Source organism: Rattus rattus, chromosome 10 (assembly GCF_011064425.1).
Source record: "Rattus rattus isolate New Zealand chromosome 10, Rrattus_CSIRO_v1, whole genome shotgun sequence".
Classification (NCBI taxonomy): domain Eukaryota; kingdom Metazoa; phylum Chordata; class Mammalia; order Rodentia; family Muridae; genus Rattus; species Rattus rattus.
This window is the reverse complement of record NC_046163.1, coordinates 58,938,386-59,082,564: the sequence shown is the minus strand read 5'-3', so window position 1 is coordinate 59,082,564 and position 144,179 is coordinate 58,938,386. Positions and strand designations below refer to the sequence as shown.

The 144,179-nt window shown below is 44.1% G+C and overlaps 3 protein-coding genes and 1 non-coding gene across 8 annotated transcripts; 2 read left to right on the top strand and 2 right to left on the bottom strand.

Moving 5' to 3' along the window:
* Positions 1–5,462: 5,462 nt before the first annotated feature.
* Acbd3 (acyl-CoA binding domain containing 3) lies at positions 5,463–33,032 on the bottom strand. Its single transcript, XM_032914768.1, has 8 exons — positions 32,681–33,032; positions 26,374–26,515; positions 25,386–25,526; positions 23,104–23,262; positions 21,155–21,329; positions 15,915–16,101; positions 14,075–14,362; positions 5,463–7,469 (listed from the first exon to the last, which is right to left on the bottom strand). Exons 1-8 carry the CDS (start codon positions 32,955–32,957, stop codon positions 7,258–7,260), a joined length of 1,581 nt encoding a protein of 526 aa, XP_032770659.1. The 5' UTR covers positions 32,958–33,032; the 3' UTR covers positions 5,463–7,257.
* A 29,332-nt stretch (positions 33,033–62,364) lies between these two features.
* Positions 62,365–64,642, top strand: Mixl1 (Mix paired-like homeobox). Of its 2 annotated transcripts, none has more exons than XM_032915785.1 (2): positions 62,365–62,757; positions 64,340–64,642. In XM_032915785.1, the coding sequence occupies exons 1-2, from the start codon at positions 62,365–62,367 to the stop codon at positions 64,640–64,642; spliced, it is 696 nt and encodes a 231-aa protein (XP_032771676.1). The 2 variants fall into 2 exon arrangements, with proteins under 2 accessions (XP_032771676.1, XP_032771675.1); XM_032915784.1 differs by having other exon boundaries at positions 64,313–64,642.
* A 3,978-nt stretch (positions 64,643–68,620) lies between these two features.
* Lin9 (lin-9 DREAM MuvB core complex component) lies at positions 68,621–113,220 on the bottom strand. 4 transcript variants are annotated; one of them, XM_032915383.1, is made up of 16 exons: positions 112,938–112,999; positions 112,346–112,421; positions 105,890–105,922; positions 103,389–103,483; positions 102,417–102,521; positions 96,997–97,130; positions 94,564–94,689; positions 89,964–90,121; positions 88,647–88,780; positions 87,286–87,405; positions 86,928–87,029; positions 82,064–82,144; positions 74,892–75,017; positions 71,186–71,365; positions 70,970–71,067; positions 68,621–70,041 (listed from the first exon to the last, which is right to left on the bottom strand). In XM_032915383.1, exons 4-16 carry the CDS (start codon positions 103,389–103,391, stop codon positions 69,936–69,938), a joined length of 1,473 nt encoding a protein of 490 aa, XP_032771274.1. In that variant the 5' UTR covers positions 103,392–103,483; positions 105,890–105,922; positions 112,346–112,421; positions 112,938–112,999; the 3' UTR covers positions 68,621–69,935. The 4 variants fall into 4 exon arrangements, with proteins under 4 accessions (XP_032771274.1, XP_032771272.1, XP_032771273.1 ...); XM_032915381.1 differs by lacking the exon at positions 112,346–112,421 and having other exon boundaries at positions 112,938–113,105; XM_032915382.1 differs by lacking the exons at positions 102,417–102,521; positions 112,346–112,421 and having other exon boundaries at positions 112,938–113,220.
* Positions 113,221–122,672: 9,452 nt separating this feature from the next.
* Positions 122,673–122,779, top strand: LOC116911879. The gene has a single exon (XR_004389393.1). It is a non-coding gene; the product is annotated as a U6 spliceosomal RNA (small nuclear RNA).
* The last annotated feature ends 21,400 nt before the right edge of the window (positions 122,780–144,179 follow it).

The following is a 144,179-nucleotide window of genomic DNA, read 5'->3' as shown; positions in this document are numbered from 1 at the left end:
CTCCTTTTTTCTAAAGACTTATTTTTATTTCATGTATACAAGTGCCTGCATTTAAATGTGTCTGGAATGAAATCACACATAAACCATCACATGGGTACTAGAACTAAAGTCAGGTCCTCGGCAAGAGCAGCTCCAGTGCTCTTAACCACTGAGCCATCTCCTCAGACCACCACCACCCCCCTTTGTTTTTTTGAGACAGTCTTCCTATGTATCAAAAGATGTTCTGGAATGTTCTATTTAGACCAGGCTGGCCTTGAACTCATAGAGTTCTGCCTGCCTCTTCCCCACTGTTACCACACCTGGTTAGTGGTTGAATCTAGATATAGCAAGTAGAAAAGAACAGGACAAAAGGATAAAGGGAGAGAAGAAGTCGCACCCTCCGTATTTACAGACTACATGGTGAAGAACCTGTTGAGTCAACTAGAAAACTCTTGATCTAATAAAGGCCTACAGAAAAGTGGCCTTAGTTGGCCTGAAGCTACGTAGATCAAACTGGCCTTGAACTCTTGCCTCTGCTTCTTGGGAACTGGGATTAAAGTCATGCATTGTCATGCCCAGCAAGAATTGCAGAAGTTCATTGCCAAGGAGATATAACTGCTAATAAACAAAGGGCAAATGAACTCAACAGAGAGTTTTCAAAAAACACAAATGCCCAAGAACTATCCCCAAGTGTTCAATGACTCAAGCCTCGAGGGAAATGCAAATTAAAACCATGTGGAGATCTTATCTCACTAGTCAGAATGGCTATCAACAAATCTGATAACAAGTGTTGGAAGGGACAGGGAGTGAAAGGGACCCTTGTTCACGGTTGGTGGGGTGCAAATTAATACAGTCGCTGTGAGAATCAGTTTAGATATTTCTTTAAAAATGAAAAATAGAACTACTATACAACTATTTCACTCCTGGGCGAAGAATTCTATACACTAGCCAGGGCGTACACCCAGAGAATTCCATACGCTAGCCACGAAGATTTTGCGTGTCTATGTTTGTTGCGGCTTTATTCGCCACAGAATTGGAATCAACCTAGTTGTCCATCGACAGGTGAATGAACAATGAAAATATGGCATACATGCCCTCTCCAGTGAGTTGAGAACCCTCTGACTGACACCCACAGATTTGCACTCCCTCTCAAGTTCTCCTTGGTCCCAAGCAAGCATGTCCCTCACTCAACAGTAAGTACACTGTACTTGAGTCAACTAGCCCTACTTCAGGGGAAAGTCTTGTCATTTCCATCACTGATTTGGACCCATGACCCTTCCACTCCTCAGCAGAGTGCCAGCAGCTACTTGCGTGGCCATTCGTTTCTCATAGAAAATACGAAGGTCCCAAAACAGTGGCGGTTCGGTTCGTGCGTTTAAGCTCAGCACTCAGGAGGTAGAGGCAGGTAAATCTGAGTTAAACCAGCCTGGTGTACAGTGAGTTCCAGGATCGCCAAGGCTACCTGTCTTGAATAAAAGTACAAAGTTTGCTTTTGCTGTCCAGTTCAATGATTTCCTGGCAGCTGGTGGGCAGGAAGGAGACACCAGCTTCATCTTGATACAGCGAACCCTCTAGGAGGTCCTATGTTAAAGAGCCCATGCCCAGTTTTAATAAGTTGTTATCGAATGCAATAGAGTCCCTGACGCAAGCCGCTCCCAAGCTGATGGGAGAAGCCTGAATACACTCCTGTCCCCAGGGACACCACCTAGTTACACGTGCTGGGATGAGGCATGAGCTAGTAGTGCCTGTGTGACGGGAGGCCACAGGACTAAATCTGTGGCTCTGTGCATACCCAGATCTTCCACACAGCCCCGTGTGGCAGACTACACCCCCACTGACACTCGTGCCAGGCCGGACTCTTTAACAGATCACAGCTTCCTGTTTGCCCAGTGCCGAAGTCCACTCTACTTCCTGTTAAAGGTGGCACTCCTTATGAGGCACCAACCTTTCTTGTTGGAATTGGAGGAAAACACGGTCACACAGACAGCAGGCTAGAAGCACTAGTCCCTCTGGTCAGTTTCTTGATGCAGGGTCCAAATGGTCAACGTGTCCACATCCTGCGGCAAGGTTCTGTGGAATGCTCTATCCCAACAGCCTACTGATGGGGCGCAAAGGCCACGAAGCACCTTCCCACCCGGCCGTAACTATTGTTATTGCCCTGGCTGCCAAGGTGGTTCATACACACCTTCTTCCAGCTGCCGGGAGAGCCCTTCAAGGACAGCTCTCACTGCCTACACCATGGGGTCACAGGTCAACAGGAGAGCAGACTATCTCCCCTCATGTGTGGCAATTGTCAGCTTTGGGGTTGGTCTTCCTGTAATCTGTTGTCAGCCTCAGTGGGATGCAGCTCAACTCTTACAGCATGAGGTCTGCTCATTCAGGAAGCTCGCACTGCTATGGCGCACTTTTCCCTGACAGTCTTTCCTGACATAACGCATCTAGTCGGCAGGCTTAGCACTCATATAACCAAGGCTTGAATGTATGATCCCCCTGGTGTCTCAGGGATTTAAAAGGAGCTCTCTCTCTTTCTGTGTGTGTGTGTGTGTGTGTGTGTGTGTGTGTGTAGAGCCACATTACACACACACACACACACACACACACACACACACACACGAGTGGGCGTGTGCATACTTTATGTGTACGTGTCTGAGTGTATGTGGAAGTCAATCTGGGCTCCCTGCAAAATCAACAAGGGCTTCTAACCTCTAAGTCAGGGGTTCTCATTCTGAGAGTCAAATGACCCTTTTACAGGAGCTGCATAGCAGACATTTAAATTATGATTCATAGCAGTAGCAACATTACAGTTGTGAAATAGCAACAAAAATAATTTTATGGTTGGGGGTCACCACGACATGAAGAGCTGTGTTAAAGAGTTGCAGTGTTAGGAAGGTTGAGAACCACTGGTCTAAGCTGTCTTTCGGAGCATCATCTCCCCCTGCTTCCCTTTTTTGACATAGGGTCTCACTTTGTACTCTGTAGCTCAGAGATTTTGCAACCTTGGTCATGGTGTCTCTTCACAGCCACAGAATGGTGACTAGAAGGAAAAAAAGCTCACCCGTGAGTTCAGCTCTAGGAGACCAGACTTCTCTTCTGGCCTTGGAGGGCACACATCCCCATAGGCACACTTATTAAAAGTGAAATTAAAATACATGTAAATGGACAAACTGATAATTCCACTACTTACTGAAGCTCATATCCGTGGAAATGAGCAAAAATCCACACAGGAATAAAAAACAAAACACCCACACACAAAACAGAAGATACAGAGTGGAACTAGAAAGAAAGATTTTAAAATGTTTTCTTTCGTGTGCAGGTGCATGAGTGCACGCACATGCCAGGCTTGAATGTGGAGGTCAGAGGGCAGTTTGCAGGTCTCATGGGAATCCCCACCCTGGGAGATCCAGTCCTGGGACTGAAGCTGGATGGCCGGTGAGCTACCCAGAGCCGTCTGCCAGCCTGTATGTATAAGTAAGTAAACTGTTTCCATTTATTCACTCATTTAGGGACAGTCTATGTGGATATGGCCATCCTAGCTTGTCACAGAGACTAGTCTGCCTCAAATCCAGAGATCTACTTGCCTAGTGACGGGATTTAGGGCATGCACTACCACACCAGCTTAAACTGAATTAAAAAGACAATAAAATCATACAAAATTATTTAACTGAGAAAGCTTGCTTAGTTTTCTTGCAAAGGTTCGGGTCTCACCGTGGCAGTGGGCTTTTCAGTGTATGACACCCTCTTCTGACCTATGTGGGCACCGCATACACATGCAGTGCACAAGCGAGCATGCAGGCAAACTCCCAAACACGTAACTCTGAAACAGTGTAATTGAGATAGGTAAAGGACGCAGGAAATTTCCAGGAGAGGAAATCCAAACAATCAAATGAAAGAAATGGTATCCTGTTAGTGATTACCAGGGAAAGGCAGTGGAATTTCATTGCTGTAGATTTAAACTTTATTATTTTGTGTGTATGTGTATGAGGGCATTTATACGCCACAGGTCACACGTGGGAAGTAGAGGGCAACTTTGTGGGATGGGGCTCTCTTTCTACCCTTCCATGGGGTTCTGGGATGACCTCGGCCAGTCGAACACGCACAGCCAGACCCTTTCCCTCCTGAGCCAAACACTTCGTGAGTTCCTCACTGATCTCACGGGTTACTCGCAGACGCAGGCAGATTCTAATCCCTGAATGACCTTCTCTTCAGGCTCTGAGTGTGAGGTGCACATCAAGCGGAAATGACTTTCATGCTCACGCCGGGTCCCAGGACATCTCATGTCTATACAAACACTCCAGGATCTGAAAACGCCTAAAACCAGGACGTCTGTGGTGTCAAACATTCAGGGTGGTTGTTACACCTGTACTTGGTATCCAGAAACCTTTTCTAAAACAAACGAGTTTTTAGAGATCTATTTTTTCCTTATGTGTATGCATATGTGTTTGCATGAGTATGTGCACGGGTTTATGGATACTCAGAGACCAGAAAAGGATATCAGGTTCTCTGGAGCTGGAGGTGTAACTGTGAACAGACCATGTGGGTACTAGGACTGAACTCACACCCTCTGAAGAGCAGTACATGCTCTTAACTCCCTCTGGACCCCCTAGACGTGCTTTTAAAGTACCCCCCGAACTTTCCTTTTTACATGTATAACCCAATGTGTATGTGGCAACTCACAACTGTCACTCAGGTTCCGGGGTGTCTGCTGCCTCTCTAGGCCTTTGCATGCAGTAGGCATGAACATGGTGCACAGACATACATGTAGGCAAAACACCTATCCATGCGAACAGATTAATTTAAGTCTAACGCTGGCGGGGTGTGTACACATCTATAGTCTCAGCGCTCAGGAGGCAGAAGCTGGACACTGGGAATTCAAGGCAGTGCGGGTTACAAAGGAGGCTTGAGGCCAGCCTGGCCCCGCTGGTGGATAGAAATGAATTCAGATTTGCTTTGCCCCTGACAGAGACACAGACACGCATTTTTAGGTTGGGTTGCTGAAGTGTCACACTCAGTGGGTAACTGGCAGATATCTGTTACGGGAAGCAGATGGTGGCTATCATGGCCTCCAGAACCCGCTGATGGCACAACAGCTCCCCTGACTCTCCTTAAATTTGACTTCAAGATACACCACACACAGCAAAGGGACTAAGATATTCAATCCTATCAGTCCTGCATCCAGTGTGGTCTGATGATTGGGGCCACACACCCCAGGAGTTATCTCTCACATCACGACAAAGGCCACACGGGGAGGCTCTGGGAAATACTTTACAACCAGCCATCTGCAGGACAAAAAGCCACACTTCCCTTCTTGTCAGGTCTGAGCGATTTAAAGTCCACTCTGATTCACAGGGAAAACTAGCGGCCAGAAAGACTGGTATTTTTTAACTGGATAAGCGGAAAACCTCATCTGAGGCATCTCTCCTCCTATCTGGATGAAGAACAATAACGTGCTTCAGGAAACTGTATTAACAGAAACATCGACGAGGTGCAGACAAACATTTTAATTGATTAAATATATTACTTTCAAGATCTTTTTGAAATCGCACTTGTATGGTACTAATCGACAGCCAAAGGCAATAAAAAAGTCTAGAACCAAAATGTTCAGATATGAACATGTGACAGAAACTGCTATGTAAAGTGACATACACTGCTCCCAAGAACAAGATTTTTAGAAGATAATTTATCTTAACATGTGCAAGGACAAAATTGTAATCAAAGGCTGAAAGAAATATATATTAGTGCTTGCTTTTTAAAAGTTTATTTTACATTTTAAATACAGTATTTTTCTCATTAAAAAAAAAAATCCTAACTCTGTGGTTTCTATATATACAGAAGAGCTGTGGGGCCTAATGAATATTCTGGGTGTAACAGCATAGACATTTGACTACTTCCGAGTGAAAATTCAAAAACACAAATTAAGCATTGGTTAGAAGAAAATAATCCAGTTTCTTAACAAACAAAAGAGAACCTATAAACCAGGTATTATAAACAGAAGGAAAGGCAGCAAATGAAAACCTCACACAGCCTGATGTAGTGACCTGTGCACACTGCAGCTGGCCAGTGGGGCCCCTGGAAGGGACCCGTGATGTCAAAACTAAACCTTAGACTTCAGAGGCAATACAGCAGTGGGCGTACACTGTGTCGTTTTCTGTCTATACTACCCTCCCTTTACATACTTAACCTCTCACACAGATGGGAAGCAGTGAACGTGGACTTGTTTCCATGAGAAAACTGAAGATGTTCCTTTTTCCACCAGTAAGACATAAGACAGATTAAGCTGTAACATTTAAGCATGTGCGTTTCCAATTTTCTCTAGATTGCAGCTCCACCGGGACTGTGGGGTGGTTTGTGCCCTCATAAGGAACAGAAAGAAATTCGGACTGTCTCTGGCAGTGACTTCCTATTAGTGCAGCGGCACTCTTCAAATGCTGAATTACACTAAAGTGATTTTGCATATTTTAATTCAGTAGGTACCAGTTGAGTTTATAAAACTCCTGGCTATGTTATTTTTTACAGAAAATAGTTTCAATTTGAGATGTTCCACAAAACTCTATCAAAACAAAATCAATAGTTGTTTTGTTAGCAGTAGTGTGAATGGCAGATGGAAGAAAAGGCCTGAGAATCGGAGGATGGGTGGGAAGGGTGCTGAGGCCTTCTGTGAATCTCTACACATCAATCACCTACTGGGCTTGAATATTCTAAGCTGTAATTCTCTCAGAAAATAATTCTCTGTAACATGACTAACTAAACAGTTGTACCCAAAGCAAAAACAGCCGTGGACACTCAGGTGAGATCACGTTGAGGCCATTTCTTTTCTACTATAACCTGTCAAGTCTTGAGCTTTTAAGTCTCAAACTGTTGCACTCCAGTCAAGGCCAGCTGCACAGGAGGAGACTAGTGCAGAAGCGTTCCCAGTTACGGCTCTAACCGTGGCTCTGTACAACGCACGGAACAGACAGCAGTGCACCCACCAGCCAGGTCAGGGCAACGCCGGGATGTTTATTTTGGAGACTGAATATTAACATGTAGCTCTTGTAACTCCAATATCCACGAGCGGCTCTGCTGGTCAGCACCCAAGGGCTAGATGAGTCTTCAGAACTGCTTTTAACATCAGAGCATTAACGCTAACGAGTCTCAGGGAATCCTGGTTCTCAGTAAGAGTTCATAAACCATCAGAACACAATCGAGAAGGTAAACACTGACTCCTATGCGCCACAAAAGTCAAAGGAAATTAAATGTCATCTTCTGCTCAACCCCAGACTCCCGACTCTAACACCAGCTTTATCTAGTATAATAGACTCTGTAGTAGACTGACTTGGACCTCCACAGAGAGTAGGAGTTATCAAACTTGAGGAGATAGACTCCCCTCCCTGGGTACTGGTGGCTGCCTGCATACACTTCCTCATGACAGTCCCGCCGGTACACAGGTACAATCTCATCCAGCAGAGGCTTGTTGGCATTCTTTTTGGCTTTCTCTTCACAAGTGACATTTTCTGTGAGATAGTGAGAAAGAACAGAAGACACAAGTCAAGTGTTAGACCCAGGAATATCACCTCACTCATCAACAATGAAACTACATGCTTTGAGGTATTGTTTGTTAGAGATTCTCTTAAATCAGTCTCAACTGTGCCCGCATGTGTGGCATGTGCTGTCACTCACTCGAATTCCTGACTACCACTATGTGCAGCTGCCGGGCTCTGAAAGTGCAGCGACAGACAGACAGACAGACACAGGGTAGAGGTAGCCTCCTGTGTCCTTGCTGCTCACACTACTGGCCTTATTTTTCCCGTTCTCTATCTATCCAGGTCCTAACTCCTTCCTTATCTATAACAATCTCAGCCATGGAACACTGAAGAAAACTCTGCTGATTTCCTATAACGAGTCTGCCTTCATGTTAGGAATGGCAGAAGGTAGCTTAGGCAGACTATAGCTTCTATAGATCTTAAATATAAAAACCACAGTAGAGAGGTACACAGAGGCAGCCACAATCTCAGTCAGTGCCCCTAGTCCTGTTTAACAGGGATGAAATACATGGATAAAGAACGAGCTCTCATCAAGACTCTTGCTGTTAGTGGTTTCCTGGGCTAAAGCAATTATCAAGTTAGGAAAGAAACACTAATTGTCTGTAAGAATGAGATAATTATTCCAAACTGTCTCAGTCTATCATATTACATATAAACAACCTCAAGGAAAAAGGTGAACCCTGGCAACATCAATTAACTGTATTTTAATGCTCAGCCAGGAATTTTAAAAGTGTGAAAAGCTCTCAAGAGAAATTTAAGGAAATAAAACAAATTATATCATGTGACATCTTGGAGTTGATCTTGGAAAATTAGGTAAAAACTTCTGAAATATGAATAATTACAGACAAACTTACCATTACTGGCATCAATACTGGTACATTAAGATAAGCAAAATATACAATTTAAGAAGTTAAAAACTGGGTTGGGGATTTAGCTCAGCGGTAAAGCGCTTGCCTACCACGCGCAAGGCCCTGGGTTCGGTCCCCAGCTCCGAAAAAAAGAAAAAAAAAAAAAGAAGTTAAAAACTGGGCTGGAGAGATGGCTCAGCGGTTAAGAGCACCTGACTACTCTTCCAGAGGTCCTGAGTTCAATTCCCAGCAACCACATGGTGGCTCACAACCATCTGTAAAGAGATCCGATGCACTCTTCTGGTGTATCTGAAGACAGCTACAGTGTATTTATATATAATAAATGAATAAATCTTCAAAAAAAAAAAGTTAAAAACTGGGGAAACTAGCCAATAGTGGTGGTGCACACCTGCAATCCCAGTACTTGGGCGCAGAGGCAGGCAGAGCTCTATGAGTTCAAAGGCAGCCTGGTCTTTCCAGGACAGCCAAAGCTACACAGTGAAATCCTTGGGGGGTGGGAGGGTGGTAATTCTAAATGTTTGAAAGCTTAGAGAAGGGGGGTGGTAAGAGGAGACACTGACATGGTGGCTCACACCTATAATTCCAGCACAAGGGAAACTGAGGCAGGAGGACTATCATAAATTCAAGGCCAACTTAGACTACACAGTAAGTAAGAGAGCTACTTGGGCCAGGTGTGAAATCCCGAATCAAAAGAGAACCCCTCAAAACAGGTGTGGAGGTGCGACCTGTAATCCTAGAGGAAGGGACGCAGGGCATTCTGTGGATGCAAGGCCACTCTGCCTACACATCAGCCTCAGCAGTGATGAAACCCCATCTCATAAACCAAACAAAATCTCAGCACCCCAAGAGGCCCAAATAAAATTAGCTTCACTACAGTAATGCCTTCAACTAAATGTTTTTATGTGGGGCTAGAGTCAAGTTAAGCTCAATGGTCAAGAATACTTGCTACATTTCAGGGGACCTGTTTGGTTCCCAGCATCTAAATCACGTGGCTCACATACACCTCTAACTTAGCTTCAGCACTCTGACACCTTCTTCTGATCTCCAGACACATGCTTCCACAAATAAAAATCAATCTTTTAAAAAAAAGGATTTTACTTACAATTGAAGGTTAAAGGATCACTCAAAATATACTCTATGAAGATATCCAAGAAACAAACTAGTTCATTAACTCAATACCCAATTTTGTTACATCCACAGAACTAAAGACTACTGAGCTAGGTAAATAATGTATCTTTCAAAAATTAAAATAATTTAATTTGTGTGTGTGTGTGTATGTGCGTGTATGTGTGTGACATGTGTGTGTGTTTTGTGTGTGATGTGTTGTTTTGTGTGTGATATGTGTGTGTTGTTTTGTGTGTGATGTGCTGTGTTTTGTGTGATATGTGTGTTGTGTGTTTTGGGTGTGTGATATGTGTGTTGTTTTGTGTGTGATGTGTGTTTTGTGTGATATGTGTGTTGTGTGTTTTGTGTGTGATATGTGTGTTGTGTGTGATATGTGTGTGTTGTATGTTTTGTGTGATATGTGTGTGTTGTGTTTTGTGTGTATGTGTGTGTTGTGCGTTTTGTGTCTGTGTGTGATATGTGTGTGTTGTGTGTGTGTATGTGTGTGGATGTATGCCATGTGTGTACAGAACCAACAGGAGCAGTGGCGGGCGGCCCTTTATTAAGACAGGGCTATGCAATTCCTGGAGCTATAGTTATAGGAGCTATGAAATCCAGGATATGGGTGCTGGGAACTGAATGTGGGTTCTCTGGAAGAACTCTGACTGTTCTTAACCACTCAGCTCTCCAGCCTCATCTTTCATCAATTTAAGCAAACCACTGGGACATAAAAAAATCAATAAACTAGAGAACTGCAGCAGAGGGGTGATTGTCAGCCCTGTTTCTTTAGAGAAAACAAAACAAACTCTATCTTTCCAAATGTAAGGGAGAAAAACCAAACCACCACATAGACAAAAATCCGAATGTCAGCTGGGTGTGATGTGCACATTTTAAGTTCAGCAATTGGGGAGGCAGTGGAAGAAGAAATTGCTGAATGTTCAAAGGCCAGGCTGGTTTACAAAGTGAGTTCAAGACCAGCCAAGGCTGCATTACTTACTACTCTGGACTCTTCTTCCATGCACTACACAATGCACAGGTGGACACATCAATGGGGCACAAGTGAGCTAAGTCTCCACACAGGTTCATTCTTAGTGGAACAGTTCTTAGAATTAGTAAGATCTCACCATTCCTGCTCCAATGGAGATCTGAATGGATCAGTGTTTAGGAATGGTTAGAAACAGTGTATGAGTAGGCAACCCCACTTTCCCTTCAAGACACATACAGCAGAGCCAAGGTTAAAGAACCTCAGATGTTTTACCAGTTCTCTTTTCATAAAACCTTAAGATTGCCTTATATCTCATTTTTATTTATATATTTGTGCCTATCTATCAGTATGTGTACCTTATATAAGCAGGTGTGTGAGGAGACCAGAGGGAGGTGTCAGAACCCCTACCTGATGGTGCAGGCAGTTCTAAGCCTGCATCAGTGCTGGGAACTGAACCCGGATACCCTACAAGAATAGTAAGTGCCTGAGCCATCACTCCAGCTCCTTCTACCAGTTATTGCCCCAGTGTCAATAATTCCCAAACTTATCAGCTAGGGGTTCAGAACAGAAAGTAGGAAGTAATTTTCTTTTTAAAAGTCTTTAATGGGCAGGACAAGAGAACATCAACCAAACCTCAGAACAGAGCAATTTCTTTCCTTCCTTTTTAAAAGATGCATTTTATTTTATGTGATGGACTTTTGACCTGCATGTATGCATATATGTCTGTATAAAGAGTGTATGCCCGGTGCCTGCAGAGTTCTTCTGAACTACAGTTATGGGCAGTTATAAACAACTATGCGGGTACTGGGCATGAAGCCGGGGTCCTGTGAAGGAGGGAATGCTGTTGACTGCTGAGTCATCTCTCTAGCCCTTTGTCCTTAGTTTTTGAGACAGTCTGTCTTAGTAGCCCAGGTTGGCCTAAAACTCACTATGTATGATGCCCAAGCTGGTATCAAATAATGATCTTCCAGCATGAGCCTCCTCAGTGCCGAGCTGACAGGTGAGGATAATCACATCCAGCCAGAGCCAAGGACTAACTTTGTCCCCTCCTTCCTTGTTTTTGTGGTGTTCGGGATCTTGTGCATAGAAAGCACAGACCCACCACTGAAAACTCGCCTCACAGGAATCTTAAGCATTCACAGAAGCTCCTTCAGAGAAACACACACTTTCCTTTCTACACACCTGCAGCAGTCGTGTATTGTATGAGAAAGGCTGGCACATAGCACAGGCTTAGCTGCTGGCCCATGCTGCTGGGATGCAGGTAGTACACGCAGCTAAACTGTTCCGATTCTGCCTTTCCTTGCCCCCCTCCTCCACCTTTTGGTTTAGGTAAGCATTGTGGGAAATGTCTCACTTTGCTCCTAGAACTTAGGAATCAACATTGTTAAAAACAAAATGTCAGAGCCCTTGAATTGGCTCAGCCATTAAGATAACTTGTTCTTGGAGTGGACCAAAGGTCGGTTGGCAGCATCCACAGAGCAGCTCACGATTCTTTATGCTCCAGTTCCAGAAGGCCTGACCTCTGCAAGCATGTGGTACATGTGGTACAAAAACATACAGAAGGCAAGACGTTCCCTCAACTAAAATAAAAAGTCAATCTTTAAAAATCTTAAAAACAAGCCAGGCATGGTGGTGCACACAACAACATGCCAACCTAGTGGTGGTGCACACCTTTAATCCCAGCACCTGGGAGGCAGGCAAAGTGATTTGAGTTTGAGGGCAGCCTGGTCCACATAGTGAGTTTTAAGATAGCCAGGGCAACACAGTGACACACTGGTCATTTAAAAAAAAAAAGCCTCGAAAGACAAGGCGGGACATGTTTTGATATTTAATTAAGGACTTTAATCTTCTGATTACAGTCTGCAAGATGTACTTCGATGCCTGGGACACTTGGCAGTTCACATAAAAATGGTACATAACAACATCTGTCTTTGAAATTTCAACTTTAAACTACATGCTAAATGGATTTCAAGACCCACTTATGGTCTAACAGCTCGGTATGATTCCAAGTGAGCCCAGTGGTGTTAAAGTCAAATGGACTCATGTCCGTTCCAAGCACAGCTCTTAAACCTATCCCAACACCATCATCGTGAACTACTATAGTACCCTTAACAAGAACAAGGGCTTCTTATAAGCCACCCGACAGCTCGGTTAGCCCTCAAAAGTGGAAGCAGGGAGCTCAGCCGTTCTCATAGGCTGGCCCTGCAGACCTGTGTCAGCTTCAATTCGGCTAACTCAGCATGTAGAAATGTCCCAAGTTCTAGTTTTTTCAGCTAACAAAATTGAGGAGGGCGGCTTCTCAAAGATCGATACAGCCTTTAACTTATTTCTTAGACCAAGACAGTTTACTAAGGTCTTACAAACTCCCGATTGTTTACCGAGAGACTGAGAGGAATGAAGTCACACTCTCATAAAACAGTGATTTCCAATGAGCAGAGTGGCTGAAATCTGGTGAATTTTCTTTATTTACACACAACTTTTTGTTGTTATTGGGGTTTTTCCCCCCAAAATTTTTTTTAAAAGATTTATTCATTTTTATGTATGTAAGTACACTGTAGCTGCCTTCACACACACCAGAACAGGGCATCAGACCCTTTTTACTGATGGTTGTGAGCTACCGTGTGGTTGCTGGGAACTGATTAAACTGAGGACCTCTACAAGAGTAGTCAAGCGTTCTTAACCACTGAGCCATCTTTCCAGCCAGTTGTTTGGTTTTCTGAGACAGGGTTTTCCTGTATAGCAGCCCTGGATGTCCTGGACTTCACTATATAGATCAGATGGGCCCCCAAACTCACAGAGATGCACCTGCCTCTGCCTCCTGGGTGAAGGCCTGCCTGTGCCAATCTGACCCACTACAGACAATGTTTCACCTAGCATTTGGGAGGCAGAGGCAGGAAAACCAGGCCATCCATCACTATACAGTAAATTAAGGACAGCTCTGGCTCCATGGAGTCCTGTCTCACCCATGGTGGCTCCTCCTCACACCTATAATCTTAGCACTTGGGACTCAAACAGGAGGTTCCTGTCTTTGTATTTTTGTTTGTTTGCTTTGGTGTTTCGTTTGTTTGATTTTTTGAGACAAGGTTTCTCTGTGTAGCCCAGGCTGTCCTGGAGCTCTTTTTTTTTTTTTTGTAGACCAGGCTGTCCTCAAATTAACAGAGGGATCCTGTCTTTCAAACAAAAACGTTGTTATCAGAAATATAAATTCTTTTGTTGGCAAGAATTCTTACTTGCTCTTTCAAACCTTTACAAACTGGGGCATGGTGGCATACACCAGTAGTCCCAGCTACTAGGGAGAGTGAGGAAGAGGGCTGTTTTGAGTTCACCAGTTCAAGACCAGCCTGGACAAGAAAGTAAGGTCCTGTCTCAAAAACAAAATATACAAACAACTCCGCTCCTCTAAGGGTCTTCACATACTTAGCTTCCCAACACACTAGACTGAAGTAAAACAACACTCAGAACCAAACAGACTTTCTTGGCATTTTAGAGAAATTCATGTTTAGGGCCTTTGTGACAGGCAGGCCTTTCTCAGAGTCTTTTCACCCACTATCCCACCCCTGAACAGAGCACTTCCTGTCTATGAGTGTTAGCAGGACTGGATGTGAACCAAGGCCTACCTTCTTCCTCCTCCTCTTCGTCATCACTGGACTCACTGACATGCACACTGACAGCAGCGTTTGGAGAGTCTGTCCATTCAAAATAAACCCCAAACCCAATGTCATAACTGTCTGTGGCAAATTCCCAAAAGAGGTATGATCCTTCCTCATGAGTGGGGACTCGAACGGTGACTACTTCTCCTCGCCGGACTGTAATCACAGAATCTGCATCCTGCCGAATCTTCTCTTTAAAGTCTTTGATCTGTGGTCTTGTCCACATGGAAGGAGCTGCAATCACTGGAAGAGAGTCTAAAGGCAACAGGATTTACAAAAGCTGAGGCCAAAGGGTTCTTACCCTGCAGAGAACATCTGACTGCAAGGGCAATATGGTTGGTTAGCTTAGGCCAAGGATGGAAGGGAACAGAAAAGCTTCTTGGGTTATTATAATATCCAAGAAGGTCACAGGTACTCAGAGGTCATCAGACCCCCTCAATAAAACAGAATCCACAATCTTACAAGTGAGGTTTCCTAACAGTCTGCTTTCATTTAATTCTACCTGTGAAAATTCTTAACCTCTGGATATCTTAAAGTTCTAAGGCTTTTCTGAAAAGAGCTAAGAGAGACAGATAACCCTGGATAGCATTAGAACTACGGAGGAGCTCACAAGGAAAGGGCAAATATCTTGGTGCTGAGTACATTCATGTGCACTGCAGAACTCAGCAGGTTTTCCAGGTAGGACAATCAGATTCACTAACAAGATTTCCTCTCATTTGCAAACCCTTGGAGGGCTAGGGATGTAGCTCAGTTCAGAGAGCTTGCCTAGCACAGACACAGCCCTGGTTTCAGTCACTAGCACTACAGAAAGCAGGAACTAGTACTCAAAGTCACCTTCAGCTATATAGTGAGTTGAAGGCCATCCTGAGTTGCCACAAAACAAATCAACAGTTGTGGTGGTGAATGTGCCCCTTTAGCCCCAGCACTCACGTTGGTGGCAGACAGTGCTCTAAGTTAAAGGCCAGCCAGGGCTACACAGCAAGATCCTGTCTCCAAGAAAAAAGAGAGATGAGGAAGAGAAGAAAGGAGAAGGAGGAGGAGGAGAAGGAGAACCAAACACAAAGCCAATGAGATGCCTCAGCGGGTAAAGGCACTTGCCACCAAGCTTGATTACTTAAGGTTATTCAGAGTCCACACGGCAGAGAGAAGGAGAATCAAGCTTTCAAGGTGTCTTCTGACCCTCTGTGTGCACACGCACACTCACACAATAAATCAGGAACTGTGGAACAAATCTGGTGAAGACTCTGGTAAGACTACAGAAGTCTCCTCTGGAGCTGTTACTGTTCTGAAAAGTCAAGGTCAGTCAGGAGGAGTTTCAGAAATCCCCCTTACCTACACCCGCTTCAACCAGCAGAGCGCTCACAGGCTGAAGTGGGCTTACTTCTAACTTACTTCTAACTACTGAAAATTAAAATTAGGAAAACTACACTTCAAAGAAACCAACGGTCTCAGAAGATCACAAAAACAAAAGCTGCATGAAGCTGGTGAATTCGGCAGACGTCTAAACAGCAAATCTCTGCTGAGATAACAGACGTGTGGCACTCACCAGTTTCATGTGGCGCCTCAAACTGAACCCAGGGCTTTGTGAACACTAAGCACTGCCCTCTCTGACAGAGCTGGGTCCCTAGCCCTCATCTCCATGTCTGCGTCATCGAGAGCACGAGATGCAGATTCTAAGAGCAAAGGTGCTGGGCTCACACTCACTCACGTAAGTGTTCTCAAAGCTTTCAGCTTCTCTTCCTGACGCTCACTTTCACAGGGCCTAAGAGTGACATCTGGGTGGGTAAATACGTGGGCCAATCCATACCTTTGGGTCCATTTTCCAAGGCCTCTTCTGCAGCTTCTGGCTCCAGGACTTTCTCGGGATTCTCAGTGTGGGTCTTGGCCTGTCCGTTCACTGGCAGGGGATCACCTGCTCCAGCTGTGTTCACCTTTGCTGACGCAGGCAGTGAAGCCCCAGCCACCACTACTTCTTGCTGCTTCTGCAATGCTGCCTACGAATTGAGAAAAAGTTAGGATGCTCTTATCAGAAAGGCTAACATTTGCCTAGGAGTGAAGTCTGACACCATGCATTTGCTCTACACCAAAGCATTCTAAGAAATTACTTTTTCCAGTTTTACCATATCTATAACAAATATTAATACAACACCCACTGACAACTAAACATGATTAAACATTCAATCTCAGCTAAAACTACTAAGGGCAAAAATTAAGTACGGTAGTATGCCACTGGCCTCTTTGAGGGCTGAGATTAAGGGCATGTGCCATCATGCCCAGCAGTGACAGATATTCTTAAAACTAGATAGAAGAAAATTTGTTTTTAGTAAAATTCCAACTACAGGCAGGGATGATGATGTATGCCATTAATTTCACTACTCACGATTCAGTCAGGCAGACCTCTGAGTGCAAGGCTAGCCTGATTTATAGAGTGAGTGCCAGGCCAATCAGGGATACAGAGACACTCTGTCTTTCACACTACAAAACTGGATACACTAAATATGCCAGCACAGCACTTCAAGAGGCTGAAGTGGGGGTTAAAAACCAAGAATAACACTTGAACCTTCTCCTCATCCTCACCTTTAATTACAGAAATTAAAATTACAGAAATTGGGGTTGGGGATTTAGCTCAGTGGCAGAGGCCCTGGGTTCAGTCCCCAGCTCCGGGGGAAAAAAAAATACAGAAATTGAAAATTACACTTCAAAGAAACAAATGGCCACAGAAGAGTCACAAAAACAGAAGCTGTAATTGGTGAGTTTGATAGATTTATAAAGTAGCAAACAAAACCCTCATACATGGACAACTATTCTAATATGGACAGAAATAAATATTCATAGAAAGATTATAATCACAATATTTTGAGAAATTTAATTTGGGTTTTATGGAGCCTAATGTCAGTCTCAGCAGATGCTCATCACTGACTCACAGCCCTGGCTCCAACGAAAAATATTTTAATACAGTGTGAGTGTGTATCCATCCATCCATCATCCATCCATCCATCCATCTATCCACTGATTGATTGAGACAAGGTTTCAGTAGCCCAGGCTGGCCTTACACCTGTATCTGCCTCTCAAGTGCTGAGATTAAAGGCTTGTGCCACCACATTCAGCCTAAATTTTAATAAAACTATCAATCAAGTTGTAAAAAATATTGGTCTAGGTTGGGAATTTAGCTCAGTGGTAGAGCGCTTGCCCAGCAAGTGCAAGGCCCTGGGTTCGGTCCCCAGCTCCGAAAAAAAGAAAAAAAAAATATTGGTCTAACCAGATGGTGGTGGCGCATGCCTTTAGTTTAAGCACTTGGAGGCAGAGGCAGGAGGATCTCTATAAATTCTAGGCTAGCCTGGTCTAGATAGTTAGTTCTCCAACAGACAGGACCACACAAAGAAACCCTGTCTTGAAAAACCAAGAAACAAAACAAGCAAAGAACACTGATCTAAGAGTTAAGAGTTACAGGTTGGGGATTTAGCTCAGTGGTAGAGCGCTTGCCTAGCAAGCGCAAGGCCCTGGGTTGGGTCCCCAGCTCCAAAAAAAAAAAAAAAAAAAAAAAGAAAAAAAAAAAAAAAAAAAAAGTTACAATAATGAAGTTAAAGGTCAATGTATTTTCTCACTTAAAATTTTATAATGGTCAGGGTTCAGTGCTGCAATCTATAATCACAGCACTTAGGAGGCTGAGGCAGCAGGGTCTTGAACCTGAAGCAGGGAAAGAGAAAGTACAAAGAAAAGAAATTTGATACTCGGAAGATTAAGGTAGGAAGATTGCAAGTTCAAGAACAGGCTAAGATACAAAATGCCAGGCTGGGAATATAAAAAGAGGACTGGGAATATAGCCCTCAGTGGTAGAGAACTTGGCTAGCACTCAGGTTTTTAAACTGGGTTACAAATCCATACGGAGGCCACAGAACTGAATATGTATGTGTGGGGTGGGGTGGGGTGGGGGGAGTCGTCATGAAATCTGGCAACAGTACCGGGTTTCTGAGGACTACAAATCCATTCAAAATTAAAATATAATAAATCTGAGATAGAGCTGAGCTCTACTCGGCTGCACGAAGTCAACTTCCACACAGCCTTGGTTCTGAACACAGAACACATACACGCTGCCCATGACTGTCATGACATATATCTTAGCTGAAATTCAAGATTTTATGTTATGAACTGCAGTGTTTTTATTAAACATACAAAGTTTTCTGTACTTAAGAGAAATAAAACAACTTACTCATGGGAAACAAAGACATAATTCTTAACTAGTATGGACTTAGATTGTAGGAGCTGGAGAGAGAGTTCAATGGCTGACAGTACTGACTGCTCTTTTAGAAAACCCACATTCAGTTTCTAGCATCCAAACGGTGGTTCACAAGCATCTGCCACTCAAGTTCCGGGGTTCTGATGCCTTCTTCTGGTTTATGCGGTCATCAGGTATATACACACGCACAGACATACATTCAGGTAAAACACCCATATACATAAAATAAATAAACCTTCCCCTCAAAAAAAATTCCTGATGGCTGATAAGATGACTCACCATACAAGTTGGTTTAATTGTCAACTTGATATAATCTAGAATCTGCTAGGAAAAGTCTTGTGAAACATTGTTTATACTGGATTGGATTGGCCTGTGGAAATGTCTGTGAGCAACTGTCTTTATAACATCAATTGATGTGACCCAGTCCATGGTGGGCAGTACCACTCCCTAGGTAGGGGTCTTGAGCTGTGTGAGTAGGGAAACCCAGTTGAAAGCAGCATCTCTCTTTGCTCTTGACTGTGCAGGTGATGTGATGATCTACCTAAAGCTCCTGCCACTGTCACCCAAAGATAGGGTCTCACTATGCAACCTTGGCTGACCTTGAACTCTCCGTATAGACTGGCCTGAAACCATCTGTCTGATTCTCCAGGGCTAGGTTTAAACACCTCTCTATGCCACTACATAAAACACAAGACTTTAAAAAAAATCCTCCAAGAATTAGATTCTAAATCACTTCCAAGGAAAAACATCAGCTATTCAAAAAAAAAAAAAAATGCATGCAACCAAAACAAGTCAGTACATTCAAAACATTATATGATGGTGGAGGAAGAGAAAACATTCTTGGAGTTAAACTCACTCTCCAGTAAAATCAATAAACTCCCTTCTCTGGCTGTCACTGACCAGGACATTTATTCATTAGATACAGCAGGCTGAAATTATTTATACAACTTTTTTTTTAAAAAAACATACTTTGGGGGAAGTCTTAAAAGGCACAATGCGATCTGGTTATGTCAGTGCTTGCGTGTAATCCCAGTCCCCTAGAGGCAGGGTTTAGAGTCTCCGCCTGGGCTACAGAAGCAGCTTAAGGCTACTGGTAGTAGTGGTGATGCCTTAAAAATCCCAGCAATGAGAGGCAGAGGCAGAGGCAGGCGGGTCTCTGTGAGTTTGAGGCCAGCCTGATCTACAGGATGAGTTCCAGCACAGCCAGGGTTGTCATACAGAGAAACCTTGTCTTGAAAAAAACAAAACAAAAAAACCCAACCAAATTAAAACAAACAAAAAACAAACAACCCCTGCCCACCTCCCCCCACCCCCAAAGAGACAGGGTACAGAACAATACAATAGACACGCTAGGCACCTATAACACTAAAAGGACAGGCACAGCAGTTCTGTTCAGTATTTACACAAAAGTTAATACTTCAGAGTAGTAAATTCTATTTCTTCCTTCTCCTTATGTAAAATTCATCAGTAACTCTAAAAAAAGAACCCGAGTGCTAGTGAACTGTGAGGCTCAATTCTCAGGTAGCCTACTGGATCTATCTAGTCCCAGAAACAACCAATCAGAATTTGATCAGACTAATTTCAATTGTGGCTTTGTCCCATTTTTGAATTTATCCTACCAGAACGACTTTCTCCTCATAAAGTGACAGCAGCCTGTGAACAGGACAATATTTAACAGCAATCCTATTACCTCAATGCCTATCAACTAAGCAGAAAAAGGTGAAGGAGGTGATAAAGTAGGAAAAGGCTATGCAAGAGGGATGCTTATTAAACTGGTTCAACACCTTCTGGTCCTCCCGTGGATTACACAAAACCTATGGAGCCTTTTAACATCTCACTGATTTCTAAGACCAGGAAGAGAGGTCATTTTATTTTAAAAATGTCTACTTTTATAATTTTAAAAATTATTACTATATAATGTGTGTATGTTGACTTTTTCAAAAAGTGTCACAACCCAATATAGTGAGCATTTATAAATTAATTAATTTACCTTTTTCCATCCATCCCATTCCTCCCCTTTTTAACTTGGAAATGGGGTCCTTCTAAGCTGCCCAGACTAGCCTGAGCTCTCAGCCACCTGGGTAGCTGGTATTACAGGTTACACACAACACCTAGCTACTATCCTTCTCTTCCTTTTATCATCCTGTGAGGTTAAACCTTGACCGTGTGTCTTATTCTCACAGAGCAGAGAGAAAGCAGGACATCGGAGCAGCAGTGACACGTCAGAAAAGTCGAATGATAATGGCAGAGCCAGGACAGAAGCCAAGCACCAGACTCCTCCCGTGTCTTTCACTTAAACCACTTTCTCCTGAAACTTTAGTTGAGACTACCACAATCACCTGAGCCATCTCTCCAGCTCAAACTACCTAAACGTTGAAGCAAATATTTAGGAACAGGATGCTGGAGAAGGAGTACGAGCTGTCATGAAGTACAATGGATCTGGATCTGCCCCAGCTTTGGGGAACCAGCCTCTGGCCTTATTGACGTTTTGTCTGAAAAATGCTTGCACTATGGCTAGTTACCCAGGTCCCCATGGTTCCAGGGGCACTGTTAACAGTCCACACCAGACTCACGGTCATGACACCTATACAACCCCCACATGCCCTGTGACAGTGTAAAGTACATCTTCTGAGGTCAAGATCCTGCGTTTTCTGTTGTAACTGCCAACACAACGTCAAACAGACTGCCTGAAGGATCAACCGAAGAGCTCCTTCATACCTCGGCTAATGCACAATTCATTCCTGACTGGTAGGAAGGAGCCTGTGCTCCTTGGAAACGCAACGCTTCTTTCTCTCAAGCTGCCGCCATACCTGTTGCTGTGCAAGCTGGACTTGGTATAACTGTTGCATGTACTGCTGATAGTGCTGCTCCTGCAGCTGGCGGATGAGAATCTGCTGCTGCTCGTAGTTCCCTGGATACTGCTGGGCCGCATACTGCTGGAATTGCACGGCAGTCTGCGAGTTTAAAGCTGCCATTATCTGCTGCCTAAAAACATTAATAAATACAAGCCAGTCTGACAACAGGAGACTGTTCATACAAAATAAAATGTCCTTGTTTATTTTATAGCTCATAACTTAAAAATGACCAGGCCAATAATGTATACCAAAAAGCATGTATTCTAGGCCCAGAATACGTAATGAAAAAAAATGACCTCTAATGTACCAATACATTTAGCTTTCGACGACTCTATAAGGTTGATCAGTAACTGCCCAGACTTCTATTGCAGCTAGAGTCAGGAGCCAGAGCTCAAGCACACATAGTCCGGCGGCAGCAACACTAACCACGACGCTGTGAGACACAGACTGCTCTGGGCATGGATGACGTTTGACTTTGACTACGGTTTCTCTTCCTAAACACCCCAGGACAGTGACTTTGGCTATGGTTTCCCTACCTAACCCCTCCTCCCCCACCCAGAACAGTACAAGGCAGAAGAGCTAACTGGTGCTACAGGCTCTGTTTAGGATGAATAAAACCAGTGAAAACCTGACCAACTGTAGCAGTTCATTTAAAGATGCCTTTATTAAGAATCACTGAAGGTAAGTAAAGTGGGGCTTGCTGCTTGTTTACTGATCTCTCTCCCTCCCTCTCTCCCTCCTTCACTGCACAAGGTCGTATTACACCATGTTAGACAGAGTCAGGCTAGCCCTGACTCGGCCTCTGAGTGCTGCGATCACAGCTGTACCAGCACTGTGCCTTGTTTGGAGACACCAATTTCTATTGAATTAGTTCAATTATTTTTATTTCTTTTTTTTTTTTTTTTGGTTTTTTTTTTCGGAGCTGGGGACCGAACCCAGGGCCTTGCGCTTCCTAGGCAAGCGCTCTACCACTGAGCTAAATCCCCAACCCCTATTTTTATTTCTTTTTCAGAGAAAATTACATGTTTCAAAACTATGTGACTACTTACCAAAGACTTCAAATCTACTTATTAAATAATAAACAGATAAATTAAGTAAAAACAGACTCCTGACTAAAGTATGACACTGGGCCCAGGTAAGGTATTCAACTCCAAATTCAAAAGAGAATGGCATTTAAAACCTCCCTTCACAGTAGAGTGAGTCCATGGCTGACTTTGAGGCTAGCTCCCACTGAAGGTTTCTCTGAGAGACAGGCTGTAAGCAAAGAGGAGAACTCAGCATACCTTCAGTTCTCCGGCTTAACTTTTCTGCCATGCCATCCCTGGACCCCAAGGCCTTCTTTTCTCCTGGTCTCTCCAGCTGCTCTTTGAAAGGCCAGGCCTTCTGAGAAAGTGGCTTTCAGTCTTTTCTGAAGAAGGAAGTTTCAGCTCCCATGTCCTGCACTAGGTCTGGGAGTGGCTATCTGATATACAGTGGGTTAGCTAGGCCCTAGGTCCTCAGAATTTTTATCCGGGTCTCAGACTCTAGCTGGTCTCTCAGATACACGGAAAATGGATCACAAAATTCCCAAGTGAGACAGCCTTGTGTAAGACAAAGCAGACAGAAACTGCAGATAGCAGTAAGAGAGAAGAGAAGACTAAGATGGTAAGAGATTGTGAGAACTCAGACACTGGACTCAAGACAGAACCACTGAACGACCCCAACTGCTGCTTCTAGTCTCGAGGTTTCACACGCTAACTCCAAATTTCAAAACACTATCCTCTGAGAGCAAACAAAGTCCCTGTAAACACGAAAGGAGCCAACACCTCTTCTTCCCAGGCACAGTCACAGGCGTCTAAGACACACAGGTAAGATCCCAGGAAGCAGGGCGGCGGTTTTAAATAAAATCTAAGCAGCAAACTCACTTTTGCTGTTCCAGCCGAAGCCTCTCTTCTTCTATCCGCCGCCTCTCTTCTTCCTCCCGTCTGAGTCGATCCTCCTCCTCTCGCTTCCGTTTCTCTTCTTCCTTTTGCAGCCGCTCTCGTTCTTCCTCTTCACGCTGCCTTCGCTCCTCCTCCGCCTTTCTACATGGTAGAGAGCGAGGAGAATGAACTCTGCACAAACTATTTTTAAATCATTTATATTTCACTTTCCAGTGAAAATAAGACAAAAATCTTTGCAGAAAATAGCAATCTCTCAAAATATGAAACAAACTTTTATATGGTAAAAACAAAACACGGAGTCAATCTTACAACATGCATGACTACATCAAGAATGAATGGGTGTGGGGTTGGGGATTTGGGTCAGTGGTAGAGCGCTTGCCTAGCAAGCACAAGGCCCTGGGTTCGGTCCCCAGCTCCAAAAAAAAAAAAAAAAAAAAAAAAGAATGAGTGGGTGCTTTCACAGTCTTTAATGACGAAACAAAAGTAAGCAAGAATCAAAAAAGGGCAACTTTGAAAGACATTATATCTGATTCAGTACTGCACTACAGTACATAAATCAACTTTCTACATTACTCCATTGTCAGTAAGTACCAAGTCTTAGCCTGGCATGGTGGTTTTCAGAACTAGGAAGGCAGAGGAAGGTTGATATACAGCGAGACCTTGTCATTAAAAGGGGGGCAATACACCTTTAATCCCAGCACCAGGGGGGTGGGGAGGGGGAGAGGCAGACAGATCTCTGAGTTCGAGATCACTTTGGTCTAAATAGCAAGTTCCAGGACAGCCAGGGCTACACAGAGAAACTCCTGCCTTGAACAAACAAAACAAAAACACTGTGTGAAGGAGGGAGGGACTGCGTGTGTGTGGGCAATCAGGAAAGAAAGTGAATAATTTAATGGGGAAAAAAAACAAAACAAACAAACAAAAATAGTAAGAAAAAAGGGTAGAGCAGGAGGACTGGAAAGAGAGCTTTGCAGTTAAGAGCTCGTACTGACCTTCTGAGAGACCACAATCCAGTCTCCAGAGCCCTCACCTTCAGCTCCAGAGGATCTGATGCCCTTTTCTGCCTTCTGAGGACACCTGTACTCATGTGTGCACACCCCCACACAGATACTCAGACATACGTATAATGAAATCTAAGAATACATCTTAGAAAAGACTCAAATTGGGGGCTAGAGAGATGGCTCGTGGTTAAGAGCACAGGCTGCTCTCCCAGAACCCAGGTTTGATTCCCAGCACTCATGGTGGCTCACAACCATCTAGAACTCCAGTGCCGGGTGAACCAACCCTGTTTGGCTTCTGAGGACAATGTACACCCATAATACAAAGACATACATGCAGACAAAACACCCATATACAGAAAATAAATACAATTAAAACTAATTTCATTGGCATACAAAACATATTACTTTGGTTACTTATCAATGAAATGTTATTGATATCACTGGGTGTTTGTTTTAGACAGTGCTGCTCTGGCTAGCCTGGAACTTGCTATGAAGAACAGGCTGGTCTTGAATTTTAAGCAATCTTCTGGCTCCGCCTCCAAGTACCAGGATTATAGGGCATGCATCATCCAGTGAAGCCCTTCTACAGCTCCCTCACGCTTAGGCTATTCTGCCTAATTTTTAATTTAGTTTTTATTTTATGTAGATGGGTGTTTTGCCTATGCATATGTCTGAGCCATTTGCACCCCTGGCATTCCTGGAAGCTACCAGAGTGTGTTAGATCCTCCAGAACTGGAGTTATAGATGCCTGTAAGCCTCCACATGGGTGCTGGGAGAATCTCTGAAACACAGTGAGCTCAGTAGTATCTACTCCAAATTCTAGAAGAGATAACTAATTAATAAGCCACCTAGGATCCAAAGCCAACACCAGAGAATAGGAGGGAAGGAGTGGATGAATTCATAGTTGAGTCTGTTAAAGGCTTATCGTAGTAGGACAAAAGTAGCCAGGTGTTGTACTGCACATGTATAATCCCAGCATTCATTTAGGAGGCCAACCTGGGCTACGGCAGCAAGACTGTCTTCTCAGGGGTGGGGGTAGGGTGAGGAATACTGTAGATGGGTTGTAGGTTCACTATGGTTGTAACAAGGAAGCGGCCACTCCTCCCTCCACCCACTCACATGAAGAGTTCTGAAACACTGCAGTAAGAAGTAGAAGTGAAGGACAGTAGGAAGGAAGATCTCTGACCCAGAACACATACTCCAGAAAGCAGAGCATCAGTGCACAGTGCCCCCACTGTGTGCCACCACGCCCTGTGACATCACCTTCTTTTTTCTTCTTCTTCCTTCTCTATTCTGTGGGATGCAACATATGCTGAGAGGAGAGGACAGCACTTATTCAGAAGCTTCACAAACTCTACCATGGCGTCCTCTTTGGACATGTTTCCCAGAGCTGCCCATTCTCTCCTGCAAAGAATAAAAAGAACAGTTACCTTCTTCCCGTAGCAGAATGAGAATCATATTTTATTAAATCTACATATGAAAAGCTCAATTACAATTAAAATAAACTAGGTTTTTACTAGAATCGAAAGTTCAAAACTTCAAGTTTCAACAAATCTACGTTGATATATTAAATACCGTCAACAATCCAAAGCATAAGTGCATTTTGTTTTTCACATTTGTCAAAAAGCAATCTATAGTTTATTTTTTGTACATTTTTTTTTCTTTTTTTCGGAGCTGGGGACCGAACCCAGGGCCTTGTGCTTGCTGGGCAAGCGCTCTACCACCGAGCTAAATCCCCAACCCTTTCTTTACATTTTTAACCTGAACTGAACAAAAGTATTCCATTTTCTGGCAAAATTCTGTGTCTCAATAAGGAAATCACTAGTATGCATTTTTTATGTTTAGTTTTATGTCTATGAGTGTTTTGCCCTCATGTTTATCTGTGCACTTGGAAGACAGAAGACATCAGTTATTCTGAGACCGGAATTACAGATGGTTGGGGCTGTTGAGAATCAAACCCAGGTCCCCTGGAAGAGTAGCTGGTGCTCTTAGCAGCTGAGCCATCTCTCCAGGCCCAGGCGTACATGTTTTAAATGGCTGGCTTTTATTATTATTTAGAAAGAGTCAGATAAAATTGCACTTGTCTTATGCTCAGATAAATAAACTTCTTCCACAATAGGATCTAGAATCTATGAGCAAAATCAGTGTTTCAGTTGTTATGTGAAGCTAAGTTCACTACTTACACCTTAAGCAATATACATTATACTTCTTTCTAACATCATAAAATTAATAAATAAGAAAACACTGTTACCTCCTATCATTCCCCAACACATCAAAGAATCCAACCTCAGGGGAAGTGTCTGGGTTATATGGGCCCAAAAGAACTTGCTTATGCAGTGCCACAAACTTCAGTTTTTCTTCGTAAGTTGGATGGAAGGCTTTGCCATCTTTTACTAAAAGAAATGAAATTTAAAGAAAACAATTGGTGTTGGCAGAATGCAGTTTCCAGCACTAGAAATGCATTGAAGCTTTGCTACAGAGTACGTCGATAACATAAAAACTATAGGTTAAGATTGTCATTTTACTAAATTTCAATGGGGCTTAAAGTACAAATCCTTTAGAGAAGATTTTCTCTTCTTCCTCTACTCTTTACTGGTTCTCTTTAAGTCAGTGTTCTACTATAGCCCAGGGTGGGTTCTAGCTTGTTATGTAGCCCAGTTCTCCAGATTCAGTCCCTAAATCCTAGGATTGCAGGCATCTATCACCACACCCAGCCTGATTATGTTTTTGTTGAACAACTATCTTTATTTTTATTGTTGTTTCTTTGTTTATAAGACAAGATCTCACCATGTTGTACTCACTGGCATGAAACTCATTATGCAGAGCCAAGCTAGATAGAAGCTCAGGAGATCTGCCTGCCTCTGCCACCATATACAGCCAAAAATGATCCTTAAAAAACAATTTTAATCACTTTGAACAGGACCATGCATTAATTACACACATACACTTTGAAAGGCTGTATTTAAAGTACACCTGCTCTACTGAGGCTGTCATGTTTCGGCATGGGCTTTGGAATCACCAGGATAGTGTTTAAATTTCATCTCAGACATTTGTGAGTCATAGTGGGATTAGTTACTTTCTTAGTGTAGTCATCAGTAAAAGGAAGGTTATATCACTACATCAGAGGTTAACAGTATATTATTATTATTATTATTATTATTATTATTATTATTATTAGATTCTTTGTTCTCCTTATCGTTGACTCTGACAGGCTTCCACTACATCTAGAATCCCAGTTGTGGCAGGAGGATCACCATGAGTTTGAGAACGTGTTAGCTACACAGTGAGTTCAAGGTCAGCCTAGACTACAGAGTGAGACTGTCTCTGAAAGATAAATAAAAGAAAAAGAAAGGCAGAATTAAGCTAGTCTGGCAAAAAACAAAACAAAACAAAACAAAAAACTATTACCTATATTCAAAAACAGTATAAATGATCTGGTAAAATGATAATCTTTAAATAATCCCCATTAAAATAGTCATAATAGTTTTTAATTGATTCTAGTAAAAATGGACTACCAAAATTTAAAAAAAACTCAGCTGGTAAGATGGCTTAGCAGGGGCTGGAGAGATGGCTCAGCGGTTAAGAGCACTGACTACTCTTCCAGAGGTCCTGAGTTCAATTCCCAGCAACCACTTGGTGGCTCACAACCATCTGTAAAGAGATCCGATGCCTTCTTCTGGTGTCTGAAGACAGCTACAGCGTACTTATATATAATAAATGAAAAAAAAAAAAAAAAAAAGATGGCTTAGCAGCTAATCCGCCAGCCTGAGGAGGCTGATCCCTAACCCACGCAGTGGAAGGAAAGGAGCGACTCAGGCTGTCCTCTGATCACGCACCATGACATTGCCCCCACCAACAAATACAAAATATAAAAAAATAAGTATAAACCATGTACAAGTTTCATCCATACACATGATGAAATAAAATTAAGAAACAAACAAACAAAAAGCCGGGCAGTGTTGGCACACGCCTTTAGTCCCAGCACTCAGGAGGCAGAGGCAAGCAGATCACTATGAGTTTTGAGTTTGAGGACTGACAAGGCTACATAGATAAACTGTCTCAAAGAAAAAGAAAAAGAAAAGAACATGAATTGAACTATATGAATGGGAGAAAAGGCCAACCTGAACAGGTATTCAACTCCACTAATCAAAACCACTGCAGTTAAACCACCCACACCATCAGATTTTAGAAAGCTAAAGAACACAGCTTGGTAAGAAAGGCTGGAGAATTGGCTCAGCCGTTAGGAACATTGGTTGTTTTTCTGAGGACCTGGGTTTGGCTCCCAGCACCCACATGGTGGCTCACAGCCAAGTGGAGGAACCCAATGGCTTCTTCTGACCTCTGCAGGCAGCAGGCAACAAGTGGTACACATACATTCATGCAGTCATGCAAGTAAAGTAACCGAAGTCAAACAAAGCCAACGCGGACCATCCCACTAGTTCTTAATCTTTTCATGCCAAAAACATTCAAGTAATAAAGTAACTAGATAGTGCTTTTGAGTCCTTCCCTCAGTGTTTTACCAGAAAGTCGGGTCCTATCTACTTTCACCTTTTGCAGTGGAAGAACTGTCTGAAACCACAGAGAGATCAGTCTTGCCTTTTACAAGGAGTAACTGAATGGCCTGGGCCAGGTCCCTCAACTAAGAGATAACATAGAACTGTCATGGGAGGATGAAGTAAAATAGTATGTTCCCAGCTTTCACCTGACATCTAATAACCATGTGGTTACATCTATGCAACCATGGACAGCCATTAGTTAAACCAGTTAACTCCAACTCAGAAGTGTAAAGCTCTGGAATTCTTTAGGACCTTAACATTAAAGGCTAAGAAAGCCTAGCTTAATCTTGCTAAAATAGAATTAAGAACAATTTTTTTCCTCCTTGGAAAAACCTTTACTGGTTCTTCCTCTAACAAAAAGGCTAAGGGGTTGGGGATTTAGCTCAGTGGTAGAGTGCTTGCCTAGGAAGCGCAAGGCCGGTTCAGTCCCCAGCTCCGGGGGGGAAAAAAAAAGGCTAAACTATATACAACTTCATCAAGTTCATCCAGGATCTGTGTTCAACTTTCTCCTGTTTGCCATTTCCCAAACACACATGCCCGGTCCCATCCACTCTCTACTGTCCTTTCTGGAGTGGCACTATTTCCTCAACCCACCCCTGCTCTGCAGGTGTTGGCTGGCCCTTTAGGTGTTTTGCCTCCATGCTTCTTCAGAGCGAAGAGGACTTAACCATTTAGCAGTATCCTGATGTCAAGCCTTATCCACAACAAGCGTATAAAAACCCTTGACACTAATAGTGAAGCACTAACGGTTTCATCATAAGGGACCTCATCTGTTATTTTACAGGTCCCATTCCCTGGGGTAGAACTCGGGGCCTAGTTATGTATGCTATGCTATGCACGCTGGGCAAGCATTTCACTTTCAGAGTTGTTGGTTTATGATCATCACTATTACAAGTATGTAACACAGAACACTTCTTGGCAGTGGGTGGGCTGGTATTTTATGTATCTATTCCAGAGTGGTCTTGCACTCACTCTGTAGCTGAGCATACACTTAAACTTCAGATTTGTTGCAATTTCAGGCCTGTGACACCATGGCTTGCTTATATGGTGGTGTTGATAGAACCCAGGTCCTAAAGCCAGATAGGCAAGCACCCTATCAACTGAGCTACATCCTAGGCTTCTCCGGCTATTTTCAATAGAATATAGTCTTGCTTTCAAGATCCAAATTTAGTCCACAGAAGGTAAGATGCAATTTAGAATGAAGGGCGGAGCTGGGGAGGATGGTTCAGCAGTAATTTGCTGTACAAGCGTGAGGCCCTAAGTTCAGACCTCTTAAAAACATGAAGAAACACAAAATAGTGGACCTTGGTAAACACAGCTTTCTTATGGAGAGAAGCTAGGACAAGAAAATCTGCAGAAGCTCATGGCACATGGCTTGACTGGTGTACAAAGCAGCAAAGGAGATCCTGTTTCAAGGAGAACCAACACCCAAGGTTGTCCTGTGACTTCCACACAGAAAATGCACACAGACACACTCAGAAAAAAGGCAACCTTACAGTTTCTGTTAATTCTGCTTGTCTATCCTCTTTCCTCTTAGAGTTAGTGCCTGATATACCACCAATGCTTCACTGCTATCACAAGTAATAGTTCACACAGAAGGGTGGCTCTGAATTGCTATTCAGCTGTTTTAAGTGCCTGGTTATAGTTTTGAGCACTTAATTTAGGAATTGAGCAAATTATCCCCATGGATGCACTTCCTTCTGTAAGGTGACTAGTAACTTAGCCCTCTTGATATGGGTTCTCCAAAGACTCTTGCCACTCAAAAGGCAATTTAAAATAATCTGTTTAGACAACTAAATCTTAAATGTGAGTCCAGTGTTACCTAATCCAGCTTCTTTATGTAGAACTTGATTCTAGCAGTCAAGTCTCTAGGAATTTATTTAGCAACAATTTAGAATGAGGCTCCTGATCCAAAATAATGCTAAATTTGCTGCCCATTATACAACTTAAGTTAATTAATGTGTTTGTTTAGGTTTTGTTATTGTTTTTAAACAGGCTCTCACTATGTAGCTTTGGCTGTCCCTTCATTGTGCTGGCCTGGCTGGCCTCAAATTCGCAGAGATCCTCCTGCCTCTGCCTCCCTAGTTCTGGGATTAAGTGTGTGACACCATGCTTAGTGCTTTATTCTCTTAAAGCAGATCTTGCTACTTTCATAAGATCGGCTCAGATGAAATAGCCCTCCCTTTGTTACCCATGCAGCAAAATCAAAGATTAGAAGTAGGTTCTTTCTGGTTTTGGAGTCTGGGCCGATATTTAAACAACAATAATATCTCATTGGTAAAGAATGAACAACGCTCTTCCCAAGGACCACAGTTCAATTCCCAACACCCAAGTGAGGCAGTTCAGAACTTCTTATGACTCCAGCTCTGGGAGGTCCAACACTTCCTGGGGCATCCGGCATCCACATTGGCAATGCCATAGACACAGACACAGACACACACACAGACACAGACACAGACACAGACACAGACACACACAGACAGACACACACACACACACACACACAAAATTAAAAATTCTTTTATTTTTTAAAATTTATTTATTTATTATATATATGTACACTGTAGCTGTCTTCAGACACACCAGAAGAGGGCATCAGACTTCATTACAGATGGTTGTGAGCCACCATGTGGTTGGTAGGATTTGAACTCAGAACCTCTGGAAGAACAGTCAGTGCTCTTAACCGCTGAGCCATCTCTCCAGCCCAAAACTAGATATTCTTAAAAAAAGAGTTAAAGTTGGTTCTTCCCTGTTTCTTGCAGTTTATGTTATTGAAAAGCAAGTCCCAAAAATTAACTTTTAAGGGCAAGCACTGCTATATACAGACACCATTTATTTATAACAAACTCTAAAGTCAATCCGGTGACTGAAGAGATGAAGTGATGAGTGTAAACACATTACCAACTCCCGGAGAGAGCTACCACACAGTAAAGGCTGAACTCCTCGGGCTGTGGCAATGAACAGTTCAAGGGTAAACTTTAAAATACTATGAATGCAGAGGAACCATTTATTGTTCTGGAAAATTTCATAAAATTTCACTAGTTTGCACATTAAAGTTAATTTAAAAATAAAACTACCTTAATATGGGTCATGATAGTGAACTCAACTTTAGCTGGTAAACTATGTAATCCGAAAGCACTATCTTTGGGAAACTTGTCATAAATATGCTGTTCTGGAATGCATGTGGAGCCTAGCAACCACTTTTAAAAAGTTTCATTTGCCCTTATCTCTCTTTGCTTTCCCACTCAAGAACTTAAATATCTTAAAAAAAAAAAATCAGACTATTAGTCAAGATCTATTCCACTGACCAAATACTGTGACTGTCATCTCTATTAACTAGAGAAGAAAACAATTTTGTTTTGAAGAGAGAGAGAGAGAGAGAGAGAGAGAGAAAACACGAGACCTTCTTGCCTTAGTCTTCAATATTCACTTACAAGGTAGAATTTCCTAGCCACTTAGAAGTTACTAGAACACAGTGGCCATTATTTACTTAAGCAAAAGGGAATAAATGAACTTAGTATTTTATTTTATCCTTCGCCACATCCCTACCGCTGAATGATCACATCCTATACACGGTTTCTGAGGCTAGAAAAAGTAAGCGTGGAACCCAATACATTTTCTTCCACTAAGATAGTTTTTTAAAATCGCTTTAATGTTGTTGTGAGCCGTGGAAAACTGGGAGAAAAACCGATAAATAACAACAAAAAGGAAAAAAATCCATCCCAGAATAGGAGCCCCGGGAAGCGCGCGCTCTTGTCCCACTCTAGCCCATGGAAACCAGAAAACTTAAACCAGGTGTAACGCCCCAGCAATATCAGGCGACACGGGCTGCTAAACCAGGGTTCTAGGTCTCTTAGGGGTGTGACCAGGGGCCAGACCGGTAGTGACAAACTCCGGGTGCCACCAAGGACGGAACGGCGTTCCGGTCACCCCGGCCTAGCACGGGTGGGTGGGGCAGGCATGGCCGGCCCGCAGCCCCGCAGAGGCGAGTGACCTGCTTACTTTTGTAGAAGCGCAGCGCCAGCCCGTATAGCTCTTCCAGGCCAAAGCCCCAGTGCTGCTCCATCCGCCGCGCCTCCTCGGCCGCGCCCTCAGCCGCCGCCTCCCCGGGCTCCCGCTGCTGTCCCGCTGTGCCGGAGCCCAGTCCATCCCCGGGGGGCGAGGACGGCGGCGTCTGCAGCGGGGCACCCTCCGCGCCGGGCCGCTCCTCTGAATCCGGGCTCAGCGTGAGGCCGTCGAGCGACACCTCAAGTTGCTCTACGTTCAGCTGCGCCGCCATCTCCGCTCGCAGCGCCTCCTCGGCGGGGACAGGCGGCGGCCACGTATCGACTTCCTGCTGACCTCTCACCCGCGCTCGCCGACACCGGAACTTCCGCTGCCAAAGCGACTGGGGCTTGAAAGGGCCTGGTGCCCCGCCCCCGGGCGTGTGGGTCACGCCCCTCCCGCGTCCTTCTCTTGCTAGGGACCTCACACCCCTCTAAGAGCTCTCCGCACACCCACTCCCCGGACAGATCTCCTGCCGCGGCGGTCTCAGGGCACCCTGACGTCCCGTGGGGTTCGTGGCGGACCGCGTTGGTCCGAGGCGTGTGAGGCGAACCCCTAGCCGCGGTGCGGGAGGTGGCAGAGCGCGTGTCCGACCCTGCAGGGGAGGTCTGTGCAGAATCGCTGTTGGCAAGTTGCACACCAGTTTTACTTAAGTCTCCACAGCGACTCTGAGGAGATGAAGAGCAACTGCCAGTCTTCATTTTTAAGTAGAAACCAGGGTTTTCCTCCTTTATGTTCGTTCTACTAAGGGAGGGAGCGTTGGACTTTTTTTTTTTTTTTTTTTTTTTTTTTTTTGCTATGTAGCTCAGGCTGTGTTTGAACTCACTCTTTAGCTCAGGTTGGCGTTTGTCCTCCTGCATCAGTCTTCCAAGACTACAACATGTGCTTGTCATCAGGACCAGCCATATAGACAGAATGAGGCTAATTCAGCTATCCATACCACAAAAGTGTAGGGCAAGAAGACAGAATCTCTGCGGTGTCAGGTACAGGAAAGTAGGAGGTAGATCCGAGAAACAGCCAGAGAGTACATAGCAGTCTCTCTCTTCTTCTTCTTCTTCTTCTTCTTCTTTCTTCTTCCTCCTCCTCTTCCTTCTTCTTCCTCCTCCTCCTCTTCTTCTTCTTCTTCTCTCTCTCTCTCTCTCTCTCTCTCTCTCTCTCTCTCTCTCTCTCGTTTGTTTGTTTTTATTTTTGAGACAGGGTTCTGAGCTACATAGTCCTGACTGCCCAGGGTCTCACTATGTAGGCCAGACCAGACCAGACTAGCCTCAAACGCACACAAACCCACCTGCCTCTGCTCCCGAGTGCAGGATTCTGGGATTTTGGGTTCGGTAGCAGAGTCTTCCAATCATGAAAAGTGAAAAATCGTTTCCGTGCATACACTGGGCAAGCCCTTCATCTTAGGGGCGTTTGAGTTGAACGAATGGATGAAAGCACACTTCAGTTACGCACAGTATCAGTTCATCTCAACATGCATTTCAGGACTACCTTGTATGTCAAAGGAGAGTAGTGTCCTACCCCAAGGCATCATGGTCCAGGAGGTCCGTGACAGAACAGGATAGTAGGGCCAGGCAGCTGGAAGGTACTTTCTGCCCTGGTGCCCTTGAACAGGTTCCTAGTTTCTGTTTCCTCTCTCCCTCTTAGCTTGGTGAAAACACTGGACTCAGGAGCTTATGCATTAGTCTGTTTTTCAAGAGTCTGTGTGAAATCACCAGAGGCCTGCTAGTCCAACCTTAAAGTTTCTGTCACCTCTGCATAGTGCCAACGTGGGAACCACGGCTTGGACACATGGGCTTTGGGGGAACATTCCATTCCCAAAATACAACAAAATGTAAATCACTTAGAAAAGAGTAGGAAGAGGATTACATGCCTGTAATCCCAGCAATGAGGAGACAGAGACAGGCAGATCTTTGAGTTCAAAGCCAGTCTGGTCTACAGAGTGAGTTCCAGGATAACCAGTGCTAAACAGCAAAACCTTGTCTTGAAACAAAACAAAACAAAACCAGAAAGCCCTTTCTGGCTGATGGCTTTTAATAAAATGTGACCACCATCATGTACAACATTAAAATATACAAGATCTGTTACCCTGGGGGAGCTCACAGGCTAGAGTCTGTCCCTGGACTTAACTTGAAGAATTGGTATCTACTTTAATCTGAACTGTTTGGAAGCCTGTTAAAATCTGGAATTTTAATTTCATATCATTGTGTTTCTGGCATACCTTAGAATGAAGCAGTCTAGTGACCATGGGCTTAAGCTTGTGCTTAATGACATTAGCTAGTGTTATGCAGGTTTTGAGATGTGCCCTAAGTTAACAGCTGTTCCTGTCCTGTGTGACAGACACTGTCCAGGCTGTTATCACAGGCCACATAAAATGATAGATTGATGTTGTTATCTGTCTGGTCACTTCTGTTAGTCTGTTTCTGCACTACACCTATATACCACAGCCTGGATGGTTTATAAATAACAGCTCTTTGTTTCTCACAGCTGACATGTTTAAGATCAAGACACTGGCTGTTGGGGCTGGGGATTTAGCTCAGTGGTAGAGTGCTTACCTAGGAAGCGCAAGGTCCTGGGTTCGGTCCCCAGCTCCGAAAAAAAGGAAAAAAAAAAAGACACTGGCTGTTTTGAAGGCTGCTTGATGCATAACAGTTTCCTCTAAGATTAAAACAGTCCATTCACAGGAAGCTCCTTAAGCAGGAAGGCAAACAACTCAAAATAACTTCAGGAAGTTCCTGAAACTGACCAGATTCACTAGGCCCCTCCCATCAGAGTAATTCCCCTCAGATCAAAAGAGAGCTGAGTTTAGGAGACTTTGAGACCAGATCAGCTGCCTGGAAGAAACAGACCCAGTAGCCTGTCTGGAAGATGTTTAGACCAACTGTGGCACCTGGAAGGACCCTCTTCAACAAGTTGAGATGCCTGCAGTCTGTGTAGTGAACTCCAGGTTCCCAGCCTTGTGAGCTGTCAACCATGCTGGGGTGGGCTTTCATGATGCAGCTTCTGTAAGTCATTTCTGCTCCTATAAGTAACCCCTTACCCGTATTCGTATAAGTAACCCCAATAAAACTCAATAGTTCACCAAGTTGGACTTTGGTGGTATCTACACTTTGGTTTGCTGTGGGCTCCATATCTGGGGTGAGTGGTTCTGTGTGTTACCTCCCCAGGGAAAGTTTTGTCACAGGACACTGTTAAGGGCCACTTTCTGGTCCATATGTATCCATGTTCTTGCTACACTCTCACATAGTGGAAGGAACAGAGGGGCTCTTTGTGGCCTCTGAGGATGGTTACCTTATGAGAGTGATAACCTCATGAGGGATCACATCCCAACACCACATTATAGTGTCATTACATGACATTCTGTCTACAATACTGTAGCAGGTATGTGTGGCTGCTTTAGACAGAAGAGAAGAGGCTGGGCATTGTGGCAAAATAGCTGTGATCCTAGCACAGGGGAGATGAAGGGAGAAGGATGAAGAGTTTAATGCCATCCTCTGCTACATACTGAATTGAAGGCCAACCTGGGATCCCTGAAACTCTCCTCTCTCTCTCTCTCTCTCTCTCTCTCTCTCTCTCTCTCTCTCTCTCTCTCTCTCTCTCTCTCTCTCCTACACACACACCCCCCTCACCATCTCTAACTAGAAGGAGAGCTCATTTCTTCCCTGGTTTTAGGTTAACTTAGCTCTTTAAAAGTGTTCCAGAAGCTCTATAAGGTAAGCGATAGGACATATTCCCAGTAGCTGGCACTGTGTTCCTTTCTGTCTGCCTGCAGAGAACATCCCCTCACTTCTGTTTGTCTTTTTTGTTTTGTTTTTTGCTTTTTTTGAGACAGCTTTCCTATGTATCTCAGGCTGGCTTTAAACTCACTGTGTAGCCCAAGCTGGTCTCAAACTTAGGCAATCTGCCACAGCCTACTGATTGCTGATGTTCAGGTGCGTGCCACCACACCACAATTAGAATTCATTCCCTTCCTCCCTCCCTCCCTCCCTGCTAGCTTTCTGAGGCAGAGTTACATACAGCCAAGACTGGCCTAAAATTTGTTATTTATTGAAGCATGACAAACTATTTTTTAAAAAAGATTTGTTATATATAAGTCCATGAATTTTTACATTTTTACATTTTTTATTCATTCATTTGTGTATGACATGGACCATGTGGGGCTTACTGATCCAACTCCGGTTGTCAGGCTTGGTCACAATAACCTTTATCCACTGATCACTGGTCCAGCACTAAACACTTGGTCCTCCTGTCTCTACTTCCCAGGTCTTTCTTGGTCTCATTTGTCTGCTCCAGACTGGCTTCAAACTTGTGGGTTCAAGTCATCCTCTTGTCTCAGATTTGCCAGTAGCTGGGACTGCAAATGGGTGTCACTGAGCTTGGCTCAAGACCTTCTTCTTTAAGATTTATTTATTTAATTTATATGAGTACACCACTATAGCTGTCTTCAGACACAGAAGAAGAGAGCATCAGATCTCTATCACAGATGGTTGTGAGCTGGGATTTGAACTCAGGACCTCTAGAAGAGCAGTCAGTGCTCTTAACCACTAAGCCATCTCTCCAGCCCCATTCTTTTTGTTTTAAGGATTTATTTTACCATTTATGTGTATGTGTGAGGGTGGGTGCCTGAAAAGGTCAGAAGAGGGTGTCAGATCCTTGGATTGCCTTCAGCTGGAGTTACAGCTGTCTGACATGGTTTCTGGGAACTGAACTCTGGTCCTCTGCAGGACAGCAAGTGTTTTTATGGCTGCGCCATCTCTCTAGCCTCTCAAAACATTCTTAAAAGTCCATTAAAGGGGCTGCAGAGATGGCTCAGTGGTTAGGAGCACTGGCTGCTAATCCAGAGGATCTGGGTTCAATTCCCAGCACCCACATGACAGCTCACAACTGTCTGCAACTCCAGTTCCAGAGGATCTGACACAGAGGCAGGCAACACCTCAATGCGCATCAAAAACCAAGACAAAAAACGATTGGGGATATTTTTTCATGTTCAAATGTAAAAGCAATGACAGGCATTTTGGCACATGCCTTTAACCCCATCACTCCGGAGTCAGAGACATGTACATCTCTGTGAGTTCAAAGCCAGCCCATTCTACATACCAGTTCCAGTCCAGCCACGGCTACATAACGAGACCTCAAAAAACCTCAAAAGGAAGAGAAGGAAGGAAGGGGGAGGGAGGGAAGGGTAGGTAAGGGCCTTTTTTCTAGGGATCCATTCAATTCAAGCCAAGGCTGAAGCTTAAGCTTCAAGGCCCCTCTGCGCCCCCTGCTGCCCAGGATTGGTAGTGCTGCATCTGCTGGGCAGGTGGGACGGTCAAACGTAATCTACCACCCACTTCTGCTGGGAGACGATTGGTAAACCTTCAGGGGGAGATGAGGCACTGTACTGTGGACATGCCTGGGAACTAAACAAGCACAGTCGAGAACGAGTCCACACAAGGCAATATTCCGAGAAGGGCAAAATTTTTCTAAAGGTCCTTAATAAGGACATGATCATATGATTTAAGCTTCTGTGTGTGTGTGTGTGTTCATGTGTATGCATCTGCATGTCTGTGTGTGGCATGTATAGGTGTGTCTGGATGTATAGGTGTGTGAATGGTACACTTCTGGAAGCCAGAGAAGATCATTGAGTGCCCTTTTTTTTTTTTTTTTTTTTTAAGATTTATTTATTTGGTGCTGGAGAGATGGCTCAGTGGTTAAGAGCACTGACTGCTCTTCCAGAGGTCCTGAGTTCAAATCCCAGCAACCACATGGTGGCTTACAACCATCTGTAATGGAATCCGATGCCCTCTTTTGGTGTGTCTGAAGACAGCAACAGTGTACTCATATAAATAAAATTTTAAAAAAGAGATTTATTTATTTAATGTATATGAGCATCCTGTCACTGACACACCAGAAGAGCACTGAATCCCATTACAGATGGTTGTGAGCCACCATGTGGTTGCTGGGAATTGAACTCAAGACCTCTGGAAGAGCAGACAGCGCTCTTAACCACCAAGCCATCTCTCCAGCCCCGAGTGCCCTTTTCTATCACCATGTCCTTATTCCTTTGAGACAGGGTCTGTGATTGAACCTGGAGCTAGGCTGGCAGCCAGTGAGTCACAGTATCTTTTCTGTATACAATTTCCCCACAGCACTCACAACAGTGAGGGCATTACAAGAGAGTGCACGGTCACACACAGGGCCTTTGCTTTTTTTAGACGAGTCTCACTGTGCAGCCCGGCTGACCTAGCTTGTTTTGTAGACCATGCTGGCTTTGAAGAGATCATAAGAGATCTGCCTTTGTCTGCACCCGAGTGCTGGGATTAGAGGCATGCACCACCATACCTGGTCCACTGCTAGAGTGCAAACACTTACCCAGTGAGCCATCTGCCCCAGTCTAGCTCTGGCAGTACTTGGAATGAAACCTTAAAGCCTCACACACGTAAAGTGAGTGCTCTCCCTTTGAGCTACTGTGCTGGCCCTTTAACAAGAACATTCTTCAGGGGGCTCTGTCCTTGCAAGGCCAAGGTCTATACACAGTGTACTTCTGGATACACAGACAAACACTCACATGACACCCTACCAATGGGAGCTCTCCGACTATTAGTAACAGTTTGCTGTTTCCTGTCACACTTACTGTGACATGCTTGGTCTAACGTCTTAAGAATCTCAAGCTGGGTGTGGTGCACATTCCTATCTCAGCCTGGTGTCCCCTCATAAGAGCTCTAGGACACTAAGGGCTCACACGAATGCCAGGGTTTAGAACTTGGGTCCTCACATTTGCACAGATGGTGCTTTTACACACTTGCCCTCTCTCAGCCACGAGTATTCCATGTCTGCAATCCGGACACTCTGGAGGTAGAGGCAGGGAGATGAGCAATCTAAGGTCACCTTGGCTACACAGTGAATTTAAGGCCAGTTTGGGGCAACACGAACACGAGGCCCTGCCAGTTTGGGGCAACACGAACACGAGGCCCTGCCTCGAAACAGAACAAATCTCCTTAGATAGGTGTTAGAGTCCCACATTATATGGGGGAGGAATAGAAAGTTGGGGAGATATATAATAATAGAATATTAACAACAGGGAGGCAAGCCGGTCTGCACAGCTTTGGAGGCAATCCCACCACTACCCTAGCTGTGTAATCTCGAGCACATAACCACTTTGCGCCTCAGTTTCTACATCTGCAAAATGGAATGCTATCCACAGAACCTAATCAGAACACAGAGCCCAGAACTTAACGTGTGCAGCCCTGCTTAGAAGAATGACCAGCCCGGAGGATGTCCCTGGGCGTCAGCTCTTGCATTATTACTGATTTTACGGAACTGCCCCAGAGTCTCCAGTCACCAAGAGGGTGCGAAAGGTACTGATATCAAAACTGCAGGCCCAGATCCAGCTCCTGTCCTGAATGTGGGCTTCTGGGAGGGAAGGTCCACTGCCCTGTGCAAGCAGGCAGGCTTTTGTGAGGAGTGGAGGCATGTGCCCTTCATCCCAGGGCAGAAGCACATGCATTCCTGTGAGTTCCAGGCTACGTACAGCATGCTGGTCTTCATGGAGCATGTTTCAGGCCAACCAGGGCTACATAGTGAAATCCCACCTTAAAAAAAAGAGCAACCTTTGAGTGCTCTAATCCTACACAGCGGTCCCCATGTCCTCGCTTTTACTCCCTGTAGTTTCAGATACTGGTGGTCAACTGCAGTCAAAAAATCTTAAATGGAAAGATCCAAAAATAAATAATTGCTAAGTTATAATGCTCACCCCCGTACTGGCTGGTTTTGAGTGTCACTTGACACAAGCTGGAGTTATCACAGAGAAAGGAGCCTCAGTGAAGGAAATGCCTCCATGAGACCCAGCATTTTCTCAACTAGTGATCAAGAGGAGAGGACCCAGTCCATTGTAGGTGGTGCCATTCCTGGGCTGGTCATCTTGGGTTCTATAAGAGAGCAAGCAAGCAAGCCAGGGGAAGCAAGCCAGTAAGAAACATCCCTCCATAGCCTGCTCCTGCTTCCTGCCCTGCTTGAGTTCCAGTCCTGACTTCCTTTGGTGATGAACAGCAATGTGGAAGTGTAAGCTGAATAAACCCTTTCCTCCCCAACTTGTTTGTTGGTCCTGATGTTTGTGCAGGAATAGAAACCCTGAGTAAGACAACCCCATTGGTAGTAGCAAATAGAATATTGCTGTCCAGTCTGACCTGCCCGGGATATGAATCAGTGGCTGTGAGAAACTGAACCCTCTCAGTTACCAGAGTCCTGACAGAGCAGGGCTGATGAGCAGCACTTATGCTATGTCTAAGGCCTAATCACCACAGACGTATTGTTTCATCGAAAGAAGGGTGAACGTACCATGGTACGATTGGGAGGCCCCAGCCACACACCCTTCATCTGAACACACTGTCGTAATTGTCCTATATTCCCACTTTATAAACTTCGTTATTAAAAAACCTTGCAGATAAATTAAAAAATTACACACTTAAATTAACCAGACGCAGAGTTTGAACTATGCAGTTAAGAATTGGCACTTAAAATGGAAGTTGTGAAGTTTCACATAAAATTTGACACTTTTGGTATTGGATATATTTTATGCACTTACCCACCACCAAAACCAAACGCCCCATGACAGAATTAGAATCAGAAAAAGAGTTGTCTTTATTTCCTCATCCGTAGCCCGTGCTCGTCACCTGCAGTCAGCCCCTCTTCATCCCCTTCTATTTAGCCTTTCGTGTTTTGTCTTCCGGTTTTACTGCAGTCACATGTATGTTTGTTTACAAATACACACGTGTGATTGGCCAGATTCTGCAAATGAGAGAGAACATGCAGTTTATTTCTGAGACTGTGCTGACCTTGCATTATGCATGCATTTAATTAATTAATTAATTTCAGTTTTTCGAGACAGATTTTCTCTGTGCAGCTGTGACTATCCTGGAACTCACTCTGCAAACCAGGCTGGCTTTAAGCTCAGAGATCTGCCTGCCTCTGCCTCCCAAGGGCTGGGATTATAGGTGTGTGCTATCACTGCCCAGTTATATCTGTGTGTGTGTGTGTGTGTGTGTGTGTGTGTGTGTGTGTGTGTGTGTGTGTACCATGTATTCCTGGTGAGCTGGGTTTTGGGGACCAAACACTGGTACTCTGAAAGAGCACAGTGCCTTTAACCACTGACCCGCCTGATTCTCTATTCCCCAACCTTACATAACAGTATACAGTCTAAGTCTGTCCATTTTCCTTTTTTAAACTTCAGTTTTCTTTAGAGCTAAAGAGTATCCATTTCATATGCACACCAGAATTTCATGTGCACACCGGAATTTCATGTGCACACTGGAATTTCATATACACTGTACATTCATCTGTTGGAGGGCAATTAGGTTGATCCCAATTATTTGTCTTCTTGAACAAAGTAATTACAATGTTTTGTTTTGCTTTTCAAGACAGGGTTCTATGTGGTAGACCAGGCTGGCCTCAGACTCACAGAACTCTGCCTGCCTCTGCCTCCCAAGGGCTGATTTTAAAGGTGTGCACCTTCCTGGCTGTAAGTATAATTATCATCTTTATAATTGTTCTATTTTTAATAACTATTCTAATCCCTTGCGGTGGAGCCAGGGAGGGGCTAAGACAGTACAGACGCTTGCCGGGAGGCTGGACAGCCTCAGTTTGCTTTCTGGGACCCACAGGTGGAGAAAGGAAACCCGTCCTTGGAGCCGGTCTTTGACTTCTACATAGATACCAGGACATCTGGGCCCCTCACATTAAATAAATAAGGACAGTTTAGTCCCTGGCACTGCTTAACTTCTGAACTCAGCATTACTGTAGTTAATGCTACACAGGAACGTGCAGCAGACAGGGCTTAGTTCTCCCTGGGATCTCAAACGTCTGTCTGGGTGCCAGTGTGAAGGTGGACCCTATGCATGGATCACTTTTAAATGTCACTTACACCTGTCTGAGGCAAAGAGTGTGCCTACTTTTTCTTGATGGTGCTAGTTATCAGACCTAGTCCCTTATACACGCTGAGTAAGCGCTCTACCACTGAGTTATATCCCCACCCACCCATCCACCCCCCTTTTCCTTGTACTTTTCTCTTGGAGACAAACTCTCACTCAATTCCAAGATTGACCCTGAGCTTACTTTGTAGTTGTGCTGGGTCTGGAACTTCTAGTCCTTCTGCCTCTGCCTCCCGAGGACTTGAGATTGCAGAGCTGGAAGACTGAGCTACTCGGCCTGGTTTATTTTCACTTTAAAACTTTTCTCCTTACTTTCCTTTTCTTCTTCCTTCTGCTCCTTTCTTTTCATCTCTTCCTCGTCGTTCTATTTCTTTTTTCCCCCTTGGAGACAGGATTCATTGTGTAACTGAGGCTAAACTGGAACTTGCTGTGTAGCCCAGGCTAGCCTTGACGTTGAGTCCCCCTGTTTCGGCTTCCCAGGTGTTGAGATTATAGCCATGTCCACCAAACCCGGCTACTAATCATCTTTTTTTTTTCAGAGTCCAGGTCAATGTTGCTTAGTGTTCAACACATGGTAGATACTAAATAAAACTTGTCAGTGGATGGACAGATGTGGTGTGGAGGTCAGAGCCTCTCTCTTAGCGCTCATTTCCCTACAGAGGCTATTTCTTAAATTCACTGTGTGGGCTCCTCAGACGTCCCCCAGTTCTCAGAAAGCAGCTTAAGTTACCAAGTCATCCTCAATGTAATTTTTGTAACCTTCCTCTCCTTCCAAAACTCAACCATTTTCACCTTTTCATTATATGTGTTGGTCTCTTTCTCTGTGCATAGGACAAAGCAAGGAACACTGCCCGCCCAAAAAAATTCTCCAAAGAAAGCATTCATTCAACAAATGTTTAAATACCTTTCACAAATTCAAATACAATAATATCAGCGCTTGAGAGGCTGAGGCAGTAGAATTACCGTAAGTGTAAAGTCAGATTGGTCTGCAGAATGAGATCCTATCAAAACAAGAAAGGAAGAGGTACAGAGACTGTGGGGTGGTCACTCCTCAGTGTACCATGCTGTAAATCCAAACCAAGGTAGCCTCTGGCTGAGGTCTTCTGTCTCTGGTCTTTTGAATGCTGGGCTCATGGACTGTGTCATCTAACACCTGGGTGCTTTGTACTTCTCTCTCTGTCTCTCTGTGTCTGTCTCTGTGTGTGTCTCTCTCTCTCTCTCTCTCTCTCTCTCTCTCTCTCTCTCTCTCTCTCTCTCTCTCTCACACACACACACACACACACACACACACACACACACACAACTTGCCCTGTAGACCAGGCTCCTTCGCCTCCCAAATGCTGAGACTACAAATGTGCACCATGCCTGGCCAACACCTGGCTTCTTATCTTTCTTCAAAATCTATGACTGCGAAATCTCCTGCTGCCTGACACATGTTCAGGCTAAATAAACATTTGCTGTGGATTGAGCAAACATGGTATCCAGGTCATTTCCCTTCAGAGAACATTCCCTAAAGCCTCTTTGTCAAGGAGAGCCTCTTTAGTAGCTTTTCTACTACTCTGAGGAAACTCATCCGTCCAAAAGCGCATTTGCACAGTGACTTTGGAAGAGTCCTGAGAGAAGAGAAGAGAAGAGAAGAGAAGAGAAGAGAAGAGAAGAGAAGAGAAGAGAAGAGAAGAGAAGAGGAGAGAAGAGGAGAGGAGAGAAAAGAAGAGAGAGAAAAGAAGGCACCTAACAAGGCTGAGATGTCAATATGACCCCTCTGCCAACAGAGTAGAGGAAAGAGGCTTGACTTTCTCCACAGAAACATCAAGAAAATTTCTGCCACATATGCACATGAATGGCAGTGAGCGCGGTGTGCTTATAAGTGCTGCCTGGGTTTTGGTTTTTGTTTGGCTTCTGTGGTGCTAGGGATTGACATCTAGATGCGTGCTGTTACCACCGAGCTATATACCCTATCCCAGAAATACAGTCCTTTAAGTTACAAACAATTTCTAAGAAAAAAATATTAGTATATATAATTGACCCTTGGCTGGAAATATTGGTGTTCATTAAAACCATTCACAAGCAGGGGCAGAGGTGGTCCATGCCTTTTATCCCAGCATTCAAGGCCTGGTCTACAGAGTGAGTTCCAGGACAGTCAAGGCTACACACACACACACACACACACACACACACACACACACACACACAGAGAGAGAGAGAGAGAGAGAGAGAGAGAGAGAGAGAGAGAGAGAGACCCTGTTTTGAAAAAAACAGAGAACCATTCATAAGATCACTGCAAGTCCTATTCTGAGGCCATCACAAATGGTTTTTCTCAGTGACTGGCAGAGCAACGGTGGGTGAGCCAACCTACGCATCATCTGCTGCCCCCAGGGCTGAGCAACACCAAGTCTTCTGCTTCTAGGGAAGACTCGCTGAGAATGCCAGGGCACCCGGGAGAGTAGGAGACGGCTGCTGGTCTGGATGTCATATCTCGCTGCATACCTCCTAAGTAGCAGGAAGTCAGACATCCAGGGAAATGTGGTGTGCAAGCCACAGCCAGGGCAGGGTGTTGGTTTCCCAGGTGTCAGACAGCAGGATTCTGGCTAGGGCAGATACAGAGGCGCTAAACAGAACGTCAACTATAAAGACCTTACAATAAATACTAAAGGCCCAAGGGACCGTGCCTTCCCCAACACAGACTTGTGGGTCAGGCTGCATCTGTTCATTTTTAAAAAAAAGCAATATTGTTGTTGCTGTTTTTCTTTTCTCTTTCATTTTATTTTAGATCTCACCAGGCTGGCCTTGAACTGACTGTGTAGCCTAGGATGTCCCCAAGCTTCAATATTTCTAATTTAATTTATTACTTATTATTTATTATTTATTATTTCCTTTGACAATTTTATACATTCCTCAAACTTCTGATCCTGTTCCCTCTACCTCCCAAGTACTGAGACTAGAGGCCTGTGCCGCCATGCCTGTTTTTATGTGGTGCTATATGATCCTTGTTTGTGGAGGTTGAGTCAGGAGGATTACACATTCAAAGCAAGTCTGATCTTCAGAGTGAGTTGGAGGCCATTGTGGATAAATTAGTCAAACGTCTCGAAATGAAACAAAACAAAAATAAAAAAGAGGGCCAGGTCACAGTGGCACATGCCTTTAATCCGAGCACTCAGGATGCAGAGACAGCCAGATCTGTGAGTTTGAGACCAGTTTGATCTACAGAGTGAGTTTCAGAACAGTCAGAGCTACACAGAGAAAGCCTGTCTCAAAAAAAGAACAAAAAAACCAAAAAACCAAAAAAACAAAAACAAAAACAACAACAAAAACCAAGGGCTGGAGAGATGGCTCAGTGGTTAAGAGCACTGACTGCTCCTCCAGAGGTCCTGAGTTCAAATCCCAGCAACCACATGGTGGCTCACAATATCTGGATTGGGGATTCAATGCCTTATTCTGGTGTATCTGAAGACATACATAAAATAGATAAATCTTACAACAAAAACAAAAAAAGAGCCCACCATACTGTTGCAGTGGCCTGTATCACATAGACATTCTTTTTTTTTTTTAAAGATTCATTTATTTTATGTCTATAAGTACACTGTAGGTGTCTTCAGACACACCCAAAGAGGGCATTGGATCCCATTACAGATGGTTGTGAGCCACCATGTGGTTGCTGGGAATTGAACTCAGGACCTCTGGAAGAGTAGTTGGTGCTCTTAACCACTGAGCCATCTCTCTAGCCCTCACATAGACATTCTTAAAATTTCCTTTTTTGTTGCTTTTTAGAAAGGATTTATTTGATATATATATATATGATATATATCAAATATATATTTGATATATATCAAATATATATTTATATATTTATATTTATATATTTATATATATATTTGATATATATATATATATATCATTGTACACTGTTGCTGTCTTCAGACACACCAGAAGAGGGCATTGAATCCCAACCCTGATATTGTCAGCCACCATGTGGTTGCTGGCAATTGAACTCAGGACCTCTGGAGGAGCAGTCAGTGCTCTTAACCACTGAGCCATCTCTCCAGCCCTATCACATAGACATTCTTAAACAAACAAACAAGGTAAAAAAGAGGGCTGGAGGTACAGCTTCAATCCATAGCATCTCACACATAATAAATGTAACATAAACAAATAAAAATTAAAATGACAAATTCACACTCCTTACGAGGAGTGTAAGAGAAGCAGGGCTTCCCTCAGTACCTGTGATGTGGTCTTCCAGAGTTGAGAATTTTGTATGACTGTCTCTGAAAGTTTTTGACGCATGTATAGACCTTATCATTTCTTCCTTCTTACTCATTTTTCCTGTCTCATTCATATCTTATTTAGTTTTTGAAGCAAAGTCTCCTTATGTAGCCCAGGCTGGACCCCAAATCTGAATCGTCTTTCTTCAGCCTCCTCAGTATCTGAGATTAGAGGCGTGCATCACCACACCTAGCTTAAACTCTTGAAGCACATTAATGGATCCCCCTCTCCCCAACACTTATGTCTTTTAAAAGTTTATTTTTATTTTTAAATTATGTGTGTATGAGAGAGTATAGGTTTGTGAATGTGAGTGTAGCGCCCGCTTGTGGTCAAAAAAGGGTACTGGATCCCACAGAACTGGAGAAATAGGCAGTTGTCTGGGATCTGATGTGAGTGCTGGGCTCGAACCTGGGTCCTAGCCACTAAGCCACCTGTCCAGCCCCACAATGCATTGTACACCCTGATTGGCAGCATATTCCTCGACTTACCCCTTAGGAGACCTCTTTCCATGATAATATGTTGAAAAGCACCAACTCTCTTTGTTGGCCAATTTATTTCACTGAGGTTCTGAGACAGTGTTTGTATCCCCAGGAGACATGGCTATAGCAAAGACAAATGTGGACTCCCTGATGCAGGGAGGACTCTCAGACACATCTGGAGATGGGAACAGGGCCATGTCACAAAAGGTGTTTGTGTTGGATGATGAGAAAAAAGCCAGGCTTTGGTGGCACACACCTTTAGTCCCAGCACTGCAAGGGTGGGGATGGGGGTGGGAGTATTAGCAGGCGAATCTCTGTGGGTTCGAGGCCACCCGGGTCTACAGAGCACGTTCCAGGATAGCCAGGGTTACACAGACACATCATGACAGGTAAGGAGACGCCATGAAGAAAGAGAGATAGGGCTCAATGCCGATACAGCAGGGCCAAGTGTGTCTGTGCAGCCATGGAGCAGGATGGAGGCAGTGAGCAGCAATCGAAGTTCTAGCTGACGTGATGGTGCACACCTCGAGTCCCAGCACTCGGGAGGCCGAGACAGGCAGATCTCTGAGTCTGAGGCCAGCCTGGTCTACAGAGTGAGTTCCAGGACAGCCAGGACCATGAAGAGAGACTCTGTCTCAAAGAAGAAGGAAAAAAAATATCAAGGTTTCTTTTGGCCAGAGTTGTAGTTCATGATCATAGGGGTCCCTGATTCTTTTCTTTCTTTTTTAAAGGTTTATTTATTTTATTTTATGTGTATTGGTATTTTGCCTGTGTGTGTGTGTGTGTGTGTGTGTGTGTGTGTGTGTGTGTACCATGCTCATGCCCGCTGCCCGTGGATCTCCTGGTACTGGAGCTGCAGTTGTGAGGTACCAGGCAGGTGCTGGGAACTGAAGATCCACTGCTCCTAACCATTAAGCCATGGGCCGGCTCCCTTGTTTCTAGGGTTGTGGTGAAGAAGGACCTTGTGGTGTAAGAAGTGATGGGCAAAGCTACTTCCCTCATGGCAACTGTGGAGTGTGGAGAGATGGCTCAGTGGTTAAGAGCACTGACTGCTCTTCCAGAGGTCCTGAGTTTAGTTCCCAGAAATCACATGGCGGCTCACAACCATCTGTAATGGGATCTGATGCCCTCTTCTGGTGTGTCTGAAGACAGCGACAGTGTACTGATCATATATATAAAATAAATAATCTTAAAAGCAAAGAATCAGTTAGCGGATTCATCCATTGACAGGTCAGAGCCCTGTGAGTCAACCACTTCCCAGGAGACTCACCTCTGAGCATTGCTGCACCGGGGGCCCAGGCTTTCAACATACAAGGTCGGAGAGGTCTTCTCAGATCCAAACCAAAACATAAAACTAAGATGTTCAGACATCAAGGGAGGGAGGTTTTTGCTAAGATTACTAGAGTATTCGGTAGTAGAGGATTTTATAAGGAAGTGCACAGGTGAGCCTAAGAAAATGCTCTAAAACCTAATGGAAAACAAACCAACCAATAAAACACAGGCACATACATACACACACATACACACACATACACACATACATGCACACACACACACTCTCACACACATACACACATATATGACGCATGCACACACACACACATACATGCATACATGCACACTCATACACACATAGACACGCACACAAGCATGCACGTACGTGCACGCACACACATGCACACACACATGAACACATACACATGCACACACACATGCACACACACATACGCACACATACATGCATACATGCACGTATGCACGCACACACACGCACACACATGCGCACACACACACGAACACATACACACGCACACACACACACTCACTCACACACACACTAAATAAGAAGCATTGGAGTACTGTGATAGTGAGGTGAGACGGCCTTTATAAAGGCAGACCTGAGTTCAAGCCCAGCCTTGCACACGAAACAGTTTAGATAATCAAGTTTGAGGGAAATTATTTAGTCTTGTCCCCAGTACTTCTGTACTTCTGTAGACAGGAAGTGCTAAAGTAGAGGTAGGGAGTGCTAATCCATGGCTGCTGAGAGGAATGGGGAGCCCCTGGCTAGTGAGGTCCCCTGTAGGTCTATCAGGAGTATTTTGGTTCTAGACAGACTAATGGTCACTGGTTGGGTACCGAGATGGCTTGGAGGGGCAAGGCACTTAGTGCACAAGCCAGAGAAGGTGAATTCAATCCCCGAAATCCAAGAAAAGGCAGGAGAAAACTGTCTCCACAAACTCGTCCTCTGACAGTCTCACACAAGGCATGGCATGCCCCCTCCACACATGTCATATACACAACAATAATAAAAATAAAGATTTTAAGTAGGAACGAGGCCTTGTTTAGGAGTGCTGAGAGAGGGCTGGGAAGAGGACATACTGGTCGCTACTGCACAGCAGAGAACACGTTTGTTTTGTCCCCAGATTGGCTGTCTAAAGGCAGAGTTGTTATCTCGAGACTACACTCATTAGGGGTGCTCAGAGAGGACATGGCTTGATCCTGGCGCTTGTGTGCCAGCAAGGAAGCAGAGTTCTTAGGCAGGTGGCTCTGTCTCCCCTACTCCGACCCCTGTCCTGAGATGTTGGAGTCCAGAGAGTGAGTAGAGATCTTCCCCTCATGCCCAATGGGAGGATCAGTACACTGGGGAGAGCACACTGGGGCTGGTCCGTCTCACAGACTCTGGATAAACACTCAGCACCGTTCAGTCCGAGGGGTCTTTCAGGAGCTGTCCCAGGTTACTGTCTGTTTCTAAGCATGCGTGAGAGATCCGAGACCCTTAAGCATCCTGAGAACTGCGTCCATGTGAAGTGAGAGGTTGACCAGAGTCTAAGGGAAGAATCCGATGAAGATAAGCCTTGTGTCTCCACACTGAGAGACCCATGCTCTTTGGGCAACCGAAGCTACTTCCCACCACACGTGATGTAACATTCAACCAGGGAATAACTCGACCCCCAAAGCCCTAGACCCTGGGTGAGGGAAGACTCTAGAACACTGTGGCAGAGACAAGCATTGATCCTAATACTTGGGGAGGCCGAGTACCAACGCGTTTGAGATTAATGAAAACCTAACAGAGTTTGACTATCTGTACCCTCCATCCCTACAGCTTGAACACAGCACTAGCCACATGTCCTCGGCCATGGCAGGTCCCTTCTTGTCACCTAGGTCTTCAGGGCACATCTCAAGCCTCCTCATCGGTCTTGATGAGGTCTGGATACAGGGTTTCAGTCCCTCCTTGACAGAGCTGAGGGAAGATGAGAGAGGGAGAGGGGCCAGCCTTTAGCTTTAAACCTCTCCCACGTGGGACAATCTGGGACCTTGGATAAGCTTTGCCCCTCCTGGAGGACACTGTAAGGAAATAATCTACTTGTTACTCTTTCTTTCTTTTCTTTAAAGGTAGCTTTTCTTTGTTGCTGCTGTTTTGTTTTTTGGAGACAGGGTTTCTCTGTGTGGCCCCAGCTGTCCTGAAACTTACTCTGTAGACCAGGCTGGCCTTGAACTCACAGAGATCTGCCTGCCTCTGCCTCCTGAATGCTGGAACTAAAGGCATGCGCCACCACAGGAAAGGTTTTCGGTATATACCCAGGCAGGGTCGCTCTTGTCTCTGCCGTTGGGCTGATATTACAGGCTAGCCCTGAGTTCGCTTTCCTGTCTCTGTTTGTCATCTAGGAGGGCTGAGGTTGTCTCTCTCCAGTTTTGCACGTGGGATCATGGGTTATAGATTCGAACTCAGGTTGTCAGGATTAGTATTACACTGCAGGAACTTTACCCACAGAGCCATCTCCCTAGCCCACTTCTGTGGTTGTTTGTTTAATACTTGATCAAAGGGGTGAATAAAACCAAACTCAGAACTGGTAGAAAGGTCGCACGCAGAGCTTTCAGGTCTATTGTGCGCTCTCTCTCTCTCTCTCTCTCTCTCTCTCTCTCTCTCTCTCTCTCTCTCTGATTCTGTCTCTCTGTCCCTGTCGTCGTCTCTGTCTCTGTCTTTCTCTCTCTCTGACTCTATCTCTCTGTTCCTGTCTCTGTCTCTCTGACTCTCTTTGTCTCTGTCTCTCTGTCTCTCTTTTTCTATGTCTGTCTGTATCTCTAACTCTGTCTCTCTGTCCCTGTCTCCGTGTCTCTCTGACTCTCTTTGTCTCTCTGTCTGTCTCTGTTTATGTCTGTCTGTCTGTCTCTCACGCGCGCGCGCGCACACACACACACACACACACACACACACACACACACACACACACACAGAGTCCCAGGATCCCAGCATGCCACTGAGTTTGGAGAAGCTATGCTCAACCTCTCCCATGTCTAGAAGCAGAAGTTCGTGGGTGAATGTGGGACTCACTCAGGACTGACCACTCTTCTGGTCCCCAAGCCTTGGACTCAGGCCTTCTTCTCAGGGAAATGACAGATTGCATGCCTGATAAGGGTCTCTCCAGGCTTCAGCACCCTTACCCCTAGGTGTGGCTGATGGCTAATTTTCCACTGGCACCTCTCCAGGTGGCTTCACAACTACCCGTCAGCTGACCACTTCCTCCAGCCAGCCCCCAAGAGCCTTTCATCCCACTACGGCCTTTCATCTGGGCCTTTTAAAGGAAGTGAAAAGTTTCAGCTACCAAAGCCCCCAGGAAGAAGGAAAGGAAAGAGGTACACTTGCCCTGAGGATCTAAGAGTAGCTGTCCATTGCGCTCTGTTGCTCCAGGCTGCAGAGCTGCAAACCATGACTGGGTGTCTAGTTTCTCTGAGGACAGGCTAGTTGAGAGATATCTTCAGGGGCTGAGAGAAGCCCTCTGTGCCTTCTAGCAAAATGGCGAGTCTCATTCTTGGATGAGACTGTTGGCACCTTCTGTACTGTAGCGGGTAGAGTGGGGGCTTTAGTCTCTCTCTGCCTCTGCACCCTCATGAGTTTGGGGCTCCAGATCCTCATAAAACCACAGCCTCAACACCCACCACCAGAACGTCCCCAAGATCCCCTAACCTGGCATGCCCGCCCACCAGGAGCTCACAGACCAGATGGAAGCCCAAACTAGCACATCTGAAGGAAACACCTACTTTGCAAAGTAGTGGGCTTTATACGTGAGATGTGACAGACTTGGGTGGGCTGGGGGCTGTGGGTATCTTGCTAGGGGCCTGGCCAGGTGGCAGCCAGGGTAGGTGGTCAGGCTGTAAGCAGAGCTGTATATAGTAAATATGAACAACTCCTCCAGGATCCCTGTCTGCAGCCTCAGTACCAGGGCTGCCTGCTCTCACACACAGGGGGCCAACAAAGAACACCGTAGGCTGGTGTGTGTGTGTGTGTGTGTGTGTGTGTGTGTGTGTGTGTGTGTGTGTGTGTGTGTTAACATGCATTAGGGTGAGGGCCAGACAGCTTAAAAAGTCCCAAAGGCAAGCAGGCCTCTCCGCCCCTCCAGGGCACACTCTGCAGGTGGGAAGCCAGAGTTTGCAGAGGTCAGGGGTTTGCTTGAGGGCTAATGAGCAGATAAGGAACTTTATGAAGACAAATTCCAGCCTCTGTGATGTTCATGTTATGGAGTCCTGACTGGAGGCATAGGGATGAGTGAGGTCATTTATAAGCCAACAGCAGAGACCCCTGATCCCTTCACATGTCGCTTTCTGGGAGACTGACGGAACCTTTACTGTGTACCACCACACTCTTGACTGACCTTGACATACAGGGAACCAGTCAGGCCCAGATTTTGTGGGTTCAGTGAACAATTACACAAGGAACGCTAGTCTAGTGATTCCAGTACAGGTTGGAGGGCTGAGTACCCCGTGGGAGACAATGACCTGTTGTTCTTGGGGGAAAGGTTCACACATCCTCACTTCTATGTGGGACAGAACCCCAAGGAAGGTCCATCACTTGGCATGGATGGAGGGGAGTCCCTGGGAAGAAGCAGGCTCCAGACTGGGGAAGGATACCCCCACAGGTGAGGATGGAGCTTGGGCTGGTGGCAGGGAGAGAGCTTTAGAGTCTGGAGTAGATGTTCACGGGAGGCTCATCAGCCCTACCTCATCTGGGCCCTGGGGACTCCGTTCCTCAGCCCTGGGACTCCAGCTCTCCAAAAAACCCAGTAAACAAGCCATGTGTTCCTTGAAGTCTACTTCTTACCCTCAATGTCCCAGGCTGTATCTTTGGATCGAGACAGGTGCCCCAAAGGCCACAGCCCACACAACTCTTGCTTAGGGACCTGCTGGCGTGAATTACACTGCTCTCCCACCTGATTCAGAGGCTGAGGTTCCAAAGCAGGACTGGCCTTGGTCATTCAGGGTCTTCTCCATTGTCTGGGATAGAGATTCATTTCACTGGCTTACCCCCGCTCTCTAAAATCTAGAATACACTGAAGATCATAATGAAGAAAAACTTTCTGTCTCCAATGCTTTAAAGGTACCCCTGTCCTTACTCAGTCCCCTTGTCCCTGAAGTTTTGCTTACATGAAGATGGTGGGTTGTGTACTCAGAATTTTCTTTTCTTTTTTCTTTTCTTTTCTTTCCTTTCCTCCTCATTTTCATTTTCTTTCTTTCTTTCTTTCTTTCTTTCTTTCTTTCTTTCTTTTCTTCTTCTTCTTCTTCTTCCTCTTCTTCTTCCCCCCTTCTCCTTCCTCCTCCTCCTCTTCTTCTTCTTCTTCTTCTTCTTCTTCTTCTTCTTCTTCTTCTTCTTCTTCTTCTTCTTCTTCTTCTTCTTCTTCTTCTTCTTCTTCTTCTTCTTCTTTCTGTCTAGCCCTGGGTGCCCTGGAACTCACTCTGTAGACAGGCTGGCTTTGAACTCAGAAATCTGCCTACCTCTGCCTCCCCAGTGTTGGCATTAAAGGCATGGACTGCCACCAACCAGCTCAGAAATATCCTTCAATTAATATATCGAATAAATATTGAGATGCTATTACAGATTTTATAGTAGTCTAGGCACGTGAGGATATGGCCTGCTGCTGCTTGAATATGATTTGTCATGGGGCTAAGGATACAGCTTAGTGGTAGAGTACTTGTCTAGCAGCCCTGAGGTCCCGGGTTCAATTCCCAGGACTGCAACAAACAGGCAGGCAAACAGGAATTTCGATGTCCTGTGCATCAAATTGTATTTTAAAAAACAAAAGCCAGATGTGGTGACTCATGCTTATAATCGCAACATTCAGATAAGAGCGATTATAACTTGTAAAGCTCACCAACAGCCTGGACAACATAGGAAGACATTGAGTATGATCCCTGGGGTCCACATGATGGAAGGAAGGAGAGAACTGATTCTGGCAAGTTGTCCTCTGAGCTTGATTTGCACACTGTGGCACAAGTGCGTGTGAGATCACACACACACACACACACACACACACACACACACACACACGGTTAATGAACTGTTTTGAGCTGGTCCTCTGCTGAGCTAATTCTCATGGGGGAAATGTAACAATACAGAAAGTTCCTGGAGACAGCCCAGAAATCAGCTCTGAGTCCCCATTTATGTGCACTGGACACTCAAGGTAAGGAGGATGGTTTCCTGGAAGGGCAGGTGTCCCTGGAGCAGTGGAAGAAGAGCCTGCTGCTTTTTCTGCAGCTGAGCAATTTCTTCCTTTCACATCCTACGATGCAGAACTCTGGTCCTCGGTCTCAGTTCAGGGTCCTGTCAGCTATGCACAGGCCTGTCACATGCATCTTCACCTTGGTTTATAGCCAACTGCTGTCACTCCTTACAACCCGCTGTGCCTGAGCTGCCTGGAGGCTCAGCCTCTGACCTCCGGAACCTTCCCTGCACAGGCAGATTGTGCTCCCAACTCCAGTGCCACTGGGAACGATGCTCTCTGGGGACACAGCAATGGAAGGCCTGGTGCTGTGATTTCAACAAAACCCTCCTCCTAGCTGAGTTCATTCATGGCACCACATTCCTCCCGGGGAGTCTGCCTTTTACCCACCCCCTGCCTGCTCCTGTCATTTCTTTTTCCTGTCTTATTTTAAAAGCACTGCCTTTTTGTTGTCCGTATAATACTTGGGGATGGAACCCATGTCCCCAACACATGGTAGATAAATGCTCTACCACTGAATTACAACCCAGCCCTGTCTTCTCTTTCTTCCTCCTTTCCTCCAAGTCTTCCTTCTCCCTGCTTCTCCACCTCCTCCTCCTTATGACTGAAGATTTAAGTCAGGGTCTCCCATCTATGTCTTGGCAAGTGATCCCAGGCCAAACTAGAATGTGGTTACATTTAGTGTGTGTGTGTGTGTGTGTGTGTGTGTGTGTGTGTGTGTGTGTGTGTGTGAGAGAGAGAGAGAGAGAGAGAGAGAGAGAGAGAGAGAGAGAGAGAGCATTCCATCTGTAAACTCAGAGAACAATGTACAGTAATCAGCTCTCTCCTGGACAGCAAGCTCTTTCACCTGCAGAGCCTTCTGCCCTGTCCCCAGAGGATTCCTTTAGAGGAGCCGCTTCTCCGTAGCTTGCTACTGTTTTCCCCTTTCAACTGTGTCTAAATATTCTAGGCCAAACTATTAGGGGCTCCAACCTTGGAATGGGCTGTTTCTCCAAGGCCTCATTTCTCCCTGTCAGTGGGAAATGGTAGTAGCCAAAGTCTCGGCGCTAATGAGCTTAATTAATCCCAAAACAAAGATAAGAAGAGGAAGGTCTGTGGCACTGTTTGAAACAGTAACGAGACAAAGTGAAAGTGTATTTGGGGCGCTTAATAGGAGGGTTGAGTCAGAGTGTGAGGGAAGGGGCTGGCAGCAGAGCTGGACTGGGGCAGCCATTCATTTAGTCGCTGGAGTGCCTGGCTTCAGAAAGTTACATCTCAGTGTCAGACAATGAATTTGAGAACCAAGTATTTGTTTCTCCTTCAAGCCTTGAGGCAGGGTCTTGCTGAGACGCCAGGTGTGCACCACCAGGCAGGCTTTGACTATCTCGATGGTTCTTTCAGATCTTCATCCCCAGTGTTTTCTTTCTCTGCTGTTTTCAACCTTATTGGCTGACTGCACGAATCGCTTCGTGAAAGACTCGCCCAGAGGAGCCCTTTCTGCTCAGAAGCATTGGCACGGATAATTGCCAGAAGACAAGGCTCCATCCTTTAAAAGAGTCCCCATAACAGGATCAAAAGTGATGCTGTGTTGGATGAGTTTATACCTCCCGCCTGGCGAGCACAGAAGTGGCTTCTAATGGCTTGCCACGGTACGCCTTTTGGAAGGACGCTGTCTCTGTCTACTGTAACCACTGACTGTGAAATAAGCTTCAGAAACTGAGGGCGGAGAGTGAAGGAAATCAAAGTGAGAGGTCAGGATCAAAGGGAAAAGAGGGAAGTAGAGCCATTGGCTCCCCTGGGCTGCCTTTTCCTGGTTCCCCCTTTAATAAACACCCTGGGCTCCTCCACCAGGTCCTGGGCAGCCCAGGGAGAGGGCCCATCTCCAACAACAAAGAGAGCAGAGGAAGAGAATACTTAGCACTTGGGCAGGAAAGGCTGGCCTCTGATATTTGGGTGTTGGGGATGGGAAAGGTGACAAGCAACATGGGAGCTGCAGAAGGGACAGTGACTCCAAGTGGCCTTGTCTGTCCCAGCCTGGCTGTGGCTCTGGATGACCAAGTCTTCCCTCACATACAGGTGTGTCTGAGGACTGCCCCCTGTTTCACTGAGTCCTTACCTGTGTCTGTTGGTGACAGATGTTATCAACACTAACCATGAGTAGTGGCCTAAGCACTTAGCACATCCAATCAGGTAGTGAGCTAGCCCTGGGGTTGGAGAGGGCAAATCCCGACCCTAATCTCAGCTATGGCTGTCTGAGCTAGCCTTAAACTTCAGTCCGCTCTTCAGTAACCAGTGCTGCTGCTTGACAAGATCCTTTATCATTGAGCCTGAAACTTCTCAGTATATCTATTTGTGAAATAGTTCTCTCTATATGCAATCTATGTATATATACATACATATATAAATTAAATATTATATACATAAATTAAAGATATAATAAATTAAAGATATATATAAAAGATTTAAAAAATTTTTTGAGACAGGGACTCACTATGTAGCTCTGGCTGTCCTGGAATTCACTCTGTAGACTGGGCTGGCCTTGAACTCCCAGAGATCTACTTGCCTCTGTCTCCCAAGTGCTAGAATTCAAGGCACGCACCACAATACCCTGTTGATTTAAAGGTATTATTAAGAAGAGGGGGGTTCTTTATATTTTCCGTTTGGAGAAATAAATATGAAAGAACTACTATTTAATGTATAGTTACAGAAGAGGAATAGCCAGCATAGAATTTGAGTTCAGTAAATATTTATAAGGTTGGGGTATTAGCTTGGTAGGCAAAGTGATTTCTTTTTTTTTTTTTTTTTTTTTTTTTTTTTTTCAGAGCTGGGGACCAACCCAGGGCCTTGCACTTGCTAGGGCAAGCGCTCTACCACTGAGCTAAATCCCCAACCCCGGCAAAGTGATTTCTGTTCAACCATGGGGACCTGAATTTGGATTGTTAACATACATGTAAGAACCTTAGCACAACAGAACACGCCTGGAGTTCATGTCTCGAGGTCAAGAAACAGAGCCCAGGAACTCCCTGGCCAGTCCCTCCAGCCAAGTCCGTGAAGTCCAGGGTCAGTAACAGACCCTGTCTCAGTAAAGTAAGATGAAGGGGCTAGGGCGATTCCAAGTGGTTAAGTTCTTGCCGAGGCTCCAAGTTTATTTGCAGGCACCTATGTTGGACAGGGCACAATTACCTATAATTCCAGCCTCAGGGGCTCCAAAACTCTCTTTTGATCTCTGTGAGCACTGTACTCACATGCATGTGTACACACACACACACTCACACACATGCATAGACACATAAATAAAAAAACGAATATTTTTTTAAAAAGTGAGAGCAAAGTGATTTAAAAATCACTTCCGCCTTCCATGCACAGGCACACATGTGCACATGCATCCACACACATGTATACATATAAACATGTACATACACATTCAACACACAGAGAAAGTATTTATTAATTGGGGTGGGGGCTCTTTGTGCCATGATGTGGGTTCTGGGGATCATCGTGGCCTTAGAGGTGAGCGCCTTTACCCACTGAGCCATTTCGTCAGCCTTCAGACACACCATTCATGACAAGTCCTGGAACAAAGAGGCAGTAGGTTACTTTCATTGTACATATGTGCGTGCAGGGGAGCTTTTGCAGATCTTCTGCAGCGGCCCCTGCCGCCCCAACCCATCCATGAGCAAAGGGGAAACCCAGATACTCTGTGTGGATACAGCGCCCTGCACCCTTTGCTTTGTAAAAGGCAAGTTTTGGATGCTTGTTTTTTTTTTTGCTCTTCAGAGACCAAATCTAGGGTCTTGGGCATGCTATGCTATGGGTCTTAATTAAAATTTATCCATTTCTTCATTTACACTCCCCCCCCAGATCTAACCCAGAACACCACAGCACAGCTATTCATCCGACAGGGAGGTTGGCTTGATGGACTGTACCCAAGAAGGGTGAATCAGGACCAAAAATTCCAGCCAGCCTGCACTGCATGGCAAAACCCTGCCTCAAAAAGAATAACCATAAAGGAACTCTCTCAAAAGGCCTAAAAAATGCACGCACAAACATCTGTGCGTGCGATTTATTTATTTTAGTTTTTGAGACAGGGTCTTGTTATGTAGCTCTGACTGACCTGGAATTTGCTGTGTAGACCAGAGGCACTTGGAGGATACTCCTGCCTCAACCTCCCAAGGACTGGGACAATAGGCACTCAGTGACCGCAGCTGGCTTTGGTGAACATGATTTAAGATAATTCTGAAGCAATGCTGAAGGGCACAGAAGGCTCTCTCTCTCTCTCTCTCTCTCTCTCTCTCTCTCTCTCTCTCTCTCTCTCTCTGTGACTGAGACAAGTTCATGCTATGTAGGATGTGCATGCCTCCCTCCGTCTGTCTCTCTTTTCTTGAGGCAGGGTCTCCATTATATAGCCCTGGCTATCCTGAAACTCGCTCTGTAGGACCAGGCTAGCCTCCCCCTTCTTACCATCTGAGTGCTGGGTTTAAAGGTGTGCACCACCATGCCTGGCTAAGAGTTTTTCTTTCTATCACTTCCAGTTCCAACCTGAGAGGCATGAACTGGTCTCAGTCACACACACACACACACACAGAGACAGAGACAGAGACACAGTGGGGAAAGGGAGACCTATAGACAGACAGAGACATAGAGACAGAGACAGAGAGAGAATAAAGAAGAAAAGCCAAATTTAGAGCAAAAGGAGAGAGAATGTGCCTCTCAGCTCTTGCTCAGTACATGTTGCAACCTGGGCCAAATCTGTAGGAAAAGACAGGGAAGCTAGTTGCTTGTGTTAGAGGCTCATCAGATCGTAACTGCACTATGATTTCTAGCCTCACACAGCCCCAGCTCCCCGGAGTAGACAGCCTGTCATTATCTACATCAGCCCATTTCCCTGCCCTGTAGGGTTCCTGCTGAGCAGACAGAAGGTGGCAGAGGACAATGAGGGACAAGGGATCTGGGAGGGTCCCTACAGCTCAGAATCCAGCCTGAGTCTCTAGGAGACTTAGCTGTCACTGGGAGGCTCCTACTGGGAGCAGTAGTCATAGACCTCTGATTTCTTCTCAGCCTGGCTCCCTGATCCCTTCAGGGACAATAGTGCAGCAGCCACTGTACTGAAGGGCAGCAGAGACCAGGCCACCTCTCTTCCCAAGATGACTGGAATCCAGTGTTTGCACAGCCATAGCTGGAGGTCAGCTTGGCACAGCATCTGTCCAGGTCTTTGGGCTTTGATCTGGATCATAGTATATTTCTTGGAGAGTAGAACGGGAGCACACACACATAAACAAAGCCTGGGACTGCCAGAAAAAGTGTTTTGTTTTTTAGATAATTCATTTTAAATAATGGATTTTAAAAATGAGTGATGGACTGGGTGTGTAATTAAGCGATAAAGGCCTTGCTGGCATGGGCAAGGCCTTGGCTTTGATCTTCAGTATCATGAAAAAGAAGAAGAAGAAGAAGAAGAAGAAGAAGAAGAAGAAGAAGAAGAAGAAGAAGAAGAAGAAGAAGAAGGAGAAGAAGAAGAAGAAGGAGAGGAGGAGGAGGAGAGGAGAAAAAGGAGGAGGAGAAGGAGGAGGAAGAGGAGGAGGGGAGAAGGAGGAGGTATGAACTTTCATATTCAGGAAGCTGAGGCAGGTAGATCTCAAGTTCAAGGCCAGCCTGTGCTGTATAGTGAGACCCAGTCTCTAAATTAATAAACCAATGCTAGAAGATGTAGCATAGCTGTTAGGTGCTTGTCCGGCGTGTACAAGGCCTTGTTTGATCTCCAACAATGCATAAAATCAGGCATTGTATGGAATGTCTGTAAATATAGCTTTGTGTCATGGAGGTGGGAAGATCAGACGTTCAAAGTCATCCTTGGCTACATAGAGAGTTTGAGGCCTGTTAGCCTGGGATACACAAAACCCTGATATATGTATGGGGGTGGGAAAAGTAGAAAAAAAAGCATAGAAAAATAAAAATCTGATTTTCCATTTCATATACTGTGAACCTGAAAATCTCTCTCTCTCTCTCTCTCTCTCTCTCTCTCTCTCTCTCTCTCTCTCTCTCTCTGTGTGTGTGTGTGTGTGTGTGTGTGTGTGTGTGTGTGTGTGTGTGTGTGTGTTTGAAAGAAGGGATTAGATGGAAAAGCAGGCCTGGGGTTTCTCAGCATCTCCAGAAGGCAGGAGGCTGGGACACTTCCTACTACTACCCGGCTGGTGGACAGCTCAAGCCTAGAACTCTCAGCTGCTTGCAGATTACTCTGTGCTTTGACACCCGGGATAACTGCCCACTTGCTGCCCTTCTAGAGTTCAGTTTCCAGCACTGTGACCGGTGGCTTGCAACCCACTTACCCTTTTTTGGCCTCCTTGGGGACCCACATGCGTATTAGCTGACATGATGCGCTCGAGACCAGCACGCACTTATATATGCCTTCTCCTGTGAGACCTCCCATTAGCATTGAAGAAGCAGTGCCGAGGAACACCCCTTCCTCAGCGGGAAGCCCCCTTGAGGCCTTGCAAGCAGCGCCTGTGCCTCTGCGCCCTTCTGCTATAGCGCTACACGCCTCTGATTTCCCTAGGAAGCAACTTGGTTTCTGGTTCAACAGATGTTCACCGAAGGTCTTGCTTAGGACTTTCCAGTTCGTAGGTCCTGTTCTCAGGACCAGAGGGTGAGGAGGTGTGGAGAGACTTATATGAAGAAATGAATGCATGCATGCACGAGGGGAAGCAGATAAAGTCACAACTAAACTACAAATCAGCATAAAGCAAAAAACCGGAACCTCAAATGAGCGCCAGGGGACAAAGGGAACAGTAATGGCAGCAGAAGGAGCAGAAACTTCAAGGAGTGGTTTTATTTCTTCGGGTTCGGAGCACTCTTGGGATTCTCTAGGAGCTCTAACCCCGTACAACTTCAGCCCGCCTGGCATCCTTGTTGACAGGTCACAGATATTCTAGGCAGCGTCCCTGTCCCCGCTCAGGATGTGTGCCTGTCCCCTTTGAGCTCCCTTTATCTTCACCCCCCTGGGATTCAGGATGTGTCAGGGTGGTTTGCCGAGGGCAGGACTAGGCTGTTTAACCAACCTGGAGTAAGGTCTAGCACATAGCAGGGGTGGTAAATAGCGCCTTTGATGGTGACAGGCGGACAGCGGGCCAGGCGCAGCGCGCGGGACCTGAGAACCAGGCCCCCCGAGAGATCCAAGCGCTCTTGAGAGGCCTTCTGACCCAGAAGAGGGGGTTCTGTCCAAGTCTGGCCCGCACTTGGGACGACCCCACTGGAGCAGAGCGGTTCTGGGTATGTGGATTGGTGGTCTGGCTGGCCGGCGGATGGGCGGGGAAGGGACGGAGCGGCCCGGACTCAAGTTCGCGCCTCCCTCACTCCGTCCCCGGGTCAGCGGAAGCGATTATTCCCGCGGCGTCTGGCGGGGCTGGGGCGGGCTCGCACCCCGAGGAGACGCGGCTTCCCCGCACCCACGCCTTTGATGGAGCCGCCGCCCCCTCCCCGGCTCCCGGCCGCTATAACTGCAGGCGCGCGGGGGTCCGGGGAAACGTCCGGGAGTCATGGCCGCAGCAGGGTCCCAGCAGCTCCAGTTCGCAGAGGGCGCCGCTTTCCACACCTTCCCGGCCGCGCACCCCGGAGGACAGCTGCTCCCGGCCGCGCGCCCAGCCGCTGGGCTACCCCCGGCGCCCCCGGACTCTCGCGCCCCAGCGGCCACGCCATGCTTTCCAAGCCGGGGCCCCAGGCCCGCAGCGCAGACTCCCACCGGCCTGGATCCGCCCGGACCCTCCAAAGGCTCGGCCGCCCCGTCGGCGCCGCAGCGCCGCAAGCGCACGTCGTTCAGCTCGGAGCAGCTGCAGTTGCTGGAGCTCGTCTTCCGACAGACCATGTACCCCGACATCCACTTGCGGGAGCGTCTGGCTGCGCTCACGCTGCTACCCGAGTCCAGGATCCAGGTGAGTCGCAGTCGCAGGTGCGCGTTCGAGTGGAGGTGCCGGGGAGTCACCGGCTTTCGGGCCACTTATTCTGTGGGGGAAAGTTACTCTATTTGAACCTCGTGGTTCTGGACTACAAACTAGGGATGCCGGTAACGCGGCCCTGATAGCGTGTAATCTGGGAAGCTAAGAGGCTTGCGGACCCACGGAAAGGTCCCAGGAGGAAGGTGATGGGGTAATAGCTGCGCTCTTTTTCATCATCCAGTAACAAGATAAAGGTGTGTGTGTGTGTGTGTGTGTGTGTGTGTGTGTGTGTGTGTGTGTGTGTGTGTGTGTGTGTGTGTGTACACGCGCGCGCGCTCACTCACCAGCCTTCCTCTGGCTTTGATTTTAAGTAGCGGAGCAGGATGATTGGATCACCAGGTACCTTCAAAACAAGCAATGAACTTCTTGTCACTTTGAAAAAAAAGTGCAAAGAGAATTTATTGTTTGAGGTCGATCGTTTAGATCAGAATCTTGGGAGAAGCTGCTGCTCTCTCTCTCTCTCTCTCTCTTTAACCCCCCCTCTCTCTCTCTCTCTCTCTCTCTCTCTCTCTCTCTCTCTCTCTCTCTCTCTCTCTCTCTCTCTCTCTCTCTCTCTCTCTCTGTGTGTGTGTGTGTGTGTGTGACTGAGACGAGTTCATGCTGTGTAGTCCAGGTTGGACTTCAATTCACAATCCTCCTGCCTTAGTTTCCTGGGTACTTGGATTACAGGTGTATTCCCCCCCACACCCAGGTTAGATGCTTGCCTTCTTGACAGTTAGTCTGTGTCTAAGTGTATGTAGTTTTATGTAGGAGGCTTCATTTAATCTCAGGAGAGTGTGGACTTTTTAGTGTTTATTTTTCCTGTACTTAGGGTGGTTATTCAACTGTCACTTCTTCTCCCCTGCCTCTCTCTTCTTTCCCCCTCCCCTCACTGGCTGCTCTGGGAACTAGCTCTGTAGACCAGGCTGGCCCCAAACTCACAGAGATCCACCTGGGTCTGCCTCCTGAGTGCTGGTATTAAAGGTGTGTGTTACTGCCAAACAGCTGAGATTCTGTCTTTTTTTAAAATGTGTAAAATGAAAAGCAGACAAACAAACCAAGTTGAGCAAGGGTAGACAGAACCAGGCACCATTTCAGCTTTGCATCTGAGAATGGCCGAGAAGGTCTGGAGCTCTGAATGTCAAACCATCAGCTCAAGTGCTTTCTGTAAGCTACAGCCTCTGAGCAGAGAGCCATGGCTAATAATAACTGGGATTCATACTGTTAGTTGTGAACAAAGCTATGGCACGAGCGCTCCAAGCCAGTCTGGAGATGTAGCTCTCTTTGTAGCGTGTTTGCCTAGCATGCATGAAACCCTGGGTTCCGTCCTCACCACCACATAAACTGGTTGTGGTGGCGTAACCTGTAACCCCAGCTCTGTGGGAATGGAGGAGGGAGAATCACAAGTTCAAGGTCAAGGTCCTCTTCGGCTACGAGTTTGAGACCAGCACTGCCTAGAGATGTTATCTCAGTCAACCCCCAAACAAATGAACAACCCAGAGCAGCTGAACAGTTTTTTTTTTACCCTCTTGTTCCCCAGGTGTGGTTCCAGAACAGACGGGCCAAGTCCCGGCGTCAGAGCGGGAAGTCGTTTCAGCCCTTATCCTCAAGGCGGGAAGATTTCCTCCATCGCCCTGCTCCGGGGACTGAAGCAAGGTGTCTGAAGCCTCAGCTGCCTCTAGAGGCGGATGTGAACCACGTTCTGGATCCCAGCATGGCTGGAGGAGGCGTCTGTACATCTGGTTCTCAGGGTTTTGAAACTTACTCCTCTCTCTCTGAAGATATTGGCTCAAAGTTGGACTCATGGGAGGAACACATCTTTTCTGCCTTGGGTAGCTTCTGAGGATTCTGGGAGAGTTCAGGATGTACTCAGGGAGATCTGGGAGATTCAAACCAGACCCTGTCTGATCTCCTGACTGGCCATGGTCTTGGTTCTGGATCACCTCTCACATTTAGGTTTCCCTTCTCCGACACAGCCTTTACTGCTGGCTTGTTCTCGATCGCCACCCGCCCTCCCACCGGGAAGTCACTGTGAATCTCCAAGACTGCACATTATCATCGGTCTACATCCCCTGGGCCTTCTCACTAGGGTTATTCTTGCTGATTATTCAAAACTTGCTTTCCTCATAGGAACCTCCAGCTGGATTCAATTTCTCCCCTTTCTCGGCAGCTGCCTACAACATGGGTTCACTCTCTCTCACCCAAATCCTGTACCTTATCACCAAGACTTAGTACTTTTTATTGAATCTTTTTGTTTTGTTCTTGACCTTGCTGTGTAAGTAAGGATGGCATGAACTCTTGTTCTCCCACCTCTATTTGCCATCGTGACTGACTGAATGTTGCTACTTTTGCATAAAATTGTGTATGATATTAAGATATATATCCAAATCAAGCTTAACACATGCATGAGATCAGTCACTTCCTTTTTTCTGCGATGATACAATCTATTAGCAATTTCAAGTATATGAAGTATCGATACTAACTCTAGCCATTACCATTGAATTCTTCAGCTTCTCTCTCCTAGCTGACTGAGTATCCTAGCCACCTCCCCTGCCCTCACTTGACTGGTTTCTCGGCTGGCCTGTCAACTTTACACTCCATCAGTAAAGATGCTACTTTCAACCTCTTTCAAGAGCCCCATGCCTCTTGTTCCCTACTTTCTTTCTTTTTTTTAAATTACTCTATTTGGAAATCTGTGGCAGCCTCCAGTTACCAAACCGTAAGACCCTGTCAAGCACGCTCCTAGTCAATGACATCATCTTTAGCTTATGCAAACTTTAAGATCATTTACCCACAATGTGCTTCTCTGTCTGTCTCTGTCTGTCATTCCTTTCTAGTTGGGACTCAGTGAGAAAGTTTCTCTTTCAAAACAGCTCAAGCACCCCGCTTTCTGAAGCCTGAACTTTTCTTAACTAATCCTGTTTTTCGTACCTGTTACTTTGATGACCATTTTTCTTAGCACTTGTTGTTATTATGTTTCCTGTACATTAGTGGATTACTAAATGCTCCTCACTGCTGTTTTTTACATGAATCCCATTGAAATGAGCCCTGTTTTCCCAGACCTCAGCGCTGGGAAAGTTGGGGAATACATAATGAATGACAGAAAACATTCTGAAGGGAACTTTCTGCACACACAGTGCATCAAGAATTTATTTGAGCAAGCTTATCTGCTGGGCTGCTGAGATGGCTCAGTGGAGGTAAACATGTTGTCACCAAGCATGACAATCTGAGTTTGATCCCCAAGACCCACATGGTGAGAGGGAGAATGGATTTGTCTTTTAGACTTCCATATGTGTGCTATGGTGTATACCCACATACATACACACATACAAAATAAATAACATCGAGAAAAAAATTAAAAAGCTATTGCCTTAGTTACTTTTCCATTGCTGTGAGAAACACCATGACCAGGATGACTTATAAAAGAAAGTCTTGAATTGGGCTGTTACCCAGTTACACAGGGGTAGTGTCCATGATGGAGTAGCCAAGGCATAATGGAAGGAACAGCTCACATTTGGAAACGAGGTAGAATACTAGGGATGGTGTAGGCTTCGGAAGCCTCAAAGTCCAACCCCCAGTAACATATATCCTCCACGAGGTCACACCTTCCAATCCTTCCCAAACAATTCCACCAACTGGGGACCAAGTATTCAAACCTATGAGTTATAGGGGCCATTCTCGTTCAAACCACCATACTTACCTTTGCTCGTTTAAAGTACATAAGACTCCTGAGTATTTTGTTTTCAGAGTTTTCCCCTCTATTTTTGCATCCCTAGTATATGTAAATGACTAAGTGAACTTAAGATCTATTAAAATACTCATATGGTAGTTTGAAGTCTCACCATTAGAGTCTCACACTTAAGCTGGTGACAGTTTAGATGACACAGTTCAGGCCAATTGAGATGATGCAAATCTAGTGTCAAGTGGAGAAGATCTCAGAACACCTTAAACTTTTTTTTTTTTTCTTTTTTTCAGAGCTGGGGACTGAACCCAGGGCCTTGCGCTTGCTAGGCAAGCCCTCTACCACTGAGCTAAATCCCCAACCCCAGAACACCTTAAACTTAATGGTATACTCAGAATAACTGTCAAAACGAAGCCATGCAATCAGGGGTTAGAGAGATGGCTCAGTGATTAAGAACACTTGTTGCTCTAGAAGAAGCATCCACATGGCTCCTAACTTAATTCCAGTTCCAGGTTTGATGTCCTCGTACATACACACAGGCCAAACATCCATACACATAAAAAATAAGACAGACAGACAGACAGGAAGATGCAAAGGTTTTTCTGAGATGGAGAAAGCAAGCAAGAAAGGCAGAAAGACAAACAGGAAGACAGAAAGGTTTTTTGAGACAGAGTTTCTCTGTGTAGCTCTGGATGCCCAGGGACTCACTCTGTAGATCAGGTTAGCCCTCAACTCAGAGACCCACTCCTGAGTGCTGGGATTAAAGGCATGTGCTACCATTGCCTGATTCCTTTTGTCCCTACCCCTATCCCCTTTTGTTAGGTCTTTGAGACAGTATCTGACCAAGTTGCCTAAGCTAGTACTAAATTCTCTCTGTAGCCCAGGCTGGCCATGAACTTGTGAACCTTCTGCTTCAACTGGGATTATGGGTTTACTCACACCAGGCCAGAACAATATAGAAAACTTAATAGGCAAATCTGTCTTTTTGCCTCATTCTCAGTGACCAGTGAATTTGACTTTTTAGAGTTGAGTAATTGAGATCCAGTCTCTTGGCTCCATCTGGCCCTGGGAGCTTTCTGTAAAGTTGCAAACATGGTCACCAGTGACAGGTCATTCAAACCCAGGCACATCGGACTCCGAACTCCTTCAATTAGATAGTGCTTCTTTCCTTAACAAAATATAAACATCAGCTAAGTTCCTAGGCACAGGCTCTGCTGTCCACACATAGCACTGAAAGGCGTACGATGTACAAAATGAGGTCTGTCTTAAGGGCGACAAGTGAGCATCAAGCAATATTAAAAGAAATGTCAAAAACATTTAGGGACTTCTAGGCAGAATATATTAAATTTAGCCTTCTGCTGGGTCCATACTAAGAAAAACTTTACTTGCTTAGTGTTTCCACAGTGGTCTACTCACAGATTAAAAACAAAACCACCTCTCAGTGAAGGTTACTGGACGGGGATGACTTTCCAGATCAAAGCTGGCCTTGTGGAGTGCATCTCAAATCTCAGCTGCAAAGCCTGCTTGGGCAACACAGTGCGAATATGACTCAAAATAAACAAAAACACAAGAGACCTGGCCACCAATCTGAACTGTATCTCCTAAAATCTTAGTGGAAACTGTTATTCTTGTAAACATTAAAAAACAAAAACAAAAACAAAAACAAACTTTTCTTTTGGAGACAGGCTCTACGTAGAACAGGGTGGCTTTGAACCCACAGGGATGCACCTGCCTCTGCCAGGTCCCTAGTGCTGGGATTAAAGGTGGGCACTAGGGGGTTGGGGATTAGCTCAGTGGTAGAGCACTTGCCTGGGAAGCGCAAGGCCCCGGGTTCGGTCCCCAGCTCCGAAAAAAAAAAAAAAAAAAAAAAAAAATTTTAAAAAAAAAAAAAAAAAAAAAAAAAAAAAAAAAAAAATGGGCACTACTAGGGATTCAAAAAGGAAAAAGGAGAAAGGAAAAAAGGAAAAGGATTACTTTGTTTGTTCGTGTGTGGTTGCTCTGCTCAGAGGGTGCCCTACAGAAGTCAGATGGCTGCCCTGGCCTCTAAGTACCTCTCACCTGTTGAGCGCTCACCAGCCCCCTGACAACATTTTAAATAGGATTAACTATCATCTACATTAATAAAATTCTCGCACATCATTAAATTTCATAGATTGATTTATTTAGAATTACAAATATTAAGAATAAAAGATTTATGCATTTCTTAATTAACATAACAGTTTAGCTAAATATAAACTCTGCACTAAGATCTGCAGTGGCCCAATACCAACAAAGAACACAGAAGCATTTTTAAACTATACAAAAATTTCAAGGAAAATAATCTTATTTCAGTTTTATTATACATTAATATACAAAAGTCTCATTTTATGAGATGTCAAACAATCAGAACCACCTCTATAGCTCTATTTTAAACTCCAAATCTGAAAGCAATTATATTTTGGCTTTATAATACTCTATATTAAAACAAACATTTTAAAATACATACTTTTTACAAGATTATTGTAGACAGGGTTTTTCTTAAAAAGAAAAAACCAAACCAAACAAGAAAACAACTAAAACCAAACCTCTCTGTAATTCACACTGGTCATATGCTTTCCTTATAAAATATTTTTACTTTATAAACTGTGTACTGTTGAGTTTTAACCAGTAATCTGGTTTAAAGTTGTGCAAATAAACAAAAAAATACGAAAATAGTGTGTTATCAGTCTTTTTTTAAAATAAATCTTAGCGATAGCGCTTTGTGCCCTGAATCATGGGAAGGCACGCCAAGTCCACTGCCGAAACCCAGCATCCACAGCACAGCTCCCCTGCTCCTTCATTGTCTTCTGCTGATGAACAACAAAGCTTTTATAAATTATGATAAATTAAATATTATTATTACAGTTGATCTACAGAAGCGAGTCACACGGTCAGCATCTGTGACAGACATAAGGCCGTGCTTCCCATCTGCATCCCAGTGGCTTCCGTAAGACTAGGACTTCCTTCCCACACCCACGCCACGCGTCTATTCTGAAGCCTGAGATAGAACGGTCAACTGAGTCCACGGACTGGGGATTCTCAGATGAGATTCCCACCATCATGCATGGAAAGACCATACTTCTCCATGTTCTCTGTCACAGGAGTCGTCTGCATGTGCTGGGCAGAATTCATGCATGTATAAACTATGGTGAGACATGAGACAGTGCATTCAGACAGGTTCAGGTTAAACATACTTGCTAATGAGCATGAAATATAAGCGACACTACTGCATCTGGATGATGATAAAAGAACAATGAATAAACACTGGTCAGCACTGCTGGCTGAGAAGCAGTACGGTGTACTACAAAGCCGTATCTGGAGGTGTACAGTTCTCTTGTTTCCCAGCAGATAGCTTATCTGGTGTTGGAAGCTTGGATTAACGAACAGGACTCCTCAGACCACGGTCGTGTGCGGCTGGGTAGCAGGACTGCTGTGCTCAGTCCCTGTTAGTGTTGTTGGCTGCAAAGGCGTGCAGGTTCCCCATCTGGCTCAGGCCACTCTGGATATGTGCAACGTGGATTTCTACATTATTCTGAAAACAACTAAAGGAAAAGAAGAGAATATTAACTACCACAAAATTAAGAAAAATAAAACATTAAATTCATCATTCTTATTGTGTGTGCCATAGCATAATTGTGGCAGTCAGAAGTCTGTCCTTTTTCTGCTGTTATTTGGGTTCCGAGGACTGAGCTCAGGTCTCCAGGCTTGCACGTCAAATGCCATCCGGATAGCCCTACAACCTATTCATTTAGTATTGTGTGCACATGTGCACATGCATGCTATGGTCAGAGAGCTTTAATTGCTCTCTCCATTCACCTTTATATGGGTTCTACGGATTGAACTCAGGTGGTAGGCTATCGAGGGGAATGCCTTCACCTGCTGAGCCATCTCAAGACCTAAAAAAAGCGTTCTCTCTCTCTCTGTCTCTATGTCTCTCTCTGTTTCTTCTCTCTCTCTGTGTCTCTGTCTCTGTGTCTGTGTGTGTGTGTGTGTGTGTGTGTGTGTGTGTGTGTGAATTTAATTTTAATTAGCAAATAGGTATTTCTTAGAAAACAGTTAAGAGCTGGGCGGTAGTGGCCCTGCCTTTAACTTGGGGGGTAGAGGCAGGCAGATCTCTACGAGTTTGAGGCCAGTTTACAGAATGAGTTCCAGAATAGCTAGGCTACAGAGGGACCCTGTCGCCTCGAGGAATGACTAAACAAACAAACAAACAAACAAACAAACAAACAAAACAAAACAAAAGCTAAGAAAAAGCCTTCAGGGAAGGAAGGCACAGATCTGTTTCAGTGAGACCACTGCTCGGCAGTAAGCCAAGCCCAGAGTCATGAAGAGCTTGTGTAAATGTCTGTTCTGTCAACAGGATGACCAGAGGGAAAAGCTCTTTTATATATATTTAAAGGATAAACAAATACACAAATACTTTACAAACGAGCAGAACTCTTAAAATGTCATCATATACCTATGACTTACCTGATATTAGAAGCATCTATTGTGTTCTTTATGTCATTTAATGAATCTGTCAGGGATTTGAATTCAAAGGAATTCAGGTCTCCTCCTTCTGCCAGACACTACAGGGAAAAAATGTTTCAAAATTTAAATTTTAGCTTAAATATAGACACAAGTAGGAACAAATTAATATGGTTTTCTTAGGATTAAAAAAAGAAGCTATTTTTCTCTCAGATTTACCTTAATTTGTAATAAAATCGCAGTGAGCCTGGAGATTAAGTCCGTCAGATTTTCGTTTTCAACACAGGGCTGCCCTGAGGCAGAGTTGGCTTGCCGGACGATTTCCTGGGCTTCCTCCTCACACCTCCGCCTCATGTCTGTCGGCTGATCAGCAGGTTGGAGTCCCTGGTCTGGTGCAAGCTGAACATGGAGAAGTGAGGCATGAGATACACCCTGACAGTGGGGTGTGTGTGTGTGTGTGTGTGTGTGTGTGTGTGTGTGTGTGTGTGTGTGTGTGTGTGTGTGTGTGGACACGAACGTGCCATGGCATACACGAGGTCAAAGGACACTTGGAGGACCTGGGTAATATCCCTGCACGTAGACTATGGGAGCTGTCATGATTACACTGAACTTGTACACTTCTGGCAGGACCCTGCAGTGTGATGCAGAGTCATCTCTGTGTCATTACTGCATGGTAGCGTGGTCATCTGTCTCATTATGGTGAGATGCGGTTTTCTGCTCCGTTAAATAGTGAATTGTTTGCCAGCTTTCCACATAGTGAAGACTTCCTCTTTGTAATTATAATTAGTATCCAAGAAAAGACTTCGAAGCTATGTAAAGCTCCGGTTTGGCATCACAGTTTTCCTTACCAATCTGAACATCCAATGATGCCCAATGGTTGTATCAGTCATTACTATAGTGGTTGTCAAATGTTCTGTTTGTTTCTTTGAAATTTACTGTTATCATTACTGAGTGTGTGTGTTATATGTACCACATGCATATGAAGTGCCCAAAGAGGCCAGAGGCATCAGATCCCCTGGAACTGGAGTAATAATGGACACTTGTTAGCTGCTAAACTGGGAAGAGAACCCAGGTCCTCAGCAAGAGCAGTGAGTGCGTTTAGCCACCAAGCCCCATCTCCAGCCCACGTGTGGGCTCCTGGAGATTTTCCATCTTTATGTTTTGAGACAATGTCTCACTAAACCCAAAGTGCACCAATTTGGTCATGCGAGGTGGCCTATACCAATCAATTTCAGGGATCCACCCGGCTCTGTGTCCACTTCCCTGATCTGGCAGTAATAGGACACCACTGTACCTGGCTTTTAATAAGGTACTGAGGATTTGAACTCAGGTCCTCATGCTTGAGGGGTGAGCACTTTACTGAGCCATCACCTCAGCCTAAGTAGGCACCTTTAGAAAACCATATGCATTATTTCTGTTAAATTAGACTCTAAGCTCTTTACTCTGAAGCTCAGATTTGGCTGTCAGCACTCTGTGATGATGCTCTGCTTTAAGTGCCCACATAGTGTGAGGTCCATTTTCCTGGCACAGTGAGATCCATATTCATCCAGTGCTCTTGCACCTAAGGCACTAGGTTCCTTCTCTGTACCATCCCTAGCTCTAGGCCGGGAGCGTCTAGTTTCCATACACAATATTAATGTCTGCAAGTCTGACCTTGAGGGCTTTAGCTTCCAGCCTCTGTTTGCCAATCTAGGCCTAGAATGCTTTCAGCTTCCTAGACTTCCTGCCGAATACCCTTACCTTTCTAGTTTCTTTCTGAACTCTGGTTGGCTGGCTCAACTCAGCTGTTCTGGCTCCAACTCCTCTCCAAGCTGACCGATTCAATCTGGCTTCCTTCAGCTTCTCCTGAATTGCTCTGCTTGGCTTCAAACTAACTCTGACATCTGTTCTAATCTGGTTCTTCCTACTCTCTGGCTCCTCCTGTCTTCCTTTTCAACCCCTGTCTCTGTAAAACTGTCCTGTAAAAACTGCTTCTATGGACTTGCATAGAACTGCACTGCACCAAACTCAACCGACTCCCAGATGGCTGACCATGACATACAGTCTCCTCTGCTCTTGTAAGAGTTGGGCGTATCCTATCTATGACTCATTCTGTCAAATCTTTCTGATTTGTCGCTCTGTCTGCCCCTTAATTGTAGTCACTGTCAAACTAAACTTGCTACACTGTTTGGATTGAAGGTGTGTACTAAGGGCATGTCTATCTTCCAGCTGGATCACTTAGACCCAGGTCTTTGGATGTCTTCCTTGTGGGAGCAGCCATGCTGCTGGATTAAAATTCTTCTACAGTGAAATTAAGAGTAATTGTTCTGGCAGGCACAATGGTACCTGTCTGTAATTCTAGTCTGTGGGCTACAGCAGGGTGAGACAGAAGAATTATGAGTTCAAGGCTAACATAGACCAGCAAGATTCTGTTCTGTTCTGTTCTTTTCTTTTTTTTTTCTTTCTTTCTTTCTCTCTTTCTTTCTTTCTTTCTTTCTTTCTTTCTTTCTTTCTTTTAAAGATTTATTTATTATGATAAAGCATACAAGAGAAGGGCACAGATCTCATTACAGATGGTTGTGAGCCACCATGTGGTTGCTGGAAACTGAACTCAGGACCTCTGGAAGAGCACAGAGTGCTCTTAACCACTGAGCTATCTCTCCAGCCCCCAAGGTACCATTTCAAAAAAACGAACAAGGGACTGGGAAATGATACATGAAGTACTAGCGGCAAACACGAGTATCTGAGTTCCACCTCAGGTAAAGAGCAGGCAGTCTGTACTTGCAATCCCTGGGCTGGGGACGCAGAAACATGCTTACTTAGTGAGCCGGGGTGGTAAAACAAGGTCGACAGTTCCTGAGCAATGTACCCATAACTGACTGCTGACTCTGGCACCATGGTACCTGCCCCACAAAGACACATGAATGCATGCACACGTGCACACAGGCACCATCAAAACCCAAAAGATAATTATTTTTCTTGATTTTTAATTCTAAGTCTTTTTTCTAATAGAGCAATATCATTTGTAAGTTAGTAATTGAAAATTGATAGTTTACTGTGTGTAAAATACTCTTTTAACACTGATGTGAGCACATACATATGCAAATTACAGTTCTGCTAAAAGACCTTTTAAAGATACTGGTTGAACTTAGAGCCTATAAAAGGTGAAGGTAACCACCCAGAGAGTACATATGGACAGACCCACGGCTCCAGCTGCACATGTAGCAGAGGATGGCCTTGTTGAGCACCAAAGGGAGGAGTAGCCCTTGGTCCTGCCAAGGCTGGACCCCCCCAGTGTAGGAGAATGTTAGGGCGGGGAGGCAGGAAGGGATAGGTGGTTAGGTGGGGGGAAAGGGGTAACGTTTGAAATGTAAATTTAAAAAAATCCAATAAAAAAATTTAAGAAAAAAAAGTTCAAACACTAACAACTATCTATTTGGGCAGTACTGTAGCTACCAAAAATATGTTTATAATTAGATAAATATTCATGATGAATTCATGTACTGAATTTTCAAAAACGTAAAAATGACCTAATGGAACTTAAAAATAATCAATCCAAAAGAAAGCAAAGGAGAAGGAGATAAAGAAAATGAGATAAATGTAACTCGTAACATGTACTGGCAAAATTTTACCCAAATTGATCAATAATTACCATAATGTAAAAGACATAATATACACAATGCAGTAAAATAAAGTTTAAGGTAAAATTATTAAGCCTCAAGTATCAAGACACAGAGGGAAAACAATACAAATCAGGCCGGGCGTGGTGGTACACACCCTTAATCCCAGCACTAGAAGGCAGAGGGGGTGGATTTCTGAGTTGGAGGCTAGCCTGGTCTCCAGAGCAAGTTCCAGTGAGACCTCGACTTAGAACAGAACGATGAAAGCAATATAAACCGCTCGCTCACCTCGTAGCAGTATAAACCAGTATAAACCGCTCGCTCACCTCGTAGCAGTACTGCTGAACCTTGTGTAGCACTTTGTTCAGGTCCTTGTTCAGCTGCTCCAGCTCCAGAACAATCGTCGCATACCGCCGCTGAAATTCAATGCCGATGGGCATGGAGTATGACTTCTGAAATCAAAAACCGGTCTTGATAAGGTTTTGTCTTGTTAGCAATGCAGTTCCCATAATCTAAAGAACCAGCAGGCCATTCTACCAGCCCACGGTCAATGACACTGTTCTTCCGTGATAATGGAGTCAACGTTATGAGGAGACTGCCTCTGTTCTTAGGAAGACATCATGTCTGCTACTCACTCTTTTCTTTCATCTTATCTGACTGTTTTACGTTAGGTGAGAATGCGTACGCACATGTGAATACCGATGCCCACGGAGGGCAGACGTACAGGGTTGCCCTAGAGCTGCAGTTACAGGTGGTAATGGGCTGCTCAATGCAAGTGCTAGGAAATGCCCCCAGGTTCTTTGCAAGAGCAGTATGCATTCTTAGCCACTCAGCCATCTCTCTAGCTCTCGCTTACTTCTTCTTTATTGAGATTTATTTATCCATTTAATGTATGTCAGTACACTGTCACTGTCTTCAGACATACCAGAAGAGGGCATCAGATCCCACTACAGATGGTTGTGAGCCACCATGAAGTTGCTGGGAATTGAACTCAGGACCTTGGGAAGAGCAGTCAGTGCTCCTAACACTGAGCCACCTCTCCAGTCCCCCACTTACTTCGTTCAGTGGAGATTTTATATACAGAGAACTTAAATGAAGCAAACACCCCTTGACATCAAAGATGGAGCACCGAGATCTGGTGTCTGCCCTCTGGGCTCCAGTCTTGTATGACCCAGTACTTCCACACCATGCCTTGATAGAGAATTTATGTAATCTGCCTTTTGATTTTACAGGAGGTTATAATTAAGAGATTGTCTTGAGTTTTAAGAGATTTTGGACTTTGAAACGATGTTGAGCCTGTGAAAGCCTACAGAGACCATTCAAGTTGGTCTAAATTCATTTTGTATTGATATGGCCACAAGCCAATGAATGGTGTGGGGAGAGTGAAATGTAGGAGTTTGAATGAGAGTGTCCCCCATGGGCTCGGATGTTTGAATATCTGGTGGCACTCATTGGGAAAGTTTAGGAGATGCAGCCTTGATGGAAGACATATGACACTGGAGGAGGGCTCTGTGACTCCATGACACTTCCAGCTAGCTTTCTCTACCTTGTATTATGGTTGAGGTTGTAAGCTCTCAGCTTCCTGCTCCTGTCACCAAGATGGACTTTTACTCCTCCAGAGTCATAAACCCAGGCAAACTCCTTCTGTAAGTTATGGTCATGACGCTTATCACAGTAATAGGGTAAACAGACAATCCAGAAGTATGTTTCCTGCTACTGATACGGCTTGTTGCTTATCTTCTCACTGAACAGTGTATGAACACTTCCTTGCACACTAACCAATGGAGAGTTATATAAGCATTCTTCACATACCATAGTTTTTTTGAGATTTTTATTTTTATGTGTACAGATGTTTTGACTGCAAGTGTGTCTCTGCACCACATGTGGCAGTCCCCATGGGGAGCCAGAAGATGGTATCAGAGGAATAAAAGGAAGCACTGTGATGTAACATGTGATGTAACTTATCAAATAATGGGTTAACGGGGGGGCAGGGGACTAGCTGTCAGGCTACATATGAGCTTCCTAAATGCTAGAATGTGTAACTTCATGCTACAGAATGTCATGTCATAGGGCTGGGGTACAGTCCAGTCACAGTGCTGGCTAGCATATGTGAGGGCCCAGGTTCAATTCCCAGTATGGGGAAGAACTAGTTTTGTTTTGGTTTTGATACAGAGTCTCACCATATAACTCTGGCTGGCCTAGAATATGCTATGTACAGTAAGCTGGCCTTGAACTCAAGAGATCTGCCTGCTTTTGCTCCCTGAGTACGGAATTAAAGGCATGTGCCCAACAGCTATCATCTTGTTTGTTAACTTATTGTTTTAACTTTAGTTTTAGTATAAAATTGCCCAAACATAATTCAATAAATCACTGCATAGTAAATACACCTTTATAAAAACAAATTTGTAGAAAGCGAAACACTCACCTATCATAAACATGCCGAGAGAACTGACAACAGCTGACTATACAAAGAGCTGCGGAGCAGTGTTCGCAGCAAGTTTAGAGGAACTGAGGCCTGGGACAATCCAAGTGCTCATCATAAATGAGTGGGTGACTGTGGGACATCATGAAGGGGGCAGCTCGGTGGGACAAGCCCACGGCCCTGACTAGATCATTAGCACTGAAGATAAAAAACAACGATGAGGGGTTGGGGATTTAGCTCAGTGGTAGAGCGCTTGCCTAGCAAGGGCGAGGCCCGGGGTTCGGCCCCCAGCTCGGAAAAAAAAAAAAAAAAAAAAAAAAGAAAAAAAAAAAAAAAAAACCAACAACGATGTATTCTGAATCCTGTCATTAAGTATGTGTATCTCAAACTTATGTGAAAACCAGGCAGGAAAAGAGCTCACACACTGTATGATTCTATTTATACAATATTCTAGAAAACAGAAACTAATCCTAACCCATGATATCAGACAGCATATCAGTGGGTGCCTAGAAATCAGGGAGAGATTACCAAAAGAACTTTTAGACTAGCAGGAAACCATTTCCTTTCTAGCAGAGCATATGGTAGTGGTCCCGGGCGTATGACTGAATTATAATTTCATGCACATGCGGCTGAGTGAGCATGGATTCTAGCTCAACAAAAGTAGGGACTTAGCCAGGAGGTGGCACACGCCTTAAGACCTATGACCCTGGAGGCAGAGGCAGGGGGATCTCTGTGAGTTTCAAGCCAGCCTGGACTATAGAGTAAGTTCTAGGACAGCCAGGGCTACATAGAGAAACCCTGTCTGGAAAAGCCAAGGGGTGGGTGTGGGAGGATTAGGCAAAGTAGTAATAGGGAAACCCACCTAGGCCAATTAAGAGAACACCAATATCCTATGACCCTGCCTGTGTTATTTCTACTTCCTCCTTCCAGAGAAGCCATTACCACAAATCCATAGTTTGTATTAGCTTTATTTTATAAAATATGATGAGACAGACTATTCTATTTGCTTTCTGCCTTTTTGAGAAAGCATCTTGGTATGTGGTTCTGGACAGCCAGGCTGGCCAGGGTCTGCAGTGATCCTCAGTCCTCTCTCTCCTAAGTCCTACAACTGGGGCTAGTGAGGTTTATCCTCCCACTGCAAATATACGTAACAGGTCACCTGCTGCTATACAGCACTCCTAGCGAGAACCCGTGACACACGCTATGCTGTGTACTTGCTGGTATCTGGGCTGCCTCTAGTTTAATAGCAGCACCGCTGCCCAGGGCACGTTACACACATATGGCTTTTTTCCCAGTGTATAGAATCATCCTGAGTTGTGGAATACAAAGTTTTAACTTGTTACATTTTCACCCATCTTTGGTATTAAGTCTTTAATAGACATGCATGCTAACAAGTCACACATACACAAAGAGTCTTTAAAAAAGTGTGAATGGTACCTGTGTACTCACATTACCCTGGTCATTAACACAGATGAGCATCAGTTTTTGAAAACCCAGGTAGGCTTTGAACTCACAACCCTCCTGCCTCCATCTCCCAAGGCTGTTACTATAGGTGTGTGCTCTCACGCTTAGCTGCAAAGTTGAGTGTTTTTTGAAAAAGATTCATTTACTTAATGTATGTGAGTACACTGTCACTGTCTTCACCAGACACACCAGAGGAGGGCATCAGATCCCATTACAGATGGTTGTGAGCCGCCATGTGGTTGCTGGGAATTGAACTCATGACCTCTGGAAGAGCAGTCAGTGCTCTTAGCCCCTGAGCCATCTCTCCAGCCCCCACAGTTGAGTATTTTTAAAGGCATTTTTGGAGGTACTTGGGAATATCTTTCTGTATAAAACCTGCTGTCTGTTCAACCCTCCTTCCTGCTGTCTGCTGGGCTGCGCACTTTTTCTTTCAAGTGTATAGCTGTAAATATTTCCTTTGACCCTGTGGACTGTCTTTTAGTTTTTGTCCTTGTGTCTTTTGATCAACAGAGATACTTAAGTTCAATGTAGGTTAGCCCAGCAATCTTTTCCTTTACAGTTACTGCTCATTCTCTGTATTTATGTAGTCTAGAAACACTGACAGTCTCTTATATTTTCACAGCTCAGTTTTCCATTTCCAGGTTTAAATAAACCTCCATGCATTTTGTCTATGGATAAAGTAGTGGCTGAATTCCCTAAACTTGTTCTGATATCCAATTAACTCAAACCCACTGTTTCAAAGCTCTCTGTCCCCACTGCTTTGTCAACACCTTTGTTTTGAGTTACTGTGTCTATACATGGGCTTCTACTTCAGTAAGTCTGTCTAGTGTCAATACTGTAGTCCTCAGCTGCTCCCACTGTGGCCGGTGTGTATGTACCATGTGTGCCTGGTGCCCAGGAAGATCAGAAGAGGGTGTCAGTCCCTAGGACCTAGAGCTACAGAAGTTGTGAAGCTTTATGTAGTGTTAGGAATCAAGTCCAGATCCTTTGGAAGAGCAGTCAGTGTTCTTAACCACTCAGCCACCTCTCCAGCCACACATGTATCATTTCAACATGTTAATCAATATTTGAATAATAAAATAGAAGAGACATATTGATGTTAATAAACTCAAATTTAACAACTTACTTGGTAAAGGCTTGACATATAAGAATAAGGGTCTGAATGTGTAACCCCAGCACACACTGCTTGTTACAGGGCACTGGATAGCAAAGAGAGCTGGTTCCTGGAATCAGCCAGCTGACCTGAATCTATGAGCTCCAGCTTCACTGAGAGCAGGCCCTATCTTCAAACATACACTACTGTGGAGAGTGACTGAAGAGACAATCTGACACTCAACTCTGGTCCTCAAGCACAAGTGTACATATATGCACCTGCACATGCATGTGCACATGAACATGAGCAGACATACAACACACACACACACACACACACACACAGAGTTTTGTTTTTTTTTTTTTTTGGCTGGGTGAAAAGGAAACTTTAACAGACTAATTTTCTTTGTAAGAACATATACTTTGAACAAAGTGCTATGTTCAATCCTTAGAGGTGAAAAACAGTGAAGTACTCAAATTACTTGGTCAAAATTAAACATAAGCTGGCTTTTAACTTAAATATTTGTGGGTGTAGAGGCTAAAAAGGGTAGGTAAAAACATTACTAGCTAGTGATACGACTAGTTAATATTAAAACACCTGAAGTTAGAACAGGATTTCTCTGTGTAGACATGGCTGTCCTGGAACTCACTCTGTAGACCAGGCTAGTCTCAGAATCTGAATCACTCTGCCTCTGCCTGCAGTTCATGGAACTTCACAGAAAAGGAAAGGAAAAACCCAAATGAACAAAAAACCCACCTTGAATCTATCTTTGATAGTCTTAGTAGTTCTCAATAACGTAAAAAACAAAAAAAAACAAAATGAAAAAAAAAAAAAACAAAAAACAAAAACAAAAACCCCTATAGTTATTGTTTGTCCCTCGTCTTGAACAATTCAGATGTTAGCTCTTTCCTTATGTGAAAGTGAGTTTTTGGAAACATATACTATTCCATAACAACTTACTACCTTTTGCCTTCCTTTACCCTGTACATCTGAGTCTAACTTGAAGTTTGTCTGCCTGTCTGTCCATCTGTCTGTCCATCTATTCATCCATCCACTCCCGTTAGGGACTGAACATCCATCTAACTATCCACCAATCTATCTCGGCTACGGCTTGAAGCCAGAGCCCATTGAACTATATCCTGAGCCCCAGGTTTATTTTCAAAAGATGCTTTCATAAGAAAATAGTCTTGCTGGCTGTCGCACATATCTGTAGTCCGAGCATTTGGGAGGGAGAGCAGGTGAATCTCGGTGAGTCTGAGGCCAGCGTGGTTTATAATGAGTTACTTTTATGTTTTAAGATTTTAATTAATTTGTTTGTTTGTTTGTTTCATGTATATGAGTGCTCTGTCTTCATGTACACCAGAAGAGGGAATCAAATCCCATTACAGATGGTTGTGAGCCACCCTGTGGGTGCAGGGAATTGAACTCAGGACCTCTGGAAGAGCATCAGTGAGAGTTAATTTTAAAAAGTGATTTTATGAAAACAGTTTCCAAGGGGCTAGAGAGATGGCTCAGCAACTAAGAGTACACATGGCTCTACCAGGGGTATCTGTATGTATGCATATAGCACATATTCACACAGACACAGACATAAATAAAATGAATCTTTAAAATCCCCAAACATCCACTAATTCTTTCTTACAAATAAAACTGAGTCAGTTTTTTGGACGTACCTGAATAATAAAATCTCTGTCAAGTTAACTTAAATATGACAACTTAGTTCCTTATTCTTAAGCACTTTAAAAAGCTGTCACTAGGGCTGGAGAGATGGCTCAGTAGTTAAGAGCACTGACTGCTCTTCCAGAGGTCCTGAGTTCAAATCCCAGCAACCACATGGTGGCTCACAGCCATCTGTAATGAGACTGATGCTCTCTTCTGGTGTGTCTGAGGACAGCTACAGTGTACTCACATGAATAAAATAAATATTTAAAAAAAAAAAAAGCTGTCACTAAAACTTCCTTAGTGAGATGTATTAATTAGTCCTAGGAATGCTACACTCATGTACACGGTCCAGGAAGCTAACCTACCCGTTAATCCCATGCAACCAGTAGTTAGTGATCCAGTGGGTAAAGTACTATATCTTGCTCCTGAACTAGTAGCATGTATTCAATAGACTAAGAAGAGGTAAAATAAAATAATGGGGGTTGGGGATTTAGCTCAGCGGTAGAGCGCCTGCCTAGCAAGTGCAAGGCCCTGGGTTCGGTCCCCAGCTCCGAAAAAAAGAAAAAAGAAAAAAATAAAATAATGATTTAGAGTGATATTTATTGTAACCAGATGTGGTGGCACACGCCTGTGGTCCTAGCACCAGGAGGCAAACACAGGATGACAGTTGGCAGCCAGCCTGGTCTATACCAACCACTTCAGGCCAGCCAGGGACACAGCATGACCTGGTCTCAAACAAAAATAAACAAGCCTCAAAGGTTTTCACCTAAAAAGTATTAAAAAAAAAAAAATCAGAAGACCTCCCCATTTTAAAATTAGACAGGTAAACAAAGGGAAATAAATCCTTAAATCCTTACCAGCTTTTCTGCTTCTGTGTTCATTTCCCTTAATTTCTTGATGTGCTCCTTTTTAATCATGAGGATTTTTGATAACTTAGTCTGTAGACAGAAAGAGAAATGTAAATGTGTTAGAATAAGTAGAGACCTTCAGGGATATCAAATTTCTAGTTTTCACTCACTCAAATGTCCTAATGGTGCATTCTAGTGCCTCAATATGGCAAAGCACTTTATTCTATACATGGGAATAATAAGCAAAACTACTGTAAATTCAGCACAGAACATACATTCAACTTCAGCACTCAGGGAACTAAAGCAGGAGGATCACAAGTCAGAGACCATCTCAGGCTACACAGCAAGTTCCAGGCCAGCCTAGTCTACATAATGAGACCCTGACTCAAAACAAGCTATGAAAACAAAGTATTCTTTTAAAGCTGACTGTAATGGGAGGTGCTGAGACGCTCAGGGGTCAAGGATGTGCTAACAAGCCTGAGCACCTGAGTTTGAGGCCCACATGGAGGAAGGAGGGAACCACTGGGTTTGGTTTTTTTGTTTTTGTTTTGTTGTTGTTGGTGGTGTTTTGTTTTGTTTTGTTTTGATTTTGTTTTTCAAGACATGGTTTCTCTGTGTAGTCCTGGCTGTCCTGGAACTAACTCTGTAGATGACGCTGGCCTCCAACTCAGAGATCTGCCTGCCTCTGCCTCTGCCTCCTGAGTATGGAACTAAATGCGTGTGCCATCATGTTTGGCAGAGTCCCAGCTCTTCAGTCTTGTCTTCTGACTCCTAAGCATATACATGTGCTGCCTCCACCAGTGAAAAAACAAAGAATTAAGGGGTTGGGGATTTAGCTCAGTGCAAGGACCTGGGTTTGGTCCCCAGCTCCGAAAAAAATTAAAAAAAAAAAGTCTTTGCTGAAGAAGGGGGAGGAAGAGAAGGAGGCGCTAATCAAAACACACAGCGTGGATAAGCCCTGTCATATGCACGTCTCTAGACCCCATCTCTGCAACATTAATGAACAAATAACTCATTAGAGTCGGCTGACAAATGGTGTCATAGCCCCATCAACTGAAACAAAACTGTCTGTACGATGGGACATCCAGGGGCTGGGGATGCTGCTCAGTGGGTACAGTGCTCTCCTGGTGTTCATAGAGCCCTGGGCTAAGTCCCCAGCATCATATACATCAGGCACTGTAATCTGCGATCCCAGCACTTGGAAATGGAGACAGGGAGATCAAGGTCATCCTTGACTAAGTGGCAAATTCCAGCCCAGTATAGGATACGTGTAGACTTCATTTCAAAACAACAAAACAAAAACTGAGAATGGAAACCCCCCAAAACCCCAAAGGTTGTGTGTGGGAGGGAGGCCGGTACAAATCAAGCCTCTCAATCCCACTATCAAGTTACTTATATGGATGGCTACACAAAACCTACACATAGGTCTTTACGACAGAATTGGAATTTACATAACCTGCAAGCAATCCAGACTTTTAACGAGTGAATGGATAGAAGATGGTGGCACATCCATCCAGCAGAGCTAAGAGGAGGTATCAGGCCGTGAGGAAACTTGAATGTACATTCTGACCACCCCACTCCTTTCAGACATAATCCCAGCACCAACCACATGGCACAACACCCCAATCCCTTAAGTTAGAGTTGTGAGAAGGGAGAGGGAGTCACCACTATGCTCTGGGCTGCACTAAGCCTAGCAGCCTCAATATTCTAGGGAGATTCCTGTACCCCTCCCTCTGCCCACCGGACTGCTGAACTAGAGACAATAGGACAGTGGAGAATCAAAACTCCCACAGCAATCAGCATGTGGGGAAAGACTGGAAAGCCTGGGAGCCAGGGCCAGTGGGGAGGTTTACATTAACACACACACTTCCTCTAGTGTGTGTTCGTGTTCTCTCTCTCTCTCTCTCTCTCTCTCTCTCTCTCTCTCTCTCTCTCTCTCTCTCTCTCCTCTCTCCTCTCTCCTCTCTCCTCTCTCCCCCCCTCTCTCATTCCATCTTTTCTACAGAACTGTAACACCGCTTAAGGAAGGGCAGAAACTAGAAGTCTTCTTGGTTTTCCCAAAGTATAAACAAATCCATTTTCCTTTATCAATTTGTTTCCTAGTTTTTTTTTGTTTTTTTTTTTTAATATAGAGAAACTAGGTGGAGGGTAGCAGCTAGAAACAACAACAAAAAGACTCTTTTCCAAACTTTTTACAAACAACACCCAGAGTGAACTTTACTGTAATATAGTCTCTTGGGGTAATGGTAACAGTATAAACTCACTGACTCTAACAAATGCAGCAGTCTGGTGAAGTATACTATACATGTGTGAGGCAGGGGGTTTATGGAAAACATCTTTATGTTACTCTTTTTTTTTTTTTTTTTCTTTTTTTTTTCCGGGGCTGGGGACCGAACCCAGGACCTTGCGCTTCCTAGGCAAGCGCTCTACCACTGAGCCAAATCCCCAACCCCTTTATGTTACTCTTAACTTTGCTATGAACTTAAAACAGCCCCCCCCGTAAAGCCCCAAAACAAAACAAAAACACCCATAAAGATCAAACACGTAAGCACCAGTAAAGACATCAGTAGAGCAGACAACAGACTGTGCGTACACTAGGTTCCCTTGGCCACAGCTCTCTCTGGGTATTTCTTCCAAAGACTGTTGCAAGGGACAAGTCCTGACTCTTCAGATTTCCAATCCTTTATATAAAAGTAGCTTATTTACAATATAAGTCAAAAGGCATATTGCAAGATAATTATTTAATATCCAATTAATATAAATTCTATGCACCTGCAAATAAAACATCATCAAAATATTATCCTAAAGTGGAAACACTGAATATTTTAATCGATTACCTTATAAGTACTTTTATAAATAAAGACTGTATTTCAGGAGCAGTGAAGTCATGGATCTTGAAGGGGAACCTACAATGACTACTTTACTAAACCAGCTTAATCCTAACTACACTCTAAATATTTATCCTTACACCACAGCAAATATAGTTCTCACTTCTCCCAGAAAACCACGACTGATTAAAATGCAGTTGTGAAGTTCAGTCCCAATTGATACATCAACAACACAACTCTTGTGACTAATGGTCAGAGATCACTGCAAAAGAGGGGTGGAGACTGTAGAGACAGAGGAGCAAGAAGTTTGCTGCGAGACTGTGTAGCCTAGAAATGCCAGGCAAGCCTTACACATGGAGTCTCAACGGCATGGCTGCCCAAACTAGGCCTGAACAAGGAAAATACCAGCAGACATGCTAATGTGGAACAAAGAATTATAGACAACTAAGGGAAGCTAAGAGTGGGAGAAACTCAATGAGGTTTTATATACATGTGTATAGAATTTTATATATATATATTTTTTTTTGGTTCTTTTTTTCGGAGCTGGGGACCGAACCCAGGGCCTTGCGCTTCCTAGGCAAGCGCTCTACCACTGAGCTAAATCCCCAACCCCTAGAATTTTATATTAAATAATTACACCAACTGGTGGTTGTCCAACACCAAACTCAGGTCAGCTCTAAAAATCACAAACATACAAGTAACATCATACCAATTAGTAGGTTGTATTCATATATTTGGGAACACACACACACAAACACACACACCAGCAATTAAAGAAAAAGAGACTGTGAATTTGAGTGGGCAAGAGAGGATATATGAAAGGGCTTGAGTGGAGAAAAAGGAAGGCAATAATTTAATTGCATTACAATCTCGACAAACAAACAGTGTGTGTGTGTGTGTGTGTGTGTGTGTGTGCACTTTATTTGTTTTTTCAAGACAGATTTCTCTGTGTAGCCCTGGCTGCCCTAGAGCTCTCTCTGTAGGCCAGGTTGGTTTTGAACTCAGAGATCTACTTGCCTCTGCCTTCAGAGTGCTAGAATTAAAGGCATGTGCCATCATTGCTCAGCTCAATAAATAAATAAATAAATAAATAAATAAATAAATAAATAATTTAAAAAAGACCATTTCAGACTAAAATACTATTTTCAAAAAAAGGGGAAAAACCCTCAAAACAATACTGGACTATAATTTTTTAAAGTAATTTATTTTTATTTTATGTGCATTGTGATTTGCCTGCATGTATGTCTGTGTTAGATCTTGGCGTTCTAGACAGTTGTGGGCTGCCATGTGGGTGCTGAGAATTGAACCCCGGTCCTCTGGAGGAGCAGTTAGTGCTCTTAACCACTGACTGACCCATCTCTACAGCCTCCTAGACAATTATTTAACAGAACTATGTAATCTTCTTTTCCTTTTCTGTCAGAGTCAAGCATCTAGCTATTAGCTTGGGCTGGCTGTGAACTCTTAAGCACCCTGCTCAGCATCTCAGGCTTGCTTCCTTTATCAGCCTTATTTAATCTAATTTTCAAAAGCAATCACTCAAATAAGCATGTGGCACAAATCTTTAATCCCAGCACACAGAGGCAAAGGCAGGCAGATCTCTGTAAATTCCAAGCTAGCTTGGTCTACATAGTAAGTTCCAGAACAGCCCTACACAGTGAGACCCTATCTCCAGAAAAACAAACAAACAAACAAACAAACAGACAAACACACAAACTCATTACATTTTTCAAGTCAGACTATTCAGAAAGACTGTTACATATAATGCTTCTGTAATTTAGACTTAGATTTCTTAGTGTCTAATCCCTAAGTACTTAGTAAGTAACAGTAATTTCTTATCTAAAACAGAAAAACCAGGTAACTCAAATTATTTTTGGGTATTATAATTTTGTTTTAAGAATTGTTGGAAATAAATAGCAGAATCCTGAAAACTACACAGTGGTTGAAAGAATAATATGTAAAGATGTTTGACCCACAGAAAGACTCCAACCTTAACAACTCTGAAGACATTCAGTTTCCAAGCAACAAAAGCATTTGGAGCAACTTACCACCTGGATAAGGAATTCTACTGGAAAGCCTCCTAACGTCTCCGTGTCAGAGCCAGAAATTTTACTTCTCCAAGGCGACTGTCCTAGCAAGGGATCACCATCCTGAAAGTCGAAAGGAATCATCTAATCACTGACTGTGTGTAAAGTGAACACTCTGTTTATTAAAAGCACATTAAAAGCCAGTACTGAGGAAACTATTTTCAGAACTGGAGAAACTATTTGCTTATTTTAACAGCTGCCAATCAGTTCAATGTGATACAGGAAGCTCAAGTCCTGAAGTAGCTGTCATGTGTGCTACACGAGAGCACAGACTACGTTCACAACAGTGATATTCCTGAGGCATCTCTGCATTACTTACTGTAATTGGTGACTGGAGAGGAGGGGTGTAATGTAACCGTGGGGGGGTCATAAAAAACCGAGAAGGCCGCTGTTTCTGTCCAAAGGCAGCGATTGGCATTGTCTCATGAGGCTCATTACTCTTGAAAGAAGAGAATAATCCATAAAACTTAAGGAATTTATAAGCACTGTATATCAATTTAAAATATAGCAGTCCAGAGTGCAGTTATAGTCCTAAAGTTTATTTACTTATTTAGGAGCCTATAGGGTCTTCCACATGCTACGCAAGCACTCACTACACTGTAATTACTCATTACTCCAGCAGTAATTTTATTTATTTACTTAAAAAGAGTGTAAGACTGGGGATATAGCTCAGTGGTTCAGTGATCACTAACCCTGGATTCAAACCAAATCCAAAGGACACTCACAAGTTCGAGCATGAACACACACACGCACACTCATGAATGCACATATAATTTCCACCTTACAAAATCAAGACTGATAAGTACCTCAGCAGTGTATTGGAATATCAAAAGACCTAGATTCTAGTCTCCAAGTGACTTATAAACAAACAAAAACACAAACAAACGAAACCCCAGATTTGGAGCTTTGAATAAGTTAATGGACACTGTGGCAATTTCATCATGGAAACGTCAAGTGTGGGGCTGCTCAGTGGGTACAGGCACCAGCAACTAAACCAGAAGACCAGTCTAAGAGTCACATGGTAGAAGAGAAATGACTCCCACAGGTTGTACTTACTTGGACCTCCAAACAAGTGTTGTGGACTGTGTGAGTATGCACACACACATGCACATGCACACGCACACGCACGTAAAAATGTAATTTATAGTCAGGTGGTGGTGGTGCACTCCTCTGATGCCAGCACTTGGGAGGCAGAGGCAGGCAGGTCTCTGTGAATTTGAGGCCAGCCTGGTCTACAGAGTGAGTTCCAGGAAAGCCAAGGAAACCCTATCGAAACGACCCCCCCCTCAAAAGTAATTTTAAAAGGTGAAGGTACTGATTCTACATGAATATGAGAATAAAACAGGAGAAAAATATGAAAAGTCCAAGAGGTCACTTCCTATTTTATATTTAGGATGAAAATGTGTATGTTCCAAGATTATTTCATCAGAAACAATCCTGTTAGCAAGCGCTGCATGGTTAAAGCACACGGAAGGGACCCTAGCTTTTGGAAATGAGACTTAAGTACAGTCTTCTCTAGGGATCTAGTCTATAGGACTGGGAAATCCTAAGGCTCTCTTCTTTGAATTCAAATCTTCTCTCATAAAAGACAATTTAAAGAAAACACTAAAATAATTTAAAAGCAAAAAATACAAATACACTATAAAACATTTTAATTAAGTTTAATAAAATGTTACTCACAAGAACTTCATAGTCAGGAATGGTGTGAGTCCCAAGCCCTGTCCTATCGAAAGTTACTCTGTAAGTAGCATTAAGAGTATCCACAGCATCTATCTGACCAGTAAACAGACCATCGTGAATGCCACGTAATCTTGCTGAAAGAGAAACAGGCGTTCTACTTAGGACACACAAACACTTGCGAAATAAAACTATTCTAAGCATATAGTTGAAACCCTTAAAAACATAGTGTCACTGTGTACTAGTTCAACATGACTATGTACTTTATCTTAGGGTTAGAGAATAGTTTTTTAAACGAAAACAAAATTAAAATGATTCTTAATTTGACATATAAGTGAAATCATATAGCTACCAAACAAACCTGATAAAGAAAAGACCGCCATTTAGAGTATAAACGCCTAAAAAACTAGCAAAACAGTTCTGGATATTAGACTTCCTTTTGTTTAAAGATTTATTTATTTTATTTTATGTATATGAGTACACTGTCGCTGTCTTCAGACACACCAGAAGAGGGCTTGGATCCTGTTAAAGATAGCTGAGAGCCACCATGTGGTTGCTGGGAATTGAACTCAGGACCTCTGGAAGAACAGTCAGTGCTCTTAACCACTGAGCCATCTCTCCAGCCCCCTGGATATCAATACTTTTAAGCAACATATTAGAAATAGTTTATTTTCAACTTTAGATAGTTCTCATGTATATCCCAGGCTGCTCTCAAACCTACAAAGCAGCTAAGGATAACCTTGAACTTTTGATCCTCCTGCCTTTGCTTGAATGGCAGTATCACTAAGCTCCAGTCTGAAGGGACAGCACATGTGAAAATCATAAGAACAGTGGCATTGAAGGCAAAATTAAAGCTATTAAAAAAGGTACATTCGCAGCCCTCTTCTACTTTGAGGCAAGGTCCTGCTATATAGATAGGCCAGGCTGACCATGGAGCTGGGATATTGGGCCTTTTCCACTATGCCTGACTGCCTTAGTTCACACTGTAGTAGATACTATTGAATTAACGTTTTTAATGTACTTATTTTTATGTGTATGAGTGTTTGCCTACATGTAGGCATGTTTACTACATGTATGCCTAGTGGCCTCACAGATCAGAAGAGAGTATCAGAGCCCCCTGGAATGGCGGTGAGCCACTCTGCAGGTGCTGGGAACTCAACCCAAAACCTCTCGTGCTCTGGGCCTGAGCCGCGGCTCCAGTCCACTAACATTCCTTTCCCACAGTGCACTGCTGCAGACGCACTTCGCTTCCTAAGTGTTGAATCCATACCATCTGGTCACAACGTGAAGAGACTCAAGACTAAGCTTGTTTTTACTTACCTGTAACTTTGGTTCCAATAACCAGGGGTAGAGGAATTTCATCAGGGAGATCTTTGAACTGTGAAACATCTGCAACTTTCCTTTGTTGCAACAGCCTGATTTTCTGCCGCTTCTGTTTTAAGGCTGATCTCTCTTCCTCGAAAAATGCAGAAGAACACCTAGAATAAATTACAAATTAAATAAATCATATAAACTAAGCCAGGCCAGGCTAACGTTACAGCACACACCTGCACTTCAAACACAAGTACTAGAGATACAGTAAATTATGTTCCAAGTGTATAATCAGATGCATTTTGAGTGGTCAGAGTGATGACCCAGCAGTTAAAGTATGTGCTGTGCAAGCAAGACTGGAGCCCGGACCCCAGAACCTATGTAAATGCTATTTGGGCACAGAAGCCAGCCCTTAATTGTAGCCTAGAAAGACTGAGATGGGATCCCTACAACAAACTAGATGAGTTCTCAAAGAATAAGGCAAGGCTGGGTGTGATGGTACATGCCTTTAACTCAGCATGCTGAGGCAGGTGGATCTCTGTGAGCTCAAGGCCAGCCTGGTTTAAACTGAGTTCCAGAACAGCCAACACTGTTCTCAACCCTGTCTCAAATAACAATAAAAAGCAGGAATAGGGGGTTGGGGATTTAGCTCAGTGGTAGAGTGCTTGCCAGAGCAAGGCCCTGGTTTGGTCCCCAGCTCTGAAAAAAAAAGAAAAAAGCAAGAATAGGGTAGGATGAGGAAGACAGCCCTTCCTCCCTCCACACATGCGCACATACATGAAGAGAGAGAAGACAAGCCCGGCTGCCAGGCCTGGGTTTCATCAATCCAATCCCTACTGGGCACTTGGTAGAAAGAACATCCCACCACCTAAGATGGTCTCGCATCTCCACATTCATACTCAAGTAAGGGTAATAAAGACAAAACCTTCCGACATGTATAAGCTCTAAGCCATAAAACCACACCATGATCAGGACAATGCCCATCCACTCCCCAAAGTTTATCTCACCAACTGCTCTTTACACTCACTGCTCCTGCTCTATAACTCCACTTACTCAAGCAACCACTACGTTAATTCATCTTATAGAGTCCTTTCTGCCCTCTGTCTACAATAAGTTTCAGATGTTTCTGTCATTTTTTTTTTAATTTAGGGCCACAAAAAACTCCTTTTTTTAAAATGATTTATTTATTTATTATATATGTGTACACTGTAGCTGTCTTCAGACACACCAGAAGAGGGCACCAGATCTCATTACAGATGGTTGTGAACCACCATGTGGTTGCTGGGAATTGAACTCAGGACCTCTGGAAAAGCAGCCAGTGACCTTAACCACTAAGCCATCTCTCCAGCTCCCCAAACTCATTTTTATGAAGTAAAATTTATTGAGATTTCCTTTTATCCCTCCTAGATCTAGAACCTACTAGAACTTAAAATTTTTTTTAAGTCAGTATCATATATTAGAGACCACCTAAAACTGTATCTTACATGGCATCTAAAAATGATCTTCCCTAGTAGTTTCACTGCTTCATTTCTTAAAATGTAACATGCACAAGTGTTTTGTCTACACGCATGCCAAATGCCTATGGTAGGCAGAAGAGGGCATTGATTCTCCTGGCCCTGGAGTTACAGATGGTTGTGAGCACCATGCAGGTGCTAGGAATCGAACTTGGATCCCCTGTGAAAGCAGCGAGTACTCTTAATACCTGAGTCACCTCTCCAGCCCTACTGTTTAATTCTTTTTTTTTTTTCTGGAGCTGGGGACCGAACCCCTGAGCTAAATCCCCAACCCCTACTGATTCATTCTTAAAAAATTTAAAAACCTTCCTTTTTCAATTTTCCTCTAGATTGTTGTTGGCAGTGCAAATCTCCATAATAAAATCAATTCTCTCTGTCCTCCATGTAATTGAGAAGCATCTGCTAAATTCCTGGATAAATGTGACAGTACTGACTTTTTCTCCTTCATTTATCTTTCCAGCTATACACTGTTGCCACACCATTTTAACTGTGGTTACCTAATCTGTGTTCCTGTTCTTATACTGTCACTTTTTATATATACATGTACCACATGTGTGCCTGGTCCTTGAGAGGGCAGAGGGGACACTGAGTCCCTGGAAATGGAATTACAGATGACTGTGAGCCACTACGTGGGCACTGGGAATCGAACTCAGGTCCTCTGGAAGAGCAGCTGGTGCTCTTGACTGCTGAGTCCCCTCCAGCCCGTGCGCTGCCAATCTTAGCGACTATTTTAATACAGTAGCTGATACCCGATAAATGCTGTTCTTCATTTGTTTTGTCAGACTCTTTCTACCTGGTTTCTCCCCTAGCAAATAAAAACTTGAGGGGGGGGGAGGGGGACAGGAGGGTGAGCAAGGTTCTCACTATGTCATCCTTGACGGCCTGGAACTCACTGTGTAACTCATGCTAGCCTTGAACACAGAGATCTGCTACCACACCTTTTATGGGAATACAGAACTTAGCATTAACTCATTATTTAAGATACTGAATCTTCCTTTTCGAGATCATGTGCTCTGCATAGTTGTTCCATAGATATCATATGTTTACTATTAAGTTCCTACCTGATAGCTTTACTTTTCCCCCTTCCTTTTTCTATTGTAACTAAATACAACTTCACCACTGACTCTTAAAAAATTTTTTTTTAAAGATTTATTTATTTATTATATATAAGTACACTGCAGCTGTTTTCAGACACACCAAAAGAGGGCACCAGATCTCATTACAGATGGCTGTGAGCCACCATGTGGTTGCTGGGATTTGAACTCAGGACCTCTGGAAGAGCAGTCAGAGCTCTTAACCACTGAGCCATCTCCAGCCCTTAAAAAATGTTCTACATTTATTTATTTGAACGTGTGTGCACGTACAGATGCAGCATTTTTACAGGTGTGCAAGTGAAAATCAGAGCACAGTTTGTGGCAGTTTCTTCACTCTTTCCACCATCTGGGTCCCTGGGACAGAAGTCAACATTGGCAGCCAGGCCCTCACCTGCTGAGCCATGCCTAGGCCTGCATCAATTGAGTTTGTTAAGTGTGTGTGTGTGTGTGTGTGTGTGTGTGTGTGTGTGTGTGTATGTATGTATGTATGTATATGTGTATGTATGTGTGTGTGTGTATGTGTCTATGTATGTATGTATGTATACCACATATGTGTAGTGTCCAAGGAGTCCAGAAGAGGAGGCATCACATCCTCTGGAACTGGAGTTATAGACTGTTGTACGCTGCCATGTGTATCCTGGGAACAAAACCTGGGTCTTCTGTAAGTGTTCCTCGCCACTGAACCATCTCTCCAGCCCTCAACTCACTTCTGAAATTAGGTTATTTCTGAAAAGTTTACTGTACTAATAATCTGCATTATAACTTGACTTCCTTAAGGAAAAAACAATTTTTTTTGTAAAAGACTTTGAGCTACTGTCTATATCTATGAACTTCTCAGGAAATCTATAAAACACATAGTAAAGGGGTGTGAGGAGAAGTCAGCAAGTAAAGCAGCACCAGGCCTGGGCGCTTGAGCTGGAGCCCCAGGCTCTACACAGTGGAGGGAGAGAACTGAAGGCAGCTCCCACACGCTCTCCTCACACACACAAAGTAAATAATGTGAAAAATATACATAAGACTTTAGAGCAACTTTAAATATTTTCCAGGACAATTAAAATATTTTAGGGGGTTGACTAGGGAGTAGAGCCCAGATAGTAGAATTCCTGACCAGTATGCACAGATTCCTGAATTTTATTTGCATCACTGCATTAATAAAACTGGGCACAGCATCTCATACCTGCAATCCCTACACCTAGAAGGCAGAAGCAGGATAGTAAGAAGTTCAAGATTAACTTTTTGTTATACATAGCGGTTTGAGTCTGAGGCCAGCCTGAGATACCTGAAACTGTGCCAGATAGATAGGTGGGTAGGTAGGTGTTAACAGACAGAAAACAGTATTGGCACAAGGAATAAAAAAAATTAGTTAGGAAGGGATGGACACAAAAGACATAAAAAAAAAAAAAAAAAAAAAGGGGGGGAAAAAAGAAAATGAAAAAAACCCAAGAATAAAAAAAATTAAAAAAAAAAAAAAATTAAAATAATAAATCCTTAAAACATGTTAAAATGTCAGAAATCTATTATCTGAAAAAAAATGTGTATTTTATTCTAAGAACACAAAGCACCCTACGTTACAAGTTAACTAAAATGATAAATTTAACATATAATTCATTATTCTGAAGTTATACTTTGGCACTAATCTTTCAAAGATTTAAAAAGTCAAGGTAAGGGGTTGGGGATTTAGCTCAGTGGTAGAGCGCTTGCCTAGGGAAGCGCCGAAGGCCCTGTTCGGTCCCCAGCTCCGAAAAAAAAAGAACCAAAAAAAAAAAAAAAAAAAAAGTCAAGGTAAAGGGCATACAGTAGAGTATATATTCAATCCCAGCACTTGGGAGGCAGAGGCTGGTGGACCTCTGTATGTTCAAGGCCAGCCTAGTCTGTATAGCGAGTTCCAGGCAAGCCAGGGATACACAGTGAAAATAGTCTTTAAAAACAACACAAACAACAACACTAGTCAAGGTAATAATGAAACCATTAACTACTTATTAACTTGAAAAAATTTTTTACCTCCGAGGTTTTCCCATCAGTCTCCTGATTTTTCCCCATTCTACTCTTGTTAATTTTCTTGTTTTTAAATTAGGAAAGGATTCCTTTAGACATACACAGAAGTCATTATCTCCTTCAAAAAGTGGCCTGTAAAACAAAATGGTTTTATGATTTTATTAATACTTAATGTGTTACTTTCCTAAATAAAGTCAAAATACACCTTCCAAAGCTGTGCTTGCCTTTAACTCAGTTCCAACCTTTGGGAAGAAGCAGGAAAGTTAAATGCCCAAGGACAGCCTTGGCTATATCACTATTTGTAGCCACACAGTAACAAAGCAGTTTAGAGATCAACCTGGATTACAAGAAACACTGTCTCAAAAAAACAAAAACAAAATACACATTCTGATTTTTCACATCCTACTAATAACAATGTGTAAGTCAAACTTTCCTTTTTAAATCATAATCATACATAGGTGAATTCTAAGGGCTGAAAAAAGGTATTTGGTATATGAAACACTTAAAATGTTAAGTTACTCTGGAAACCATTCTAGACTGGAGGTTCCAGGAGACTGGAATTTGCTCAAACTCCACCTGGGACTACCCTCTGGCTGGGCATTACATCTGACAAACAATATTAGCTACAAAGTATCTTTGCCCCAAAGGAAAAGCCATCACCAAGGAGTCCTCTCCCCTTTGGAATTAACCAAGTTTTAGAACACTGGAGAACTCTGGAGGGTTGGTGACTCCCAAAATAATTGAATCACACTAAGTCACCGTGGAAATTCTCTTAAGACCATTAAAACTTTTACTCCTGAGCATGAGGAATGAAACGTCCAGTTTTGACAATGATACCTAATGTGACTGTCCATGAACTTCACAAGCTTCTGAGCAAGCAACTGTTTATGGAGGACAGAGAGAAGTTCAGAAAAATAAACAACTAAGCAGCCACCAATAACTGGCACAGGAGATAGGCTGGAATCAGCCATGCCCTTCAGCCAGTCTCTATGGGCTATTCAAAATTCCTGGAGAGATGAAGTGTCTAAACACGAGCTGTAGATGAAAAGATGACTCTCCTAAGAATGACTTCTCTATTTCTCTATATTCATAACAAATCTCATTTGCGGAGAATAACTGTGCATTGGTTTAGGATTTCCTCATTCTACAGTAGTTGCTAGTTATAAGTCAGAAATTATGCTTTCATTTAAAACTTTTCAAAATATCTTTTCAAGTTCTTACAGGGGCAGGAAAAGGGGAGAGACACTTATAATGGAAATAGAAATTAATTAAGCTGGAATATGGTGGCATATACCTGTGCAGTCAGCTACTTGGGAGATTAGGCAAGAGATCAGTTGACGCCATGATGGGAGGCAGAGGCAGGCAGATCTCCAGCGTGGTCTACAGAGCTAGTTTCAGGCTAGCCAGAGCTAATAAACAATAAAAATACATAAATACATACATACATACATACATACATACATACATACATACATAATCTGTACTGCTCTTGCACAGGGCCTGGGTTCAGCTCCTAGTCATGTGGCAGCTCACGACTGCCTATTATTCCAGTTCCAGGGGATCCTACATCCTAACTTTTGTGGGCACCTACACGCATGTGGCATAAAGCCATGTAGACAAGCATACATACATGTAATAAATAAAAACAAATCTCTTTAAAAAAAAAAAAAAAAAGCCAGGAGACCTAGGGTAGGAAAAAAGCCAATGAGCTGACTCCTGACGGTACGCTGCTATATTCATACATTGGTACCTAGCCCAGCCGTCATCAGAGAGACTTGCTCCAGTAGCTGAAGGAGTAGATATGGAGACCCAGAGCTAAAAACTAGGTGGATAGACAGCCCAAATTGGAGCTCTCCATCAGGTCCCTCCCTTCCGAGCTTGGAGAACCCCGTGGAAGAGAGGGAGGAAGAACTGTAGGAGCCAGCGGGGTGGAGAACACTAGGAGAACACTGCCCTCAGAATCAAGTAAGCCGGGCTCAGAGGGACTTAGGGAAACTGAATGGACAATCATGGAGACTGCACGGGTCTGCGCTAGGTTGTCTGCATTTGTCAGAGTTGTTAGCTTACGAATTTTGCTGGACTCCTAACTGTGAGAGTGGGGCTGTCTCTGACTCTTTTGCCTGCTCTTGGGACCCTTTTCTTCCTACTGGGGTTGCCTTGACCAGCCTTGATATGGGGGTTTGTGCCTAGTTTTATTGCAACTTGTTACGCTGTGTTTGGCTGATATTGCTGGGAGGCCTGCTCTTTTCTGAAGGGAAATAGAGAAAGGGTGGGACTGGGAGGAGAGGAAGGAGGGGAAACTGTGATCAGAATGTATTATATGGGAGAAGAAGAAAAATTTAAAAAGTAAAGAGATTTACAGAAGAGGTGACAGCTTATAACACTGAAAGGTTAACTGTCGGTTCGAGCAATACTGACGATGCGTGCAATGATACCTACTTGTCTATGTTTGAGTAGAACCACTCATAGATGCACCACTTATGTGCTTTGGGGAGCTTGAGTAGGTTCCGCAACCGAAAACCAATCTTCTGTGACGCTTTCTTATCTGGTGTTGACATCGTTGCTGTAAATTTCTATATTAAAAAAATTGAATTATAGCATTAGATAAAAATGAACAGTTACAATACTGAACGCATTTATAAAAAGATAGGGAATGTTTCAGTACTCAAAAGGATTCGATGTATTCCGCACGGAATCTGTTACTAAACAGACCTCCCGATTAACAAAGGTAAAACCCAAGTCTGGCAATGTGGCTCAACGATGACGTAGTTCATTGGTCATCACATGGTGGAAAGAGAGGTGACTCTCACAAGCTGTACACACACACACACACATACACACACACACACACACACACACACACATATCGCTAATACACACACTAATACAACACATTAAATTTATTATTTTTTTAAAAAAGCTAAAGCCTCAAGTTTTATACTTTAAATGGGAAGGGAATACTTGCCTCCATTCTGTCTGAACTATAAAGTGATTTTAGTTTAGATATACAGGAAAAACAACAGACCCAAGAAACTTCTAGACTTCAGGGTCAGAAAAACCAGTAAGAACTTTATGTGTTTGGGGTACAGCTTAGTGTTGGAGTGCTTGTCTGGGTTTTATCCTACCAACAAACAACAACATAAACCATCAAAACACTATAGAAAAGATCTGAGAACATACATGTACATGCAGGCACACAGTAGATCCACAGTCACTATAGAATAACAAGGTTTTCGAAGTCTAAATAGAGAACACTTTGTTATACAGCACTATTAGACGTTGTAGTGTGTGCCTGCAACTCCAGTCCCTAGGCAGAGACAGGAGAACTGCTAAGTTCAATGCCATCATGGGCTACACGGCCAGTAGAGGGGTGTGGGGAGAAGAAAAAGAGCTCAAGCACTGAAAGAACAGTTTTTTAAAAAGCCAATACAACACAGTAGAGTTCACGGTAGGAATGCCAGAATGACTCAATGGGGAAGCTCTTGATGTCATTCATGATTATTAATAAAGCAAAGCAAGACAGTCATATGATTACTTCCACTGAGGATAAAGATATTGAACAATTATCATTCCCAGGGTGCATGAGTCAAGATCAGACCGCACGACATAGTGAGAGTATTGCAGTGATAGCATCTACCAGAAGAACAAAAACAAAACTCCACAACTCTTAACAGAATAGAAAGATGACAAATAAAATGACTTGTGGGGAAACCAGCAAGACCTAAACAGCAGAGCTAACACCGCACTTAGGATAACTTCAAAGGCTTTGCCTAGCTACTGAAAACCCGTGCTCTTCCTCTACTGCTCTGCACTTTTAGAGGCAGGGTCTCGGGGTGGGTCTGGGTCTGTGTCTGTCTGTGTCTGTCTCTGTCTCTCTCTCTGAACACAGAGCCCAGACTGGCTGACTGGATGCTCAGGCACACATTGCCGTGACCAGGCCTTCATGTGAGTGCTGGGGCTATCTGACCTGGGGCTCTCATGCTGTACAAGCACTGCACTGAGCTGTTTCCTCACCGCTGTACCCCACCTCCAATTTGAATCTTCAATTTTAAGTCTAACTGTTATTAGAAAAGGGCCGGCAAGATGGCTTCTAGTGACAATTTTGGAATTTTTGTTTCTTTAAAATAAACAGGCTTATTTATTATATGTTTTCATTTTAATCCCAGGCTCGGGATATGGGGCTACTTCAGACTGTCCATGGCAGCTGACTATAATTTGCCTCGTGCTCTGGATTTTGCCAGCTGCAGATAGTTTCTGCAACTATGTGACATTTGGGGACTTTCAGAGGGTATATAAATGCTAGGGCCCCGAGAGGCAGAGTGGATTGTCAGTGGGTTGTTGATTGTTGTTGAAGGGTGGAAAAAGAACCTATAAAGTAACCAGTGTCAGCTACAGTGGCTCACTGAGTAAAGGAACCTGTTGCCAAGCCTCACGACCTGAGTTCAATCCCTAGGACTCACATGATGGAAGAAAAGAACTCATTCATTCATTCATTCATTCATTCAAGCTGCTCTCTGGTTACCATGCAAATAGTATGGCAGGTACGCACACACATCTATGCATGCATGCACACACACACACACACACACACACACACACACACACACACACCCTGGATGGATGGATGGATGGCGATAGATAGATAGATAGATAGATAGATAGATAGATAGATAGATAGATAGATAGATAGATAGATAACCCTGGCTATCCTGGTATTCACTCTGTAGCCAGGCGAGCCTCCAACTCCAGAGGTCTGCCTACCTCTGCCTCCCAAGTCCTGGAATTAAAGGCAAGGCAATTTTTTTCCATAAAAATACCACAAACAAACTGACAAAAAGGAGAAGAAAATCACAATAATTATCTATTTCTATAAACACATAGTTAAAATTCTGTTTTGGACTATTTCTGAGACAGGGTCTTGTTATGTGGTCCTGGGTGACCTAGAACTTGTGTATAGATCAGGCTGGCCTTGATCTCATTGCCTAGATCATCCCAGGTCATTGGGCAGCAGGTTTGCAATGTATAAATGTGTTAATTTTCTTAACTTTTTTTTTTTTGGTTCTTTTTTTTGGAGCTGGGGACCGAACCCAGGGCCTTGCGCTTCCTAGGCAAGCGCTCTACCACTGAGCTAAATCCCCAACCCCAATTTTCTTAACTTTTAAGGCTAATTTATTTGCTTGTCATGTGTGGGAAGGGCAATGTGTAGAGCTCAGAAGTCAACTTAAGGGATTTGGTTCACCACGTCAGTCCTAAGGATTGAACTCCGTGAGTCAGGCTTGGCAGCAGGTGCCTTACCTGCTCAGCCATCTCATTGGCTCCAACAGGTAAAGTTTGAAAAGTGTATTTAAAAGGATAATCAAACTAATCACAAGGTCTCCCTAACCGAGTGAGAAAAAAAGAAGAGTGAATTAAGGTCAAAGTAGATTTTTCATCTTTTTTTTTCATTATAAACTCTGTGTGTGTGTGTGTGTGTGTGTGTGAGAGAGAGAGAGAGAGAGAGAGAGAGAGAGAGAGAGAGAGAGAGAGAGCAAGCTGCTCGAGTGCAAGGGGCAAAGGAGAGGGAGAGAAAGGGGAGACAGGGTTTCAATATATAACTATGGCTAACCAAACTGCTAAACAGATGAGGCTGGTCTTAAACCCACAGAGATCTACTTGCCTTTCTTACCAAGTGCTGAAATGAAACACATGTGCTACCTTACTACTCTAACTCTTTACTTTAGAAAACATGTGTATCTACAGACTGGCTACAAAGACACTCCTCCAAAAGCTCCTTATCCAGCTTTCCCAGGAGCTCATGCTGGGTACCCAGGATGCACTACAGGTCAGAATCACTACAATGACAGCGCTTGGTCTGGATTTCACTTTTTTTCATTCATGTCTTTTTCTGTTCTAGAATTTAAGATAAAAGACTGTATTTAGAAAATTAACTTGTCTTTTAAAGAGGGAGAAAATAATCTCTATAGCCCTGGGTAGCTTTGAACCTGTGGTAATCTTCCTACTTCAGCCTCCCTCCCAAGTGTTAGGATTACAGGTATATAGCATCATGCTAACCTTAGAAAATTATTTTTTTTAATGTAAAACTATAAACATTTTAAAGGCTATTTATTTGTACTGTGCACATGTGTATGATGTGTATGTCAGTGTGGGCATGTGTGCTACAACATGTTTTGGAGGTCAGAGGACAGTTTCCACTGTGAGAACCAGTGGTGAGAATTCAGAGGAAGCTGAGCTCAGGTCACGAGGCTGGTGTGGCAAACACATTTATCTGCTCAGCCACCTCATTGGCCTAAAAATATTCTAATCATAAAAACTGCTGTTTCTTTCTGTTTTGTTTTTCCAGACTTTCCAGACAGGGTTTCTGTGTTCCCATGGCTGTCCTGGAACTTGTGCTATACATCAGGGTGGCCTCAGAGCTCTGACTACCTCTGCCTCCTGAGTGCTGGGATTAAAAGTGTGAGCCACCATGCCCAGCTAGTGCTGTCACTTTCTATAGAGTTACACATATTTTTAAATAGACTAACAGTTCTTCTGTATATGTATCTATAGTATAAGCTGATAATATATAGCACATCTGCATTTTACTTTCAGTGAAATCACCTTTACTGTGCTTCTCAGGTACTTGCGTACATTTGTCCTTGATACTTTAAAAGTTCAAGATGCACTCTGTTCGTTCTATGGAACGTGATATTTTATCATTAACATAAAGAAGTTGGTCATGGTGGTGCACACCTGTAATCCTATGACTTGGGAATCTGAAGCAAGGAAGACTGATTCCGAGGCCAGCCTAGACTAAGTGCTAAGTTCTGGGCCAACCAAACTCCAGAGAGATCTCTGGTCTCAATACTAAGAGATTTTTGATAGGGTGTATTGCAGATCATGCCTTTGCTTGATAAATAAATTACCTCAACTTTAATTCACTGTATTGATAAGTTGTATATAATGCTTTAGGGCAATAACAAAAGTATAATAAAAAGTTATATCAGAAGTTATAAAGTTAGTCTGAAAAAACTACATAATTGATAAAGATCACATTTTCTTAGTTAAGTTTCATTCCTTTATTACACGCTCACTGTGACTTTAAATTTTTAAATTACATTTGTTTACTTTCTCTTGTGTGTGTGTATGTAACAGCGTGTGTACACGTGTGTAGTGGCTAGAGGACAACCTGCAGGTGTCAGTTCTCTTCTATCATTCAAGTTCCATGTACAGACCTCAGATTGTCTAGATAAGCCAGGCTGTGGTGGGGCAAGCCTTTTATCCCAGAGCTTGGGGGCAGGGGCATGTGAGTTCAAGGTCAGCCTGGTCTACACAGCTAGTTCCATGGTAGCCAGGGATACACAAAGAAACCTTGTCTCTAAAAAAATATATAAACAAATAAATAAATAAGGATAAATTTGACGAAAATAAAACAACTCAACAGTAGAGTGCTTGCCAGCATATGTGACACCATAGGCTTGAGCCACAGCACCTCTTTGCAAAAACCAATGAATAAAAAAACAAGAAAGGAAATCCTATTTCATCCTGCACTATTTCCTTCTCTGGATAGTGTTCATTATACTTTATTTGATAAAGTCAAACATTTTCCCTCACTTATCTCCACACAAAGTTCAAAACTGAATAACATAACCAAGTCTATTTTATTTAATATATTTAATTAAATACAGAATCATGACTGGCTTCCTACCTAGTTTAATGTCAACCAACAAAACACTGAATTTTCTAAGTTAGTAAAAATAATTGCTGAGCAGCAAAACTTTCTTAAAAGAATGCTGTTCAAAATGTAAGAGAACAAATACCAACCTCAGCACACTGCACAATCATTCATATCCTTCACATGAAATAAACTTTAACACACACACCTGAGGGATCATTGCGACTCTCTGGTTTCTTTTAGGTGACTTTGTATTTATTTGTCTGTCATCTTCATCAGAAAAGAGTCGACTTCTTTTTGAATTTCTGAAAGGCTATGAAAAAATTTTTTTATTTAATGAATGTTTCTCATTTTTGTTCCAAAAATGCAAATTAGATCTGGAAAACACAGCTAGATTATCAGCAGTATAGAATACAAATGAGTAACAAAAGCACACAAAGCCAAATGGAAACATCCTGAGATTAGCAAAGTGTTTAAATAGATATTTCTGCAATGATAACCAACAGAAACTAGAACCACGTTTCTGTGGCACACTGCAGCCTTGCACGGTGAGGATAGGAAAATATGTTCCGGAAATTCCAGTTTAAATTATGTTGGTTAATACTAAGTGGCTATTACATGATGTCTGCCTCAGAGGGTTGGGCTAGACAAGAACAGTAAATCATTTGAGAAAAGTATGCATAAATGACTTTAGTTTTATACTAGATTTGATGTCAAGAGCTTACTAAATTTGTAACTGTAAAAAAAAAAATCCATGCTATATTTGAGGTCATTGATAACTATCTTTAGAACTAAAAACCTGTAAATATCAAAAGTATATAATACTATCCCAGCACTCAGGAGCCAGTGGTAGACGTAGCATATTTCTGTGAGTTAGAGGCAATCTGGTTTACACAGTGAGTTCCAGGCCTGTCAGGTCTACACAGTGAGACTGTCTGTAAAAAGTAATAATGGTAAAATGTATGCATGTGTGGGTGTGTACTACAAATGCTTAATGGTGACCAGATAATCTTGCTACAAATAGTTTACCTAAATAAGATCAAATACTGCTCAATGGCACGTTAACATGAAAACACCTACAGCTGGTATTTTTTTTTTTTTTTTTTTGGTATGTGAACGTATCCAGCACAGCCACACAATTCAGGGAGGATTCTCTAGCACACAGGAGAGCTCTCCTTACCATTTCTACAGCAGGGCCCGCATTCCTGCCTTTCCAAACAGGAGTTTTCTGTAAAGAACTGTACTTTTCATTCCATGTGTTAGATAAACTTCCCTCTGTAATGAATAATTAATACTGATAAAATTTAGTATTGGCTCACAAATTTTACATCATGAACACCAACCCTTTAGTAGTAGTAGTAAGCATATGAAATATATATTAATGTGAAAAGGTTACAAAGTGACTGTAATGAATTCAGTTTACTAGAAACAACAAACAACATCTCAGGCCAGAGAGACGGCTTAGGGGAAAAGCACTTGCAGAGAAACTCTGATGAGCTGAGTCTGAGTTCAATCCCTAGTAGCAGCAGTAGGAGACAAGTGGCTCCTAAAAGCTGTCCCGACCCCCATTAAGCACTCCAGAGCCCACATCCGCATTCACACAATACATTTCTGTCTACTCATTCATTCATTTGACATACATGGCTGTTTTGCTGCCTGTGTGTCCAGCACCACATGAATGTCCTGCCCCTGCAGAGGCCAGAAAAGGCGGTCAGATCCTTTGCCAGCAGGAGTTACAGACGGCTGCTGAGTCGTCACTGGGTACTGGGAACTGAACGAGGGTCCTCTGGAACAGCGCCCAGAGTGCTCTTGACCACTGAGCCATCTCTCCAACCCCACACAATTACACTTTTAAAACATTAAAAAAACAAAATACAAAAAAACTTCACCTATTCTTTTAATAAAATGATAAAGCAATGTATCTTAAAGTAGTTCATTTCTATACAAAACATACAGGTTTTTGTTTTGGATGTAGGTTTCTAATAATTCTTCAATTCTCTTAAGAGTGATTTCATTTTTTTAAAATTCTAACTAAAAGTAAGACAATGGAAAATAAAAAATAAAAGCCTCTAATTCTGAATTAGAGGACATTTCTTCTGTTTCTGCTTTCTGAGGCATGATCTCACTGTGATTCCCTGGGTGGCCTGGGAGTCACTGTGGCACTGGGCTGTCCGTGAGCCTGGAGCAATCCTTTGACATTTGTGCTTCCCAAGAGATGGACTGCAACATGTGCTACACACATTGCTAACTAAAGGACGTTTCTAGATGATTTTTGCTTCAGTATGTGAAACACAACACAGGAAAATTAATATAGTATGGGATGGTGTTGTCAAATATTCTATAGCCCAGACTGACCTCAAATTCACAGCAATCCTCCTGCCTTAGCCTCCAAAACAGCTGGGATTACAGGCATGGGTCACTATGCTTAGCTATCTTTCTTTCTTTTTTTTTTTTTTTTTTTCCGGAGCTGGGGACCCGAACCCAGGGCCTTGCGCTTGCTAGACAAGCGCTCTACCACTGAGCTAAATCCCAAACCCCTTAGCTATCTTTCTTATTTCAGAGAAATGTCTTTGGAGTTTTTTGAAAACCAAAAAAAGTCCTACCAATTAAATGATTAGACATACAAAATAAAGAATAAGTTTAATTTTTGTAAATAATCATATTTAAATACAGACATATGTTTAAATATAGATACATTAAAACTGAAGATATGCGAATGAGATGGTTTTTATTTTTTTATAATTGCTTACCAGCATTCTCTAATTTTTTTTTCCCTAAGGAATGTTCATTGGAGCGGGTGTGGTGGTTCTGTAATCCTAACACTAGAGAGCCTGGGACAGGAGGATTAGCAGTCCAAGCCAGACCTTGGCTACAAACTTTTGAGGCCAATCTAGGCTACATGAGATCCTTCTCAAAAGCCAAAATAATTAAGAAGCCCAACACTGTGGTGCATTCTTGTCATCTTTGTACTTGGGAGGCAAAGACAAGAGGATTCCCGAAGTTTGAGGTCAGTCTGGTCTATATACTGAGCTTCAGGCCAGCCAGCACTACAGAGTGAGACCCTGTCTCAAAATCCAAACCAATAGACACAAAAACCAAACCACAAAAATCTTACTCTTAAGAGTTCAGAGAACATTCAATATTTTTTTAAATTACTTTTATTTTTTTACAGTCTAGTCGCTACCTCCACTCCCGGTCTGCCATCCCACCATGCAATATTCTTAAAAGATAATTCTTTAAAAAAAAATCAACACTGATGTAAGCTCAGCACAGGTGTCTTGACTGTTCAGAGTGTATTTACAGCAACGACACTGAGCTGAGAGCTTAAGCCAGCACCTACAGCTCCGCTGCACCCCAGTTCTGCTTGAGGCAGTCTTTAAATGAGGCAGTGACTCTAAACAGGAGGCAAAGGCCAGCCTGGTCTACACAGTGAGTTGTAAGCCATCTCAAAAAAACAAAAACAAAGGAAGATATTCTTTCATTAATAATTTTAGGAAATTAAAGTTTTAAAAATTTTCTTAATCACTAGCAAATAAAGATGCATTTTCCTGTAAAAGCATATGCATTTAAAATTATCAGTGAAAGTAAATACTTACAAGATACAATGAGTAATGAGTAACAGAAGGAAAAGAAAAAATATATTCAAATTGTGATCCATATCCAGAAAGGCATAATTCTTACCTTTTAAACTGACAAGGGCTTTCGCTGAAGAGCCTGAAAGTAAAAATAAAACAAGTCAGCCAGGCAGGGTGGTGCACGCCTTTAAAGGCGGTTTCTGTGAGTTCCAGGCTACCCTGGTCTACAGTCTACATAGTAAGTTCCAGGCCAACAATGCTATTACATAGCAAGGCCTTGTCTCAAAAAACAAAACAAAACAAAACAAAACAACAACAACAACAAAAACCACACACACACACAACAAGCAAACTAATCCAAATTAATAAATATTTCATAATCAAGCTTGGAGGAAAAAAACTTGGCATTCCATTTAGTCTGAGCTGCACTTGGTCTGACATGACGGTTGGTCAGATATGCAAAAGAAGCGTCAGCAGTGGCGCTGGTCTCTAGTGCAGCATGAGAGGCAGGGGACTGCCATGGGTTCAAGGCAAGCCTGAGCTCCAGGCTGAGTCTCACTACGGCCTGGCCCTGTCTGGGAAAGGAAAGGAATAAGCAGGCTGTGTTCAAGGAAGGGCTGCAGAGGCTCCGCAGGCCTGTGGAAGTTGTATCAGTGGTTAGAAATTATCCTAAGAGAGAAAAATGTAGAAAAAGAAAAATGAGCACAGACAGAAGTCACTGTGCATCCTCATTCAAAAGTACTCTAGCACTGAGGGAAAAAAAGAAAGAAAACTCATGTTACTGGAACAAAAGTCAGAAGAAGTAACAGAATAAACAGAAAATAAACATGATTCAGAGACTGTCAGAGCCGAAAAGTCCTTTGAAAGTCCCAAATGCAGGTATGTTTAGTGCTCAAAGTTCTATTCAGGAAGCCCGGCAGTGGTGTTGCACACCTTTAATGTCAGCACTCAGGAGGCAGAGGCAGGTGGATCTCTGATTTTGAGGCTAGTCTGGTCTACAGAGTAAGTTCCAGGACAACCAGGACTACACAGAGAAACTTTGTCTCTAAAACAAAAACAAAAACCATACAGAAAAACAGATTCCTGAACACCCAAGGAGGGCTAGCATAAATGTAGAGGGAGTCACTAGATAAAGCTTTCAGGGGACCCATGGCAGGTGACCTACAGATACACAGAGCTACAGGGTCGGCTGACAACGAAAGTAGGATCAGTGAGTGGTGCAAATAGGAGATTCAATAGGGAAAAAAAGCTTGGAGTTTAATGTTCAAAGACCATAAAATCATGGGTAAGAGAATAGAATAGGGGAGAAAGCCTTAAGGGCTAGGGAGTACTTGCCTACTATGTTCAACCACTAGTAACACAAAATGAACAAATAAAAATTCTACTAGAAAGTTTCAAAAAAAAATATACCAAGAAACAGTAAGGTAGACAGAAAACATAGCCAAGACACCAAAGAAAACACAGTTCATCCCAGGAAAACGTGGGTATACACTAAGTGCTGTCTGCATGGTAGTTTTGCTCAAGCAACAGAGCCCACAGCAATGCGCCAGAGTCCATGTTCTCCTGGAGCTTCTGTTCTAGTTAGGAGGGCAAAGAAACAAGTACAAGCCAGTGCGGATGAGCTATGGAAAAAGTGAACAGGAAGACAGAGTGACGCGGGTAAGGAAAGACTATTTTTATATAAGGCACTCATGAATTAGCTTCTCTGAACCGGTCATTTGAACAGGGTTCTGAGAATGAGATGTAAGTTACAAGGGCACCCATCTAGTCCACAAAGGTGGGGCTTACACCTTGAGGATTCTGATTTACTACCTTTAACTCCTTTTTCTTTTTGAGGCAATACAGTAATAACAGGAGGGATGACTGCAGCTAAAACTGTGCACTGCTCCTGCAGAGGAACCACGTTCAATGCCCTCACCTGTGTGTTGGGCAGCTCAGAACCATCTGTGACTCCAGCTCTAGGGGCATTTGAAGCCTCTGGCCTCTTCGAACACCTACATTCACATATACATACCATACATATAATTAAAATAATTCTTTTAGAAAGAGAGCATAGGTTCTAGAACATTGAGCTGGCTACTGTTTAGATCTTGGCTCTGCTACTTCCTTGCTATGTTATTTCCCACAAAGCACCTCACTCCCTGTGCTGCTGCTGCTGCTTTGTGTGTAAAAGGAGAGTAAACAGATATAAGCACAAATGCTTAGAGCAGTGTATACAACACATGGCTCATTTTCAGATGGGCTCACATTACATTAACTGACCAATTACCCATCTGTTTAAACAAATGAATTTACAGGCAGGTGAACATGGGTAAGTTAGAATCTTGCTCTAACCAGTTCCACTTATTCAACATTCAACCAATATTTACTGACTGCTTTCCATAAGCAGTGTTAGAGTTGAGGTCACCACCAAAAGCCTCCATCTCAGAGAGTTTGTATCCTAGTGGGAAGAGACATACAACAAATAACCACACAAGACAGTAATCATACCTCATGACAGTTACTACAAAGAACATAAACAGCAGTCAGGGAAGTTTCCAAGGAAACAACATCGGAAAAAACTAGCCATAAAACCAGCCAAAAAAAGAAACCCCAAGAAATTAGTTCAAATTGAATTCTAACAGGGGAAACGGCCACTGTACTTGGTGGGAAGAGGGGTGTAGTGAGATGAAAGCAGGGTTGTGCTTAGAGGTGGGAACGCACTCGTGTTCCTAGTTCTTCTGAATTACTGTGACGGGACTGACTGACTAAACAACTTCTCATTCAGAAGATTTATTTTGCTCAACATTTTAGAGGATTCGTTCACTTCATCATGGTGTGGAGGGTATGGAAAAGCAGAGAACTAACGAGGTGGCCAGGAGGAAGAGAAAAGGGAATACAGAAGATACTAGGGAACAACAAAACTCCCAAAGGCCGACCCCACTGACCTACTTTCTCCAACAAGGCCCCACCTCCTACCTTTCACTACGTCCAATAAAGCTATCACATGAATCCACAAGGGATGAATCCATTTATTAGGTCAGAACCTCATGATCTAAATGTTTTTGAAGGTATGCTCAAGGATACACCAGGTGTGCTTTACTGATCGCCTAGGTGTTTCTCAATGCAATCGAGCTATCAACATTAACCATCACCACAGGCATGAGGAAAAAACATAAGTGGCTCAGCTCTGGGGGCTGCTGACCAACAACACTGTAACTGCAGGGGAGACAGCCCTGAGAAGTCACATGATGCTATGGAATACTTCAAGAAGACATACTTCTCAAAGGACAAAAAATAACCACAAAGTCTTAAATTGGGGGCTCAGCAGTTAAAAGCACACCTTTTGCTCGTCCAGAAGACTGGAGTTTAGTTCCTAGCACCCATGTTGGGTGGTCTGCAAACCTGTAAATCCACCTCTAGACACATTCGATGTCTCTGGCCTCTATATGTACCCTACATACATGCACAGACCCACATGAAGACAGACATATACACATAATAAAAAAATAACAGAAATGCTTTTTAAAAAAAATCTCAACATGATATTCTAAAGAATAAGGAGAAGTTAACTGGAAGTGAGAGAGGGGAGAGCAGCCTAGAGAACAGCATATGCCTTAGCACAGGGAATGAAAACAGTCCAATTAACTCAAGAGAGAATGAGCAGAGCGGTACAAAATAAACGGGGAAGTGGGAGCAGCCAGGAAACATGGGTCTTAGAGGTAGCTACTAAAAGGTTTAAAACAGGAGGATGACTGGGAATGATGGCACACACCTACAATCCTAGCAATCAAGAAGGAGAGGCAGGAGAATTGCTACAAGTTCAAAATCAGCATGGTCTACAGACTGAGAGTCTAGCTAGCCACATAGAGACCCTGCCTCAAGGATTACAATGCAACATGACAGGAGGAAGGTGTTTCTGCTCTGAAGGACCCCTCTGGACCCCTCTTGGAGGCAGTGAGTTATTGAAAGGTGACAACCTGGGCTGGGTGATTATAAAAAGTAAGAATTGAGACACATGCAGAAAGTAAGCTCTAGGACTCAGTAAATGCTTATGTATGGGAAGTGGGAGGAAAGCAAAGATAACTAGGTTTCTGCTCTGTCACAGGGAAACACAATGTAACCACAGGGGCTCCTGGAAGCACCTGAGTGCTAGGGTGGACTTCTGAGATAAATTCTGAAATCTCTTAAGTTTGATGATCCTTCTGCAACATCTAAGAGATGAAATAGCAAGGGTTCAAGCACAAGAGCTTAGAGCAAAGGTTGTGCTCACACGTAAAAATCACATACTTACATCAACTGAAATAAAGATCAAATGAACAGAAAGCAAATGGGACTCTGTGTGTGTGTGTGTGTGTGTGTTTCTTTCTTCTAACACCTACTCACAATAAGTATGAAGGAAATGATAGCTTTTATAATTGACGTTACAGGAGCTATTAGCTAATATACTACATAGTTCCCTTAATTAAACTGAGGGAAAATACAAAAAACTTATTGTTAAAAAAAAAAAAACCAACAAAACTTAGTGTTTCTTCATATCAAACTGAAATTGCTTTCTCTTTCCAAAAATCATCCTCTATTTTAATTAATATTATTCCAAATTCAGATCCATTTTTGTGAAGTCTTTAAGTTTATTTGTGTCATTGCTGACAAATCAAATATGCAATTCCGGCTTTTGACAAAGGTGTAGTTTAGCAGTTTAGCTTAAAAAAAAGGATACACACAGAGAGACACACCCCTCCCCAACCAAAGTACCAGAGACAATGCACCGTAATATACACAATTAGCTATACATAGTTTAACAGTGTAGCTGATATCTGAACCTCAATGGAAACTCCAAGAACAACAGTAAGAACAGCTTTCTCCCAAAGGTATGCTCACAGACACACCTAGACGTGTGCTTTACTGATCTCCTAGGCATTTATAATGCAATCAAGCTATCAAAATTAACCATCACCAGGCTGGAGAGATGGCTCAGCGGTTAGAGCACTGACTGCTCTTCCAGAGGTCCTGAGTTCAATTCTCAGCAACCTCATGGTGGCTCACAACCATCTGTAGTGAGACCCAATGCCATCCTCTGGTGTGTCTGAAGACAGTGACAGTGTACTCATATACAAAATATAAATTTTCAAAAAAAAAAATTAACCATCACCACAGGCATGAAGAAAAAACATAGGTGGCTCAGCTCTGGGGGGCTGCTGACCAACAACACTGTAACTGCAGGGGAGACAGTCCTGAGAAGTCACACAGCATACTCATCACAAAGGATGAAAAATCTTACAGTACAGCCCAGGCTGGCCTCAAACTTAGAGTTATCCTTTTGTCTCAGCACACATGTGTGAGGTTAACACACATGTCACTGTGTCCAGCTTAGAAAAAAACTCTTCAGATGGCAGGTAACATTCTGCTTATTAGAATTACCTTTATTTGCAAGCATCCTAAATAACAATCAACCATATTCTCCAAACCAGAACAATAAACTCGGGGATAGTCTATAGATAATGCCCTATCAATACGTCATGATTAGCTATTTAAATATAAGTCAATATTAAACAAAAATAAAAAACCAGCACCTGAGCCAATCTAGTCACAGGTGACTCACTACACACTAGAAAAGTGAACATCAGGGGTTGGGGATTTAGCCCAGGGGTAAAGCCCTTGCCTAGGAAGCACAAGGCCCTGGGTTCGGTCCCCAGCTCCGAAAAAAAAAACCAAAAAAAAAAAAAAAAAAAAAAAGAAAAGTGAACATCTCCATCCACCATCAAGAAAGTTCTTAAGTTTGAGACTTAGCACTGGTCTAAACCAAAATTAAAAACAAACACTTTGAATATGTGCCTTCATCAGCATGGCAACCTGAACTTTTGACTTGACAGTATATTATGGAATACATGATCTCAAAGAAAACAGAATTAGGAGTATCTCTCTTTTAAAGGAATGTTTGCATTGACCACAGATGCATCTCACAGAGTGTGGGCGTTTCCTTTGCTTTTTCAACTGGGTTTCTCTGTCTTGACTTCCTGTTGGGGCACCCCCAAATGGTTAAAAAACAAAGCACTTCTATGTTATAAAAATGATACAGTCGTTCTAAATATAGATTGCTCAGATTTGGGGGTTTGTTTTCCAAGACAGGATTTCTCTGTGTAGTCTTGGCTGTCCTGGAGCTTGTGGTATGTAGATTCGGCTGGTCTCGAACTCAAGAGATCCACCTGCCTCTTCCTACCGAGTGCTGAGATTAAAGATGTGCACCACCACACCTGCGTGCTTTTTGTTGACCACGGACTACAAACACATACTATAGAGTACGTGTTGATTCAAGACCGTTTTGCAATTAAAAAATGTGCAATATGAAATTTACAAAAATTGTCCCCCTGTCCTTAGGTTGCAGCATAGGTGTTTTTACTGTCTGCGGACAGGTGAACATCTGTCTTAGAGTTTGAGTAAAGGTTAAGTGAGGCAACGCAAAGGAGTGGGTGTCAGGTAGAATAACATTCATATAGGCTACGGTGCTCACATCCATGTGTAAAGCCCACCCCCACATTCTTAAGACACATCCACTCAAGAGGAAGTCTGGGGATGGGGCTACCTCAGCACTGTATCCCGGCTGGATCATCTCCGGAAAGGTCCAGGGCCACCTGTAGTCCCAGGGGAAGGGGCCAAGCCTGTGTGACACGGAAGAAAACACTTCCAGGATGGACGCGAGGGGTCAGGGGAGTAATCATAAGTGCCTGCAGAAGCAGGAGCTGTCATAGGATCAGACCAGAGGCCCCGGGCATGAAGAGGGGCTGTGTCCCAGGTGCCCAGCCCGCGCCCTCCCGGCCCCCGACCGGCGAGTTACATAACCGGGCGGGCGATGAGGACGGCGCCCGCAACTGGGGGCCGCTCTTCGCCGACCTCAGCCGGCGACAGCAGTCGCTCCGGGAGAGCAGCCGCCGACTCCGTCAGGACAGGCTGGACTCCCGGGCTTTCGGTTTCCGGCGCTGGAGCTCGCACAACCCCAGAAACAGACACACAGACACCATAACAAAGGCGGCGACGCGGCGGCAGCGCCTGAGTAGAAAGACCGGGGACCGCGGTGGACTGGCAGCCATCCCATCTGCCCCGCAATCGGACTCGGCCGGTGCGACCTCGGGACAAGCAACCGGCGGGAAGGAGGACTGCTCTGAGACGCTACTTACTCTCGTCAGGCAACTGGTCGAGCTCCGCCATCTTGAACGAGCCGCGCCGCTTTTTCAAAGGCTGCCCGCCCCGGTGCATTGTGGGGCGGAGACTGTCTGCGAGGGAGGTTCGAATGAGGAGCTCGCGGCCCGCGGCGCCTGCTCCCGCCAGGCCGTCCGGCTCTGCTTGAGCCTGGCGGGAGGGGGACTCCCGGGCCTCGCCTGCACCCCGGGCCCGGCCTGAAGGAGGACGGGGGACGCCTCGCCGAGAGGCCCGGTAGGGCCGAGCGCGGGGGGCGCGGCGCCAGCCCCGATGCACCCGCCCGCGCCGCCCCCCTCGCCTGCGCTCGCTCCGGGCGCGCGGCCCGCGCTGCGGCTGCGGGAACTGCAGGCTGTTTCCTGAGGGGAGCGGGAGGGAGGCCCGGGCGGGGGGCGCGGCGGACGAGACCTGGGTTCCTGGTCGCTTTGCACGGAGGGAGCTCTGCACGAAGTAACGTGTACTCCGCTCCCCAAACCGCGTTTCTCCGGCGCCTGGGTCCCTGCCCCTTCCCCCGAGTGCCCAGGCCGCGGCGTCCGCTTCGCCTGCAGGTCACAGACGCGGGGTCTGGGCGGCCCGTGCCGGAACCTGAGCTGCGAGCGGCCGGGACGAGACCTTGAGAGGTCACCAAGTTGGTGTAGGCCGAGGGCTAGTGAACTGTCCTGCTTTCTTTCTCTTCTGCGCTCCACCCGAGACCGGTAGTGAGCTGGGAGGCTGACAGTGACTAAGGATGCTTGGGGAAGATACAAGTGACACTAGCCAAATGTAATGAAACTGGATGAGAATTCCTCCCATGCTGAAAGAAGCCCGGGGAAACAGTTCACAGTTCCCATCTGTAACACTTTCTAGTATTTAAACCACGGTTGCATTTCAACAATTATTTTAATAAACGTGGTTGATCTCCAGGGTCAATTCTATGAGGAGGGAGTAATCAGAGAATGGAGAGAGAGAGAGAGAGAGAGAGAGAGAGAGAGAGAGAGAGGTGGATGGGCGACTTCCACGAAGTAAAAAGTGAAAAGATAGTACGCTAAGCAAGGTCTAGAACAAAAATGTGGGGCGTGGATTGGAGAAAGACCAGAATCTTGGGGAAGCAATAGAGAAGAAGACTTCAGGGTCAAGAAAAGGGCAGCAGGCATGAAAGTTGAGGGTGCTACTTGTGCTGCTACTTGTAATCAGTCCCAGGCAAGCTTAATTCTTGTGCTTCAATTTCTCAGCAGTAGAATGCAGGCAAAAAACAATTGTCTTGCTTAAAGAGTGGAGAGACCCTATAATGGCTCCTTGCACTCAGCTGTTTACTACTACAGCCTCCAGTTTAGAGAATGGGGAGCACCGCTGAATCTGGGGTGGTGGGAGGGGCAGAATGAAATCCACCTTTCAAGGGCTGAGGAAAAAGACTAGGGAGAGGAAGAGAAGCATATTGGTGCTGGCAGCTCTGGGCCCAGGGTAAATGGATGATGAGTTGTTTGGAAAGTAAAAAGTTACAACAAAATAACTTTGCCTTCTGAGTGAATCTAATCCCTCCGGAACCTTCTGCACACATTCTGCCTCTTAACAGGTGGAATAAACTAGTCTTTCTTGGGGCTTGGATGTCTTCATCAATTTGAGAATGAGATCAGGAATAATTTAACCCTCTTGAAGAGAAAAGAGCAGAAATCAACATGGAGGATTCTGGGGGGTGGGGAAGTGTGAAAGGTGGTAGACAGGTGTTGTCACATCAAAGCAAGTCAGATTTTACTCTGAGGCAGTTTTCATACACCTTTCAGTACCTTAGTTTGTCTCTAACATCCATTTATGCTGCTATGACAAGGTACCTTGTGACTTGCTTGGTAATTACTAAACAACAGAAATTCATTTCTCATGGCTCTGGATTCTGGAAATTTCAGGGTGCTTGTAAGGGCTGCTCTCTCCTTCCATGATGGCTGGCCATCATGCTGCTACATCTCCAGGGGTGAAGGATGTGCTGTCTTCCTGAAATGGAAGAGCATGAGTACCCTTCATACTGAGACCTGCTGAACTGTGTGGAAGAGACAAAGACAGCTGAGCTGCCTGGAGCATGCTAACCCCATTTTTTGGGTTAGAGCTTCTTAATACTGTTGAATGGCAGATTAAATTTCAGTATGAGTTTTGAAGGAGACACCACGAGTCTACCCATAGCAGCATGAACCATAGGATAAGTTTCCTTCAATTGTATATTCCAATTCAGGATGACATGATTTTGTAAGTTATCTTGTTTGCTTTAAAATATATGTTTGGCTTGATGGTATACTCCTTCCAGTACCCCATGTTGTGTAGCAGTTTCCTGAAGGAAAATTTCTTAAGTTGTCTTCAGAGAGGTGAAACAAGCTATTCTATGGGAAGAAGAGATACTGCAGGAAAGTTCTGTAAGGAAACTAACAACTCAAAGTAGTTTCAGGAAGTCCCTGAAACAGACTAGATTCATTAGACCCCTTTCTCTCCCAAGAGTGTGTAAAGTGTAAAGATTTCTGAGAGTCACTTTCAACTAAGCCCAGGTGCCTGAAAGAAGCAGGGGTAAGTCCAGCAGAAGCAGGCCAGCCAAAGCAGTATGGAAGCGGAGACCCGCTGAGCTGTGTAGAAGAGAGAGACGGCTGAGCCTTCAGGAAAAAGCTCAGAGCAACTTAACCACTGGGAAAGGAGTCTGCTACCTGTTGGGTTGGCTGCAGACTGCAGTGTGCTCTAGTTTCCAGCTTTCACAAGTTGTCACCTATGTGGGGGTCACCTCTAGTGATGTAGCTTGTTTTGAGTCAGTGCCCATAAATAACCCAGTGAAACTTTCTGGTTCACAAGGCTGGACTTTGGAGGTCATCATGCCTTGGTCTGTGATTGATTCCCTATTTAGGGTGAAAAGATGTTTGTTCACCCCTTCCCCAGGAAAATCTGCCACACAATACTAGGGAGGCAAAGGCTGGCAGATCTTTGTCAGTTTAAGCTGAGGTGGGACATACATAGTGCTAGGCCAGCCATGGCCACACAATGATACCCTGTAAGAACACTAAGTCATTAAAAAACAAAAACACCTAGATAAAAGCTGGGGTATTGTGAGTCCCTGGCTTCTATTCCTAGAATCACAAAAACAAACATGAAAACACACACACACACACACACACACACACACACACACACATGAATTTATCATAGAACTGACAATGTCTCTTTAGGTGTGCTTGATGCCAAACCTAATGACTTTAGTCTGATCCTTGGAACCCACATAGTTGAAAAGAAGTAACCCCAACAAGATGTCCTCTGACTGGCACAAAGTAAAATTCCATTTATCAAGTATATATGCATAGTTTAACCAAGAACAAAAGGTACACATGTTAATGGTGACTATGTCTAGATAGTAGAATAGTGAATGGTTTTCCTTTATATCTGTATATGTAGCTTTTCTATAGAAAAGATTTAGCTTTAGAATATAAACAAGCATGACAGCACAGTGTATCTTAGCCAGGTGTGGTGGCATCTACCTGTCATCCTAGCACTTGGCAGGTGGAGGCAAGAGGATCAGAAGCTCGAAGCCTATCTTCACGGCAAGTTTACAATTAACTGAGCTTCCTGAGACCCTCTCCAGCAACAACAAAAGGGGCCACAGAAGCCTCTCCAAGGTTAAGAGTACATAGTATTCTTGCAGAAAACCAGAGTTTCCCAGCACTCTTATCAATTCACAAATGTCTGTAACAACAGTTCCAAGGGCATTGTCACTCTTCTGGCCTCAAAAGCAACTGTACTCATGCACATACCTCCCCTCATACATATACATAATTAAAAATAAAAGCATCTTTTTAAAAAGTCAACAATAATGGGCATGGTGGTACACACCTTCCCAGCACTGGAGGGTGGGGAGCAGAGGCAGACAGATCTCTGAGTTTTAGGATAGCCCGGTCTACATGATTAGCTCCAGGCAGGCCAGGGCTACATAATGAAACCCTGTCTCAAAAACAAGTACTATATCTATGGAATGGAAGTGCATCCACAAAAGAAATGAAGAGGTGCACTGACAAACACCACAGTGTGGACGAACTTTTAAAACATGCTCAGTGAAAGAAGCCTATCTGAAAATAACGAATTGTGTGATTCTGTCAGTGGGGAATGTCCAGAATTATCAAATCTATAAAAAGAGAGCAAAGGAGATTAGAAGAGTCCAGCAGCTGGTAGGTTTAGTGGGAAGTGAGTAACCAGTGAGAGGTTCAGGGTTTCTTTGGGGTGTGACGAAAGTTCTAAAACTGTGGTGATGGCTACAGAGCTGCACATCTGCCAAAAACCATGTAGAAGACAAATAGGTGAATTATATGTGTGTGAAGTATATGGTAATAAAACTGTTAAAAGAAAAGCCCTGTTTTCCTATTGTGTTAATCAGCTTTCTGTTTCTCTTAAATACCTACAATAATCAACTTATAAAGGAAAAGGTTCACACAAGTTTGGAAATTTTGGTCCATGATGGGTTGGCCCCATGGATTTGTATCTATAGTGAAAGAGCACAGTAGGATAGAAGTTATGCTACAGTAAACCACTCACCTCAAGGCTGAAGAGAGACTGAGATGGGGACCGAGACCCTACAATGCCCTTCTAGGCCGTACCCCTAATGATCTGAAGATCTCTCTCTAAGCCCCATGTTTTAAAGGTTCTGCCACCTTCCTAAGTTGTAGGGGTTCTCAACCTTCCTAATGCTTCGACCCTTTTAATATAGTTCTTTATGTTATAGTGATCCTCAACCATAAAATTATTATTATTTCATAACTGTAGTTTTGTTACTGTTATGAATAGTAATATAAATATCTGTGTTTCCTAATCTTAGGTAATCCATGTAAAAGGGTCTTTCAACCCTTAAGGGGTTGAGATTCACAGGTTGAGAACCTCTGCTATATGGCAGTCTTGAAGATCAAGCCTTTAACATGGACCTTGGGAAATATTTGAGATCCAGTGGCACAGACCTTTGTACTAAATTTCCTCTCTGAACCAAAGCTAATAAGCCAAAGAGATGCACCGCTGGGCCTTGTGAGATGGCAGCAGCAAACAAAAGGTGGGAACCTGTCTCCTCCATTAAACATCTCAAAATTCTGAAAACCCTGCTATAGTGGGAAGCTGTTTTTCCCATTGGACCCAATGGCTACAGGGAAGGAAACTGGACCCCTAACAGATGTGTTCTTTTTATGATTGTGATCCCAAGAGTGCTGGTAAGGTGACTCAGCAGGTAAGTGAGGTTGTCAGGCCTCAGAACCTGATAACTGACCTTCCATCCTTAGGACCCATATGATGGGAAGACAGAACCAACTCCCACAAGCTGTCCTCTTATCTCCACCAAGAGCTGCAGCACATGGGCACAGGTACCTGCTAATTAATGTAATCAATCAATTAATTAAAAGATGGGTCTAGAAGATCATCAAATACTGTTTCTCAAAGAGAGAAAGAGGAGGAGGGAGGGAAGAGAGAGAGAGAGAGAGAGAGAGAGAGAGAGAGAGAGAGAGAGAACGAGCAATAGTGAGAATTAAACGAGATGTAAAACTCCAGGCTCACACCCCCAGCTTACACCATACCTCACAACAGAGTCATAAACACCAGCTCCCTCCTACTGTTTCCTATGTCCTCCTTTCCTGACTTGTCCCCTAAGTGCTTTTTTTTCTAAGACACTGCTTCTAAAAATATTGTTCATAGGGCTGGAGAAATGGCTCAGCGGTTAAGAGCACTGATTGCTTTTCCAGAGGTCCTGAGTTCAATTCCCAGCAACCACATGGTGGCTCAACAACCATCTGTAATGGGATCCGATGCCCTCTTCTAGTGTGTCTGAAGACAGCTACAGTGTGTTCATATAAATAAAAAAAATATTAAAAAAAACATTGTTCTTAGTAAAATTTACTGGTGCATCTTGGTTAGTTATGGAAGTTTTTCTTATTTTTTCCATCTTTGTAATGAAGCCAAGATAAGGAGGAATAACACTTCCTTGAAGAAATAGCGGGGTTGGGGATTTAGCTCAGTGGTAGAGCGCTTGCCTAGGAAGCGCAAGGCCCTGGGTTCGATCCCCAGCTCCGAAAAAAAAAAAAAAAAAGAAATAGCAACAGCCTTTTTCCCCAGGATATGCCATGCAACAGACTATGAAAAAGTTAGGTTATTCTATATGAGAGGGTGTAGAAGGACAGCCTCACCACACACAGCACACTGAGTCAATGTCTAAGTGCACTGAAGAATATCAGTGAAGAGAGCACACTAGGACGGGCACCCAAGGCAGAGTCTTCATCCAAATGAAAGACTGGACACTTCAACACAGTGGACTTGAACCCATCCTGGTGTTCCTGAATGGATATGTATATGTCTATAGTGTGTATGGCTCATGTATTTAAACACTTGGCCCCTAGCTGATTGACCAAGCTGGAGGAAGTGGGTCCCTAGAGAATGGGTCTTTGTGCTTACATTCCTACCCCACTTGCAGCCCAGTCTCTCCCTCTGCTTCCTGCTCCCCCAAGATGTGAGGAGTCTTAAGCTACATCCTCCTTCTGTCATGATTGGCAAGAATTTTGCTATGCTTTTCTAGCCATTGATGGGCTGTACATGTTGTATGCATGTGGTGTCTGTCACAATGTGCCTTATAAACATGTACAACTACTGTAATTTGATTAGAAAGAAATAGACTGGGGTTGGGGATTTAGCTCAGTGGTAGAGCGCTTGCCTAGGAAGCGCAAGGCCCTGAGTTCGGTCCCCAGCTCCGAATAAAAGAACCAAAAAAAAAAAAAAAAAAAAAGAAATAGACTGGGGTTGGGGATTTAGCTCAGTGGTAGAGCGCTTGCCTAGCAAGCACAAGGCCCAGGGTTCAGTCTCCAGCTCCGGGAAAAAAAAAAAAAAAAGAAATAGACTTATGAAAAGAATTACCTAGGAGGGCTAAGGAGATCACTCAGCTGATAAGAATGCTTCCCATTCAAGCATGAAAACCTGAATTCAGTTCCAGCACCCACACGTTCCTAGCAAGCACAGTGGAATCAGAGACAGGTGAACTTCTGGACTCCCTATCAGCCCATGTAGCCCAGTTGCTGAATTCCAGACCAGTGAGAGATCCTATCTCAAAACACAAAGTGGAAAGTACCTGAGGATCAACACTCTAGGCTGACCTCTGTCCCTACACATGTGTACATACACACACACACACACACACACACACACTGACTGGCAGGACCAGGAAAGTACACACACTTGGGACTAGATTTTCAGAACTGTTTATCAAGAAGACTAGAATACAAAAGTGGATAAATTCCCTGACCTGAGAGCTTCCCTCTGGGTGTAGATTCCATGCTCTGACGAGTATCTCAAGGAACTCCACAAAGCCTGGAGCAAGCCACAGCCAATGAATAAAACCGGAAAAAAACTGAAGACAAGGTTTCACTCTGTTGCCCGGGTCAGCCTCAGAGTCAAGGCAGTCTTCCTGCTTCAGATTCCCAAGTGCTGAAGTCACAGGTGTGAGCCGCAATACCGGACTAAGTGGAAATTCTAGAATGTCCTGTGCAGATGACAGAGGGAAGGATAAAATGAGATGGGCGGGCTGTCATAGACATTCTGTGATGCCAGACTTTCTAAGGAAAAGGGTGTTAACTTCTTACCTAGGGAGGATCACAAAACATACTCTTTAGACTTTACAAATGTTCTTCCACAATGTGTGTCATGGCATGAGTATGCTGTGACAACAACAACAACAACAACAACAATAAATTTGTGTCTGAGTTCTTGCCTGCTTGTATGTCTGTGCACCATGTGCATGACAACAACAACAATGATAATAGTAATACATATTTTTGTGTCTGAGTTCTTGCCTGCTTGTATGTCTGTGTACCATGTTCATGCAGTGTCCCTGGAAGCTGGAAGAGGGCATGAGATTTCCCTAGAACTGGAGTTTTAGACACTTGTGAACAGTCATATGTGCTAGGAACTGAACCCAGGTCCTCAGGAAAAGCTGCTTGTGCTTTTAATAAGCCATTAGTCTAGCTCTATCCATTTTTTAAGATTCATTTATTTTTGTTTCATGTGCATTTGTGTTTTGTCTGCATGTATGTCTGTGTGAAGGTGTGAGTGACAGTTTTGAACCGCCAAATGGTTGCTGGGAATTGAATCCAAGTCTTCTGGAAGAGCAAGTCTTAACCCTTGAGCCATCCCCCCACCTTTTTTTTTAAAAGACAGGGTCTCATACTATGTATACTGGGCTGGTTTCAAGATCACAGAGACCTACCTGCCTGCTCCTGAGAGCTGGGATTAAAGGCATGCACCAGCATGGCCAGCCCATAACGATAATTTTTTTAAAAGAAGAGATATACCAACTGTGCACATTGGTGGCACAGATATGTAATCCCAGGACTTGGGAGGCAGAAGGTGGTAGATCTCTGTGAGTTCAAAGCCAGCCTGGTCTACAGACTGAGAACTGAGACAGCCAGGGAAGGCTACATAGAGAAACTCTGTCTTGAAAAACAAAGAAACAAGTAAAGAAAAGAAAAGAAGAAGAGACAAACCATTCACTAAGGCTAGGGAGAAGATAATCTCAAGAAGACAGTGTCAAGGAACAATACAGTAATGTTCCTCCTCTGAGGGTACAGGGTGTGTGGGGGTGGGGGCGCCATGATCCATGAATGTACAGAAGCCCAGTGGCCCTGCTTAAGATGATAAAACAGGGGTCTCTTTTTTATGTTGGTTTTTTAGACAGGGTCTCACTATATAGCCCTGACTGACCTGGAACTTGAGATCTGTCTGCCTCTGCCTCTCTCATGCTGGAATTAAAGGCATATGCCACTAAGCTCACCCATGGGGGTTATTTTTATTTATTTATTTATTTATTTATTTATTTATTTATTTATTTATTTACATAAAAACCAACAGGCTTTAAGGGAAAGTCAGTGGAAACTGACCCACAGAAACATTTGGAAACAGAAGTGGTTAATAGAATAAAATGTCTCCAGGGAGCAAAATGGGAGCAGCCATAAGGCTGTTGTCACATCTGTCATCAAAGGGAGGTGACACAGGAGGAGCCGAGGGCAATCGCCCCAATAAAAAGTCATGTTCCCTTGTCCAGTTCTGGGAGCTGAGCCAACTTTCAGATCTGGAACTCACTGAAGAGCTAGGCAGAGCCTGAGAAGGAAAGATTGTGACATGGTGACAAGAGTGTGTTGGATTCCTTGTCATTCCCCAGAGGGTCTCAATTAGAGCAATGGGAAACATAAGAGGTTTCAAGAACTATCGCATACAGGGTCTGAGTTGACAATAACCCTGGAGCCATCACAAGCACCCACTAGAGTTCTGGTGAGTGGCGTGGAGAAGGAAGACAGACAATTGAATCTTCACCAAACTCTGGCTGGCTGTGGAGCTATTGACACACTCTCTGATTCCCAAAGGTGAGACTCAGCCGCTGGAGCGATTTCCATCCAGGGCTTGTGGGTTAGAGTTACCATAAGAAGGTTAGAGGGCAAACGGAAGTCACTGAAACTTCCTTCATCCCCTGAGGGCATTAAATACAAAGCAAGGGCTGAGCTTGCTGATGAAAGCCTATAATCCCACTCAGGAAGCTGAGGCAGGAGACTAATGAGTTAGACGTCAGCTTTGGTTAGATCCAGGACCCCGAACAAGAAAAATAAAAAATAGAAAACAAAGTCAAATCACATTCTGAGGGGAAGATGAGCACCGCCACTAAAGATCTACAAGATGTCCTCTCGAACTTGATTTTTTAAAAAGATTACTAGGTGCTCGCTTTCGCAGCACATATACTAAAATTGGAACGATACAGAAGAGATTAGCATGACCCCTGTGCAAGAATGACTCGCAAATTCGTGAAGCGTTCCATATTTTTTGAAAAAAAATTATTAGGCTAGCTGGGGATCCATCCATCCATCCATCTATCTATCGAACTAATGTATATATGCAGAGGTCAGATGTAATAATGTATATATGCAGAGGTCAGATGTAATAATGTAGATATGCAGAGGTCAGATACAATAATGTAGATACGCAGAGGTCAGATACAATAATGTAGATACGCGGAGTTCAGATATAATGTGTATATGCAGAGGTCAGATGTAATAGTGTATATATGCAGAGGTCAGATGTAATAATGTATATACACAGAGATAAGATGTAATAATGTATATACGCAGAGTTCAGATACAATAATGTATATATGCAGAGGTCAGATACAATAATGTATATATGCAGAGGTCAGATACAATAATGTATATATGCAGAGGTCAGATACAACCTATGGGAGTCTGTTCTCTCCTTCCACCATGTGGGGTTCGGGCCAGATCATCAATCTAACTGGCAGATGCCTTTACCCAGTGAGTTATCTTAACAACCCTATTTATTTATTTTTTTTATTTATGTGTATGTGTGTGAGTGTGTGTCATGTGTGTGTGTGGGTACCCCAGGAGGCCAGAAGAGAGCTAAGTTACAGGCAGTGGGAAGCTACTTGACCTGGGAATTGAGAACAGAACTCAGGCCCTCTAGAAAAGTAGCAAGTGCTCTTAACAACCCAGCCATCTCTCCAGCCCCTTAGACATGACTTTTAAAGAAATCACTAGAAATTTAACACAAATTTGTACACAAGTTCCTTCCTTCCTTCCTCCTTTCTCTCTCTCTCTCTCTCTCTCTCTCTCTCTCTCTCTCTCTCTCTCTCTCCCTTTCTTTCTTCTTCTTTCTCCTCTTCCTTTTTTTTTTATTTTATTTTATTTTTTTTTTTACTTTTCTTTTTTTTTCGGAGCTGGGGACCAAACCCAGGGCCTTATGCTTCCTAGGCAAGCGCTCTACCACTGAGCTAAATCCCCAACCCCTTTTTTTTATTTTTTGAGACAGGGTTTCTCTGCCATGTATCCCTGGCTGTCCTGTGAACTTGCTCTATAGACTAGGCTGGCCTTGAACTCACAGAGAACTACCTGTCTCTTTCTACTGGGGTGCCATTACTACCCAGCTCACCAGTGCCTTACCACTTGGGAAATCATGCAGTGGTCACATAGACCTGTGCTGGTTAGGTTGCTTTGTTTTGCTTTTATGTTGCTTAGTTTAACCATCAACTTTATACAACCTAGAATCACCTCAGACTGTGGGCATGTCAGGATATTTTAACACAGCAACATGTTCAACAAATGAATCCAAACTGTTACTCTACCGTCTAAAGAGCAGCGCTGAGCCAATGCTGGCTGCTTGAGCAATGAGTAAATGTGCTAGGAGGAGTGCAGGTTTCTTGACGCTTATTAAAAACAGCGTTTGGTGTGGGGTGGCTTATAGGTTAAGAGCACTAGGCTTTTCCAGAGGATCTGGGTTTGGTTCCCGGCATCCATATGGCAGCTCAGGACCATCCATAGCATGTGTGCAAAATATACATACACATAAGATAAAATTAATTACATTTTTTAAAGATGAGGGGCTGGAAACTCAGGGGTTAAGAATACTTACTCTCGGGGTTGGGGATTTAGCTCAGTGGTAGAGCGCTTGCCTAGCAAGCAAAAGGCCCTGGGTTCGGTCCCCAGCTCCAAAAAAAAAAAAAAAAAAAAAAAAGAATACTTACTCTTGCAGGCTTAGCCTGGGTTCGATTCCCAGCACCCACGCAGTGCTAAAACATCTGCAGTTCCACTTCTAGTGAATCTGACACACTCCTTTGGCCTCTGGGGGCACTGCAAACACATGGTATACAGAATTACATTCAGTCAAAACATCTATACACATAAAATAAGTAAATCTGGAAAAAAAAGTTTTCAAATGTGAGCTGAGTGTGTCACTTGGGAGACTGAGCCAGGAAGATCTCAAGTTCAAAACCAGTCTTGGTTACATTGCCAGATCTTGTAAAAAAAAAAAAAAAAATGTGCGTGTCACCACGTGTCTTTAATGTCAGTGCATGGGAGGCAGAGGCAGGCAGATCTCTAAGAGTTCGATGCCAGCCTGGTCTACAGAGTTAGTTCCAGGACAGCCAGACCCTGTCTTGAAAAATCAAAACAAAACAAAACAAAAGGCAGAATACACCTTTAAATCCAGTGCTTTGAAAGCCGAGGGAGGATCTCTGTGAGTTCAAAGCCAGACTGATCTACATAGAGAGTTCCAAGATAACCAGGGCTACCTAGTGAGACCTTGTCTCAAAAAAAAAAATAAAACAACCACCACTCAAATAGAAAAAAAACAAAACAAAAACAAAAACCAGCCCCTCAAAATAAAGACTGAAGTAGCCACATTTAAAATAGCTTGTTTTGTTTTGATTGGATGTTTTCTCTGTATCTATCACAGCATCTTTCTCTGTCTCTCATCTTTATCAGCTTTCTATAACCATAACAAAATACTTGAGATAAACAATTTAAAAAGAGGGAAGGTTTTCTTTTGGCTACTGACTCAGAGGTTTGGTTTATGGTCACTTGGTCCTGTAGCCTTGGGCCTGTGAGGCCCAGGGCTTCATGGGAAGGTGGAAGACATGCTCACTCCTTAACAGCTGAGAAGGAAAGAGAGATGGACACCAGGGCCTCCGGATCCGTTTCAAAGGCATACCCCAATGGCCTCACTCCTTCTTACGAGGTCTAGGGTATACGACTGAGAAGTCATGTATCACGATGCTGCTAGGTCTTGATGCATTTTCTGCATCCAGATATGTCCACTGTTCTTATTTGATACAATTAATATTGTGTGCGTTGTATGTGCAGTGGGACTCTGGATCCTTCAGCAACAGGCAAGTGCTCTAACACTGAGCTACACTCCAGCCCTTTCCGCGTGTTTTCTGGAGAGCAACGCTGCACTTTAGCTGCTAGTTCTAAGGTTCACTGTGAGCCTAAGAGTGGAAACAAAGCAAGTATGTACTATTTGTGTATTCCCCAATTCTGCAAGGGATTCTGACGTGTAGTCATAATTGGGAAGCACGGCAGGCAGAGGAGGCAGAGGCAGAGAGGCAGAGAGGCAGAGGCAGAGGCAGAGGCAGAGGCAAACCTCTGATTTTGAGGTTCGCAGAGCAAGTTCCAGGACAACCAGACCTACACAGAGAAACCTTGTCTCAGAAAAAAAAATGTGTGGCGCTCCACAGTGTCCAGATAGAAATGAGAGGGGGCAACAGAGCTTCATAGATGGGGCGAATCAGGAAAAGCACACGCCACAGCCAGGCCCAGGGCATGATTAGGAAGGAGCGGGGCAGATTTAATTTGCTGGACACAGAAGCTGGAAGAATACAAAAATGGACAGGACTGTGCCTGTCAGGACATTTTGCCCGGAACAAAGGACCAAAGGAAGGCGCAGAAACGCACTATTGTTCTTGATTGTTTAAGGCCCACTGAAAGGGTAACCACAGACAGGTTACAACACTAGGTTACTGCCTGGCTGGTTTTCATAAACTCGACACAAACTTAGACATACCTGTGAAGAGGGAATCTTAATCAAGAAAAGGCCTCCATCAGACTGACCTCTAGGCAAGTCTGTAGGGAATTTTCTTAATTAACAGTTGATGTAAGGGCCCCGCCCACCATGGGCGGGGCCACCTCTGGGCAGATGATCCTGGATGAGAGGACAAAGCAGGTTCCGGAAGCCACAGGGAGCAAGCCGTCCAGCAGCATTCCTCCATGGTTCCTACATTCCTGCTTCTAGGTTCCTGCCCTGCTTCCTCCAGTGGACAGTGACTAAGGCAAAGAAACTTTTTCCTTCCCAAGTTGCTTCTGATCATGGAGTTTTACCACAGAAATAGCAACCTAACTACGATAATTACATTATCACTTATCAGAAGAGAAAAATCAAGTTGTTTTATTTTGGTAGATATTTTCTAACCAAATGAATGAGGGATATACACATACCAATATACTGGCATTCAGCACAGTAATGACCTTTATGATTGTTTCTAAGCATATATTTTAAGAAATTATACAACTCTTTGGCCAGTGAGATGATTCATGGGTAAAGACTGCCTGCCACACCTGACAACCTGAGTGATCCCAGAGCTCCACAGATCCACCTAACGGAGAGCAATAACATCTTCATGTGTACACCCCACCCCCACAGGTACATACGTGTACATAGAGAAGCACACACACACACACAGGTATATACACAGGCACACACACACACACAGGCACACACACACAGGCACACACACAGACACAGACACACATACATACATAAACACACCAACTTCTACATGCTGTAGCACATGAATGTACACACACACATACATTCAAATGTAAATCTATAGTTCCTTCCAGCACTTTAATAGCCTCCATACAGCCTTTTCACAGCATTGCTAGCACACCCGTTCTCAGCAAAGAAGAGCAGCCCTACTATGCAGCCCCTGGACACACTCAAGTGTCTCCTAGGGCACAGACTTAGAGTCACTCAGTGGCTCATTCATGCTCCTTGGTGCTCTCCCAAGACGGTGACCCCATACTTTGTGGCCTCTCCCTTTTCATTTCTGGCAAGTACTTGTGACCCACGATGGCTGCCTTTCTAGCTGCAAAGCTGGATTTTAGCAGGGGCAGAAGGGCCTTTCCAGAAACAGTCTATAACATGGATGGGAGTCCTCTAACTCCATGAGGGAAATCCTAAACATTTCTTTTCTTAGATTTACTTATTTATTATGTATAGAGTTCTGGTTGTATGTACACTTGCACACCAGAAGAGGGCACCAGATCTCATTACAGATGGTTGTGAGCCACCATGTGGTTGCTGGGAATTGAACTCAGGACCTTTGGAAGAGCAATGAGTGCTCTTAACCTCTGAGCCATCTCTCTGCCCCCCCACCCCCGCCCCCAAACATTTCTTTAGTCTCAGTGTGTTAGCTCTCTGTCACTGTAACAGAGTACTGGACAAAGGACTTAGGAAGTACAGAGGACATTATTGATTCATTGTTCAGAGGTTCAAATCCAAGGTCACACGGTCCTATTATTTTGGGTTTCTCCTGAGGATGGCAATGTCACAACAGGAGCCAGTATCAGAGCATGCCATTCACAGTTCAGAGCAGAAGGACCAAAATTCCTAGGTCTTTTCAGGGGTATGTTCAGTGGTCTAAACACCTTCCGTGAGGTCCCATTTTTTTAAAAGGTTTTCTTAAAAGATAACTTATTTATTTTAATTTTATGTGCATTGGTATTTTGCCTGGATGTCTGTCTGTATGAGCGTGTCTGATTCCCTGGAACTGGAGTTACAGACAGTTGTGAGCTGTCATGTGGTTGCTGAGAATTAGACCCAGGTTGTCTGGAAGAGCAGCCAGTGCTCTTAACAGCTGAACCAACCATCTCTCCAGCCCCAAAGGCCCCACTTCTTTTTAAAAAAATGTTTGTGTTTGAAGTTGGACATGGTTTCATCTCAGTACTAGGGAGGCAGAGGCAGGCAGGCAGATCTCTGAGTTTGAGGTCGCAGATTGAATTTTAGGACAGTCAGGGGGGTACACAGAGAAACCCAGTGTGGTGAGGGTAGGTATATATTGGAGGGTTTTTGTTGTTGTTTTTTTGTTGTTGTTTTTCTGTTTTTTGCCTGCATGTATATCTGTGCACCAGAAGAAAGCTTTGGATCCCCCAGCCTTTTAAAGAACCTGGCATTCCCCAATAATACCACGAGGTAGAAATGTTTTCAAGCTCTTTGCTGCTCATCTGTTTACATTCCCAGCAACCACCCCCTAATGGTTATTGTATTAACTCCCAGCAACCTATTAAAGTCAAAACTCCAGATGTTTGTAATTTAGTAATCAGATTTATATCAGTAAATTCAAACCTCCCAAAACGTCTGCACAATAAACTCAGATATAATGATATAAACTGCCCACCTAGATAAGACAAATCGACTTATAAAAATCCATCCCTTGAGAAATATTCATAACTACTGTGGCCATTTAAAGCCAGACGAGGGGTTGGGGATTTAGCTCAGTGGTAGAGCGCTTGCCTAGCAAGCACAAGGCCCTGGGTTCGGTCCCCAGCTCCGAAAAAAAGATAAAAGAAAAAAAAAATAAAGCCAGACGAATCTGGGTCGTCCTTTTCTGCATCTATCTTGGTTCTTCTCTTCTTTCTCCTCTTTCTCTCCTTACCAAAACTCTGTCCGTGCCCCACTTTCTCCCTGCCCCATCCTGTGCCAGCCCTCACCTTCATAAAGACAACAATCTATACTTCACCCTTTCTAATTAAAAAAAGAACTTTTCTCTCAAATGTAAGATGAGCATAACTATTACCATTTTGTAACTTACAAAGTATAAAATACATCTAACACCCAGTCCATCATTTTTGTCAATAAGAACATTCTGTTATCTATATTAGCTTAAGGCTTAAAATCTATGGGTTATATCTTGGCTAGCTTGTACACTATCTGAAAACTAATTAGATATGTTCTCTCAGTGTTAAATAGCCTGGGTGGGCAATGAAACTATAATTAGCCTTCAACCTCGTCAGAAGTCTGACAATGACCAATACTATCTGGAAATATAGGAAGCTCAACATGACTTCCTGAACCGAGACAAGTTGAAGAGATAACTGTCTACCAGTACAGTCTTCTTACCAACATATAAAAGCATCAGTCTTCAGCCTTCTGGCCCCGGATCATCTGACAGACCTTTGTAACACAGATCTTTGAAGGACTGATTATTCTGTCTTGGCAGAGATCATCAGTCTGCTATTCTGCAAGTGTGTTCTTTTCTGGACAGTATTTGTCTGTAGATGAAATAGGCAATTTCTGCCCAGTGGTTCCCTAGCCACAGTGTATTACCTCACCTGGAGGCAGAGACACTCAATTTCTTCTTTGAATCCACAAAAGGGAAGCTGCTAGAAGCAGATATATCTCAACAACAAAAAGAATAAATAATATCAAATGTCACATTTTGTGGATTTCTGACATTTTTGAAAACCATCTATCTATTTCAAGTAATCTGGACTGTTGTCCATTAATTACTCTTAGCTATTTCTAATAAATTATATTGGACTGTTTTCCGTTAACTACTCTTAGCTATTTCTAATAAATTATCAAGAAAACATCCTAACAGTAAACTCAGAGCCATGAATTTGCTATCTGGCCCTTAAGTTGCATGTTTAATCATCTCAGCTCAGTATATAGTAGCAGTTATAGAGCTGGGTCTGGGCCTTGCATTCTTAAATGTGTTGTACAGGCGCAATGTCTATATGGGAATTACAATATTAATCTCAATTTTAAATCAATAAGAAATTCATACCAATGAAAATCTTAAACTTGTATTCTCTCCCAGAGGAATAATATTATCACAAAACTCAAAATCACACCCATTTTGAAAATTAAAACAATTCAAAATAAACTAAACAATACTGTATGTGCCTGTTTAGGCTTCTCTAATCTGTCATGCCAGGAAATCAACCCAGAATTCCTGTGGAGCCCACATTAAGAGAATATGAGCCTCCCTCAGACCATAATATACCACCTATCTGTTAAACTCTCTACCTGGAGCAACAAACTTTCATTCACTAACAACTTCTCTAATGCTCACTAATAACTTCTATAATATATGTCTGTATGCACTCTGCCTGGTGCTACAGACCTTTATTTTTTTTTCCCTGTACTAGTTGTGAATTGCAAGCAGAAGTTCCCACATGACTCGGGCAAAACTGCACTTTCTCCTTCTAACTATAAAAACAATCACACTTCTATTAATACCTGTCAGTAAGAAGCAGGCAGCTTGTCAAACCAAGATTTTAACCCAAAATTCTGTGGAGCCCATGTTAGAGAGAATCTGAGCATCGTGTAATTAGGGCATTATAGTTTTATACTATCTATTTGTTAAGCTCTCTACCTGGAGCTTCAGACCTTCACTTACTAGCAACTTTCTATAATATATGTCTGTTACGTACTCTGCCTGGTGCTACAGACTTTTATTTTTCTCTGTACTAGTTCTGAACCGTGGGTGAAATTTCCCATGTGATTCAGACAAACTCTGTTTTTAAATCTATCCTAAAAACAAATAATCCAGTCTTTAAATTAAATATCACACTCTCAGCTCTGACTCAGAGTAATCCGTTCTTTTTACAGCAGGGGACCTAAAGCCTGTGAGCAGAGACACCTCCCCTCCCACCTTCCCCGACTCCCGTGTTTCTTTTCTTTAAGGTTCCTGTGCTTGAGTCACCGCGTAGAAAATAAAACTCAACTCTAACTTTTAGGCTGATAAATTTTTAGTGGGTCCTTGCCCCACGTTGGGCGCCACCTGTTGCAGTAAAAATTAAAATACTGTCAAACCCTCGCTAGCTGGCATCTTTGAGCCGTATGGCATTAGTGGGGTACACTCATCTCAGCGGTGGCTGGCTCTAGGGCACCTCTACCTATTCTCTGGTTCCAGCAGTGGCCGCCCTCCTGACTCTCTGCCACTGAACTCTATTCACATTCCCTAATAACTGCAAACCCTTGCTAGCTGGCCTTGTGGAGCCATATGGCATTAGCAAGGTATATTTATCTCAATCAGCAAAATGCATCACTGGATAAGCTCCCAATCTCCATCCTATGCTGCTGCCAAGCAGCCACCCTCTTGTTGCGGACTTTGCTCACATTTCCAGTATCTACTCACTGATGGTTAGAGTATCAACTCCTAGCAACCTGTTGAAATCGAGACTCAGAAAGTTTATAATTTAGCAATCAGATTTATACGTTAAATTCTCAATCCACAGAATAAACTCACAACCAATTGATAAAGATATAAACCGCCCATGTAGATAAGATAAATTGACCTATAAAAATCCATCCTTTAAGAAATATTCATAAGTGCCTGTGCCATTTAAGGCCACACAGATCTGGGTTGTCCTTCTCTGCCTCTATCTTGGTTCTTCCCCTCTTTCTCTTCTCTTCCCCCCCCCCGCCCCCGTTACCAAAACTCTGTCCTCACCTTGCTTTTTACTGTTCAACCATGGGTCTTGTCTTATCTTGTACCTGCCCTCCTTTAATTTCAACCACAAGTCTTTTTCTGTTTGCTTTCGGAACAAGATATTGAATTCTCAGTTCCTTCTGTGCTATGCCTTCCTGGATGCTTCCCTGCTCCCGCATTGGTGATAATGGACTGAACCTCAGAACCTGTAAGCCAGCCCCAACTGAATGTTGTTCTTGTAAGAGTTGCCTTGGTCATGGTGTCTGTTCACAGCGGTAAAACCCTAAGGCAGTACTTATGTAAATAAAAGCATGCGGCTGGGGGAGGCAAAGGATATAACTCATTTGGGAGCCATGGAGGCCAGGGATCTAACTCAGTGAGCAGGGTACCTAGCATGCATGAGTCCCAAGGTTCAGTCCTTAGCAATGAAGAAACAGGGTGTGGTGGAACACAACTGTAGACCCAGCTCCAGGAGGTGAAGGCAGGAAGACCAGCGGTTTAAGGTAATTTTTGAACTACATAAGACCCTGTCAGGAAACAAAAAGAAAAAGAGAAGCTAGTTTTTTGTTTGTGAAAGTGTACATCCTGAATGCTAGGTAAGCATTCTACCATTGAACTATAGTCCCCATCCCTTGGGAAACCAAGTCTTGATAGGGGTTGGGGAGCTTGGAGAGGATTAGGAGGGAGAGGCAGCTGGGGTTCTCCACCTGCAGCCCCTCTCTTCAAATTCCCAAAAGTACCCAACAGTGCTTCAGCCTCCTCCCATTGCACCCTCAGTGAATCCCTGGGGATAATTTCTGCAACTTCTGGAGGGGGAGTAACTGTCACATAACCTGAGGCTCTAGCAGAAGAGTCTGGCTTATAGCAAACCACAATTTTCACACAGGACTCAACACAACAGACTCGGCATCCTGTGAGGTGAGAGTGTCAAGCAATGTCCAATTAACCAGTGCTCAAGTCCTGAGTGAAGGACAGCTTTGGAAAAATTCTGTTCTAAACTCATTATTGTTGTCGTGTGTGTGTTCGCCTGTGTGAATATGCACTCCTGTGTGCATGTGTGTACATGTGTGTGTGCATGTGTGAGTATGTGTGCATGTATGTGTGCACATGTACGTATATGAGTGTGCATGTGTGTGTGCATTGTGTTTGCATGTGTGTGCATATGTGCGTGTGCATGTGCATGTGTACATGTGCCGTAGTTCATGGGTGGCCATGAGAGGACATCTTTCAAAAACCTTCTCTTTCCTTCCATTGAGGGCTCCAATCTGGAGTACTCTTTTTTTTCTTGAGGCTAAGTCTCTCTATGTCACCCAAGCAGTCCTGGAACTCACTATGTAGACTAGGCTGACCTCACCTCAAACTCAGAGATCTGCCTGCTCCTAGGGGACATCTGGCTATGTCTAGAGACATCACTGATTGTCACTAAGTGGATGGGTATGCTATTGGCTTCCAGAGGGCAGAGGCAGGGAAAACACTTAACTTCTCAGTGTGCACAGCACGGCTCTCTGCAACAAAACATTATCTAGCCTACATGTCAACAGAGGCACTCGAATACCAAGCCAGGCCTTCCAGTGTTGAGATCACGATGTGCCCTACCCTAGCTTACTCCATATTGTGTAAAACAGTGTTTTTTCAGGCTGTACCTTATCCAAAGAGGCTCCATTTTAAAAGCAGCTTTGACTCCATTTGTGTGCAGATAACTCAACACCTCGGCCCACACTATGGCTCAAGGTCACCCGTGACTCCAGTTCTGGAGGAATCTCAGGATCTTTCATTTTCTTGGTGGTGGTAGAGAGTTCAGACAGGGTTTCTCTTTGTGGAAATTTTACAGCTCCAAGAGGAAAGGTATCCTGGCAGTCAGGAGCCAAAGATTACCACATACCACATACTGAAGAGTCACACACAAACCTCACACAAGAGATTTATTGAGAAAGACACAAAAGGGTGACCACCTCAGCTGGGGAGAGAAGCGGCAGGGAACTGAGCGGGAGGAGGGCTTTACATAGGGTTTCTTGCTGGAGGAGTTTTCCGGGGTGGAGATTTCCGGGTGGGGATTGAATGAGATTTCAAGCCAAGCCCGGGGACTGGTGGAATTTTTGAGCTCAGGAATCGGTAGGGGTTGATAGGTTTTCAAACCTGGGAGTAGGCTTGGACCTTTTACCCAACAGGCATCATGCAGCATCTTGATGGAGAAAGGCCAGGACTAGGCTGGCAAGGGAAGGTGCAGGGCTATGCATTAGACCAAAGTAAGTAAACAGTGTTTAACAAGAGCCTAGACTGGGCTGGAGATCATGGTTCAGCGGTTAAGAGCACTGACTGCTCTTCCAGAGGTCCTGAGTTCAAATCCCAGCAACCACATGGTGGCTTACAACCATCTGTAATGGGATCTGATGTCCTCTTCTGGTGTGTCTGAAGACAGCAACAGTGTACTTATATAGAATAAATAAACAATAGCCTAGAGGGAGGATCTGGGCTGTAAGTGAACCATCTCAGGGTTCATGTGAGATGAAAGATTTGTAATGTGAACGTGTTAGGGATCGGGGCACCCTCCTGGACTACCCCCTGCTCAGGCAGAGTCTTCTGTATACTGGAGAGGGGTCTGAGATGGTGTTCAGGCTTCCCTCCTTCTTTTCCTTCTTTCTGCTGTGAAAAGTAAGTAAATGGGTTTTCCTGTCACAGAGAGCAGGCAGCAAAGTCAGACCAACCATGGGCAAGTTCTTGCTTTCCAGAACACCTTGCATGATTCCTCCATACTTCCCTTTAATCAGCCACAGGGCTCACAAGCTCCTCCAAGGAGTCCACTCTGGCCAACCGGACTTTGTCCTATAAGATACAACTTGGTTGGGGATTTAGCTCAGTGGTAGAGCGCTTGCCTAGCAAGCACAAGGCCCTGGGTTCGGTCCTCAGCTCCAAAAAAAAAAAGATACAACTTCCCAGTCAGGAATGATACTACCTTCTGCAAGTGATTCGGGCAGAAAAGTGAGCATCCCGGTGTCTTGACAGAAGTAAATATACCAGACCAGGAACAAGGTGTGCCTGCTGCCCATAGAGAGAGAAGACAGCAGGATTCTCTGAGGTAGAGTTCTACATCTTTGGGTAGAGGTTCCAGATTTACTGAGGATGACTGGGGCTCGCCAACCTTACCACCTGAGCCTGGACCTGCCTGAGGAGCCCTTTCCCATCAAATACCTATTCCTGGGAATAACCAGGGAAAACTAAGGAAGCAAATCAGGGAGCCCAGGAGCAATGTTTCTCTGTAGCAACAGCACAGAAAGCACGGCAGGAAACTCATCAGTTGCACAACTCAGATTTACTGTTACATCAACAGCTTATTTGGGCTTATGTGGAAAAATACAAAAACCCAAAGAATAAGAATTACTCAGAAGATGTGTGGCGGGAGCTCAGAGAAAGAGTGTGCACCTTGTACATTCAAGGCTGTGGATCCCATCCCCACATCTAAAGAATGACCTTCTTGACCAGGCATGGTGGCACACGCTTGCAATCCCAGCACTCGGGGGAGTTGAGGCAGGTGGATATCTGTGAGTTGAGGCCAGCCTGGTCTACAGAGGGTGTTCAAGGGAACAGCCAGGGCTACACACAGAGGAAAAACCCTGTCTCAAAAACAAACAAACAATCCTTTTTTAATCATACAGAGATGAGATTCTGGCTTTACATTTTGAGGTTTTCTGTCTGTGCATGTATATTAATATTTTTCTTACAGATTTCTATTGTGCTATATAATGTAGATTTTTTTTTATCTTATAGCCTTGGTTGGTCTTGAATGCATACGTTTTCTGCTTCAACCTCCCTAGGGTTTTTATTTTTTATTAACTTTTATTTATATGAGTACGCTGCAGCTGTCTTCAGACACACCAGAAGAGGGCATCAGATCTCACTACAGATGGTTGTGGGCCTCCATGTATTGCTGGGACTTGAACTCAGGACCTCAGGAAGAGCAGTCAGTGCTCTTAACCACTGAGCCATCTCTCCAGCCCCCTCCCCAGGGATCACTGATGAGGTGTTTGTTGCTGTTGTTGTTGTTTTCCTATTGGAAATAACAATCAGGGTGTCACCCATGCTAGATCAAGCACTCTACCTTGAGCCACATCCCCAGTACCAATAGATTTTTTTTTTACAAAAATTAGTTTTATTTATTTAGTTAATTAAAAAAGATTATATATATATATATACATATACATATATATATATATATATATATATATATATATATATATGTGAGTACACTGTAGCTGTCTTCAGATATACCAGAAGAGGGCATCGGATTTCATTACAGATGGTTGTGAGCCACCATGTAGTTGCTGGGACTTGAACTCAGGACCTCTGGAAGAGCAGTCAGTGCCTTTAACCTTTGAGCCTGATTTGTTTTACTTTTAATTATGTATATATGTGGCATGGGGGTGGGGGTGTGTGTATCCGTGAATACAGATGTTTGTAGAGTTCAGAAGATTTCTAGGGAGTTTGGAGCCACTGATGTGGTTGCAGGAAACCAAATTTGGGTCCTCTGGAAAAGCAGTACATGCTCCTAACTATTGATCTATCTTTCCAGCCCAAGAAATTAAAAAAAAATTCTATCTGTCTGTCTGTCTGTCTGTCTATCAAACTATCTATGGTGTGTGTGTGTGTGTGTGTGTGTGTGTGTGTGTGTGTGTGTGTGTGTGTGTGTGTGTTAGGGTCCAGCTGTGGTTCCACATCCTGCATTTCCTCCCTCAGACACTGCTGCACACCACGAGGAAAGGTGAATCTGAGTTCGGAATGGGTGGGGTCTGCAGGATCCTGGTGCAGCTGGGAGTGAGTTTGGGGCTGGGTTCCTGGGAGAATTTTAGTGTTATATCTCTTCTAGACGATACTCAGTCAAAGCTCTCTCAGACGATCTCCATTGAAACAGCTGGTACTCATACACTTTATACAGGGTGACCAAGGGCTGCATATGTACCTTGGAGAGTGGGAAGGCGTTTTCAGGGTAAATGTAAAACCACTGGCTGGAGTTTAAAGTTCTGTGAATGCCTCATTTGAATGAAGAGTCATTCTAGGAATCCTAGGTACTTGCTGGGTGTGTTCTTACGAGGGAAGAGGAAGTTAAATTGTAGTCAGTCAAGGACTATGTGACATTCCTCAGGTAGAGGATGTGGGGGTCAGGCTCCTCATTCAGATCAGGTAGAGAAGAGGAAGCCCTGCTAAGGAAAGGGAGTCCTTTACTTACTTCACTTTACTCCAAGCTCAGAGGAAACAGCCCAATGTGGTAGACTGTGACCTTAAGTATCGAGGTGCAGCACCGATACCTATCTGTCTGTCTTTCTGTTTACCCACCCAACCATCCATCCACCCATCCACCCATCCATCAACCCACTCACCCATCCATCCATCCGTCCATCTGTCCATACATCCACCCACCCACCTGTCCATCTGTCTGTCCATCCATCCATCCATCCATCCATCCATCCATCCATCCATCCATCCATCCATCCATCCGTGTGTATGCAGATAGGAGTCCATTCTCTCTTTCTACCACATGGGGCCTGGAACTATCAGGTTTGTGAGTGAGCATTTTACTCTTGAGCCACCACCTCCCTGGTCCAAAACTTACCCCCCAGCTCCTGGCTTTTGAGACAGGTTGACCTGGAACTCATAGCAATCCTCTTGCCTCAGCCTTCTATGTGCTGATATTCTACGTGTATGTCATCCTACCTAGCTCCAGATTTTTTTATGATTTATCTTTAATCGTTTTAAGTATGTGAAGAAATGTGCAGAGGCAGGTACCCCAGCGACTGGAGGAGTTAGATTCTCTCAGGAGCTGGAGTGATAGGCGGTTGTGAGCCATCTGACGCGGATGCTGGAAACCGAGCTCACAAGCATCCTTCCGAAGAACAGTACAGGCTCTCAACTGCCAAGCCACGTCTCCAGCCCCCAGCTTTTTTCTGAGAATAAACTCTATTAAGCAGAATTTAAACCTTTAATTCTAATCAAGTCAACTTCTGTAAGAGTGTGATAGGTAAATGCAGTGTTTGAAGAGTTAGGGCAACCTGAGCTACAAGGTTACTTCAAGGCCAGTCTGTGCACTTACTGAGACTCTGTGTGCAACTTGGTAAGACTCTGTCTGTGCAACCTGGTGAGACTGTATATTGAAACAGCAACAAAATGACTTGGGACCTAGGGCCAGCGAGATGGCTGCCTAGCAGCTGTTCTTCCAGAGGACCTGGGCTGTGCTTAACACCCACAGGTGGCTCACAACTGTCAGTAACTTCAATTCTAAGGCATCCGATGCCCTCTTCTGGCATACCTGGGTGCTTCACACAGACAGATAGACAAACAGAGCAGCAGACAGACAGACACACATGCATACACACAAAAACACACAAGCAAAACACTCACCCACATAAAATAAAAATAAATCTGTAAAAGGAGTTGGTGGGGCTGGAAAGATGGCTCAGAGGTTAAAAGCACTGTCTGCTCTTCCAGAGGTCCTGAGTTCAATTCCCAGCAACCACATGGTGGCTCACAACCATCCGTATTGAGATCCGATGCCCTCTTCTGGCCTGCAGGCATACATGCGGGCAGAAAGCTGTATGATGTATACATAATAAATAAATATAAAAAAAAAAATAAAAGGAGTCGGGGGTGTACTTCAGCAGTAGAATATTTATGTGTGAGACTCTAAATTCCCAGTGTTGCAATCTAACTAAATATAAAGCTTAAGACATTCTGAGGCAGCTCAGGGGAGAGGTTGTTGAACTAACCAGGACAGCAGCAGCACAGGCTGAATGTCTGGGACGGAGGCAGAGAACAGCTCAGTGCTGCTGGTCAGGACTTTTCCAAGGCCATGAACCCTGTCACTGTGGTCACATAAATCATCTAAGTATTCTGATCTATTAAATACAGCAGCAGCAAACCTGCCAAGATAAACTCCACTTGTAGGTGTGTTCAGAGCTGCTCCACGGAGCAGGCACCGTTTGCTGCTCCCATTTCACAGATGAAGACTATGAAGCCCAGAGAGGTCCAGCAAGCTGCCCATGGCTTCACAATTGGAAAAGCCATCATGCATGTCCCTGCAGTCGGGGCTCCTGTTCACTTTCCCAGCCATACAGGGTCCCTGCACTTCAAATACTGACAGGGTTGATATTGTAACATAACTCCTGAGAGAGTCAACTGAAGAGGAAAGTTTGATTTGGCTTACAGTGAGGCGAGGCACCACCAAGGCAGCAACTCTCTTTTTTCCCCTCTAGCCTCATAGCTGCTGTAAAAATGAACGACAAGCGGAGTCTTAGTTTGTTTTCTGTTGCTTTGGCAAAACGTTGACCAAAAGCAACCAGGAAGAAAGGGTTTATTCCAGCTTGAGGGAGGCCAAGGCATGAGTGCAGGAGCCTGGAGGCGGGAACGGAAGCAGAAGCAGAGGGATGCTGTCTACTGGCGTGCTCTCCGTGTCCCTCGGCCTTTCTTATACAGCACAGAACCACCTGATCAGGGTAGCACCACCCACAGTGGCCTGGGCCCTTCTACCTCAACCTTAATTAAGAAAATGCTCCACAGACCCACCCATGTGCATATGCCCCCCACACAGACACACATAAATAAAATGAATGTTAAGAGAAGAAAGGTTTATTTTGCCTGTTGGTTTCAGCCACTGGCCTACTTGAAACTGGGAGGCAGCAGTGTATTGTGGTGCTAGAGTGTGGCCACGGAGCTGCTCACCTCATGGAGCAAAGGTGGAGAGAAAGTTGGGGTTGGGAGAGCAGTAGCCAAAGGCCCAATAGCCTTTCTCGGACATGCCTCCAGGGGCCCAAATTCTCTCATCTAGGCTTGTCTTGCTCTGTGTGCTATTTCTGGGAAGAGACACCAGGACCATGGCAACTCTTATAAAGGAAAGCACTGACTTGGGGTTGCTCAGTTTTAGAGGTTTAGCCCTTCCTCATCATGGCAGGGAGAATGGTGGTGTGGGGCATGGTGCTGCAGAGGTAGCTGAATTCTACATCCAGGTCTGCAGGCAGCAGGGGGAGAGAGAGACTCTGGGCTTGGAATGGGCTTTTTGAAACCTCAAAGCCCACTCCCCAGTGATACACTTCCTCCCAACAAGGCCACACCTCCTAATCCTTTCAAACAGTGCCACTTCCAGGGAGCCAAATATTCAAATCTATGAGCTTATGGGAGCCATTCTCATTCAAACTTCCATAGGGCTTTTCTGACTGTTAGAGGGTATGCTATCTCAAACTGCACCATGGGCTAGAGACCAAGCCTTCAACTCATGGCCTTTGAGGACACGGATGAGAACCACAGCTCTCCTACAGACCACTGTGAGGGGTGGGGCAGAGGCCCAGCCCAGGGCCCGAGGCTCTGCCTGCAGGTGGAATTGTTTTGACTCTGGGATCTAGTAGTTCTTGTTCTCTGGGCCCCACGGCCTCTAAGACTCACTCTCTCCATACCTACTCTAGGAAGAATGGTCTCCTGTTGGCCTCCCACAGCTTTCCCAAGCCTAGAACCCGACCACTACCCAGCAGTCTCACAGGTGGCATCACAGAGATTCTTGGACTTTTACTTCTCCTGTTGGGGCCTGCATCCCTCTGTGGAGAGCCTCCAGCCTGCCCTAGTTGTTATTCCCACGCAGAATCCTCTGTGTCTGTTCACACTTTGCTGTCCGCACTCTTCACTCTTGTGTTTTTCTTTAATCTTTAAAAAATTAGTTATCTTAGGCTGGAGAATTGGCTCAGGGGTTAAGAGCACTTATTGCTCTTGCAGAGGTCCCGAGTTCAAGTCCCAGTACCCACATGGTGTCTCGCAACCACCTGTAACACCAGTCATGGGGGATCCAATGCCCAATTCTCACCTCCAAGAGCACTGTAGCATACGGTTCACAACAGACATACACGCAGGCCAAACAACCATAAACGTAAAAAAAAAAAGAGATTATCTTAGCTAGGCCGTAGTAGCTCACACATTTAATCCCAGCATTTGGGAGGCAGAGGCAGGCAAATCTTTGTGAGTTTGAAGCCGGAGTGTTCTACAGAGCAAGTTCCAGGACAGCTAGGGATACACAAAGAAACCGTTTTGAAGCCCATCCTCCCCGCCCCGTTTTTTAAAATCTTATTTTATGTGTATGGCTGTTTCACCTGCATACACAACTATGTACCACATGCATGTCTGGTGCCTGCTGAAGCCAGAAGGTGGCACTGGGTCCCTTGGAACTGTAGTTACAGATAATTGTGAGCTGCCCAGCCAGGGCTAGGAATCAGGAGAACAGCCAGTGATCCTAACCACTGAGCCATCTTGCTAGACTCAGAGCTGTGGTGTGAGTGTGGGCCACGTCTCCAAAGGTTCATGAATGAAAGTCCCAGTCATCAGTTGGTGCTGCTGGGAACTGGCAGAACCTTTAAGAGGTTCCACTAGGCATGGTGGTGCAGTGGAAGTTCCTTAGACCAAGGCAAGCACGACCTTCCTGGGGCTCTGGGACTCCACCCTTTGCTCTTCCTCTTGTCTCATTTCTTGGCACGTGAGGTAAGCGGTGTACCTGGCCACTTACTGACTACCATGGCCCTCACCAGAGGCTCCGAACAACAGGTCCCTCAATCATGGGCTGAGACTCCTAAAACTAAGAGGCAAAATATTTTGGTTTTATAAGTTATTTGCCACAGGAATCAGCCATCGTGATGGAAAGCCAAGTAATACAAATGGGAAACTGTTTTTTTCACAATGGTGGGAAGGGATGGGACCCTGGGTGAGCCAGTGACTCTCGCATCTAGCCTGTGAAGTGAGAAAAGTCAATGCTAAATTCCAGGGCTGAAGATGGAGCTGTTGGTAGAGTGGTTGCATGAGGCCCTGGGTTTGATTCCCAGCCCAGCATAAAGGGGTCTGTAATCCCAGCACTCGGGAGGTTAGAGGCAGGAGGATCGGGAGCCTCAGGCCATTATCAGTTACATGAGTTTGAAGCCATCCTGAGAAATATTAGATCTTTCTCAAACCAACCAACCAGCTAGCCAGCCAGCAAACCAATCAAATCATCCCACCCCAGTAGGCACAACCTACGATACATTAAATAGATATGTTCTCTGGAACGAACATTTAAATCACGGAGGAGTGGATGCTGGGCTTGAGTTGAGTTTTAGGAGGGTTACCGTGGGGAACCAAGGGAAGATTGATGGGTCTGCAGTTTCCTTCTGGTGGCATGACCAAGGTTTAACTGCTCCATTCTCAAGGGCTAGTGGGAGACAGAGCAATGGTTTTGATCACTAGCTGTTCTTTCAGGCCTGTCTCTATGGTGGAAGCATTATACTTATCGTCTCAGTATTGCCACAAAGCTGACTGTCTGGAGACAGCCCTGCGCTGGGACAGCCGCCTGCCCAAGGACTTTATTCAGTAACAGAACTTAGAGCTGAGGTGCCAAGGCTGTTGTTGTCTTTGTTTTTTTTTTTTTTTTCCTGGAGCTGAGGACCAAACCCAGGGCCTTGCGTTTGCTAGGCAAGCGCTCTACCACTAAGTTAAATCCCCAACCCCTGTTGTTGTCTTTGAGGTGATCACTTCACAGGTAGTGACAACCAGCCGTGCCAGGTCCTCAGGTCCTGGGTGCCACGGTGGCTTCCACCTAGAGAAGTGATGGATTATTGCCAGGATCCGTGAAGTCCTGGAACTGCTCAAATAATTTGAGCTCAGAAAGAGCAGGAGGGTTAGAACTGACCTTTGGGCAAAGACAGATCCACAGAGGAAGCACAAGAGGAAGAGGAAGGCAGGAGCTTAGCTGTCCCATGTGCCCAACATGACCTCTGCAATCATCGAGGTCCAGCCGAGCCTGCGATCGGCACTAAGAGCTGCCATTTAAACTATTCTGGGCAACAGCTTCTATTTCTGTGCTGGTTTACATCTTTCTTCACAAAGTCACAAAGAGTGGAGCAGCTAAGGGAGGCTTCGCAACGACCTGCAGCTGTGGTCATTAAGTCCTTGAGATCATGAACACTGGGGATCCGGATGAGCACTAAGGATCCTCATGGGAAGAGTTTGTATCCCTCAACTGCATTCTCCCCAGAACATGGCACGGAATGCCACTCTCCATTTCTTGGGTTTTGCTGAGACAGTTACTTCCTTTAATCAGGGTGCAAATGCTAGGTACTTTCTGTAGATGGAGCACAGCATGTAGTCCCAACCTTGGCCAAGGAGAAGAAAGGTGTGTGTGGATTAGTGGGTAGCATGACGGATGGAGATGCTGGGAATCTTGCGACCATGGTGGGAGGAACGCAGAAACCTCCTTAACAGGTTCTGTAATAGTCTTGCCGGGGGGATCCTAGGTGGGCTGTTAAGGCAGGTGTTGGGCTCTGATAGGAGCCAGAAAGTAGCATAACAGGTTGGTTCTCTGAACTCTGTTCAAGAAGCCTAAGCAGTCTAGTCTTACCTTACTGGGCCTTCTCTGGTCCTGAATTTCTCTTCATGACCAATGTAAAGAAAAGCCAATAGCAGGTTAAGTCCAGATGGGGCTATCCCTTTACAGGGAGAGTCCCTTTTTTAAACGTTGTCTTCTTATATTGGGTAAGGGTGGGCTATGTAGTTATTTCCTTTGAACTGGAATATTCCTTCTTAGAGGGAGGCCCATAAGAATCAGGAAATGAAGGCAACTTGTAACACCTAGGAAATTCCTGAAATCGGTGTGATTCACAAGGCCCCTCCCCCAAGGTTATAAGCAGCAATCTAGTGCTAAGAGGCCTTTCTTTCCTTTGGGGGCCAACAGCCTGCAAGCTGAGTGGAGCTCCTGGGATGCAGCTTACATGGGTTGTCACCCTTGATGAGGGTGGGCTTTTGGTAATGTAGCTGGCTGTCTCGACCCCTTAGCAACCTCTTATGCTAATGTAATGACCCAAAAGCTCACTAAGCTGGGCTTGGGTAGAGTTGTTTCATTGGTCTGTTGTTAGTGCTGTCTGGGACAAATGGCCATTTGTTTACAATTCCCTAGGAAATGTCACACATCCTCGGGGTAGGAGGGTTAATCTCATTTGTCAAGAAGAGTGGTTCTAACCTTTTTTTTTTTTTTTTTTTTTTTTTTTGGTTTTTTTTTCGAGCTGGGGACCCAACCCAGGGCCTTATGCCCTAGGTAACCGCCTACCACTGAGCTAAATCCCAGCCCCGGTTCTTAACCTTTCTAATGCTGTGACCCTAAAATACAGTTCCCTCACCCACAAAAGGTATTTTTGTTGCTACTTCATAACTGTAACTTTACTACACATCTCGATCACAGTGCCCCTCTCTCCTCTCTTCCCAGCCCCACCCTTACAAATTCCTCCCCCAAGTACTCCCTCCCCTTGGGTACCACCCCACTCTGGGGCATCTAGTTCTAGGAGGACTAGGCACATCCTCTCACACCGAGGCCCAACCAGGGAGTCCAGGTCAGGAAGGGGACCCAATGGCAGGGAACAGAGGCCAAGACAGCCCCTGCTCCACTTGTTAGGAGACC

What these genes read in the sequence shown, in the direction of transcription:
- Acbd3 (XM_032914768.1), bottom strand. Translation starts at nt 32,957, where the DNA reads ATGGCGGCGCAGCTGAACGTAGAGCAACTTGAGGTGTCGCTCGACGGC. An exon ending in GGCGCTGCGCTTCTACAAAA is followed by an intron (nt 26,516 to 32,680) that starts GTAAGCAGGTCA and finishes CATTTCTTTTAG; the next exon opens with TAAAAGATGGCAAAGCCTTC. An exon ending in CTTCGGCTGGAACAGCAAAA is followed by an intron (nt 21,330 to 23,103) that starts GTGAGTTTGCTG and finishes TAATGTTTTTAG; the next exon opens with GCAGCAGATAATGGCAGCTT.
- Mixl1 (XM_032915784.1), top strand. Translation starts at nt 62,365, where the DNA reads ATGGCCGCAGCAGGGTCCCAGCAGCTCCAGTTCGCAGAGGGCGCCGCT. An exon ending in TACCCGAGTCCAGGATCCAG is followed by an intron (nt 62,758 to 64,312) that starts GTGAGTCGCAGT and finishes GCAGCTGAACAG; the next exon opens with TTTTTTTTTTACCCTCTTGT.
- Lin9 (XM_032915381.1), bottom strand. Translation starts at nt 113,016, where the DNA reads ATGCACCGGGGCGGGCAGCCTTTGAAAAAGCGGCGCGGCTCGTTCAAG. An exon ending in TTCCTGACTATGAAGTTCTT is followed by an intron (nt 87,406 to 88,646) that starts GTGAGTAACATT and finishes TCTTCTTTCAAG; the next exon opens with AGTAATGAGCCTCATGAGAC. An exon ending in TTCAGCAGTACTGCTACGAG is followed by an intron (nt 71,366 to 74,891) that starts GTGAGCGAGCGG and finishes CTCCATGTTCAG; the next exon opens with CTTGCACCAGACCAGGGACT.